The sequence below is a fragment of the Condylostylus longicornis genome, unplaced genomic scaffold (assembly GCF_029603195.1).
Source record: "Condylostylus longicornis isolate FDR11 unplaced genomic scaffold, ASM2960319v2 ptg000010l, whole genome shotgun sequence".
Lineage (NCBI taxonomy): Eukaryota > Metazoa > Arthropoda > Insecta > Diptera > Dolichopodidae > Condylostylus > Condylostylus longicornis.
The window spans coordinates 20,975,606-21,103,753 of record NW_026577979.1 but is presented as its reverse complement, the minus strand read 5'-3'; the positions used below and the strand labels follow the sequence as shown (position 1 = coordinate 21,103,753).

Here is a 128,148-nt window from a genome sequence, read left to right as displayed (position 1 = left end):
TTTGATTATTCTTATATCTTTCGAGTCGATTTGTTTTTGGTTTAATATTTCTATCAGCTTGGTGTGGTTCACCTTGTCAAAAGCCTTTTCGAAGTCAATAAAGCAGCTATGTACAGGTAGATTTACGTCATTACATCTTTGCAGTAACGTGTTTAGCATGAACAAAGCGTCTCTGGTGCCCAAACTATTTCTGAAACCAAATTGCGACTCGCTAATGTCGCATTCCAGTTTCCTGTAGTTCCGCTCATGTATGATTTTCAGAAACAATTTCAGGGTATGGCTCATCAGGCTAATCATGCGATAATCACTGCACGTTTTGGCTTTTGTCTTCTTGGGTAGAGTGATGAAGGTAGATCTTAACCATTCCGACGGGATTATTCCCGTACATAGTTATAAATTTTGTTGAACAACTCTGTCAACATTTTCGTACCTTCCTCGTCCAGCAACTTCAGTAACTCGTTTGGAATCTCATCAGGACCCGTAGCAAGGCGATTTCTAGATTTTTGAATAACTGCACGGACTTCAGATTCTAATATAGACGGGCCTTCTGAAACGGAATCTATTTCTATATCTGTTCTGTTGTCGTTGAACAGTTCGGTAACATACCGCAAATTCTTTAACGTCAAAATTTTGATTTTAGTCTGCAAACTGTCTGAAACTAAAACTTTTACGGACAGAAATGTAGTAAACTTTTTACTCGTAATTGACTTTGAATTTTGATCATCCGTAAACGTCAAAACAAAAAAAAAATTTTTAGATTTAAAATAATTTTATACTTACATATTAAAAATTAATAAAAAAAGTATTTTTTATATTATTTTTAACGTAATGATAGTCACTCAATACATCAAATTTATTTACTGAATTACTACGTCAGACTGTTTGCATGTAAAAAAAAAAATCTACAATTTTGACGCTTAATTGACTTTTTTTAAACGTTTAAGAATTTAAACTTTGACTGAGAGTAAAAACGTAGTAGAGTATCCGTAAACTCAGACAACTCAGATTTTGTAAAATTTGACGTTTAAGAATTCACCAATACTGTTTCCATAAATTCAATTTCTCAGCTGGATTGGTGAGTATATTTCCATGATTGTCTACCAAGGTACCATGATGCTTTTTCCTTGCTGAATTAGTTACCATTTTGATTTTTTTGTGCATGTGGAAATGGTCATGTTTCTCGCTTAGCTCTTCTATTTCTTTACATTGTGCTTCCCACAGCTTGTTTTTCGCTTGCCTTATTTCTTTTCTTACTGCTATGTTAAGTTCCTTGTACTTCTCCGGGTTGATGTTCTTACACTTTCGTCTTTCATCAAATAGTCTGAGGATCTCGTTTGTCATCCATTCCTCCTTTTTCACACTGTTGTTGCATTCTTTTAACATCGTTGATGCTTCAACCAGAGGTTTTTTGAAAATCTCCCATTTTCGGTTTGTATTCTCTTCGTATATGAAAGAACTACGAATTTGTATCTGTGAGTCCTTTATTTTTTGACAAACTCTGTTTTTTATTTCTGGATCCGCCAATTTGGTGAAGTTTATTTTCTGCTTGACTTTTCTCCGGCACAACTTTTTAAGAGTTATTTTTATTTTCACCATTAAAAGAGTGTGATCCGATGCTATGTCAGCTCCTGGGTATGTTTTGGCCACTTTAATACAATTTTTAAAACGTGTGTTGATAAGTATATAATCGATCTGGTTTCTTATAGTTCCTTCGTTGTTGCTTCTGGGGGATGTCCAAGTGTAAAGTCTCCGTTTTGGCATTTGAAAAAGAGTGTTGGTGATACACAAATTATTGTCTATGCAAAATTCGACTAATCTCATGCCCCTATTATTTCTTACTCCAAGTCCATATTCGCCAGTTACATTTTCAACTTGCTCTTTTCCTACTTTGGCGTTGAAATCGCCCATGATTAACGTAACATGCTCTCTTTTGACGTTTTTTAGTAGAACTTCAATTTCGTTATAGAATTCTTCACATTCCTCATCTGTACTATCTGCCGTTGGAGCATATACATACCTGGACGAGGTTAATGAAATTTCCCTTGGTTTTTAATTGTATCATCATTATTCTCTCGGATTTGTAGACGATATTGCTGAGTGACTTTTTTAGTTTCTTGCTTAGCAAAAATCCAACCCCTTTCCTGCAATGTTCGTCTTCTTGAGTACCTGAGTATAGGAAGTAGTTGTTTTCCGTATTGATCGCGCCGCTGTTTTTCCAGTGTGCTTCGCTTACCCCGACTATATCTAAATCCAGCCTTTCCTTCTCGATTTCCAAGTTCTGTAGTTTTCCATCTTGTCTCAAACTACGAACATTCCATGTTGCTATCTTCAGTACGTTGTTGAAGTTTGTATTTATTTGTGCTGTATTTGTGTTTGTTATTTCTACCGTGTTTGTTACATCCTGCATATCTATATTGCGTGTGCTTTGCATGTTGATGTGCGTGTTGTTTAATTCTGATGCTATTTTACTAGGGATAGATATATATAAAGAGGTGGTTTCCCGTTGCCTTCCTCTTTCTCCTTTAAGTAATTTTCCTAATTAGTTAATCGAGTCCAGTCCAATTACAATCCGTGTTGTTATCAATAATCGGCAAATATTCAGAACGTTGTACTAAGCTATGTCGTATATTTCACTATGTTCAGAATCTCCAATAGTCGAGTTTTGGGTCGCTGAGTTGCTTTGGCCTCTGCTCTTCTGTTTTTTAACCTTGGCCTCAGGTGATTCGTCCGTAGATCTGTTTCTTTTCTGGTTCTCTGGATTAGAAGTTGTTTCAGCAACAGTATCTACAACCAATTTGCCTTGTTTTAGTTCAACTTTTTTGCCTTTCTTTTCTAATTCGGCTTTTATTTTGATTAAGTGAGCCCTTTTGGATCTTTGTTTGAATGTATAATCACCTTTAATATAGTATTTGCTACCTTCTAATTGCTTGATGTTATTAAAGATTTCTTGTTTTTTTAGTTGGGAAACTAAGGCTACAAGGATTGGCCTGTTATACCCAACGCCTTCAGGTTTGTGACCTATTCTTCTGGCGTAGTTAATATCAGTTAACGTTACCGGTACCTTGAGCGACTCTTTTATAAATTTGATGGCAATATCTGGTACGTTTTCTCCTGGTTGTTCTTGAATATTTCCAATAATTATATTGTTCCTACGTGACCTTATTTCGTACGCTTCCTTGTCACTTTCTTTATCTTTTACTAATTCGGCTATGTTGTTTTTCAGTGTTGCAACTTCTAACTCCAACTGTTTAATTCTGATATTGGCTTGCTCGATACCTTTATTTACTTCTTGGACAATTTCTTCTTTATTTTTCTGCAATCTTTCTTCTAAATTGTCATTTAATTCTTGACTAAAAGCACTAAATTCTTTTTTGAGTAATATTTTAATATCTTCATACAGTTTTGTACTCATTATAAAACTCTTATTCTTAGCACACAGATTTCTATACAGATTGCGATTGGGTATGTGCTGATCACATTATGTTTTCTCTTATTACATTTATATTGTTCTTATTTATTAGATATTTATTATTATATATTTACTTTTCTTAATTTTGAAAAAAACAGACAAAAGAAAAAGTGAAAAAGAAATGTGTTCTCAATTCTCATAATATTTTACGTATATCCAGTGTTGCGATATTGAGATTCTTGAAATTCCATCAAAATAAACTGTTTAATTTAGAATTCCAAAAAATATTAAAAACTCCCACAGTCACAATACACAGCGAAATTCTAAAGAAACAATAAAAATGAGATCAAAATAACCGTTGCAAAATTGTTAAAGGTTCTCGTATAAATAAAATTTTTAATATAACCATTATTATCATATTTAAACCTAACCAAATATTCTGCTGTTCTTTTATTTCTTTTAAGTTATTTTCAAATTTTAATACAATATCTTCAAAAGTTATTTTATCTGTAAAATCACTATTTTCATCTTTACTGGGGTAATAAAATCTTTCTTTAATTAAACTTTTTATATTTTTAAATTCTTGATTCAAAATCTTTAATGTACAGTTATTATAACTGGTCATATAATTTCTATTTAATTTTAAATTTCTTTTATCGCAAGTTTGATTTATAAGTACATTGTTGATATTTTTAATTAAAAAAGTTTTATCGTCCAATGACGTTATTTCCGTTACATTATTATTGATTAGTTTACAATTGTTTTTATAAATACAATGCTTGCTAATGGTAACTTCATTTAGCATCTTAAATTCTTCAAACTTATAAACTACTTTATTTATTACAAATATTGTTTCTTCCATATAATCTATTTTTTTATTTTGTTTATTTGGTATTGATACTATGCTTCTTAATTGAACAGTTGTAAATGTTTTTGGAATTTTTATTGCGAAAACTAATAGTTCTCCTGAAAATTTACTAATCCTACTCGGATAAATTGTAATTAATGAAAATCTATATTATAATTTTCCACTTTTTCACTACTTAAAATATTTGCGTGCAAAATACCCTGTCTTGCTGAAGCAATATTTTATTGTAATTATGTTCGATTTTTTCTTTTAATAGTTGTATTTTAAATAATTGATTATGAAATAAATTTTGCTTAATACCTATTTCTATTATATTAATTTTATTTAATATTATATTTTCCTATCTTCTAATATTAAATTTTTTAATTGTATTAGATTTTTGTTCAAATTTTCATTAATTTTTATTTGTCCGTTTAAATCTAAGTTTTTAAATGTTTTTCTATTTGTTTTCTGTCTTCACTATTCATTGTACCAAACAACCACTTTGACGCACTTCCCACTATATTAATTAACCCCTTTTACTTTTTATATTTCGTGGAATAATTTTCTGCACTTTGTCTTTTAGAATTTGTAATTTGTAGAACGTTTTTATTTTCTATATCCAGTTGCTCTGTATTTATATATATGTATGTCATTTAAAATATTTATTATTTCAGTCGGGTTTATGTAATACCATATCTGTCTCCGTCACTATTTCTGTCGTATCTAAATTTATAATGGCGAAACCATTCCGTTCTTGGATTTTCTGTACTGTCAATATCCATTAATTGGTATAGTCAATAGAAACCATGTCAATATCATTGCCATTATTGTCATCGTCTGTAAATTTTAATGGTCGTTTGATATTTGTAATATGAATATTCCTTAATTTGGTCTTCTTAAATCTAGGTTCATGCTTATGCCTAACTGCTGTATAGTTCCTCATAAAACCTTCATTTCTTTTTTCCTTATATTTTTCCCTGTTTTTATTTAATTTCTTAATTGTTTTTGATTTAGTTTTTTCCTAAGTATTTTTTATTTTATTAAAATTATATATGGAAATATCTTTATTTATTATCCTGAGTACCCTGAATTTTTCTAATATCGAGCTGTGAAATCTTTCAATATCGCTATTACTTGTATGACTATTTGGTTTGGTTAAATGTAAAATTATTCCTTCGTCTTTAAAAAATTCTTGTATTTGTAATGCTTTGAATTCATTATCTGCTATAATCTTTTTTAGTTTTTCTACTTTACTAAAATGGTTTTCTAACTGCTCTATTAAAATGAGCTGATTTTCATTGGGTAATTAATAAGCTGCCCTAAATTAGGAAAATTTATCTTTAACTGTTAGAAAATTGTTTCTCATTAACTTGAATATATCTACATATATGTATAATTTCGTTAAGAGCACTTGGCGTGCCCGTATTACTAAATTTTGGTTTTATAGGCTTTCTATCGTATTTACCCTGCTGACATACCTTACATTGATTTATTACAATTTGAATTAATTCTAATAAATTTAGATAATAGATTTTATGTTATTGAACGTTTCTTGTATACCTGAATGTATACTCTCCTTAACATGATAAAACGAAATTTGTGCTAAAGGCCCCTGTTTCTGTTTCTACCTCTTGTGCCCTATATGAAAATTTTATAAACATTTCTGGTGTTTTACCTGCGTTCATTTCTACTATTTTGTGTTGTACTACATTGTATTGACCATCTGTGAGTTCAGAGTATATACCTATTTTTTTTTATTAATATATCTTCTAAAGATGTCACCTAAATTATCAAAATCATGTTGAGCAATATACTCGTATGTATATTATTCTCCTACCTAAAATAATTTCTATATCTTTTACTTTATTATTGGTTTGTATAATAAAGAAAAATGTTCCAGTTTCTAGGTTTCCTAACAAGGAGACTTGTAGAAAGGCATGGATTGAGACTATTCCTAGAAAAAATTGGAAACCTGATGAGAGTTATGGTGTTTACCATTTACATTTTAAAAAAACATGTTTTTATCCCAAAAACGCAAAAAAGGCTTCGGTTAATTCCAGAAGCGATTTCAAGTATTTTCCCCAATTGTCCGGTAACCATATAAAATAGTGACGACATAATACGAGTAATAAATTTTAATGATTTAGTAAACAAAATCAATGAAAATATTGTGTTGGATGGCTGGTTAGTATTTAAAAATACTTTCTGCTTTGTATTATATATTTTAGAAAATAATGATAACTTCGGGTGTGAGTTTAAATGTAGATTAAAAATTAATTGCGATTTAACAGTAAGTAAATTTTCGGGACATTCATTACCAGCCATTAAATTAGAAAATATTTTATCAGGGGAAATGAAACTTGATTATTGGACTCAATTATTAAAAAATATTACCTTTTTTGATATGTATATAATATCAAATATAACACCGCAGATTATTTAGTGGAAATCACGAGCAAAGTTATAAATTTAGTTCAAGAGAAAGGCTTCCATGTGTTCGTCATAATTTGTGACAACAATAAAATCAACCAGAGTGTGTTTAGGGTTCTGGGAGTCAATAATGAAAATAAATTTCCCAATCCTAATGGAAAATAACAAATTTATCTGATGTATGACACAGCTTGTTTTACCAATAAATAATACTGAAATATAATAAAAAATACTGAAATTTTACTAATATGCTTTAATTTTAGGTAAATGAGCGGATTAGGCCTACTGGGGATACCACTATAAAAAAAACGCCATATTCTCTACTTCTGCAAGGGGGTGTGGAAGGGGAGATAATTACTTATTTACAAGAATGTAAGGACTAGCGAAGTAGAAAAACATTGAATTTTAAGTTTTTCTAAATAAAAATTTTAAAAAAGTTGATTTTGGGGGAGATTTATAATGTTAAAAAGGGCCTTCTATAGATCCCATAAGAATACGTGTAAATTCGTCAGCTGTTAACTGTCACTCCTCTCTTAGGGTCCAGGCCTGTATGAAGAAAATTTTAAGAGACCCTTAACCTAGACGGCGTTGTCAGGTATGACAGCTGCCAAGAGTGTTGAAGATCTGCTATATACGTAGCATATTTGATACCTTTCAAATTTTCATATTCAAAATTAATGCTATGCTGCAATAAACCCAAAGTTCTAAACGAAGCAACTTTATGAGCTCAACTTTATTTTTAGCAAAACAGCAATTTAGGAGATTTTACATGCAGACATTTCTTTGTCTTATTCACTTCAATTTTCCGTACTCTACATAATCATGCGTCTAATTTGTTGTTTTATTTAAAGCCATGTGGTAAGATTAACTTATTTTAATTTTAGGTAATACTAAATATTCTGGCGATATCATTTCATGAAACATAACCAGCAACAAGTTTATTTACCATAATTCCAAATAAAATAAAGCATTAAAAAAAATTTCAATTGTCTTTTTCTTGTTAAAATTAGTAGATACCCCATTTCTAATACTAGTTTCCTTTTTTTATAATAGTATTTGCAAGCTTCCTTTACAAGACAAATTTCAATTTTTACTTAATTATCTTACTTAAAAATAATATATCTTTATCTCGCGAACATGTTTCTTTTCAAAAATTATTTAATTTTTTTTAAAAGTTATGTTATTGTTAACATTTACATACTTGTTCATATTGAAAAGTAATGAATGGAAAATGATTTATAAGAATTACAATTTAAAAATGAGTTATATTGCCTCGTGAATGATTCCGTGAATCTTATGTTTGTAAAACAACGTTTTCTTAAGGAATTTTCGCTACCTGCTACATTTAGATATTTAGATTTTACTACATTTTAAAATAAGTTAACTGCAACTTTGGAAATTTTACTCTTCATGCAAACAGAAAACATTGAATAATTTTTATAACCAATACAGATTACAGAATAGAACTTAGGTAGTTTTAAAACAAAATTTCGTAAAATGACTGAGATCGAGATGCGTTTGAAAATAGGACCCAGGGAAGGCGTAGTTTATCCACTAATAGTGCAATACTGCGGTAACTGTTCAATGCCAATCGAAGTAATATATTTTTTAATATTTAATAAAAATAAATTCAATAACATTGCATTTTTTTTTAGTATTGTGAATATTATCCAGACTACGAAAAATGTAAGCAATGGTTAGAAAAAAATCTTCCAAGCGAATTCGAAAAGGTTAAAATAGATGATGGTGCCGACGGTGGCGGTGGTGAAGAAGACAAAAAAAGGCAAAAGCGGGGTGGGAAAGGCATGATGAAAACAAAGAAAAAAGATGAAGGTCCAAAAAAAATATGTTTGTCTCGTGCTCCTAGAGCAAAGAAAAAATCTGTAACAGTTGTAACAGGATTAAATACATTTGGTAATATGTTCAATACGAAAACCAACCCATATATCAAATTGTAAATTTTTGTCCGTTTAGGAATTGATTTGAAAATGGCAGCAAAATTTTTTGGTACAAAATTTGCTTGTGGCTCCTCGGTTACAGGAGAAGATGAAATCGTTATTCAAGGAGATGTTAAGGATGATCTCTTCGAAGTTATTCCAGAGAAATGGCCAGAAATTGAAGAAGATTTCATAGAAGATTTGGGAGATCAAAAACGTTGATAATTTTGTAATTTATAACAATTATCCCACATAAAAAATTATTTAATTGCAAAATATAAAACGGTTTATTTTTATTTTGTTCATTTGGTATTAAGTAATTTCCTATTATTTCCAATACTTTGCTTACTTGCTCTTCCGTCAAACGTTCTTCACTCTCCTCAATAAGCTTAGAAAAATATAAATATTTTTATAAAAATAAAACTTCAATGTAGGTTATTACCAATTGAAAGTGTAAAGGACTTATGGGTGGACCACTAAACAACATTAAACACTCATTTCTTGTAAATTTAAATTGTTTAATTTCAGAAATAAAAGCTTGTATGCCTTCTTTTGTTTGATTTTTACAGGAAGATTCTTCCAAAAACTGCAGGGTTTGAAAATATACATATACTAATGAAAATTACATACTTTATTTGTATAAATATATAACCTCATAAGTTGTCGTTGCTAAATTTCTCAACCCCGGCGTTTTCTTTATATCTTTCATATTTCTTAAAATTTCCAAAACTTCAAAATTTGTCAATGCAGAATAACGAGCATCAACTCTAAAAATGAAAAACCAGTTAAAGTTTGTAAAAAATTTTACTGAAAAATAATTTGCATAAATTTATTTAAGTTTATATCATTCAAGAGTGTTTCTTTATTTCCTCTTTTATATCAGACGCCGTTATATCTAAAACGTTATCTAATATATCGGGCATTTGCAGTGCTTGCTTAAATGGATCAGATTTAGAGGGAATTGCATCATAATTCCAATAGATCAAGGAATTGAAACTGCCAAATGCTTTCAAAGCTTTTGACTCATTTTCATCTGATATTCTCATACTATTTCTCGTACAAATTCCAATAAATCTGCTGTCCAAATTCATTTTTTCTCCCTTCATTGGATAACCACGCAAAGAATTTGATAGTATATCTTCCAATTCCTCTGTGTACGGATCGAAATGGGTTGACATATTCGCTTTTCCGCAACCATGTATTGCTGCAGGGATATACTGTACTTTTACGGAATTATTCAATACAACCTTTTTATTAACAACAGATAACTTAGCCGACATTTTTAGTTTAATATTAAGGTTGGTGTGAATAGTGTAATTTTACATAAGCAATCATTCATTAGTACGTATTAAATTTTTCCAATTTTCCCCGGAATTGCATCACTTACACTTCCATATTTTTCAATTCAACGAAATAAATTTACGATTTCTATTTCAATTTAATGTTTACGTTCTTGTAGATTATACTTTTCGTGCCTTAATATTTAATAACCTTTAATAATAGAAAACTTTTAACAAATAAATTGTTACAATCAGCTGTCTTGAAATTAACACCGGTGCTAATGAAATAAGCCATAGAAATATTAATTTTAGACTGGCAACAACCAAAGTATTTCCCACCGGCAATTGTAAAACTCCTGAGTTCCCATTTTTAGATTCCTCTATAAGAGGCCAATCAACCTCGCGGCCTGCAGTTACTTAATCCAGCGGTCCGTTACGATTTTTCAAAATTGTGAAATTTAATTCTTATAATTTTGTTACAAATATTGTTTAGATCAGTAAGGAAGTATTGAAACCAGAGTGGTTCTGCGGAGGGTTGCCACACATACATAAACCAGACTTATGCGTATACCAAAAATACACAGTTTTGAAAAGTGGAAAGCGACTTTTTTATAAATCAAATTTATTTGAACCAGTTTAATATTCTTATATTTGTAAACAGACCAGTTAAGTAAACTTGAAATTTTCTGAATATTCTAATTAGAATAAAAATATGGTCAAAAATTAGCTGAAAAACCAAATTTAAAAGAAAATAAAGAGTAAAGTCCCCTTATATTATAGTAACACACTCTCCCAGAAGGTGTATTAAAATCTTCCCCGCAGAACCTGCAAATACCTTCACTTGCCAGCCCAAGCCTGCTGATGTGCCCCTTAAGTCTAAAATGATTTGACAAGGCCACGGTGAGGATTCTGATTCTTGCTCATTCTTATAATTTTCTTAAAACGCTACTGGACATAATCTCCTTTCCCCTCATCTCTTACCACGCCTACATGATCTGGCGCCCAGCACAAGGTGACCTGATTGTGCCTACCCAATTCATTTTCTCATTGAGCCCCATACTGCCGCGAAGGAATTATTGCCATATATTGAAAACGAATTCAGCGCTCCGATGGCAGGCGGTCTATCCGACATAATCGCTACGTTCTGTCCCCCATGCCCTCTCTTAAGGCTGCATTGCACAATTCCATGGCGTGCAACTCAGTCTGAAACACGCTTGAAAAAACTCTCATGGTTTCGAAGAATTTGAAATTTCCCCCTGGTGGCACCCCTTTGTCATATATATCCTTAGAGGCTTATATTATTTGTGCCCATGAAAAAAATATAGATATACAAACATACATTTGTGATTTGATTATATAAGAAATATGCATTCGTGGGACCGTAGGGGTCATATCATACATAATTAGCAAGGTTATTAATATCAAATGTACATTTTCTTTTTCTCAAATTTGAAAAATGCATAAAAGTCAACTCAATACCTCAAAAAATTTTTTTTGAAAAAAGGATTTTGTTCTTAGATACTGTAGCATCTATAGAAATTTAAATAAAAATCTGATGTGATCAGCACATAACCGACCGCAATGTATATTGTCTAGCTAAGTAAAAGATTAGAAAAATTCCTTTTAAACACTCTTTTTCAATTTTTAGGGCGTTAGTAAGCTTTGAAAAATGCAAATTTTCCTCTTAGTAAAGTTTCGCTTTGTGTCAACCGAATTCCCTGAAAAGCTCGCTAATTAGTTACGGTAACAATCACAGCTCAAATATCAAATTTCAAGAAATTCCATAAATCCGTTCCGTAGATATGGTAAAAAACGTAAAATCGGCCCTCAGTTTGGCTTCCAAGCCCTGATCGCTCCAAAAAATTTATATGTTCATTGTTTTCAAAATTCAAATTTAAATATTAAATTTCCAGGAAATTTCAAGTCTCAGAGCTTTTAATACCTTTACATTGTAAAAAAACTGCTAAAGCTTTTGATACATTTTGGAATACAATTTTTGCAATATTTATACATATTTTGACGTTTGCTTGAAAATTTCAATTTAAAGTTCTTTGAAAATGTTAATTTTTAACAAACGTTACCACATCATTAAAAATATGGGATTTTTATATGCTATTTCAGGAAAAAAAACTTAATAACTAGCACTTTATTGAAAATATATGCTAGTTTATTTAATTGGTTATTTCTGACAACATTTATATGACATGTATAAGAAAAGCGTGCTCGATGTTTTCGATACCCAATTTACTTTTATTTTACTTATCCACTACGTATAGAACGCATTTAGAAAAATGTACAATGTCAAGAGCTTTTACTAAACTTTTGCATTGCAATGTGATAATTTGTAAAGTTTGGGCGTAAGCGCATTATTGAAGTCACGGAAAGTTTTTGTTACTTATATACAGTTTCCGTGATTTCAATAATGCTTTAAAAAAGATTTAAGTGCTGTATTAATACGGTTGTGGTACCGTCTCAGAGCTTTCAGTACCTTTACATTGTAAAAAAAATTACTAAAGCTTTTCGTATATTTTGGAATACAATTTTTACCATATCAATAAAACTTTGACGTTTATTTGAAAATTTCAATTTAAAGTTCTGTGCAATTAATGTTCATTTTTATAAAACGTTACATCATTAAAAACATACCATTTTTATGCTGCATTTTAGGAAAAAAACTTGATAATTAGAACTTTATTGCTGAAAATATATGCTAGTTTATTTTATCGGTTATTTCTGGCAACATTTATATGACAAGGTATAAGAAAAGCGTGTTCAATTTTTGCGATTACCGATTTATTTTTATTTTACGTCTCCACTACGTATAAAACGCATTTAGTAAAAGTTTACAATGTCCAGAGCTTTCGCTAAACTTTGTGGAATTTCATACTTTGTAAAATTGACGTCGTAAGCACACGATTTAAATTTTGATTTTTACATTTTCATAGATTAATTTAAAAGTTCATTATGCTAGTTTGACAGATTTTTAAATATGAAAAATAATATCATAGAATAGCATGAGAATTTCAACGTTTGAAGTATTTGAACTTTTGGAAATCGAATGCAGACAAAAGGACTGTACAACGTTTTAATCACTCCTTCCTTTCAATGTGTAATTGATATTTGGCATAGATAAACAGCCATGTCTGCTTTTCAAATGATACGTCATGCTATGATACGTTCGAAAATATTCCTTACATATATTGCACATGTAATCCTTGGTTTCCGCGTGAACTCTTGCGTGCATTTTTAATCCTTTTTCATCTAAAATTTAAAAGCTGATACTAAAATTTATAATAAAATATTTTAAGTTAAAAGCATACCAAAACTTTTAGAGCAAAATTGACATATAAATTTTTTTTCTTTCTTTTTATGAGTAAATTTATTGTTAAATAGATGTTGTTCTGCAATAAAAATGACTTTTTATTTAATTCAAATCAAACTTTGTTTGTATTTTACAGCTGTTATATGATCATTTTCGGAAAATTTTTATCCTAAATGTATACCATACCCAAATTTCGTTTATTCCATATTACAATTGCAAAAAATCGAATTGAACAACAACACTTAAATAAACAATTCTATATCTTAATATCTAATAAACTGGTGAAAAATTTTGTATACAATATATTCCAGACTTCCAAAGGGTCACTAAAAATTTTACAAACGCGAAATACACCCTCATTCTGACACTTCAAAAAACTTTTAAACATTATTTAAAAAATGCTAACGTCATCATCTTCTCTCATTTTTGTTCAAAAAGTACTATATCAGACGTTTTGCATCAAACGCATACAACAACTTTATAAAGTTTTTCAAGTTCTATAGTTTTAAAAAACTTTGTTATACCAGCCAGACCTATTATAAGCCAGACAAGTATATAATAAATCTCTCAATGCACAAAAACAGCTTATAAAGAAAATTGAAGTTAATTACTAAAATTTCGAGTTACATGTGTATGTTTGAATTTTTGCATAACCTGTCTTCATCTTAACATTTCAAATATTATTTCAAAAAATGTTAATATTTCAAACATAAAACGTCATTTTTACCACAAAAAAAATTGTACTTTGCAAATGTAATTTCCTTTAAAATTTACAAGCAATTTTAACTATAATTATATAAACAAAAAAATAGGATCCGATCTAGGTTAATTTTTGTCATGTCGAAATAGACATATGTATGTATGTATTAACGTATTATTAATGTTCGAAAAATAACTGATTTACAGTTATGTTTCGAACATTAATATATATATATACATGTACAGTTACTGTACATATATATATTCCTCTTACCAAAAATATATTTATCTCATTAAAATCTTACCAAAATCTTGTTTAGCTGATTTCCTTTTTGTTTTTTTTTTAATAGTCTTCATACTTGCAATTTGGCAGAATTTTTCCTTAATTACACTGGACTTTTCAACAGACTTTTTATGGCATGATTTTTTGTGAAACGTTAAAGTGCAAGTGCTAGCTACATTTTTCCCGCATGCATCACATTGAAATGGTTTTTCACCTAAAAAAAAGATTTTATTTGTAAAAATACTTCAATCATTACTGCTACTGCTATATTTATTGGAATCAGAACTGATTTTCATTCCGGTATCCAAAATACTTTTATGTTCATCGTTTTCATACTTAATCAAGTACTTTTAAAGTTAAGTGGCTGCCTACTACTAAATTTCCAACATTTCTATGGGAACATTATCAAAGTTTAAATAACAGGTTTACAATTGTATTGAAAGATACCCCCTTTATCATACTTTGAAAAAAAAAAACTATTCTCATATAAACGGTTGCAGTTTTTACAACAGCATTGAATACTAAGAGTATGATAGCTCAAGTACTAACCAGTATGTGTTCTTTGATGTATATCACAAGCTGCTTTGGTACGAAATGGTTTCTCTATAATTATAACATAATGTTTTATTAAATCATAGCACTTTATAAAAGTCACAAAATATACCACAAAACGAACAAGAAAACTTTTTTTCTCCAGTATGCGTCATCATATGAACTGTAAGATTATTTTGTGCGGTGAAAGCTTTAGGACAAACGGTGCACTTAAAAGGTCTGAAATTATTTTTATTGATTGTTTTATTAAATATTTAAATTTAGATGAATTTACAAACTTTTCTCCAGTATGAATTCGCATATGTATTTTTAAATAATGCTTTCTCGTTGTAGTAACACCGCACACTTCACATTTAAATATTTCCTGTAATTGAAAATGAGATTTGATATGGTCCCCTTGAGCCCTTTTTCCGGTATATGTTTTATCACAATGCGGGCATGGATATATTTCCCGTTTTGCATTAGAATTTGCTTTAGTTTTCGAGTTTGAATTTCCCAATTTATTATCTGAGCTATTAGATCTTGTATCAATATTAAGTTCCGATTCATTTATTTCCTTATCTTCCATTACAATTTCATTTTCAGTTTTACTCTCTGTATCTAGTTTACCTTCACTATTTTTTTCATTCGCTTTATAACTTTCATGGTCAGTTAAAAATAGTTGATAAGTAATATTTTCATCCTCAATGCTTTTACTTTGCCTTTCATCACATTGAAAACTTTCATTTTCAGTTGTAAGAATGTTCGTTTGTTTTTCTAGATGGACTTTAGTAGCATGATTCAAAAAATTATCTAAATCGTCGTATTTACTTTCGCAATTGTTGCATGAGATCCACCATTTTAAAGGCTTATCTTCTGTAATAAACACTTCCCCATAGCTTACGGAAATTATTGAAGTTTCTGTTTCATCTACCGTTTTCAAATCGTGATAACTATTTTCCAAATAAACCATTTTCACTGAAATCAAAAATCTTAGCACTTTACTAACTATATTATAATTATTTTACTTCTATACTAACTATACTATTATAATACTATTATAACTATCATAGTAACTATTATATACTATTATATATTATTATAATACTATTATAATTAACTTATAATTTTGCTACAAAATTCTAATGAAAATACAATAACTGCGTTATATTATACTTTTATTGCTCTAAGCATGGCAGATAAAAATACTTCTTATATTTTTGTTATGTCAAGCTTTAATGACAATAGATAGATGTCATTAATGTCTTTATATCTAACAAGTCCCAATGCTCAGAGAGAAACTTGAAAGCACGACCTTATTTTACATGGGTTTTTTTTAAATCGAAGTGGCTATTTTTTGAGAAGAAATATTAAAATAAATTTACACTTATTATAAAGCAGGTAAAATTTAGAAAATATATTTGAAAAATCAAAAAAATACATTAATATTTTCATTGATAATTATTTTAAAATTCTAAAAAAAGCGGAAAAACAACAAACACCACCTTCGCCTTCAACGTTTTATATGTTACTGAAAGCATTTTATTATTTTTAAGTGAACAGCTTTTTTTTCTCATAGGGTAAGTTAACTCAAGATATGGGAAGTAACTGTGGTGTCAAGTTGAAAATATAACTAATGAAAGATAATTCTTAAATATTGATATAAATACATAGTAAAGAAAAAATTTGAAGAGGGAATTAGAAAATAATATCTAAAATACAATCAAATATCATTTGTTAAATACAAATTTTATATAAACTTCAAAATTTTACATCTATTTTTATTTGAAAAAATATTAAAAACTTACTATCATTTATATCAATTACCTAAGAAAAAAAAAAATTTAAAATGTTTGGAAAAAACAATCATATATTTTTATGACCGGATTTGAATATTTTTTTATTTTTGAAATAAATGGTATTTTACCAAATGACTCAAAAATTCCGACTGTAAAATAACAGGTATTTTAAAATTTTTGTTCTTTATGTAAAATTCTTTCCGTTTAGAATTAAGATAGGTCATACATACACATGCAGGGACATTTTATAAATAGGTCATCTTGTTTACCTGCCAATAAAATATGAAAAAAGAGCACAGCAAAATTTTTGGAGCACTCAATATAACATGTTTGAAATAGTTTTAAAATAATTATTTAAAAAAAAATTTATTGGAAGTAGGTACATACATATTTATTTTTAATAACTTAAAAACTAACTGAAATTATTTGAAACAATTTTATAAGTAACGTATAAATAACCGAAATGAGATAATTCAAATTGTTGAAATGTTTCAACCTATATTACTTTTAATAACATTTTTGTTGGCCGACACTACTCAATTTACTTTATTGGGAAATACAAAATGTGCATAAAAAATCATAATCCTTCCTCATTTACATTTGAAACCATACTGAAATATGAATTTGAATTTTTTTTTCATGTTTTCTTTCCTCCTACCTTTCTTTCTTTTTCGTGCAATAGAATTTAAATGGGAAGCTTTTTAAAAAATGTGTATAATATCCTGAGATTTTTTAAAATATTAATTAAACTCTTTTTTACTTAAAAAAAAAGAAAAAAATAATAAAAAATATGACACGATCAGTGGCATTTAAAGAAAAACCCAGCAACGAAGCCAAAAATTCGTAATATTTCGTAAAAAAATTGAGTATTGGGACTTGTTAGATATAAAGACATTAATGTCATCATACATACTATGCGAACGCTACCATATTTTCGATTGTTAAACCAGAAAAAACTATATCGATTTCGAACGTCATACAAAAACAAATGATAATTTTTGTTTTCAACTTTTCAGGTTTTTAAATTCTACTTTTCGGTTTTTTGGACGGAAAATTCCCACTTTTCAGTATGTTAAAAAAATATACTGAAAATTAAAAGTTTTATAAAAATATTCAAGTAGGTACAAAAATCAAATAGTGAAATTATAATTTCTGATTCGAAGAAATATCCTTTTTATATTCTAAAAATTTAAAATCCAAACAAACGCAAATGTCTCACAATGGTTTAGATCGCTTGAAGGACTTAAAGATCACTTCCCACAAAAATATCATTCATCACAATTAAAATTAAATGTCTAAGTGATATTTTTATGGAAAGTGAAAAATAAAACAAATTTTAAACAAATTTGGACAAAATACCTGTAGATTAAATGCGAAATGAGTAAATATATTCATGTGAAATGTACCTATCGTGAGTGGTATATAAAAAACTTCGCCTTTCATATTTTATAAATCTTAAAATAATATTATATATAATACCTCATTACATTTATTAAAAATATCCTAAAGTTTTATTATATATAATACCTCCTTATATTAATTAAAAATATCTTAAAATTTTATTATATATAATACCTCATTATATTTATTAAAAATATCTTAAATTAATATTATATATAATACCTCATTATATTTATTAAAAATATCCTAAAGTTTTATTATATATAATACCCAGTGCTGTAGTGGAGGGTATACGGGAGTATACGCCGTATACCCTATGCTTTTAAAAATTAGATAGCGCATACCTAGTGGTTTTACTTAAAAATAGCGTATACCCTATGATTTTGTTCAAATTTCTTATTAAAAATTTATTATTTTCTTTCTTTGTAATAGTAAAAAAAAAATGATAATAAAAATTGTACTGAAAAATTGCAAAAAATTTTCAAATTAACAATTCACACAAAATATTTCATTAATTTAGTAAAAATTTCTTGGGAAAAATATATCAACTACATATATTCAAATTAATAATCAAACAAGCCTCCTTTAACGAAAAACGGAAAACGAATATAACCGAACCTTTAATTTTTGAAAGTGGTAATTTTGTTTAAAACCACAATGAAATGAAAACTTTAAACTTTCCTAATATTTAAAAGTTATTATGTTTGCTTAATAGAAAATATGTTAAAAAATTAAAGTTTAAATAAAAATAAAGTTAAATTTTCTGATGTTAAAATCATTTACAAAAAAAAGTAAAAACGACTTCTTCAAGATAGATGTTCTCTTATTACCAATGCTGTATTTATCCAGCAGTGATATAAACTAATACATAAACAATTTGGTTTTCGATTTAAAACGATTTTCTTCTAATTCTATACAATTGAAAATATATTTGAATTTTATCAAATACTCTTCTTTAACTAAAGTTGCTATGGTAACCATGCTAAACTACGTTATTGTGGACGTTAATTTTGCATATTCTTTAGTTTATTTGAAGTTAGCAAAAGCTGTTGACAAAATAACATTGATTTTCAAAAAAATATAATTTTGAAAACTTCTTTAAGTAAGTTTATTGATACTGGTTTAAAAGCTTATTTAAATTGTTTTTAATTGTTGATGAAAAGTTGGTGTTTGTGGTGTTTGTAAAAGTTGTATGTAATATTTTACGTCTTTTTTTCAAATAATAATATAATTAAAAATAACATTGTTTATTTTTACCAAAAATTTATATTCTCAAGCGTATACCCTATGCTAATTTTACGACTACAGCACTGATAATACCTCATTATATTTATTAAAAACATCCTAAAGTTTTATTATATATAATACCTTTTTATATAAATTAAAAATATCTTAAAATAATATTATATATAATACCTCATTATATTTATTAAAAATATCCTAAAGTTTTATTATACATAATACCTTTTTATATAAATTAAAAATATCTTAAAATAATATTATATATAATACCTCATTATATTTATTAAAAAAATCTTAAAATAATCTTATATATAATACCTCATTATATTTATTAAAAATATCTTAAAATAATATTATATATAATACCTCATTATATTTATTAAAAATATCTTCAAATTTTATTATATATAATAACTAAATAATATAAATTAAAAATATATTAAAATTTTATAGTATTATATCCTAACAATTTTTGTTTTCTAAATTAGAGTCACATTTTGCATTTTTCTTGAGCTTATATGTATTAAAACTCACGCTACATGCGGCATAAGGCTAACAAGTTGCGGCATACGACAACCAACATTCGGCATGTGGCAAGCAACATACGGTATTTGACAAGGAACATGCGGCATGTGTCATCATTATGCGGCATGTAGCAAGCTATAAGCCGCATAATGTCGCTTGAACTTTACATGGGGTAAGGTACAAGCGACATGCGGCAAGCTACTGTGGTATGCGGCTAGCTACTGTGGTATGCGGCAAGCTACAAGCAGTATGTTGCATGCGAGAAGAATTCTAAACTGTAATATATTAATGCCACAATTTTTTTCTTCTTGATTAGAGTCAACTTTTGCATTATCATCTATATTATATTTTACAAGATCTATATTATATTTTACAAGATTTTTCCAGTTCATGAACAGGTATACATATAATCTAATAAATAACAAAAACAAAAAAATGAAAATAGCAAAAGAGAATACTGGGTAGATACATTACTCAATTGATTATACATACTGTAAAACAAAAACAAAAAATGAAAAGCGAAAAGCGAAAGAGAATAAAAAAAGAGTAGTAATATTTTTTTTGTTTTTTTGCTTTACTACCATAAACAAAAATAAAAAGCAAAAGGAAGCGAAATATTTTAAATGAGTTAAGTAAGAGTAAAATAATTTTTTGTTGTTGTATTTAACATGAAATGGAATTAAAAAAAATAAAACTAAAAATTATGAGAGATATAAGAACACGAATAACGTTACGTTACGTACTAAGGCAATTATTCTTCGTGTGCTTGCGAAATTTCAATTGAGTAAGTAGCCAAGCCAGGTCTGTATAAAGAAAAGAGGCATTGATTTTTTATTAATTCACATTCACTTTGGTTTTAAAGTTTAACGTGAAAGGTACTATTTCCAATTGCGGATTCTTTTCTTTTTAAAAAATGGATAACAAACAAATGATGGAAATATTTTAACAGATAACGTTGTTTATAAGGAAATTTTTCGTTCTTAATTGTTAACTAATTCTTAAATTGAATTTTAATCATATCTATGTAATTAACAGTGACACATATTACATCTTAAAATTTATTAAATTAAAAATATTTCCATTACTTTTATTTATCATTAGTATTCAAACCAATATGATATTTATGCATATACAAGTATAACCTGCATATGTATGCCATAATATGTACAAATTTTTCTAAACTTACTTTAAAATTGATTGCCACAATCCGGTTTTTACAACAGATAATGCTGCTTATAAGCAAACCACAGGGGCCCCTAGCAGAATTAAAATATTCTAAAATTGAAATCTGACATTTCAATAAGTTTCTTTTCTTGACCTAACAATTGTTGTATGTCTTGACCTAACAATTGTAACGTGTGTCCTAACAATTTTTGTCTTCTAAATTAGAGTCATGTTTTGCATTATCATAGAACTAAAATGTACTAAAATTGAAATTAGATTTTTCAAATAATTTTTTTTTCTTGACCAAGTATATTTTTTAAAAATATTAGTCATCTAATTAAGAGTAATTTTTTGCATTTTAATTAAAATTTTGGGCTACTACATCACATTTTTTATTTTCTACTTTTTTCTTTATCTCTGTTTTATTCCAAATTAAAAGTTTTTTACTTTGAATGACATAATTTTACCAGGAAGGGTGTACTAAATTTGCCTTACCGTTTAATCCTAAGAAATAAAGGTCTTAGATATAGAATCAAGTGCATGTTTTTGGTCAGCGAATTCTGAGTTCATTTAGCCTTGTCTGTTCTTCCGTCCCTCCGTCCGTCCGTCCCATAATAACTCAAAAACTAATTAAGCTAAGTTGACTAAATTTTTACAAATGATTTTTTATAGTAAGTGCCAGAACGCTATTTAAATTGAATATGATCGGGGTACTGGTTCGGGTAGCTGTCACACAACTTCAAAATTTATTTGACTATATTCGCAGAAGTTATAAAAGCTGTGGTATAGCAATTTAACACAAACGAATATATTAGTAGGGCCAATATGTTTGATAAAAGTCGTTGAAATTGCTTGTTTTCTTCTGGAAGTTGTCATACAACTTTAAAAGTTATTTGGTTATATCTTAGAAACTATAAAAGCTGTGATATTGAAATTTCGCACAGGCCAATATATAAGTAGGGCAAATGTGTTTGATAAAAGTCGTTGAAATTTCTTCGCTTCTTCTGGTAGCTGCCATACAACTTCTAAATTTATTTGACTATATCCCAGAAGCTATAAAAGCTGTGATATTGAAATTTCACACAAGCGAATAAATAAGTTGAGCTAACGTGTTTAATAAAATTCGTTGAAATTGTTTTACTCTTTCTTGTAGCTGCCATACAGCTTTAATAGTAGTTTCGCCATATCTTAGAAAATATTGAAAACACAGTACTGAAATTTTGCATAAATTAATATGGTAACTTAAAGTTATAGTACACATAGTCAGTTATGACACATTTATTCGCACATAGAACTGCAAACTCGTACAGGTATCACAGAGTTGGCACGGTTTATTTTTTTTTCTCGTTTTTTTATATAGTTACAGTTTTCCTAGCAGTAATTAAATGAAAAAAAAAAGTGAATTGAAATTATTAACAAAGGAGTTTGCATTTCAAATATTTTGCCAAAATTTATAATTTTATAATTCATAAAATAAACTTATTCAAAGAAGAAAAAAAATAATGAGTTTTGTTTAAATTTGATTTTTTTTACAGATATTTAAAATGAAAAAATATTTTGAAATATTTTTTAGTTTTTACTTTAAAAAAAATTTTAATTTATCCTTGCAACTTATACATATTCTATATTAGAGGCCAGATAAAAAAATAAAATAAATATGCTCCTGTTACGGCTTTGGCAAAGAAAGAGATAACTAGAAAAAATTTGACATAATTTTTTTTTTCAAAATGCTCCTTTAGCATTTCTAATTCTTAGACATTAGAAAATACAATAACTGTTATGTTATGCTTTTATTGCTTCTTATATTTTTCCTATATCAAACTTTAATGACAATCTTGACATTACAAAAAATCTGTCAGCCGTGATGACAATAAATAAATAGATATCAATCATATATACGACACGAACGCCACCATATTTTCGATTCTAGAACCAAAAGCAAAAATCTCAATTTTTTTTCAAAGTTAATTCATTGGTTCGTCGTTTCTGAGCTGAGCTATTTGTAACTTATATGTAATTGTATAGTTCACTTTACGTAAATTTGATGTTTTGAAAAACCTCTGCACTAAAGTTGACATATGTACATATGTACGTTTTGTGTGCTTAAACTGAACTATTAAAAAAGCGCTTTATTTTTATTTCATTAAGTTCATAATTTTTCAATTTAAATTTCTAGTTTGGAAAATAGCAATGACTGCAGATCGTAAAATTCGACGTTTAATTTGTGATCCTACTAATCACTTTTCATTGAAAATTAAGATAATGGTTTTAATATTTATTATAGGAACAATAGCCTCGTTTTTAAAATTAACTTCGATCGACTTCATGGGATTTTATATTGAAATTAAAGAAAAATATAATTTACTATCAAGCGATAGTGTAAATTGTTGTTCCTTGGATAATCTTAAAGTAACTGAACTAATTAAAAGTATTAAATTCGAGGTTATAAATCAAAATGAAGCATTAGACTTAATTGAAGAAAAATTAAATAAAAAAACTAAAGTTTCCTCGTTGGCTATTATTGGGTCGTCAGGTAAGAAAACGAAATACATACATATGTGTACTAATAAGATGGCAAAAAGCTAGAACGTTGTGTATTTCAAGGTATCGGAAAAACAAAATTTTTACTTTCATTGGTTAAAAATTTTTATTGGCGCGAAAATATCCAACAACATACATTGCAAAATATTGACGGCGTTGGAAACGATGTGAATTTAGAAAAAATACTCAACAATCTTACAAAATGTGGTAAAAATTTGATTATTTTGGATAGACTTTCCACCAAATATGTTTATTATATAAACCAATTTAATGAAAAAGTTAAAAGTGTAGTTGAGAATACAGAAAATACGTTGTTAATTATTTACATTTTTAACTTGTCTAGGTATGACAAACTTGAGGAGGAGATCTTTGAAATAAATTTAAAAAAATTGAAAAATCAAATTAGTAATTCAATTGATATAATAAACTTTCGCACATTTAACAAGACAGATTTATACAAATGTCTTGAGCACGAATGCAAGATATCTAACGCTAAATTAAGTCCTGAACAAATTAATGCAATTATCAAAACACATGATTGGAAACGTTCGGGTTGCAAAAATGTGCAAGCTAAAGTTTTGCTATATAAATATTTATAACTTGTATATGATGATTGCAAAAATTTCATAAGTTTAAAAAACTAATAGGGAAATTTTATATTTTTTTTTCATCCTCATAAAACAATGATAATTTATAATTGGAAAGAAATAAGTAAGAGCTTTAGATAAATATATGTACATTAAAAAAATTTTCTGTCTTTGGTTTATTAATTTTTTTTATTATTTTGAAACTTTTAAAATAGTTTTTATTAAGAAGTTTAATATCTTTAAACAAAGTGTAATAATAACTTAATCATTTATTTAGGTTGGCTAATTCTATAATTTATTTATATATGTTATTAATATAGTCAATAATTTTGATTATTGTTTAATTAAGTTCATACAATAATTTATATTCAAAAATTTCCGTTCTTACTTTTAAGTCTATCAAATACTATCAATTTTCGTCAATTCGTCATACTATACCAAAGATTCTTTTTGCTAGAATTTTAAATAATTTCTGTTCAATAAAAATGGTAAAGCTTGAAAAACTAACATGATTTAATAAACGTTTGAGTCAACGTTTGTGTCATTATATGTCGACATTAAAATTTTTAAATTTTTAATTAACAAAAGATGGAAAATTTGTATTAAACAATGTATTGCACGCGTTTGCTGCAGCATTTTTACGAGCAATTTTCTTTGATTTCCCAGTACCGATAAAATGTTGATCATCAACAGTTACACCTGTTTTTTGTGTCTGATTTGGTGGTAAACCTTCGGCACCTAAATCAATGTATGTCAATCCTGGTCTCATCACACACAACAAAGTTGCAGGATGCATGGTTTCCCACCCAACAGGAAGTTCATTACGTATTGGAGGTTGCTTCTTGGGTTTTTCTTGTTTTTCAATAGCAGCTGGATCACATTGATTCCCGTTTGGATGGGTCGGCCGGAATTCTGGGATATCATAACCTTCGGCTTCCCATTCCGAAAATAATTTAAATAAAGCAAAAGAAGCTAAATTAAGAATTGGAACATCATCCTCTTCTTCTTCCACTTCATTTACATCTTTCATTTCAACATCTAAAAGAAAATATATTCATTATTTTTTGAATTTGCGTAAGCTCCAGTTTACCATTATTTGATAGATTTTCCATAGAACTGCTGCGAGAAGATTTGACCGACATTTTAGCTATAACTAAATCTCTGAGCGCCTTTTCGCAAACATTACTTTTTGCTGCATTTTTAGAACAACCAACACCTTGATACTGAACATTATTAACGGTTACAATAGCTTGAAACCCGCCCCCAGGATTGCTTGTGATATGAAAATCATCAATTTTGATATTTTTAACTTCATGTAGTGCCATTAAAGCATTTTTCGGAATCAAAACCCTACGTATAAGACGGTTTTGGCGGATCTTCTTTTCTTTAGCACGAACTTTAAAGAGTTAAGAGTAATTAATTTATAAACATTTTTGAAATTTTAAAAAACTTCGTTACCTGACGGTTTCTTTCGATTTTTAAACATTTTTCTAAAAAATCCTTTAACTCCTGGTTGGTCTCCGGTATCTTCACTATCATTTGCAAAATCTTTGATCTCCATTTGGTTTGACATAGTTGGTAATGCTACTTGTTGCTCCACAGGCTTTTTATCAGCCTGTTGTGGAGGCGCTGAAACAGTTGTTGCCTGAGTTGGTTTAGCTGGAGTAATCAAAATATTCGGTGAAGCGGACACTTGACTTGCTGGCTCAGAAACTTTTGAAAAAGAAGGTGGGGCTGGTGCTTGCACATTTTGTTGCGCCTGTTTTTAAAAATTTTCGTTTCGAATTATTACTTTTTTTAATTATTCAAAAAGCTTTACAATCTTTCCTATTTTTTAATAATTTAAAAATTAAAATCAATACAAAAATAATTAAAAAAAATCTATTTGCAATTTTGTACAAACCAAAAATATTTTTCATCCCACTTTTAATCGAAGGTGATCTTTTAACTGCCATTTTTTGTAGTGTTAAATACCATATCAATTTGAGAATTAAATAGCAATTGAAACCAATGTTACAATTTATTATGTTTAAACTGCATACCCACCATGTTAACATCAATTTTTTTTCATGATAAGTTTAGGAATAGCTATGAACATTCCTGTAAAGCCATACCCAAACGAACGAATTCTCGTTAAATGTATCATTTGTAATTGCAATAAATTTTCCATTATATTTTTAATTTAGAATAAAAAATAATATTGCAATTAAAATATAACAATATATAATTGTTATGTACTTATTTACCTATTAATCTTAGAAACAGAATTTTTGTAACATAAGTTAAAACAAATTTATTCACAGAAAATGATTGTTGCATAAAAAATATGATTAATCATGATTTTTCTTAAATTCAAAATTTTGCACTGATGTAACATATCCTTTAGTGCAAGTATTTTTAATAGGTAAATAACTGCCAAAAATTATATATCCGTTTCAAGCATTTTCCAATTAAGGTCATATTTATTATAATTAAACAAAGGATTTTTAATATTTTAATTATGATTCAAAAAGGATTTTTATAATTTAGACGAAACTTTTTTATTTTAGGTCAAAGAATGAGTAAGTGCAAGAATTTAAAAGCAGCATTTTCTATATTAATTTTATATAATCAGTCCTATCATGAATTCCACACATACAATCCTACGAATAACGGACATACTACGAGGTAGACTTTTAAATAATCACAAATTCCTTTTGTAGAGATTATGAATCACCAATGGCAGTACCATTTTTCGAAGTATCAAAATCAGTATTTTATTTCAACTATCAAATGTATATTTATACTTTTAGTTGCTATTGCAGTAAACAACTTTAATACAAAAGGATGTTTTTAAAAATATCCTTTTGCATGAAAATTTTGCAATTTTTTTACTTTTTGAATATTTTTTAAATGTGGAACAAAAAATTTTTTGACAATATGAATTAATTTCCTTTCATGGTAGCTGTGTTAGGGTATCTCAAACTCAAAACTTGAAAATTTAATACGACCACTCTCTTTAAATTGCTTGTTACGTATGATTATTTCTTTCGAAGACTTTTGAGGATAATTTTTCCTACAAATGTAATAAATGATTACTCCATTACGAATACCCAGAGCAGAATTTTAGTAATTCGTAATTGACAATATGATATTTGTAATTTTCCGAATTGCAGCGCTTCAAATTAAATTCATGATAGAGCTGAATACCTTTAGCTCTAATGTCTGCTGAATTTTTATGTTAATTAATTTTTTCTCAGTTCAAACATTTAACTTTAAAAGGTTTTCAAATTCAAAATATTCTTTTAAATCAATTGTTATAACAGCAATTACTCCTTATTCCACAGCAAATTTTAATAAAAAAAATTGTTGATATTAAAAAAGCCTTTGTTTTCTTATATTAAATATTTACCTTTCGATGATTTTCTCTTTTTTTCTTGAAGCGAAAAGAAAAGAAAATTTCGTTTGAGATTTGCAAGTAAATGCACATAACTATATTACAAAAACTAGAAATTGATTATCAAATATCTGGACCCGTGCAAGATATTTGCTAAAAAATTTGACAATTTGTTAATAAAAATATAAATATATATATATATAAAAGTGAAAAATATATAAAATGTATCAAATAAATTATGAATTCTTCTCTTGCAAAATCATTTTATGTGCGAAAACTAGGTGTCAATTTATGATTTGAAATATGTTTCTTCTATTTTTTAACATAAAAGTGAATTTGCAAGTTTAATATTTTAAAAAATTACGCTTAGATAAGATATTTAATAATAAAATGAAATCAATATTATTTATTTTATAAAAATTTTTAATTGATTTTGTAAATGCTTTCTCCATAGGAATTCAACCTGATTTTATTGTCTTTTTATATATCAGTACTATAAATATAAACAACTTTTGTATAAGTTCTTACAATTTTTATTATTGACAAATGTAACAAGAAATTTATTAAATTGGAATTAGAAATTTCTGAATAGCTTTATACAAGATTATGCAAGAAGAAAGCTTTGATGTCGTTTTTTGAAATATTTATGAATTGCTAACTTCATCATATTGACAAGATTCTTCATACTCAGAAAATGAATCAATTTCTGTAGCTTCTTCAACAATTTCTTCAATTACTGAATCAAAATTATCCTCTTCAGAATTTCTACTTTCCTTATGACGTTGCGCTGCTTCTTGATCCAATTCAAGCTCCCAATCGGTTGTGCTATAAACGTTAAGATTTTGTTCACTGCTAATAACTTGACTATTATCTGAAATATCGAGGGTTTCTGACATGTTGGCATCAATTGGGGTTGCTGTTATAATTTTAAGTGATTCTGTTTTATAAATTTCTTCTATAGGACTCGGTATTATATCAACTGGTGTATCTTCAGTTATTAAATCATTCTCATTATTGCCATCATGCTTATTTTTTTCAGAATTGTCATTATTTTTCTCCGATGGTATTATATTTTGATTTATAACGGAACCGATAACAAATACATTACCCTGATTTCCTGTTTGATTTTGCTGATCACTCCCTATTTTTGTTAAAGTATTTGAAGACTGCGAAGTAACTGGTTGTACTGTAAATTTTGTTAAATTTGGATTTTTTGTTACAATTTCAATATTTTCTACTTCAGATTGCTTTTGATTCAATGCAGTTTTGGGTAGTATTATCATATTTGCTTTGCTTATTTTAATAGGTGGCTGAATTTCAGTAACTGGTCCTAAAGAAGTGACCTTTTTCAATGCTATACATTGATTGGGTTTTATAACGGTGGTGATAGGTCTGATATTAGCAATTCTATTTGAATTACCTTGGGCTGGTTGGATAAAAATCTTTCCGTTTGCAGCTGTTATTAATTTAACAGCCTTACGATTTTGTATATCTTTTAATTGTATTGCATTTGCAGGTACTTTAACATTTTCAATCACGAAAGGGTTAATAATTTTCTGAACTGCAACAGTACTTTGATTGGAATTAACTTTGGACTGATCTACAAGATTTTCAGGTACAGGCACAGTAACATTTTGCTCTTTGACAATATCGGTTTTTCCATATTTACTTTGTGAAATTTCTGGAATTTCGGAAATTTTTTCCGATGATTTACGTTTTATATTTAAAATATTTCCAACCAAACTTACATTCCCAATAGCTTTAGGAGCTTCGTTATTGACAACGATAAACTTGCCTTTTTCTAAAATAGGAATATTGGGCTGATCAAGTTTATCAAGTTCAATGTGGTTTATAACAATTTTGTTTTCAGATTGTTTCTTTTCGTTGGGAGTTGATCTTAATGTATCAATTTTAGTATAATCCAATTTTGAATCATTTTTGGGAAGAATATTTGCATTTGTTGAACTGCAAATTTTGTTTTGTACAAGTTCAACAACTTTATTTGGCTCAGAAGACGGAGCTGAATTTTTTGATAATGCATACAAATTTTTTAAAGCATCCATATTTTTATTGCCTTGAAATTCTCTATAAAGGATTCCTGTATTAAAATTTGTTTGCTGTTTCAAGTAATTTTCATCTGATTTTTCTTCATTTATTTTTTTATTTTCCGGCTTTTTTGAGATTTCTGGTATTTTTTTATTCAAAGAATATTTTGCAGCAGAGTTTGCCACATTTGTGAGACTTGAAAGAGGAGCTTTTCTATTTAGCAGTGGAAATAATCTTCTGCCTTCTTTAAGCCATTGCAGCTCAGAATTTGGACCAGACACCATATTTGCAATTGTTGACAAATGTTCGTCGTTAGCTGCTCGTCTAGCTTCAGCTCGATGACGCTCTTCAGTTATGAAAAGTAATTTACGCATTTCTCCTAGTATCTTATATTTTTCATTGTTTAAACATCCTTGAGCACGGAAGACACTTATCAGATTTGAATACGTTTCTAATTCAAGCCTTCTCAACGCTCCATTGCACTCGTCTTTTGATAAATTTAGAGAAGGAAATATCATGCTTGCTTTAAATCCACCTTTTTTTATCCAATATTAAATCTTTTAATCCAATAAATTATTATTTTTATAATATGATAAGTTATTTTCAGCCTTTTTTTAATCCCTTGCAGAGTTCACAAAAAGTTTTCCTGAATATGAATATTGGTATTAATGTTAATAAAAATCATAGTTTGAAGCTATCGCAATAATAAACTATAATTAAAAATCTTTTAATGTAATATAGCAATATCCATATGACGATATCTCATTAGTTATTAGTGTTTGTTTAGTTTAAAGAAGCTATTACTTAGTGTAACCAAACGAATTTTCCCATCAACAATTTGTGCTAAAAATTAACTTCTTATACATTTGATTTTCAAACAAATCATCTAGCAAAAGTCGAACCGAGAACACAAAAAGAACTACCTTTGCAGGTACCTATTTACCTACGGGGAATTACAAGTGAGAATCGGCCACTTGCTAACTATGTTACTGAAGTACTTACATATTTAGTATTACTTATTTAATAAAGCTAAAATATCAAAGCTAATCCGATCTGTGTGTCCTTATTTTGAAAAAGAGTTAAAGAGCCAGATTCAAATTTTGTGTCACTTAATTCGATTTCTTGTTCAAATTGTCATTGCATAGTTTAATCAAAACATTGCCACCCATAGTTTAATCATTATTCTCCATTTAAGAAATTTCTCAAGTAAATAATTCGAAACACACAAGCATGATTAAATAATTTTTAGATTATAGAATTTCTACATTAAAAAAAGAAATGAGACATACACAACGCGATGGTTGCTTTGCAGTGCTGTTTTTTAAAGCAAATTATGTAGATTTGGTTAACAACCTAATTGTATCTCGCTTTTTCTTCTCACTTTTTATTCCCTTTAAAATCAGATTCCCCAATAGCTTTTCAATAAAATTAGGTACATATTCATTTTCTCAATAGCATTTCAAAAACAAAGTATCTCAATAGATTTTGCATATATTTTAGAAAAGAACAAGATACGCAATACGGATTAAAGAATACATAGTTACTGACTTTCCTCTCACTTAGCGAGATACACGATCAGGCCAAAATTTTAGTCGCAACATAGTCCACCTTACGTTTGCGCTTAATTTTACATGGATTAAATAATTGTACAGATACTTTTTTTTTTGTTTCATCCTTAATTTTTATTTTTTGCTCAACTTTTAGCGGAAAATATTTATGGTAAGCAATGTTTTTTATACATCCCAAAACAAACTTTTTAACCTTACATGACTCTAATACAATTAACCTTATAAAAATGAAACATAATGTCTTAGACCAGTGTTTCTTAACCCCTTTATTGTACCGTACCTCTGTGAAAATAAGATTCTTTTTTACATAGGAAAAAAAAATATTATTCAATTTATTTAGCAAAAAAAAGAAGCGCAGAAGCAATGTCTTATGTATTCATAAATACATATGTATGTACTATCAAAGTAACATGAAAACATTATTCTTCTTCCTTGATCTTGCTCTTAATCTTTTTTATGTGTGTATGAACATACCAAAAAGTTACCTTCTTTACAAATTTGTTCATACATTAATCTGAAAAACAGCACGGAAATAAGATGGAATCCATCAGAATTGTAAACATAGTACATACATATGCATGCATAATATACATGTATACACTTAGCAACACACATTACTACTTCATAGTAGAAACATCATTATTTTTTAATTTTAATTTTTCGCTCGTTCTTCTTTTTTTATTTGCAAATATGTACCTACATATTTCTTAAATGTATATACATATGTGCATATTATCTACATTTGTTCATATTACATATGTATGTAGAATTACATATTTTTAAATTATTTAGAAAAAATATTAAATGCGATTTACGTAGGTAGATTTATAGATATTTTTGTCCTGCTGTTTGTGGCGGTTGACACTGATTTTTACTGAAAATTTAAAAATGTGTCTCGTACACCCGGTTAAGAATCACTGTCATAGTCTAATCGCTGATTTTGCAATTACATAGTATTAGTATCTACATTAGGGTCTTATATAAGGTCTTCTTAAAACCTAGCGTACTAAAATTTTCCAAATCAATTAAACTGCACTCCACTAATTTCATTATAATGTATGTACATACATATATGTATGTTTGCAGATATAATTTCGTATTTCGTTTTCTATTTTCCACAACATTTTCCAACTCAATAATTCCAAATTCAGATTCCTAATTTTGTATATTGCATTCAGGTTAATTGAAATAGTAACAATAATTTTCATTAACTATATATTAAATTTTTAAACGTTCATTATGTACATATGCTCATGGTTAATAAATTTATGAATATCGTATATATAACACACAAGCAAATGAACCAATCTGTAATTTATTAAGCGCACCCCCATGTCCTAATATTGTAAAATCAATACCCAATTCCAAAACATTTTGAACAAATCGCTGAACCGTATACCTACCTGTATCGTAAATTTTTTGGTTTAGGTACACGATCTTTGATTCTACATTTTTAAACTAAATTGTTTTTATTCTTTAATTTCTATAGGTATAAATGTGCAATATAAGAAAATTTTGTTTCCGCCATGTTGAAAGCATTTACAAAATTTTTAAAACCTAAAAGAAATTGATACTTACATATATTGTTCCACCAGAAATGAAGGGTTTACTTTGTGCTCCTCTAGTATGCCTTCTATTCATTTTTTAAAATATTTAATTTCAGAAATTGTTAGTTTTGGAAATATGTAACAATTATTGCAATCTTTACATATACTTTAGAATTCAGAATATCATCTCTTCGTTGCGAAAATAATTAAAGAACTGATATTTTTAAGTTTGTACCAATTCCAATTGTATCATGATAAGTAATAACAACGTCTACCCTATCGCTTCTATGGTTTGCAAATGTGACGTCACCTGGAAGATTTTCTAGTTTCTTTTGTTTTATTAACCCAATGAGATCAACAGTTTGAACGTAATAAGCTGGTGATCTATTATGTAATTCTACTTTCGATAATTCTTATCTTATTTTAAAATTAGAAATACCCTTACATTACAAAAAATCAAGTACTGAACTTGGATTTGTAAAACTACATATGTATGTAATTTTGGGGACATGGCATTTCTGAAGAATTATTTTTTTTTTGTTTTTTTGGAAAAATTAAGATTTTTGCCTATTTTCATTTCGAGTTTTCTATACGAAAAGTTGACTAAAACATAAAAATCTGTACACTAAAATGATATTTGGATTTTCCGGTACAACATATCAATAAAATCAAATTTCAACTCAAAATTTTAACTATAATTTTTATTAAAGTTATATAGTCTTTTTCGCATTGTACCGCCATGTCAGACAACATATCTGAGAGAATTGAGGGTAAAAAATGAAAAAAAAAAAACAGAAAAAGTGTATAAAAAAATTTGGTGTTTTATATTTCAGTCAGGAATACACGACTTAAAATAAAGCCAATAAAAATTTTACTAGATTTTAATATAAATTTGTACTTATTTGATTTTAAGTTTTATAATTACGAAAGTGCTTTTAAAATTTTATAATCATTATAAAACGTGCGTCGTTTCAAATTGTCCCTTATATAAAAGCAAACATAATAAAAATGTTATAAGAAACTTGTTTAAGTTTTAAAGTTTCTTATGCGTTAGTTTAGATAGATCAGTGAATTAGTCTTACTAACATATGAAAATATTTCCTAATAATACTAAAATCACATACATATCTAAAAAGAATTATGTGAACTTTTAATATAAAAAGAATTAACATGCTCAATAATTCTTGAATTATGAAGCATATAAATTTAATTGACATAGTATACACATGAAAAGTATAAGATATACATACATATGTATATATGATTATATCAGAAGTATGCATTTTGGGAGACATTATCATACAAAATTATCAAACTCGTTAATATCAAATGTACATTTTCTCAAATTTGAAAAAATACATGACAATCAACTACATACTTCGAAAAACAAATCTGTAGTGTAGCATTTGTTGAAATCTTATACAAATGAGCGGAACCTAGGTGGTCTTTTTTAAATCGACTATTCAATGTTTAATAACACAAAACTTTAAGAATGTAAGCACTAGTAAAGTATAAAAAGATTGAATTTTAACTTTTCCTAATTAAAAGTTTGAAAAAAGTTGATCTTGTGGGAGATTTATGATGTAAAAAGGGGCCCTCTATAGATCCCATAAGAATACCTCTAAATTCGTCAGCTGTGAACTGTCACTTTCTCCTAGGCCTGCATTTCTGTCAGTCGTAAGAAATACTAAAGAAAGGAGCAACGAATTAGAAATATTAAAGAAGATAACATCTTCAAAAAATCTGATGGGGTCAGCACATAATCGACCGCATTGTGTATTGTCTAGTTAAATAAAAGTGTTACAGAATATTATAAAAATGTCTGTTAAATACTTCTTTCCAATTTTAGGACATTAGTAAGCTTATAGTTAACATACCTAGAAAAATGTAAATTTGGCTCTTAGTAGAGTTTCGGTTTGTGCTACCCGAATTCCCTGAAATGCTCACCAGTTAGTTTCGGTAACAACCAGAACTCAAATATCAAATTTCAAGAAATTCCATCAATTCGTTCCACAGATATAGTGAAAATGTAAAATCGGTCCGCAGATCAGTTCTCGAGCCCTGATCTTTCCAAAAAATGTACATGTTCCTTGTTTTAATACGAGGAATTCAAATATTAAATTTCAAATAAATCGGTTGATTATTTCTCTTTATATACACAAAAATGTATATTTGGCCCGTAGTAAATGTCCAGTTGCTGATGCCTGATTTGTTCCAAAAGTTAGGAATTTTCACGGACGGTCGAGCAAAGCTCATATATGAAATTTCAAGTAAATCGGTTGAATATTTTCTTCAAAATGGTGAAAAATGTAAAATCGGCCCGCAAATCAGTTTTCGAGCCCTGATCTTTCCAAAAAATTTATATGTTCATTGCTTTAATATGAGGAATTCATATATTAAATTTCAATTAAATCGGTTGATTATTTCTCTTTATATACACAAAAGTGTATGTTTGGCTCGTAGTAAACGTCTAGTTGCCGATGCCTGATCTTTCCAAAAAATGTACATGTTCATTGTTTTAATACGAGGAATTCATATATCAAATTTCAATGAAATCGGTTGATTATTTCTCTTTATATACACAAAAATGTATGTTTGGCTCGTAGTAAACGTCTAGTTGCCGATGCCTGATCTTTCCAAAAAATGTACATGTTCATTGTTTTAATACGAGGAATTCATATATCAAATTTCAATGAAATCGGTTGATTATTTCTCTTTATATACACAAAAATGTATATTTGACCCGTAGTAAACGTCTAGTTGCCGATGCCTGATCTCTTTCAAAACATAGGAGTTTTCGCGGACGGTCGAGCTGAGCTTATATATAAAATTTTAAATAAATCGGTTGAATATTTTCTTCAAAATGTTCAAAAATGTAAAACAGGCCCGCTAAAAAGTGCAGTTCCCGAGGCCTGATATATACCAAAAGTTGATCAATCCGTGCCATGGTGGAAATAAACTTATATATAAAATTTCATCAAAATCGATTCAACCAGACTTGAGATACACGCGTACACACACAGGCCGACAGACCAACAGACCGACAGGTTGCTAAAAATAGTTTATTTACACTTCCCTACTATGGAGAAGTTCGTTCCCACCGAAAACTCGATATGCAAAATTTGTTGCCATCACATTACCTACCTATTGTTTATACAATACGGTCGGTAAAAACAATGAAGCCAAATTTTTTCTAGTTGTCTCTTTCTTTACTCCGAGCATTGTCAAAGACGTTACAGGAGCGTATTTATTTAATCTTTTTTTCGACCTCTATTATACTAAAAAGATTTGAAAATTTTTTTTAATGTAAAACTAAAAAATATTTCAAAATATTTTTTCATCTGAATATCTATGAAAAAAAAACCAAATTTAAACAAAACCTTTTTTTTTTCTCTTTTTGAATAAATTTATTTTATAAATTGCAAATATTTATATGTATTTTTAATCACAATATTTTATGACCCTCGAAAATAAACATATTTTGTTAAAACATTTCTTATATTATCAGTTTTGTTTGACAATTTTATTAAACAACTCTAAACAATATTAATAATAATAAATATAAATACATATCAATTTGAATGACTCTAAAACAGTATAATTTTTAACAAATTTTAATTAACATGATGGCTTTTACTCTAAAGTAGATGGTATGTTATTGTATTCCTCCTTATTCATTAATTGAACTTCACAATCTAATTCATTCTAAAACGAAATATTTTAGAATGTAAATAATTCACGCTAATGTTTCATTTTACCTGAATTCAACGGCATTGGGACGTCTTCATATATTTTTTTGGTGACCAAATCTTCACTCTATAAAGGGAAATAAATTTCATTTCATCATTTCTATGAAAACTGTAATTACAAAAAAAAAGATCATTTAAAATATTTGTTTGTATGCTACATTTTATCAAACACAAAATCAATTTTCTTAAAAAAAATCCGGTCCTAGCAAAATTATTTCATCCGAAGTCATTTTTATTTAACACAAAACAAAAACAAATGTTTTCCTTGCAAAATTAAAAACTTAGTAAAATTTCAAATTATGAATTACTCAAAGCACTAATGAATAAAATATTTCTTTTAATTATTGAAATGAGTAATATCCACATGTATATGGTAAGTTTTTATAAAATAATATTCGTTTTTTAACACTTATTACTTAATATTTCATGAATATTTACTTACAACCTGCACTAATTTTATAAATAAAATAACAAAATCTTCTTTGTTTACTTTTTATCGGAGAAAAGAAGGAGACTTACCTGATGTTTATGGCTGCACTAAGTTTTTTTCAAGATAGGACTACTTAGGGAGTGTAAGCGAGATAGAAACAAAGGTGCTTCTTCCTTTAGTATTTCTAATTCGCTGCGATAAAACAAATAGCTGCGGTTTAAATAGGTAACGCTACATAGTAGGCCGCCTCATATTTCAATTTACTGAGGTATACTGATTTCACAATATTACTTCATGCTTAATATTTCACAATATTACTTTGCTTAACTGTGGTTAACCACAGTTGCACGGACAGTGTATTGTCCGTGCACCATATTGTGTTGAGAATCGTACGTATAATGCCGGCTATTGTATTAGCACCCGCCTTTAAGAGTTCTGCTGGTATTACATCGAGTCCTTCTGCTTTTTTGTTTTTCAATTTGTGGGTAGCATGTGGGACCTGATTTACTGTGTTGGTGCTGTCGTTGCTTTCTTGTGTTTGTTGTTCTTGCTGGTACCGCTGGTCGCTATTGTTGACTTCCCCGAAGTATTCCTGCCATCTCCGTAGTTGCTCTTGCGTGGATGTGAGTGGCCGGCCTTCCTTATCTTTGATCGGTTGACTTTGCTTCTTGGTACAGAGCACGCATATTGTTTATTCCTACAGCTCTTTGTGCCTCCTTAGCCAGCCCGTTCAATCGCTTGTAAAACAAACTCTTAATGATAACTCTATGTTGTGAGGTTCCGAAGTTATAAGCATTTATTTGTATGAAGGAAAAATCTGGTACCTTTTTTACCTGGTCAGTTTCGACCTCTATGTCATTCTCAGTAATACTACGTTCCCTTAGGATGACATAGAAGTCGAAACTAATCGGAACCAATATATTTAAATAATTTTTTGTGAAATTTTAAGTAAATAAATAAATGATTAACTTTCGATATATTGCACCATCGATATTTTCGATATATCGTCGAAAAACTATCGCGATATATCGATAGTTTTGTAATGCAACTTTCTGTGTAGTATAATGTATTCTGTGTAGTATAATGCCTGCACTTAATTTGTAAAGAAACAATGACATAGTGGTACATACACGACAGTGTTATTACAACCAAACAATGAATAGATATATGTAAATACTATTTTTTGAAAAATATCAACTGTAATTAGACTTATCAGCGGCTCACACATGCATTGTAATGTGCATAATGTTAACTATATTTTTATTTTTTTAACTCTTCATTATTTTAACGATGAAAAAGCGTTTGTTGTTTTTTACTTTTTGAATTTTTGTCATACGCTTAAGCGAAAAAATTTTTTTGTCGATTGCCTATAAATTGGCAAGTTGAAATATTTTAATTTTAAAATATTTTTATTTAATATTTTAGAATATTAGTAAAGTTATTGTATACATTGAAACAGTTATTCCAATAATTTGTTTATGTAAACGTTTGGTTATTATTCGGTATTTAAACGACATATAGTGTGTTAAACTTCAACTTTAACATAGTCAGTAACAAGTTTTTTTGCTTATTCATTCCAAAGAAGGAATATTAAGAATATAATGAAACTCCATGACAACTTCACTTCACGTCTTCACGAAATATTTGAAATGAAAAAAAAGAACATAGAAATAAAAAGAAAAAATTTTCAAATTTCACTGATTTTCAAAGAATGTGTACATACGCACACATTCTTTGAATATTATATTTGACAAGAATTGATGCATATTCAATGATGCTATTATATCGACTTTAAAACCATCGATAATTTCGATAATTGAGAACTATCGATAGTGCCATCGATAGTTCACCTCAACCACGTACTCATCATTAGTTTTTTTTTATTAATAATTTTTTCACGCAATCCGCTTTAATGAATATTTTTACATTTTTATTCTTAAATTTTTGAAATTTTCATAAAATAGAGAGTATTCCCTGTGAGAGACTTAGAATAAATTTTAATATTTTAAAATTAATTATTTGTTTATTTTGTCATGAAAAAAATCAATTAAATCTTGAAAATCTTTAAATTTGGCTAGTTCCTTTGCCTCATTTTTCGGCAGCCATTTGTATTCTGTGTGTTCATCCGATAAAACAGGGTTTTTACAAGGATTCACCAATTCAGCTAACCAATAAATTACAGATTTAGGCACTCCGTCAACGTCATATTTTAAGGTCATCGTTTCATTAGTGTATATTTTTAAATCTAAGTCAGAATACCTTAAAAAGATTTCGAGCATAAAAATTTGAATAATAAAAAATATACCCCCTGTATACCCAGCCTCCTCTTTAGTTTCTCTCAGCGCTGTTGTAAAATCATCTTCTCCTGGATCCACATGTCCTAAATACATCGAAATTGGAAAATCGAAAGGGGAGTGCAGAAGTAAAATCATATAAAAATATCTTTGTAAACATGAAAAATAAATATGTAATATTAGTGCAAGTACCTTTTGGTGGAGACCAATGACGAATCCCATATGATGCGCGTAATAATAAGTATTCTATCTGATTATTTAATATACGAAAAACAAGAAAGCCAGCAGCCCGCTTTACCATATTTGGGACAACACTTCTAATTTAATTTGTTTTAAAAATAATATTAATAATCTGTTAATCCAAAAGAACTAGTGTAGTTTGTAGAAACCAAAAAAATTAATTTGTTAAACAATACACCATAGACGAAGTTAATAACTGGTAATAGACTGGTACTGTACTAATGTACAAATTGATTGGAATGACAGATAATTAACTGATAATGAAATTTGCTATCAACCCTTTATTATTTGCTATAATTCTTCGTGAAAATTTTTGATTTGAGAACTTATATAGTTTTGGCGATTAATAATTTAGTAAAATAAGTGAAAAGTTGAAATGGGACTACTACACGGTTGACGGTCCCGCAAAATTAAGATTCATTCGTTTAGTTTTAAGGGGCTGAATTACATTTTTGTGGGAAGTTAACGGATAGAAGAAAAGTTATATAGGTGAGCTTTAAGATCTGATCATAGCGCTTCGAAAAAAAGGAAAAAATTATAAAAGTTTTGTAGAAATTTCCTAGAAATTAAAAATTTTTTTGCTGAAAATTGATCAAAGAATCATTTTTGAAATTATTTGTCACCTTATATGACACACTGTATATTAAGATGTTATATTCAATTTGTGTATATGCAGTCGATATTCAAGAGAAGTTTATCATTTTATCGAATCGTATTTGCTTGAAAATTTCAAATCAAGTCGGCTTAAAGTCGACTTAATAAAACGCAGTAAAATGTTTATTTAATATACATATAGCACCACAAACCTTAAATACCTGTGTTCACAAGGCAACCTTTGCGTCAATAAATACATTTCATATTCTTTGCACAATAGCTTTTTTTGCAAAGAAACATATGTAAGCCGTTGATATAAAACCGTGTAGACACAGCTAAGGTAGACGATATTCACAAGTACCAAATTATTATCATATAAAAAATGTCAAGCAAATTGTTAGAAAATTTATGCCTTTGTATGTTCATAACTCATGCTAATTATGCTGTTAAATATGTCTACTGACATATACAAAAAAATTATTTTCCACCAAATATAGAAAAACAATAGAGTTCTCACTTTTAGATTCCCCTAGAATACAGTACTGCTTAAAATATTTGGTATTTTTATGCAATATTTTTATTTTTGTGATGAGTGAAGTTTTTATTTGAATTGTCAAAAACATGTGAGTTCCTAAAGTACAACATTTTTTTAAGCAAAATGGAGAGATAGCAAATCCCATTAGAGAGAAAAGGAAAAATAGACTCTACTGCCAGTCTATTAATCTAGCAAGTCTATTTTCTATGTACACAATAATTATTGTACTCATTATACAATTATTATATTATGTATTATATTATTGTACAATAACATTTTGACAAATGACAATAAACTGTTGTCGACAAGTAAGGAACTGAACAGCTGCCAAAATATGAGTACAATTACAGAATCTTTTGAACCTGTAAGTAAAAGAAGTTGTGAAGGAGTTGCTATTAAAGTAGATAAGGAAAAAAACAACGAACGTCTAATAGTAGTTACTGGATTTGGGCCTTTTGCTGGACATGAATTGATGAATGCAAGTTGGGAGGCAGTACGAATTCTTCCTGAAACATTAATAAGCAAAAACCAAAATCACTATAAGGTTGAAAAAATATTTATTGCAGTTACGTATGACGATGTTGATAAAAACATTGAGAATATTTGGAAAAGGAATCCAGATGTATAAAGAATTGACAAAATGGTTAAGACATTAAGTAACTAGAATTATGTATGTATATTTTTAGCTCGTTATACATTGTGGCGTTAATGGAGAAGCAAAAACGCTTCATATAGAAAACACAGCTCATAACAAAAAATTTGACCGTGTAGATTATTCTTGCAAACTATTGCCAGGATCTACCGCGTCTCTTGCGAACAATGGAATTGATTGCAAGAAACTAGAGACAAAATTGAACGCGAGAAGAATTTCCGAGAGAATTAATAAAAATCAGGAATGTTTAAAACAAAACCCAGTTTTGGTTTCAAATGACTGTGGAAACTATTTATGTGGATATATTTATTTGAAGTCTTTGGATGTTGACTGCAGAAGAACTTTGTTTATTCATGTGCCACCTATCAATAAACCTTTTACTTCTGAAGAAACAAGTTTTGTGCTATGGAGTATTGTCCGAGAATGTATTGAACAAATTGAATCAAATGCACTTGATTATAATGAAAACGAAGAAAGGTTACAGGAGTTCAAAAACAAATGAAAATTAAATATAAAAATTTTTTTTTTGCATAATTTTGTAAACAAATAAAATTTTAATTTTCTGTAGACTTTCGAATTCGAAAATGGACGATATGTTCAATATTTGCATTTAACATTAAGATTAATTGTTAAGATAAATTATTTAAAATTAAAATAAATTCACTGTGCATAAGTAAATGTATGTACATTATCGTAATTACGTGAAGACAAATGTTTTTATTATATTACTATAAACAAACATATGTACATCTAAACACTTCCGGCCGACCCACTTAATTAAATTTACACTTTTTTTTATTAGACAAAATAGAAGTATGTGAAGTTATTGGATATAGTTAACAGTCTATTGAGTTTAACCGAAAGAAAATTAGACACAAGAACAAAATAAAAACATGAAATTAACATAAAAAAATTTGAAATATTATGAATTTAGTTGCTTCGTATGTTCTTTAATTATTTTTTTAAACTACATTATTTCTAATTAGGTAATGCTCAGTAACCTCAATTATATATTTTATTAAACAATTGAAATGTACGTATGTAGGTGCTTACGCCTTTAAATAGGTGCATCAAACTAACAAATTATTCAAAACTTTGTGCAAAGTTGTATGTAAACATAATTACACAAACATTGTAATTATATTCTTGGAAATAAGAAAATAGTTAAACTTCATTAACAATAACAAAAACTGTATAAGTATTTTTCCTAAATTTATCAATAAGTATTTTTCCTAAATTTATTTTTATAAATAAAAATATCCATTGTTATTTTAAATTATTGACAAAAGTCTTTTAAGTTCGAATAAGTTTATTAATTACGCATTAAATTTAACAACTTCCCTTAATTTACAGAATGTTCAATACTTTCTGATTTACAATTTACATTAGTGGATATTTTTTCATTTATGGCATTTTCGGGTTTTTTGTTTTCAGTTATATCATTCGAATCGAGTTCTTCGTCATCACACTCCTCATCACTTTCGACAGGGTGACCTGCTTCTCTTAAAAGAGAACAGTATCTACTAATTTTATTTTCTTGGTCAGTCAATAGTTCAAGTAAGTTTTCTTGATCCTTGTGGAGCTTTTCAAGTTCTTCTTCTTTAATTCTAACTTTTTCTGTTTCGGCAATTAATTTTCCTTGTAAGGAATCAATTTCCTCTACCATTTTAACATTTGCGCTCCTGTAAAATTCTAACTCACCACGAGTTTGAGTAACATTAATAGTTTCAATTGCCTCGTGGTTATTACTAGCTGAAGCAGCTGTAAGTTGTGCTTTTAATAAAATATTTTGATCTGAAAACTGAGCATTAGACAGCTGAAGATTTGCAATTTGGATTTTTAAGTTATCATTTTCTTTCTCTAATATTTGTAATTTTTCTTTTAATGTTTTAGTTTCAGTATCTAATCCTCTTATAACATCCTTGTATTGGCCAACTAAGTCAGAAGCTTCACTACTTAAAGTAAGTTCCGTCAAATTAGCACTATTTGGATCGCAATAATTTAACATTTTTGAAATACTTGCTAGAATCATCGCGTTTAGTATTATATTTTTCAAAATAACATAAAAATATACCTTCCAAAGTTTTGAATAATTTGCAAAATTCGTAATCTAATAAAAGCTCTGACGATGATTTTATTCTTATTTGAGGTTGCTTTGCTGCTCTACTGTAAGCTTCATGCTTGGAAACATCTCCTAACTTAGCAATAAAATACTCTAATCCAATTCGTTTTATAATTAACTAGAAAAAAAAACAAAATACATATAAACAAAATATTGAAATTAAAAAAAAAACTAACCTGACATATATCTTCCTTCTTGTAATTAGCCAATGAATTATCATTAAATTGTATGCAAATACCCATAAGAAATGTACATAACCCTTGTACTAAATATTCATTTTCATCATGCTCATTTGCGCCAATCTGAGCTAATAAATAAGCAATACAACCTGGTGCTGACAAAAAAGCTTTTACTGCTACAGGGCAATGACTGAGCCAAGTACTGAGTAACATTAAAAGACCAATTTTACTTTGTAATTTGTATTTTCCTTGCTGCAACAATTGTGTGCACTGCTGCAGCAACGAAACTGGTTGACTGCCAGGTGAAGTAGCCAAAAGCACCCTTAGCAGTTGTTCTTTTTGTGCCGAGTTATCAAGCAAACCATGCATCAGAGCAACAGCTGAAAACCAATTCGCTAAGACATCTGTTGAGAATAAGCCCCCGCACAACAACTGACCTGTTGTTAAATTAGAAACTTCAGAACTTGACGGCAATAATGTTTGAACTAAAGCAGCTTGTCCTATTTCATTTTTATAGAAAAAGCATTCAAAACTATACAGCACAGCACATCTTAAAGTTAATGGTTGTTTTTCGTTCACCATTGACATAAGTAAAACTACGACAGCTGGACGTGGTGGATTGCTAGGTGCAGTTATGGTGCTAAAATATTCTTGGTTGCTAATGTCTCCGCGCATAACTTCACCAACTGTATTTATGGTTTCAGTCAAGATATCGGCTGGAACACCACTTCCCATTAAAATGTTTGCCAAAGCTTCTAAGAGTCCGCAGACTCTCATATCTCTCTGACATGATGCAATAACATGAAATTGATTGCTTGGGCTGACAAGGGAACGGACAACTTGTAACATGCAATGCATGTTTGAAACTTTCTGAGGCGTCCAACCAGTTTCTTCAGTTTCTGGGCTTATCTTGAACATAGGTGACAATCTTTGGATATAAGAACCTTCCTTAAAAAATTGCTGATTGCTTGAATTATTTTTTAACAGATTTATCATTAAAATCAGGCAATCTTCCACAACTATTCCACCGTCGGAGCAGCCCTCATCCCGTATAATATCGAACAGTCTATCAAATGCATTTTCGAAAGCAACAATTTTCTGTATATTTGCATTACCTTGCATTATAAATTCGTGAAATTAACTAAAATAATTTTTTTAAATAATGAAATTTACCTTTTGTTAGTTGTATAAGGAGAAGGAGAGCGTCATTCCTAATTACTTCTCGGCTGTCTACTAAGAGATCCATTAGTTTGGACACACCCATAGGGCTAACTAGCACGATTTCTTGAATTTCTTTTGTTTTATTAGCTAAAAGTGTGGTTATAAGTTTAATAGCTGACCATCTGACTTGAAAATCATATTCTTCTAAATAACTCAGCGCCACTGTAGCATTTTCAGGTGTTTTTATAAACATTTCCGTAAATTGTTCTCCAACATTGATGGACACTGTAGGATTATCAGCTTCTTCATCAAATTGTTCAGGTGACATTACATTGCATAAAGAGTCCAAAGCATATCCAACGATTTCATTATCTGTCCGATCCATTTGTAATACTTGGATTAGAGCGGACATTCCTTGAGCACCAACCTCAATTCGATATTTTCTTGATAGAGCTTTGAGAGCACGACAAGCATCCCGTCTATCATCTAGAAGTGTAGAGGAGTTTACCCGATCAACTAAGCGTTCCACCTATTTATTGAAATTCAATAACTTTTTTGAGTTTTTTTTTTTTATTAAATTTATAAAATAATTTTCTTGTTATTTATCAAAGTAATTCTCATAAGTATTAAGAACATTAAAAATATTTACTAACAGTTTCCGCTCCCGAGGGTTGTTGACCTGGTTCTTGCGTTCCAAGAACAGTTTTCAATCCACTCTTCAAAAAATCCATCCGAAGTAGTGAAAAAACTAAATTTTTAATAATAATAAAACTTGTATTTAACTATATTTAAAGTGGAATACAAATAATAATTCTCAACATAAACAAATATAGAAAAGACACGTATTAGTAGTATAGCAAATTAGATAATGTTGCCAACTTTTCAAAATTTTAAAGAAAATTTTTTTTTTGAAAAACCTTCTTCATCACGAATTGCATATAACAAGTTTGTCGTGTACAGTCTCTCGCTAGAAAATCTTTTTTTCTGGCAAGAGAATTGTATACGACTATTTATGTAATCATAAATTTCTATGATTTTAATGGCAGGTGGAAATAAATATCCTAATTTAGCACTTCTTTTATAACACACTTAATATTGGCTTAATGGTGTTTTTTGCAATCAAGTGACCGTCAACCACTGAACGCTTATTTGACGTTAAGTTTGAGAATAGCATTAAATGATATCTATTATTCATATGCATCACGGCTCACAGAATTCTGTAATGTCAAGATATGCATGCATTAATCTTTAGGTTAATTTATTTGTTAGAAACAAAACAAGAATTTGATTAAAGTTTTACTTTATTTTATTTTTATTACTTATAAATATGTTTTTTTCTAAACTACTACCATTCAATTTAAATTTAAGCGTAAAGTCGTTTAGAATAAATTTTAGAAATCGTCATTTTAAAACAAAGTCATCATTTACAGCTCGAGATATTTTGGAAAGATCACATGGGGAAAGCGGCACTTTGCAAACCCGTTTCATCAAGTACATAGCTTTAGAAAACTGTAAGAGTGAGAATATAGTTCCGAAAACAGTGAAATACTCTCAATATTACCCATTGAATACTATTTCTGAATATGAGAAATTACTTCTTACAACAAATCAAAATCAGATTCCTTATGTTTCCATATTTACTTCAACTTACAAAACAAATGCAGATCCTTCAAATGTTGCAAGTGTTATTACCTGCTTAGATGACCTATGTTGTGAAAATTTAGCTAATATGGACCTAGATGAAATATTCCGAAACTTGTACTCTTTTATGTATCTAATACCAAATAAAATTACAAAGTTGAGATTTTACCAATCTGGTCTTAATGCCGCAGTAGAGCAATTTAGTAATGCACATACTAAAAGGACGTTTGTTCAGTTATCTTATTATTTGGGGCTCTCAAAAGGAAATTATGGAATTTCTCATTTGATGAAAAAATTTTTAAAAGAATTTTCGGAAATTTATTTAGATCAGTTAAACTCGTTAGACCTTGCAATTGTTTTGAATGCAGCTTACAAAAGTAGTGTTCTTTTTGATGTAAAAACATATCAAGACAGAACGATTTTAGAAATTTGCGAAAAAGAAGTAGATAATGATATACTTATAACACTATTGAAAAGTTTAAGACTTAATCGTGTCAAGTCCGATGATGTTCTTCATAAACTAGAGAATGAAATTATAAATAATAAGAGAAAGTTTGATTTTAAAGGATTATGTCACATTTTTGGTGAGAATATGTACAATCTATAAGACTAGAATCTATATTAAAATTATTTTAATAGCATTTTTTGCAGAGAATAAATACAATAAAGAAGAAATTTCCCAACATATTGTGGAATATTGTAAAGGTGTCCTAGCTTCTGTAAACGTAAATAATTTAGTATTCAACGATGTAAGGCCAAAAGATATAGCAACTTTTCTATGGTGTTGTGCTCAACTTAAAACCCCAAGTTTAGGTGCTGACGATTTAAAATATTTTGAAAATATCATTCTTAAAAAAATTAGTCGAAACGAGTACACAAAAAATTTTGATGAGTTAGTTGATACATGCTTGTCGCTTTGGATGCTAAATTATAAATCGAATAATTTGCTACAAGAAATTTTAAAAACATGTTCCAGTCACTCATTGGATTCAAAGGAGAAAAATACAAGGGTCAAATTGGATTCACGGTTTAAACTTTTAATTAATATAGCTCAAATTGATGAATTAGTAAATGAGGTTTCAAAAAAATCATTTCACCTATCAAAAGATAATCCTTTTGATGAAAACCGTGTTGCTCCTGCGTTTTTGTTAAAAAATAATAAAAATTTAAGTAGAGTAAATGATTTAGTAAAAAAACATCAGCAGGAATTAGGAGTAAAAAATACAAAACTTGTTCAACCAATCTTAGAGTTGAATATTCCAAGTGTTTTAATTGAGTTTGGTGAAAACCAGAAAATGTTTCTAGAAATTTTGGACGACAGCAGCAAACTTCGTTTTAACAATGAGCCAAACGCAATTATTTCCTTAAAAATAAAAACTTTGTTAAGCTTAAAGCAGAAAGTTTTTCTTGTAAGCAATTTTATTAGCATTTAAACATTATATAAATATTGTAAATTAAAAGTTAAACTTTAAATCGTATTTTTAGGTGAACATTGAAGACGAGGATAAGATTGCAGATAAATTAAAAAGTGCAATTCACAATGAAACTATTTGTTGAATAAATATTAAAATATTTTTTGAAGTTATTCATCCTTTTTTGTGACTTTCCTTGTATTTTCCAAATGTTCTTCGATGCTCGACTTTATATTTTTAGATACTGTGTCAATTTCTAATTTATTTGATTCCAAACTTATTTTAAATCCATTTAGTTCAGTTTTCATTCTCTTTAGGTCATCAACATCGAAAATAAAAGTTTCAAATAAGTTCCAAAATTCTGCTATGTCTTCATGAGCACTTTTCTGTTTGTAGCATTCCAAATTTCTATTCCTTATGGGCAATAATTTCTAAAAACGAAATATTTATTTTTATTTCTCTGTAAAATATAGACTTACCTCAACATGAAATGTTTCCAAATCTTCTAAAATATCTGAAAAATTGGGAGGTGGAGGTGGTTCCAGTTTTTTAGTCCTTTTGAACATTTATAAATTGATTATAACCAATTAAATTTCTAACATGTACAAAGCATAACAAAAAACAAAACTCAGTTCAACACTATGAAAATGAAATAGTTAATACCACGGCTGACAGCATAAATTTGTAATGTCAAGGTAAACACCAGTAAACACTATAAGACTATAAGAGTTTCCGTAGTTTGTCTTTGTAGTGAAAGAACAGTTTGAAGTTTTGAAAAGGAAACAGAACATTTTACCTTATTTAATGAACAGTGGTCTGATAACCAGAAAAATTAATTAAGAATACTATTAAAAATTTGATGCTTGTTAAATAAAACTTTAATATAATATGTAAACAAGCTTATGAATATATAAAAGATTATGAGTTATCCTTAAATGAGTTTAGATCATTTAAGGAGTACCAACCAAAATATGCTATATTATTTAATGATGATATTTTGTCTCTTATGGCTTTTATGAAATTGTTACGAAAAGTGAAAGGAATAAAAAATAAGTGAAAAGAAAAAACACTAACAATACGAAAATAGAACAAAAAAAAGAAAATAATACATTGTACACTTTTTTGGAAAATGCGTTGTATGAAAGTACACTTTTGTCATCAGAACCGTTCACTTTTTTAAGAAAATGATATGGGAACCCTATGCAAGAATATGTATACACTTATAGAATGTTATGAACTGAATACATCAAAATGAGTTTTTTTATTCATACAAAACATTTCGAACTATGTTTTGTTTTCCTTCATTATATGTATGTTCTCCATACTTCAGCACGTTGTAAACATGTTGATTAATTTAGCCACTTAAACTTTATTGTTGCTTACATATGTATCTAACATTAACGAAAGATTATCTAGCGAAAAGTCTAACATTAAATCTACGATAAAGCCTGATGGCTAACTGTTTGCATATCAGATTGAATCTATTGCGCTTAAACCTACATATGCTCAAACACAATGAGACAGCACTTTAAACTGTAAAATTTCATCGTTGCAACCGAAAGCTCTCTGATTTTGGCACTATCCTTTGTTATTTGTTTTATTATATGTTTTTTAAGTGATGAAATTAACATTTTTGCGGTTACCAAATTTTACAGTTTTGAAGTGCACCCCCATTTTATTCAGGGTATTTACATACATACATATGTATGTAAGAATATACACCCTTATTGTAAATCTCACTCGTAGCACTGAAATTCGGAGAAATTACGATTTTCATAATGTGAATTCCAAAGTAGTAGAAATGTATTACGAAATTCGTAATAGAATAATTATGAATCACTCTTGTAAAGAAAATAAATATCAAAATTCTACTAATGAAATTTTCAAACGTAGAAAGCAGTATTCAGGAGTGGCAGGCTAATTTTTTTAAAATTTTTATTTATTTGTTAAATTTTTTCTATGTAAAAGAGGGAAATGCAAGTATATAGAAGAATTTATTTGATTTATATAGTTTAGGTTAGGTTAGGTCGACGCGGCTACCGTAAGGTAAACAAGCCAGTAAAGCCCGCTGTTATACCGCCAGATCCACAAAATCCCTCAGGAGAACCAGCCCGCGCTTTTCAGAAACCGGCTAAGGCTTCTAGTATCTGCATTTACCTATCAGATCCGCAGTCCGCAAAAATAAAAATGATCTGAGGAACAAACGAGGCTCCTACAGAGAGCGTTCACAAGCCGGCCCATCCTCTTGGCGTGTTCGCCAATAAGACAATGGTTCGTTATGATCCCTTCAAAAATCCAATGTCGCAGATCCAATCTTTGCCACAATTCTCTAGTTGCGTTGCACGTGGTTCCAGCAGCCTGTACGTACTCAGAGGCATTCCTAGGTTCTCCTATTCAGATAGAACTCCAAGAGTCATTTCATGCCTCGCGAGCTCATCTGCCCTACAGTTTCCTTGGATTGGAATTCCTTCCAGTGTCACGGAACCCAAATCAGGTTAACTTCGAACTGATCTGCCAACTCGTTTAGAAGTAACTTGCAGTCCCAGACCGTTCCAGAAGCTCTTATTGCTGCCTGTGTTACAACTTGCAAGCGCATGGCCGATTCTGCCGCCTCATCCGAATGCCCAAGTAACAATTTTGAAGAGTTAAAAAATTAACTAAAACTCTCATAGAACTCTCATACCACACTCCAATACTCTCATAATTTTTTTTTTGTTTTTATGCAACTCTCATTAGGTTCTTATAATAAGACCTATCACTTGTAGTGTTAAAAATTCTGCTACTCTCATAGCAAAACTACTTTCAGCAAGCCATAAAAAATTTTAATTTTCATAAGGCATTTTTTATAAGATGTTAACTGTTATAGAATGTTGTTCTTAAAAGAATTTCTTTATAAGTCCAGTTGTTAGGCACGGCCATTTTAGTATTGTCATTTATTGTACAGAAATTATTAAATTAAAGTTAATGAAATGCAAAATCATAGTTTTATTTGAATATAATAAAGCTTTAGTTGGAATTTATGCACATTAGTATATTTATTTTTTGCTTAACAATTCTTAAATTTTAAAATTAATGTAAAAAGAAGAAATAAAATATTATAGGGTTAATAAATATGCATAAAAATTTTAATTATTTTTAGTTGGCGTTGCTTTTTTTCGAAGTACAATACTATCATTGTCATTAAAATTTTAATGCCAGTTTAATGCCAGCAACTTTTTGATTTATAATCATGGCAAAAAAATTATTTTAATTTTTTTTTAATTTATAATATAAAATTTTTGAATACTCGTATAAATATTTATTGATTACATATCATATACGTAAACATTTGTATATATTGTTTCATTTTTGTTAAAAAAATAATTACTAAAAGCGGAATAGATATATTTTTTATAAAGTTCGAAGTAAGATCGATATATTTATTCTACAATGTACTGCTGTCTCTTTCTAGTAACACTATTATAAATTTAGAGAGAGTTTTCGTATACCAAAACTAGTGTGAGAGTTATATGCTTTAAAAACTCTTTTAATGGGAGCTTAACTCTCATTACAAGAATTAATAACTCTAGTAATTGCGCTCTTTTGTTCTTATAAAGATCTCATTAGGGTCTTTTAGTGCTCTACAAGACTGAAATTATAAGAGTAATATTCTTAAAGAATTCTTAATATGGTTCTACGAGAGTCTAAGGCTCTGAGTCCCTATTGCATAAAATAAGATTAGTACCCAAGAAATATTCCAAAATTGACTCAGCCTTTGTATTTGTGTCTGAGCTTCCCCAGACTGTGTGACGCGTTCGCGTCAATTCCAATGATGAAGCTGGTGCCAAGAGATCGGGCCATCTCTATCAGGTTTCTCATGTTTGGGGGCAGGAGCTCTACTAAGGGGGTCTACCTTTCCGACGCTATTGCTAAAGAATAGCTTGCAGTTTTGCTTCCTGAGTCCACAGATCATTGAGTCATTTAGTTTCCTGAGTCATTTAGTATTATCAGGCCTCTAATTTAGCAACCCTCCAATTAGATGTTGGCAGGTTGGGATTGCCTAGGCTTATCATCTCTTGGATGGTCTCGATGTCAGATGACTTTGCCGGAATCCACGGGCGAGCTCGCAGTTTGCTGGGAATTTGATCCTTTGCCACAACTGCGAGTCTAGCTCCCGGCCAGATATCACCTATCCTTTGGATCGCCTTCGTGTACAGGTTGGGTGATCCCTTGTTCGTGAACGCTATGAGCTTAACGTAACCTTGATGTTAACCGTGGTCTTTGCGTGAAGGGTATGTTCCAGGATTTTCCTCTCAATCTTTCTCCAATTTTCCGCCGGGATCCTGCCATCATCTTGTGCCTGGTTTATCACAGCAATAATTAGATGGCCCTGAAGATTTTCGCTAAATGTCTTGAAAGAATCTTTGGTGTGGCCACGCCTAACGGTCTGTTGACTTGTCGCGGCTTCGTGGCTTTCCAAGGTGAATCCTCTGTGGATCTTTGCCTTTTCTATACTTTGCGCCCACCTATAGGTGGACTTCTCCTCCTCCGATCTGTCATCTTCCGGAATTCGGCCGATCCTCTCCAAATTCCTAAAAGCTGATCTGCGCTCTCTATTAGCCTTCTGAGGGGGCGTTATAGCTGCTGTAGGCATGCGCTTGTGACTTGGGCCAGTCAATTTTACTGTGGTCATGTGTTTGGCTTTGCCTTGGCATTCACGTGGCCTACTTTGTCACAGCTTTGTGTCTGCCAGTTTGGCCCAGGTTGCGTTTCTTACGTCACTTTCGGTTTCACAGCACTGCTTGCTGCACGCGTAGTACTCGCCTCTTGACCCCTGCTGGAATTTACTGATCGCAGTTCTCGGAATTGACTTGGTCACATTCCTTTCCGGTTTTTGATGAGTACCAGACTTATTGATGAGTACCTTGAGAACTGCTATACTGTGATAAGGCTAAATAATCCGCAAGGCGCCAGGTGTCGGGATACTCCGTTCTCGACTCGGCTATTTGTCTGGGCCCCCAGCCAAGCTGATTATTGGTGCGGTTCACTTTAGTCCAGACCAGGGGAATCGGGGGTGATGGGATTAATTAAGAAAGGATGGGTTGTGTAAAAGGTTGATTATCTTTTAGTTTCAGATCTCATCTGGGGACAAGTCCCGAGAGTCTTTGACCCTACTCAGCCTTTACACTCAGCCGTAAAGGTTATTTATATATATTTTATTGAAATTTTCTTGAAGATTTTCTTAAAGGAAAACAAGTTAATTTTTTTTAATGTCTATTGTTTTTTGAAATGTCTATTATTTTTTGAAATGTGTATTATTTTTATCTGACTATGAAATTTGTATCTACTATGATATCTATGATATCTACTATGAAATTTGAAAAATTTAAATGTCGTCACTTAACAGCTGTAATAAAATAACGATTTTGACACTCCGAAAAATAATAATGCCGTTGCAGATTCATAATCTCTACAAGTGAGATTAATAATTACTCAAAAGTCTACGTACGTAACTTAGTTTGAAATTCGTAGAATTCTACAAGTGAGATTCACAATAAGGGTGATGATGATTTTTGCGAAAATTAACAAAAAAAACTTTTATTACCATAACAATTTGATGTCCACAGAGTTAATATATACGATTTTCATCAGACATGAATTCATGGCCATATTAAACTATTCATACAGAGAATCCTACGAATTATGAACTAACTACAGCGTACACTTTTGAATTATCACGAATTCCCTTCGTAGAGAACATGAATCACCAATGGCAGTATCATTTTTGAGAGTATCAAAATCAGTATTATAAAATTTTGCAGTTTTTTTAGTTTTTGAATATTTTTTAAAAGTGAAAAAAAAATTTTGGCAATATGAATTCAGTTCCTTTCATGGTAGCTGTGTTAGAGTAACTCAAACTTAAACAAAAAAATTCAAAACTTGAAAATTTAATACGACGATTATCTTGAAATTGCTTGTTACGAGTGATTATTTCTTCCACAGACTTTTGTAGACACGACTACGAACGAAATTCATGATAGGGCTAATTTATTTGCTGCAACATAAAAAGTTGTTGCCAGCGTTAATCAAAGAGTAATAATATTTTTCCGTCGTGGAAATTTTTTACACAAATCATATACATTTTTTAATATTTTGTTCTGAGTGTGGTTGCTAGGAAATATTTAAAACTTGGATACTTGGTGATGCTAATTCTCATTAAATATTTGTCTCGTTCAACAATTTCAAACGGATTTGGTTTGTGTTCAGAAATTTGGATTATATATTCGTCCAAATAGTCATAATTTACTTTCGAAATTAGTTAATGCAGTAATATAGAAAACATTTTCTTTTAACGAAAGAGTGTAACTTTAACTGCATCAGCAGCTGTTTACAACTTTACTTTAAAATCTTATACAGGCGACAATATGTTTTATGTTAATTGCTTACTGATTCCAACTCAACAAAGAATTTTTAAACGTGTCCGAGAAGTACTCTGTACGTGGCACTGTTAACCGAAAGGATGATGCTTTAAATGTAAGTCTGTCAGAAATTCAAACTGTCTGTCAAAAACTTAGAAACGAAATTAAAGAACTAAAAGAAGAAAACGCATCACTGAAAGCAGAGCTGGAAAACGTAAAAAGAAACAATAATAGCCTAAATAATTCAGAACCACTAAAAGTAACAAGTGTGCGTACAGCACCTAGCACAAGCGAAGAGGACTTTACTGGTTTTGAAACCGAAGACAGCAACACAATGTTAGCTAAATCTTTTGATTTTAAACCAAAACCTGTCACGAAAAGAAAGGCCAAAAGATCACCCGAAAAACCTATTGGTGTCAGTTCAAATATGGCAAAAAAAAATAAAAAAAGTGAGGAAAAGAAAACTAGTAAGCAAGGTACACACATTGAACAAACCCCATCCCAAAATATTGAGGTAGAAAAAAATGTTCAAGAAAAAGAACAAGCTAAGAACAATAAAAGCACAACAGTAGTAGACAGATAAGCATATACCACCACCTATCTATGTCTCTGGAATCGAAACCTTTGATGCAACCAAAGAACCATGTAAATTTACTCTAATCAAGGATCAGAACAGGAAAGTTAATACGCCAAGCAGTGACTCATACAGGGCTCTTACCGCAAAACTGAATCAACTTAAAATACAATTCCACACCTACGAAGACAAATTTGATAGGCCAATTAGAGTTGTAGCGAGAGGACTTGATTCGCCATGTAAGGAAAAGGACATACTTGAAGACTTGTTAATGCAAGGTTTCAACGCCGTAAGTGCGATAAATTTGATAAAAAGAGATACTATCACAAACTAAGATGGCTCCAGAATAGTTAGAAGAATTAAAATGCCACTGTTCACTTTAACATTCAGCAAAGAATATGATGTGAAAAAAATCTACAGCATTACCTCGGTTATGGGCATAAAAGTCAAAATAGAACCTATTCGCAAAAAGGTCAGCAGAATTGTTCAATGTACAAGATGTCCAGCGTTCAATCATACCCAACGGTACTGCAACAGAAATTATAATTGTGTCAAATGTGCTCAGAATCATCCGTCTGATCAATGCGAAATAAATAAAAGCGTTCCTACTACATGTGTCAACTGTCGGATCAACAGAAAAGGAGACTCAAACTGTTATCTGAAAAAAAACTTTCCTTCGCATCAAGAAAAAAAGGCAAAAAGTGCTTCAGAAGACAATGTTAAAAATACTAAGGACGTCATAAAAAGCATCCCAAGTCATAGCAAAGAAAAAATTATCTATGAAATAAGCAAGCCAAGACATCTCCAACTTAAGAATAAGCATAAATAATAACTCGTATTATAACTACATGGAATGCAAACGGACTATTATCCCGTCTAAAAGAACTAGAAATATTTCTTAACTACTATAATATTGACATCAACTTAATATCCGAGGCACATCTTACTAACCAGTCATATGTTAATATTCGTAATTTTAACTTCTACTTTACTTCCCTTCCAAACGACGTTGCACATGGAGGTACAGCAATCTTTGTCAAGGAAAATTTATTGTCGTATGAAGATTACAAAATCGAAACATCAAGTATCCAACTCACAACAATCTGTATCCAAACTAAAAATAAAAATAGAATATTCAAGGTATCTGCTATTTACTGTCGACCTGGCTTTTCCATTCAGAAGGAACAGTTTGTAGATATATTTAGTCATCTTGAAACAATTTCAAAATTGGTGGCGACTTCAACGCTAAGCACAATTTCTTGGTAACTCCCAGGGGCAGAACCCTTTTTAACGCTGCAAGAGAAATTGTGATTTCCTATCAACAGGCTCCCCAACATATTGGCCATCTGATCCAAACAAAATACCTGACCTTTTGGACTTTTTTGTCTCTAAAGGAATCAATAGCAACTTCTTGTTCACAATAACATTTCGACTTAAATTCTGATCACACTCTAGTAACACTGAGTATTAGTGACAACTTTATTGAAAAGGAAACTGCTCCCTGATTGGTAAATAAAAAAACCGACTGGGAGGTATTCAAGGAAAAACTAATATTTTTCTCACTGCCTGGGCACGCAATTCTCACATGCGCACAACTGGACAAAGAGGTCGAGCAACTTACGGCGGATATACAGCAAGCTGCACTCGAAAGTACCCCTGCAATTAAGTCAAAGAACGTGCAAAAGAGTTATCTTTCTGAAATTGTACTGTTAATTAAAGAAAAAAGAAAGGCTAGCAAAAAGTGGCAAATCACAAAATATCCAGGTGACAAAACAAAAGTTAATCAATTAAACAACAAATTAAGAAAGATGGTTACTGAATTTAAAAACGAGTCCATCAGAAAGCGAACTGGATAACGATAAAGAAACAGATTACTCACTATGGAAGGCAACCAAAAAAATCCGGCGTCCAAAAGCCCAGGACCCGCCAATTAAAAAACCAAACGGCCAGTGGGCGAAAACTGAGAAGGAAAAAGCTGATATCTTTGCTCTTCACTTGAAAAGTGTGTTTAAACCCTTCCCTAAGTTGAGTGATGAGGAAGATACCAGTTATATTTATAAAAACGACGTGGTAGAAGTTCCGTTAACAACATTAGCTGAGCTCAAATCTGAAATTAATAACATGAGTAACAAAAAATCGATCTCATCACTGGTGAAATCATGAAGAACCTACCCCACATCGCGTTATTGAGATTCAAGGAAATTATAAACTCCTGCTTTAAGTTAATGTACGTTCCTAGAATATGGAAAATTGCAGAAATCATAGCAATATTAAAAACGGGCAAATCCCCTATTGACGTTGCCAATTCCCTGCTGCCAATTATGTCAAAAATCTTTGAAAAACTGTTGTACAGAAGATTAGCTCCCACTATTCAACATCGAAATTTAATACCTTCACATTAATTTGGATTCCGGGATGGTCATATGACTATTCAGCAAGTACATCGAGTAACCAATGAAATTGAATCAGCTCTCGAAGCAAAACAAATTCGTACTGGAGTCTTTCTTGACGTGTCGCAAGCCTTCGATAAGGTCTGGCTGGAAGGCCTGAAATTCAAAATTCATCGTGACCTTCCATTTCAGTATTATGAAATACTAAACTCATACCTGACGAATAGAGAATTCCGTGTAAGATATTGCGGGAAGTATTCTGAATTAGAAAACATAAGTGCTGGTGTACCACAGGGCAGGGTCCTTGGTCCTTTACCATACTCTTCATACACGAGAGACTTACCTGTGGGGGGTCAGGTCACCACAGCCACATTTGCGGACGATACCGCACTGCTAGCAGTAGCTGACAATGTCAATTCATCAACTGAAAAGGCACAAGCTGCAGTGAATGACGTTGTACACTGGGCAAAGAAATGGCGCATAAAACTGAATGAGTCTAAATCCGCACATGTGAACTTCACAAACAAAAACATTTCAACATTCCCGATCACAATAGATTCTAAAACAATACCATATTCGAATTCTGCAAAATATCTGGGTATGACTCTGGATGCGAAGGTAAGATGGAAAGAGCACATAAAAATGAAAAAGGAGCAACTTAATATAAAATTAAGAAAACTAAATTGGCTGTTGGGCAGTGATTCCGAACTATCTATCCACAATAAAATCCTAATTTATAAACAGGTGCTAAAACCAATATGGATTTACGGAATCCAACTCTGGGGTTGTGCGAAAAAAACTAATGTGGAAATTATTCAAAGATTTCAAAACAAGATCCTTAGGCAGATTGTTGGCGCACCATGGTATGTTCGCAATAAAGACCTACATAGGGACCTTAAAATTAGTAGTGTTGAGAGTGAAATCAAAAGATTTGCCTCTAAACATGAAGAAAGACTAACGAACCATCAAAATGAGGAAGCGAAGAAACTGATACTCACTGGCAATGAAGTACGCCGCTTAAAAAGGACGAAGCCACATGAACTGGCTCATCAATAGTTTATAAGTCGTTATATATTTATTAGAGATAAAGGTTTCCTAGTCAAAAAGTATATTTTGGTCGGAACATATAAATAAAAAAAAAAAAAAATCTGGTAAATAACTAAAATCAATATATACATAAGTATATTTTAATCTAATTTTAAAATTTTCGACTTGCTTACACCTTGAATTATTCGAAATATAAAACTAAATAAACCTTCTATATATTTTAATCTTTTATTCAAATTAAATGAAATGAACATCAATCCGTTTAAATAAAAAACAACATAAAATATTTCTATTTTACTTATAATAAATACTTATAATACCTATGTACATACATATATTTACTGTATATATTGAACATAAACCAAATAGAAACTTCAACATAATAAAGTAACATTCTTTTCATAGTTTTTTTACAATAGTAATAAATTATTTTGAAAATTTACAGTTATAAGTCATGGGCGTATAAAATCTGAAAAGAATTTTCATTTGGTAAAAATTTAGAAACTTCAGATAAATCTGGCTATCTAGTATCACTGAGTGCAAGTGCGAACTGCTGGGTCTGGGTAGAATATTCCGAATGCAGTTTTATCATTTCATCTGAATAGTATAACGAATCCTTCATTCGCTTATTACACTTACAGCTTGTTATCTGGAATAAATAATTGCGCTGTTTAACTTTGTGAACAAAAATACCTCAGCGTGAATAACTTTTAATGACTAAGTAGTAAAAGAACTATTTTTAAAAGAAAGAGTTAACACTTGGATAAAAAAAAGAAAGAAAACGCTTACCTCGTATGTCAGTTTATTGAAATTGTATGAAAATTTTCTTAATATTTATAAGGGATCATAAACGTCATTTGTTAAGATATTTTATACTTAATTTTTAAGGAATTATTGTAAAAAACGTAATTCAATTTTAATTTACGGAAAAATTAGAGTAAGTGAAATTTGGTTGATTAATAATTACATTATTATGCTTCATATATGTTGCTTAGGTTACCGGAAAAATGTCGCATACGATATTGCTTGTACAACCAGGGGTTCGTCCCGAGACCCGTACTTACAGTGATTACGAAAGTGTAAATGAGTGTATGGAAGGTGTCTGCAAAATATATGAAGAACACTTAAAAAGACGGAATCCAAATACACCCACGATTACTTATGATATAAGCCAGCTATTTGATTTCGTTGATACTTTAGCCGATATTAGTTGCCTGGTATATCAAAAGTCAACAAATACATATGCTCCTTATAACAAAGAATGGATTAAAGAAAAAATTTATATACTTTTAAGACAAGCAGCTGCAAGTACAGACTGAGATTTTTCTTGCGGAAATGAATTTATTTGTGCTTACAAATAACTCATAATTAAGAAAAAATTTGGATGGAAAGTATACTAAATGAATTGAATAATATGTATTTAAGATTTGCTTTTCATTCAATATAAAGTACATAGGTTATTAACATTAATTTTGAAAAATGTAACACTTTAAGTTTAGTTTGTAATTTAATATATGGAATATTTTTATGTTTTAATATTGAAAACAAACTTTTGCTTCAAGTAATATATCTTGAAATCGAAATTTTGAATTTTGTTAATATAGAATATATGTATGTACATGCATATGGAAATATATAGTATATATATATATACAGGTGTAAGCATTCTGATCGAAAATCGGATTTTTAAACAAATTGATAAAAATTCGGAAGTGTCAGTTCATACATTAGAGTTTCAAAACCAAATTATAAAATTTTACAAAATTTTGGTGGAAAAACGATAAAAACAATTAGCGCCGACTACTTTTAAAAGTATTTACTATCCATTAGTTTCTACCTTAAAGCAAGTACTTATTATTTATTTAAGTAAGTATTTATTACTTGCTTTAAGGTAGAAACTAATGGATTCGGTTCTTAGCTTAGATCTTAATGTTGTTTAGTGAAAATGTTCGACAAGTCATTGCTACAAAAAAGGCTTATTCGAAAATTATGTGTACTTAAAGTTTTAAAACATTTTTGATGATTGTTTTATAAGTGGCGTAAAAATATTTTACGTTAAGGTTCATATAAGGAGATATATTGGATATAGTCATACATATTTTATATATTATACATACATTTGGTTGAGTTATAAAAGCCTATATAAGTATACAGACCCCGCCATCGGGCATCATTAACTGACAAAAATAATACTTTTTTTATAAATCCGAAATTCACGTCGGATTTAAATTTTTTTTTGTGAATTGTAATTTTTGCTACTTTTATTCCAAATTTTTCAAGTGAAAAAATTTTAAACCTTGACTTGAAATTTTGTCTACAATATGCATATTACAGGCACATAAGTATGTACATACATGTATATAAATTTTTTCAGTTTTTACAAATTTTTGAACAGCCGTACTTGCAATATAAGACCATTCTTTCCAAAAGTATGATATGGTATTCGGAATAATCATGTAGAGATGCCGTGACTTCAATAATGCGCTTACAACGTAAACTTTACAAAGTATCATATTCAAAAAAAGTTCTTGACATTGCTCACTTTTCCTAAGTGCTTTCTATACGTAGTGGTACGTAAAATAAAAGTAATGACATATGTATATACTATCTATCAGGCCATCAAACTCAGACAGCAAATCAAAAATAAATTCCAAATTTATATGGAGTTTATATGGAAGAGGTGTCGGAATTTGTAAGGAAATTGATCAATATTTTTAGCTCATCTGCATCTACATATTTTTTTGAATTCCTTCTAAAAAATGCATTAAAAAAAAATTGTAATTTTAAGGGCAGACAATCTTTCTTGTTTTCCAAACGGAAGGGTACTGAATTATAGAGTAAAATTTTTGAATTATAATATTATAATCTAGATGGCTTTTAAAACTATACTAAATAAAATGAAAATTAAATACTCAAAAATTTCACAAAAAAAAAAATAAAAAAATATTTCAATCGGCATCCTTCTAAAATATAAAACATTAACAACTGTTTTTGTAATTTTTTCTAATTCAAAATTTCGGAAAATAATTTCAACTTGAGGTGCCCTGATAGATATACATACATATGTATATGGCATTAATAAAAGTATGTAAATCGGGTAGTCAAAAAATTGAGTATGTACATATATCTACCACGGCTGGCAGAAATACAGGTCTGTATCCTAAGAGAAAAAGACAATTCACAGCTGACGAATTTACGAGTATTCTTATATCTATAGAGCCCTTTTTAACATCATAAAACTCCCACTAAATCAACTTTTTTTTTCAGATTTTTAATTAGAAAAAGTTACATTCTTAAAGTTTTGTGTTATTAAAACATTAAAAAATTGATTTAAAAAAACCTTTCAAGTCCGTTCATTTTTTTAAGATTTCAATAAATGCTACACTACAGGGAAAAAAAAATAGTGCAATTTTTTTTCGAAGTATTTAGTTGATTTTGATGTATTTTTCAAAATTTGAGAAAATGTACATTTGATATAACGAGTTTGCTAATTTTGTATGATATATCTCCCAAAATGTATACATCTGATATAAACACATGTGTATCTATATATTTTTCATGTGTATACTATGCTAATTAAACTTATACATTTCATTATTCATAAAAATTACTGGATATGTATGTGAATTCTGTTTTACATTAAAAGTCCATATGAATTTTTTTTAGGTTTGATTAGTTTTATTAGAAATTATTTTCACATTGTTAGTAAGGCTAATTCGCTAATTTACCTAAACTACCGCATCAGAAACTTTAGAACTTATACAAGTTTCTTTATAATTTTCTTATTATGTTTGCTTTTATATAGGGGACAACTTGAAACGACGCATCTTTTATAAGGATTATAAAATTTTAAAAGCACTTTCATAATTATAAAACCTCAAATAATTACAAACTTAAATTAAAATCTAATAAAATTTTAATAACTTTATTTTAACTCATGTATTTTAGACTAAAAAATATACCACTACATTTTTTTCTCAAATCTCAATTCTCTCAGATATGTTGTCTGACATGGTGGTACAAAAAATATGCGGAAAAACTCGAAAATATATTTAATCGAAATTATAGTTAAAATTTTGAGCTTAAATTTCAATTTTTGATATTTTACTCAGAGAACTCCAAATTTCATGTCTGTATAAAAATGTTTAGGTTTTAGTCAACTTTTCGTATAGAAAACTCGAAATGAAAACAGGCAAAAATTATAATTTTTCTAAAAAACAACAAAAAGAAATGATTCTTCAGAAATGTCATTTCGCCAAAAGTAAATATGCATTATTACAAATCCATTCAAAAAAAAGTAGGATCCAGGCCTTAATTTTTTGTAATGTCAAAATATCTACCTAATAACTAATTCGACTCTCCATTTACATCACAATAATGCAATCACCAATATATGTATACAAAAAATTGCTAGAAGAGTTAAGCAGTATACCTTTATTATATTCATTTTTATACACATAAGAATTGTTGAGAGAGGGAAAGAGTTCACAATAGATATGCCTACCTGTTTTTTTATAATGTATTTTTAAAAGCGAGAGTTATTTATTTTTTCATATTACATAGTTTCTTATGAATACACATTCATACATACGTAGCGGTGATATGCATTTTTTTTATTAAAATGCTTAATTTATATTGTCTACATTGTGGCTTGACGTGAAATCAGTTCGAAACTTAAGCTGCGTTTTTACTATGTTAGCCTAAAAGCCCAAAACGACGTTTAGCTATTAAACTTCAAATCATTATTAACATTTCAAGTCAAGTAAGCAACTTTAGCGAAGCCGGCTTCAGGTCAAGTAAGCAACTTTATCGAAGCCGGCTTCAGGTCAAGTAACGTTTTATAGGCATAATAATAAGCTTAAAGCAGCCATACAAACGGGGTACGTACATATTACTACATCATATTGTGTATCTTCCTTGAATAGGTATGTTTTGTATAACAAAGTATGGAATTTTAAATTTATAACTATTACTTTCATTCATTCGAATGTTTTTAGCCAACTTTTATGAAATAAAAAATAAAATATGAAAAATAAATTTTGTTATCAAAATAACAAAATTTTTAGCTGACTTAATTTAATTTTCAGTTCAATGTTTTTGGTACACTCGTTTGTTAACAATATATTTTTTTTTTTCATGTCTACACAATCCTTATTACCATCTACATATTTCTAAAGAAAAATGGATTATTTTAAGATTTTGGAAGTGGCAAGGTAACGAAAAGTAACGGAAACAAGATGCAAATGAAAACTAACGGAATGGAACGAGTCGAATTTGTTATTAATAGATATACTTTGCTATTTTTTGATAGATATACTTTGGTTCAAATATGAAACATACTCGTATACCCTTATTATGATCGGCGAAGCAATTGGCTAGGCAAGTCTAATACACAAGGCGAATCGAATGACATTTTAAATTATGATCGGCGAATGCTTTCATTACCGCAAGCCATCAAAAAACCTACCGAAAATAATGAGGTTAACATATGACAACCACACATGCATATGTACATTGTTTTTGCTTTTTTGTAAAAACAATTAATTTGCCCTATCCCTTTAGCAATGTCGTGGTTGTCCTTTATTAATTTAATTAATGCTCGAATTGTTTTTGGTTCGTGTAAATGCTTTTATACCAAATAAAATAAAGTTAGGTCAAACCAATACAAAACAAATGGTTTGTTGAAAGCACGACCTTATTTTATATGGTTTTTTTTAATGTAATGGAGTTTACCGTTAGCTTTTTTCGTTTATAGAAATTTGAAAAAGCTTGCAGTTCCGGGAATATAAGGTGCCAAATATTCAAATTTTACAAATTTCGAGTGGGGTGGAGATGGGAAAAATTTTTCTCCTGTAATGTAAGATGTAGACGAAAAACGACATCGAAAATTTGGAAAAAGGGTTTTAGATAACGGTAAATTTTAACGGCCATTTTGTTTTTTTAAAATTCAGAAATAATATTTCGCGATAGAAGAAGCCAGCCACTATTTTTCTGCTTTTGCAAAATTTGAAAAATACTTATTGTTTCGCTACAATAAATAGTTAAAAAATATTGCGTGACATTAATTACCCAAGGAGTAGTAAAATTAGTTTATGTTTAATAAAATGTAGCATACATACGACATTTAAAATGGACTATTTATTTAAAATGGAGGAAAATTATTTACAAATAGTAATCATTCTAGTTTACAAATAAAATGTCACGGCTGACAGATATGTTTTTGTTATGTCAAGGTACTTACAGCTATCTACATAACTAAGTTTGACATTACAAAAAAACTGTATTTCTGTCAGTTATTAAGTACTAAGTACACTTTTTTATACAAGTTATTTGTATTGTGCTTTTAAGTAACTTTACAAACTCTGATATCTGATTATCGATCAAGGAGAAATTTTGTAAAATGGGTTCAAATGAAATATTTTATAGCTTAACTCGTGGAGTTCACTTTAAAAAACGAAAACTTGAAGAAGATGTAATTCATATTGCTAAATCACTTTTATTTATAATTGTATCTTATGTATATACATCCATATGTATATTTTTAGGAGAAGTCGCATGATAAATTTAGCTCTAAAAAATTTAAAAAAGAATTCGAGGATATTGTTGACAAGAACGAGATAGAGATTTTTAATAAGCAACGTAAAGCACATGAGGCAAATGAAAAAACGCCAAAAAAAGAAAAACAATTTCTTCAAGGATTTTTAGTTAAAAATACAAAGGTTTTTTTTTAGTAAATATAAAAAAGGCAGGCTGTGCAATATTTAATTTTTAGTTAAATGATTTCAGAAAAAAAAATAAAATAAATGTAGCTGGAAAACGAATTCCTAAAGCGATACAAAATTTTGAAGCCCTTCAAGTTGATTATGAAGTTCCTAAAATCTTGATAGACAATCTAAATTGCTGTGGCTTTTATGTACCAACACCGGTCCAGATGCAGGCTACTCCTGTTATGCTAAAAGCAAATATAAACTTAAAAAAGATGGTTGTTGAATTTAAATTTTAAATGCAAATTTTTAATTTTAGGGTCGAAATGTAATGGCTTGCGCTCCGACAGGTTCTGGGAAAACTGTGGCGTTTTTAATACCAATTATACGTGATTTAAGGGTTCATCAAAAAAAGGGATTTCGGTGCATTATATTATGCCCAACAAGGGAATTAGCCCAGCAAACATATAGAGAAACTCTGAGGTTGACTGAAAAAACCGGATTGAAAACTCACATAATCAGTAAAGTCAAAAAACTAGAGGAAAATTATGATTTAAAATTTAATAACAAGTATGATATACTTATATCAACACCTAATCGTGTAAGATTTTTGCTTCAATTTCATCCTCCAAAGATAGATTTATCCAAGTAAATGATTTTCATTGTATAATTAAACACTAAAAATGTATTTAATATCGTATTTATAATAAAAATGTATTTAGTATCGAGTGGTTTATAATTGATGAAGCTGATAGACTCTTAGAAGATGGTAAAAATAGTTTTAAAGAGCAGTTTGATGATATTTGGAATGCATGTTCAAACACAAGTAAAAAAATGGGTCTATTTAGCGCAACGTATACAACGCAAGTTGCAAAATGGGCTTTAAGAAATTTAAAGCAGTTAGTGAGAATTACAATTGGAGAAAGAAATTCAGCAACAAGTTTAGTAGACCAGGAACTTTTTTTTGTTGGAAGTGAATCGGGAAAATTGTTAGCTATAAGAAATATGATTCAAAATGGTTTAAAGCCCCCAGTTTTAATTTTTGTTCAAAGCAAGGTAAATTTTTTTTAATATTTTAATGCTGAATAAGCAGTAAGATTTAAAATTTCGTATCTATGCTAGGACCGAGCACAACAACTTCTTTCTGAATTACTTTATGATGGAATAAACGTTGATGTTATTCATGCTGATCGATCTCAACAGCAACGTGATAATGTTGTAAAAGCTTTTCGTGAAGGAAAAATTTGGGTGCTTATATGCACGGAATTAATGAGTCGGGGTATTGATTTTAAATGTGTTAATTTAGTTATCAATTATGACTTTCCACCTACTTCCATTTCTTATATACATCGCATCGGTAGAACAGGCCGAGCTGGAAGAAGGGGGAAAGCAGTTACCTTCTTTACGCAGGAGGACCAACCAAATTTGAGAAGGTGAGCTTTGAAATGAAAATTAAATTTCAAAAATTTTTTTCATCCTCGATCCTTTTCTTAAGATTGAATTGTTTTGTCCAATTATGAAAACAATTATAAGAAAAGTAGAAATAGAAGTAAAAGTTGGTATGTAAATTTCCTAAATTTTGTCTAAATTGTCCTATTTTTCGTATGAATGAAAAGAACACGTGTAGAATCAAATAAAGAAGCATTAGTTTAAGAGGTGTACTCGTATAGTTGTAAATGTAAAGGAATAACTATATGGAAAAACGAGATTCTTGATAATGATGTGAGTGTACATATGTAGGTACATCATTTTTAAATAAAAGGGATCTAGGAACAGAAACACTAAAATTAATAATTTATTACAAAAGAAATTTGTTAACTATTTTTAATATACTTCCAAACAATTAAAAGATGTTAAAATTAAGTTTTTTTTCTGCAAACCAGAATTCCAGGAAAAGAATTTTTGGAAAAAATTAAAATAAATGTACATATATGTAGATTTTTCAAAAATTCTTATTTTTGAAAAAAGTTTTATGGTTAACGTACTGGAAATTTGTAAGTTGAACCTGCATTTTTAAATGTCTTAAGATTTTATTTATTTATTATTGAAACTTATAGAATTAAAATTTCATTGAAGCTTATTATAGAATTAAAATTCGTCTACTGTAAGTTTAGATGTCACAATATAATTTATGTATAGTTTTTTTTATATATTAGAAGGCCCAAATAACATGGTGTATTCCTGTTTTGAAATGTTTGAAATGCTTTTCTTATTTCAATGTTTATTTCATAATTGTTTTGAGTTAGCTTAGTAGCGTTGTTCTAAAATATTTTTCAAAATTATCTTAATATTATAATATTATATGCATTCGCCACGTTTATAAACTAATTAGTTTACAATTAGTTGTACAATTTTTTAAATTAGTTTAACTTCTTGAGTTCTCCGTTAGGAGATTTATTAGCTTGCTGCTTATCCAGTTTCAATGAAGGTACCTTGGTCAAATGTTTAAAATATATTTGGTCAAATATTTATCCGCCACAACTAAAATACAATTAAGATATCTCAGTAATTTTGATTTTATAAGAAGAAAAAATAGTTTTAATAAAAGACCTTTATAAGAAACCCTCCGAAAATACTGTTATTGAAGTGGTTACGAAAGGGCACTGAAACAAAAAGTGCTTTTTAATATATTTGTGCTGTCTTTACTGGTGGAATAATACATTTTTTTTGTTTTTAGGAAAAGTATTTTGTAAGTTAATAACACAATTAGACAATTTCTCATCTTTTTCTCATAATTTAATAAATTATATTACTAAAATATTTCTACATATAATAAATTTCAGTATCGCGCACATCATACAAAAATCTGGGGGGCAAGTTCCAGAGTTTATGTTAACTCTAAAGAAACCAAAAAAATCTGAAAAGAAAAAGTTGGCGAATTACGCACCTAAGAGAGAGGATATTTTAACCACTCCCAAATTTGTGTTAGAGAAAAGGAAGACAAGTAAAGAAAATCTTTCCCAGATTGGAAATGGTAGAGGTAATACAAATTCGAAAAAACACGAAAGTTTTAAAGAAAAATTAAATTCCAATGGGCATAAGAAAAAGAATTTTGTACTTTTAAGCAAACGTGGAACAGCAACTAAAAATATATAAATAACTTACTTGTTGGTGTGTATAATATTACATTTTATTATAATTTTAATTTTGTTTATTAAATATAAAATATTTGATAAGAATTTGAAAAAAGTTTTGTTCTTCATTTACAAAAGTAAAACTTACATTTAAGGCACGTACATATGTATATGTATATTGTATATAATTAGTGTGTAGCGCATACACATAAAAACATTAACATTTTTGTATCAAAACACTCATTTATAAAGTACTTTTAACTAAATATAACAACTATTTAATTTAAATAAATAAACTAATTCACATCCATGTATGATATTGTTGTGTCTATATGTACCTACATATGTGTATATCATAAATTAAAATTTTTAAAATCTGATCATTTCAAATTATAGTTTTGTCATCCCTTTCCTATCAAAATATTTATAATCAGGTTATTTTTTTAGTTTTTAATAACTTCAAAGAAACCTATGATTCACAAAGCCAGTCACAAGGCAACTTCGGCATTTTACTAGCAGGCCACGGCAAATATCCTGATGTTTTAAATTTCCAATAATCATATGACACCTTGAAAATTAGGGCAAGCAAGAGTATTACTTCTGATGCTATAAGATAGTAAATATAGTCGGTCCAATCGTGCGACGATTGGCACAATTCTTTATCAGTCAATTCAATAACTTTTTGTGGCATATTATTGCAAAGAATATGATTGTAATCCGGTATATTATTATGCCTCTCTAAAAGCCAAAGCTGTAATTTAGAATAAGTTTCAATCATAAAAGGAAGATGTAGTAGATATGAATTATTTTACTTTGAGAATATTTGCAGAATTGCAATCACATTTTAATTTATTTCCTCCCAAATATAACACTCTTCCTTTTGGATTGTGGTCTAATGCATTCGACAAGAGATAATCCGGTATCTACAAAGTTTTCAAATGACTAAAAAAGGATAAAACAGATAATACATACATTGTCAATGCTATTCCATCTTAAAAAAAATTTTTGAAATGTTTCAATAAATGGTGTTCCTTCTAATTCATACATTGAAGATATTTGATTGTTGTCAGCATCAAATCTTAACAAATTTTTATAATCCAGTGAATGAAATTTGTTTTCAAGACTTGTTATCTAATTAATAATCATTTCAGAATTAATTTATAATTAATATGAAAAAGTTTTTTTAAAGTAAGGTATATGTTTAGTTTTTCTTAAACAAAATATTATTCATATGCATATCCAAAAAAAAAAAAAAAAGCAGGTATACAAAAGTCCTTTTTTAAAAAATAAACTTACATTGTTATTCGAAACATTTAAAAATATAGTATTTGGAGGAAGTTTTTCTGGAAGTTTTGTTAAACCTAAACTCGAACAGTCAACTCTCGCATTAAAAACTAAATGTTGTTCTGGGTTGATGCCTTCCTGCCGGAAAATGAAAATTGGAAGTAATATTTTATTTTTATCATATAAAACACTTACCCCCTCAAAAAACATTTGTTCTGGATCACATTTACATTTGCGGTTTTCTGGTTTAGGACATTCATCATTCAAAATTTTAGCTCTTTCTAGTTGACCAATTGGCATAGTTTCAGTAGAATTAAACCAATTATAAGTTGTATTCAATAAGCAATGAGTTGTTTCTGGTTCGACAAACGTGATACTTCCTCTATCAATTGATTCCAGTAAAGAATGGCACAGAATACGTTTATTACCCCTATAAACAAAACTATATTATATCGTGTATTTTACAATATACATTCTAATACTTTATATCCACTACTAAATTCCTGTGTTGGCTTAAGTTTGGAATTTTTGATAAGTTATTGAATGATATATCCAACATTTGGAAATTATTTAAATTCACGAGAGCTCTCTGGTCAATATGTGTAAGGTTGTTATTTGAAACATTTAGACATTTTAACTTCGCGTGTCTATAAAATTCACTACTTAGATATTTTATGTTACCGTCTGTTATAGCCAAGGAAGTTGCTGGTTTCAAAATAGATAATGATATATTAAAGGTTCTCATTGTTACATTTCTCATATGAATATTTGTCCAATTGCCCTTATAACATGAAGTTACTTGTAAAATGTCGGTAATATTGCAGCAAACAAAAGTATTTGTAGTGTTTGGATAACTTCGACAACGGCAGTATGGCTGTACATCCTTTTCATTTTGTTCAAACAATGTAGGATTTGTGCAATATTCAGCATCGGCATGGAAACAGGGGCTGCTTGGGGCTGGTGTTGCTGTAGTTAAAACCACCGAAGTTTCTGTAGGTGCTTCAGTCGAGGAAAAACTGTCAAACGACTCTATTTGTTGAGTATCGATGCCATCTTCTATGGCCAGTGTCGATTGTGTATAATAAGATAATATAAAAAAATGGAAAACCAAACCAAATATTTTTTCCAATAGATTCTAAAATAAAAATGAAGTGTACTTTTTTATCTCTGCATAATTATATGGTTATAGTACTATAATATTTTATAGTTGATAATAATTAATAAACGTAATAAGAGTTTCGCACTTAAAAATTTTTTTTTTTTTTCTCTTTATTGTTCCGACCAAAAAATACATTTTGACTAGGACAATCTATTTATCTCTAATAAATATATAACGACTTATAAACTATTGATGAGCCAGTTCATGTCGCTTCGTCCTTTTTAAATGGAGTACTTCATTGCCAGTGTGTATCAGTTTCTTCGCTTCCTCATTTTGATGGTTCGTTAGTTTTTCTTCATGTTTAGAGGCAAATCTTTTGATTTCACTCTCAACACTACTAATTTTAAGGTCCCTATGTAGATCATCATTGCGAACATACCATAGTGCGCCAACCATCTGCCGAAGGATCTTGTTTTGAATAATTTCCACATTAGTTTTTTTCGCACAACCCCAGAGTTGGATTCCGTAAATCCATATTGGTTTTAGCGCCTGTTTATTATATAATAAATTAGGATTTTATTGTGGATAGACAGTTCGGAATTACTGCCCAACAATCAATTTAGTTTTCTTGATTTTATACTTAGTTGCTCCTTTTTCATTTCTATGTGGTTTTTCCATCTTACCTTCGCATCCAGAGTCATACCCAGATATTTTGCAGAATTCGAATATGGTATTGTTTTAGAGTCTATTGTGATCGGGAGTGTTGAAATGTTGTTGTTTGTGAAGTTCACATGTGCGGATTTAGAGTCGTTCAATTTTATGCGCCATTTCTTTGCCCAGCTAACAACGCCATCCACTGCAACTTGTGTCTTTTCAGTTGATGAACTGACATTGTCAGCTACTGCTAGCAGTGCGGCATCGTCCGCAAATGTGGCTGTGGTGACTTGATCCCCCACAGGTAAGTCACTCGTGTATAAAGAGTATAGTAAAGGACTAAGGACGCTGCCCTGTGGTACACCAGCACTTATGTTTTCTAAGTCAGAATACTTCCCGCCATATCTTACACGGAATTCTCTGTTCGTCAAGTATGAGTTTAGTATTTCATAATACTGTAACGGAAGGTCACGATGAATTTTGAATTTCAGGCCTTCCAGCCAGACCTTATCGAAGGCTTGCGACACATCAAGAAAGACTCCAGTACAAACTTGTTTTGCTTCGAGAGCTGATTCAATTTCATTGGTTACCCGATGTACTTGCTGAATAGTCATATGACCATCCCGGAATCCAAATTGATGTGAAGGTATTAGATTTCGATGTTGAATAATGGGAGATAATCTTCTGTACAACAGTTTTTCAAAGATTTTTGACATAATTGGCAGCAGCGATATAGGTCTACACGACGAGACGTCAATAGGGGATTTGCCCGTTTTTAATATTACTAGGTTCTTCATGATTTCACCAGTGATGAGATCGAAGCCCGGAGATTTTTTGTTACTGATGTTATTAATTTCAGATTTGAGCTCGGCTAATGTTGTTAACGGAATTTCTGCCACGTCATTTTTATAAATATAACTGGTATCTTCCTCATCACTCAACTTAGGGAAGGGTTTAAACACACTTTTCAAGTGAAGAGCAAAGATATCAGGTTTTTCCTTCTCAGTTTTCGCCCACTGGCCGTTTGGTTTTTTAATTGGCGGGTCCCGGATTTTGGGACGCTGGGTTTTTTTGGTTGCCTTCCATAATGAGTAATCTGTTTCTTTATCGTTATCCAGTTCGCTTAGATACTTTCTGATGGACTCGTTTTTAAATTCAGTAATCAGCTTTCTTAATTTGTTGTTTAATTGATTAACTTTTGTTTTGTCGGCTGGATATTTTGTGATTTGCCACTTTTTCCTAGCCTTTCTTTTTTCTTTGATTAGCTGTACAATTTCAGAAGGATAACTCTTTTGTACGTTCTTTGACTTAGTTGCAGGGGTACTTTCGAATGCAGCTTGCTGTATATCCGCCGTAAGTTGCTCGACCTCTTTGTCCAGTTGTGCACATGTGAGAATTACGTGCCCAGGCAGTGAGAAGAATATTAGTTTTTCCTTGAATACCTCCCAGTCGATTTTTTTATTTATCAATCGGGGAGCAGTTTCAATAAAGTTGTCACTAATAGTCAGTGTTACTGGAGTGTGATCAGAATTCAGGTCGAAATGTAATTTAATTTCCAAAAAGTTACTATTGATTCCTGTAAAGACAAAAAAGCCCAAAAGGTCAGGTATTTTGTTTGGATCAGATGGCCAATATGTTGGGGAGCCCGTTGATAGGAAATCACAATTTTTTTCTCTTGCAGCGTTAAAAAGGGCTCTGCCCCTAGGAGTTAGCAGTCTCGAACCCCAGAAATTGTGCTTCGCGTTGAAGTCGCCACCAATTATGAAATTGTTATCAAGATGACTAAATATATCTACAAACTGTTCTTTCTGAATGGAAAAGCCAGGTCGACAGTAAATAGCAGATACTTTGAATATTTTATTTTTAGTTTGGATACAGATTGTTGTGAGTTGGATACTTGATGTTTCAATTTTGTAATCTTCATACGACAATAGATTTGCCTTGACAAAAATTGCTGTACCTCCATGTGCAACGTCGTTTGGAAGGGAAGTAAAGTAGAAGTTAAAATTACGAATATTAACATATGACTGGTGAGTAAGAGGCGCCTCGGTATTAAGCAGATGTCAATATTATAGTAATTAAGAAATATTTCAAGTTCTTTTAGACGGGTTTAATAGTTGCACTTAAAAATAGATATAAAATTCTTGTACGTACATATATACATATGCATACATACATGTGTAAGCTGTTAAGAATTGTGTATTTTGGAAAAACTTTTACGATCTTTAATCAACCAACCAAAATTTACACGGAAAGGTGGCCGTTCTCGAGCTACGCCTGTTAAAAAATTAGTCCAAAATTTTTCTTCATATTACAGATAATTAGGAATAAGTTTTTTAACAACAGAATAAACATCAGGCTTGTTTTACGCTCTAATGCAGTGGTCGCAATAAGATTTTATGCCAAAAAAGATGTGTTTTTTCAAACCAATATTTCGGCGTGCCGAATCTATTCCATAAAATTAAGTAGTATTGAAAATCAGAATCCTTATATTCGTTTTTATTAAAATCTTTATTTATTTCATTTATTATTTTATTTTTATTTATATTTAAACATAAATTTATTATAACATTTTAGTCAAAATTCAAATTCAAATTTGAAACCAAAATAGAAATTATGTTTTTAACAATATTTTTTGTACTGAGTTTAAGCCCAATTATATTTTGAAAAAAAAATTAAAAATAAGAAAATTGTGCTTTGGAAAGTAACAAAATAAATAAAAGAACTTTTTTAAAAAAAAAAATTTAATTTCATATACTTATCACGCTTGCCAGCAAAGTTTCCAAGCGTGCCAATCTTGGCACGCGTGCCACGTAATTGCGATCATTGTTCTAATGTATTGTTAATAAGCAAAATATATCTATCAAGAAGTAGTTCGACTCTCCGTTTACATCGCACTAATGCAATCACTCACCAATATTTGTATACAAAAAATTCCTTTAGCTAAAAGAGTTAAACAGTATACCTTCTTATTTTCATTTTTATACACATAAGAATTTTTGGGAGAGGGAAAGAGAACGCAATACATGTCTGCCTGTTTTTTTATAATGTATTTTTAAAAGCGGAAGTTATTTACAAATACAAAGTAAATTTTAAAAGCAGGAGTTTCATTTCTCTAATTTATTTCACTACAAGGTGCTAGAAATGGTGTATGCATATTATAAAAGCGAAGCGATTTAAAAACAAAATTTGACTATTAAAATAAATAAAATAAAAAAAAATATAATTTACATATTACTGGTATGTATATGTATATAATTTGAAGAAGGACAAATAATATTAAAAATTTAAAATTTGTAATTAGTAATTGTCATTACATTTATTGTAATATAAACTATGAATTTTTAGCTCTTTTTCAAAAATTTTTTGAAAAAAAAATTGCCTATTAGTTTCACTCTGTCCGTCCGTACGTCTGTCCGTGTGTCTGTTTACAAAACTTCTACACCCTTGAAGATAGAAAGGTGAAATTTTATACGTACATAGATCTTTATAAGAAACCCTTTTCCGGAGAACAAAATTTTCACCTATCTCCCCCGCCCGCCCTAAAAGTTATACCCCCGTAAAACCCTAAAAACGGCATTTTTTAACTATTTATTGCAGTGAAACCATAAACATTTTTCTAAAAAAATGAAAATAGTGTCTGGCTTCTTCTATTGTGGCATACCATTCCTGAATTTTAAAAAAACAAAACGTTTTTTCCAAATTTTTGATGCCGTTTTTCGTCTACATCGTACGTTACAGGAGTCTGAAATTTTAGCAGCTTTTAGATATTCATAAATAGTTTATTTCGTTAGAAGAAAATTTTATCTAATCTCCACCCCCTCTCAAGTTAACACCTCTCGAAATTTGTAAAATTTGAATCACCATATATTTGCGAAAGCACAAGCTTTTTCAAATTTCTATAAACGCAAAAAGCTAACCATAAAGTCCGTGTCATTAAATAATATAGTTATTTTTCTTAACTCACACAATTAAGCCTTAAAATCGAGCATTATGTGAACCCTTCTGGTTGTCGAGTGACGTGAGTGCGAGAAATAATCGAAAATGAATCGTTTCAAGTGAAATTGATACATTTTAAAAAGAAATTTCGGCGAGTAAAGTTCAAACTAAAAAAAATTTTCAGTATATATATTTATATTTTTAAATAATAAAAAAAGTCATTTGCATTACGGTTTACGAATTCATCTCATTCCGGTAGTGATGAAATTAAAAAAAAACAACAATTGAGGATCGAAAGATTTAAGATTAGCGACAGCTCTAATCTATTGGATTTGCCAAATTTTTTTTAGTAAATTAGTTGCAAACATTTTATTTTATTCACAGATTTATAAACTATTACAGACTTCCAAAGGAGGCCTTTGTATATTTACTGAATATATTCGAGGATTTTTATATCACTATAAAAATTATATTCAATATTATTATAACTTAATATACAATACTAATAAATATTATACAAGTAATTTTCAAATATTCGTAATATTCCATATTAAAGAAAAATAAACAGTAAATATTAATAACCTCAAATAATTAATATAAATAAAACTACGGCAGATTAGTCACCTACCTAGTTAAACTCTATGACGCTATGAAACTAGTGCATGAGAAATCATGCACTAGCCCTATGCTCCTTCTAGGAGTGAATAGGGAAAAAAAAAAAAAAAATATTCAAGGGAAAAGCGAATACCCGTAAAAGGCGTACCCTGTCATGAAATTTCAAATTCTTTAAATTTATAAATACTTTCACGCTAAAAACAAAAATTAAATTATATATTTTATAACTTGATTTATGTGTAAAATTAATTTTTTTATGATTTTGTTAAATTGTTTTGTTTTAACTTGCATTTTTGGTTTATCCTTTTTTCTTGTCACTTGTAAATACTTTTCGACAAAAAACGTCGTTTCAGTACGACATATCTCGCAGGGAATTTTTTGTACACAAATATTGGTGAGTGATTGCATTAGTGTGATGTAAACGGAGAGTCGAATTACTTAGTAATAAATATATTTTGATTTGAATTAAAAAAAAATTATTTCAGATAATTACGCCAAACGACATTTCTAATAATAGGGCTGTACTAGACTTTCCATTATTAAAATTTCTGTATAATTGGGATTAAAATTAAGAAATTGCAATAAACAATTATTATAAAGTAATGCTTCGAATTTTTTACATTTTTAAATACTTTTTCATAATAATATGAAATAAAAATATGTTTTATTCATTTACGAGCATAAATTATAAATTTATAGCATATACAAATACGGGCTATTGTTAAATCTAATTGTCGACAAATTTTCGTGGATTATGACCTTATAGGTTCTATGTGAGTATGAGTAAGGTAACTCGAGTTTCTTATCCGAAAAGTGGGCATAAAAATTAGTTTCATATAATAATATATATTAGAATTTCGATTCAACAAGAATAAATTTTAATTCAGTTAACGTAGTAAAAAATGATAAGCTTTGGCTCATGTGTTTTTTCTTTGTCAAAAATTATTTCATATTTAATTCTTTGACCAGACAAATTAATTTTGACATATAGAAATTTGAATAATTTTTTGACGTTGTCAAAAACAGTTTGAGACTTATTATTTATTACGATGAGTAATTTTTTTATTTTTGTCTCCTGAACGGACTTAATATTTTTTTTCCAAAAATGTTTTTCACTTATTTTCATTTTGAGTTTTATTTTGGAAAAGTTTATCCGATAATTTTTTAATACTTGTCAAAAATTCAAATATTCATTTACATTGAATTTACATTCAAATTTGTTTCTGACATTGCTAATTTAAAAAAAAAAGCATTATTAAATACCAACTATGGGTAAGATTTACCAAAAAATAAATTTTCTCGTAATACCAACCATGAGTCAAAATTACTCACAGACTTTTAAAAATTCAATTAAGATTTAAAAATAGTTATATAAAAAGCTGTAGTATACAAGGAAGATATTTGTTATACAATATAGAATCCACTTGAGAGAAAATAAATCACGATATATTAAAGAAATTCGCCTTTCAAGTACGAAGTGAGTGAATTTTACTCGTGGTTCGCAACCCAGAGTTGAAAATTTAGATTTTAGTTGAGATTAATGTTATAAAAAAATCGTTTCTAACTGCCATGTGAACCTATAAATTTTGGGAATTTTTTTCCTTTGATAAACACAATGGCGTTTATCAAATTATAACATCAAATATAATGCGTTACAATTGTGCAGACTTATATTTTAGTCATGTTGAGATTGTTAAGCTAATAAAATATAAAAAAATTTACCATAAAAACAATGCTTTGTTTTCTAAACTGACATAGTAGAACAATGATGTGTAATTTTTATGAAAGGATCTTACTACATACATATTTATGTAAGTTTTTAGATTAACCTACAACCTTCGGAGAAACTCATTTAGGAAATTAAGAATTTTATGACTATTTTTTATAAAAGTTGGCAATCAACATTGCATTAGCAATGAATGGCAATATACAGTACACAAATACAACATGTAAACACGAACATACTTATAATAGCTTTTATATCATGTATTCTTTATTTATAATTCTAAAAAAAAATTACACTTAATATGATAATTAAAACGATTAAAATAAATTAGCACTTTTATTCACATATTTCAAAGCTTTTCACAACTGTATTATAATCATTAACTATATTTCAATCATTAACTGTGAAAATATTTATAGTTTTAATTAAATACTTCGTACTAATGAATTGATTACACTGAAATTATGGACGTTTTGTTAATTTTCATTGATCAAAAAGTAACATTAAAGCACGATTGTTGTACTTTTAAAAAAATCGCAAAGGAAGCAAAAAATTTGAACCTTTACTATTTTATTTTGTTTAAGTAGTTTTTTTAACTGGCCTAATTCACCATAAATACATATTATGTACGTACATGCCTATATTATGCATATAAATTTGTATATATGTATGTACATGAGGACATTTATGCAAGTGTAAATTCTTAAAATAAACTTGAACTGTAATTAGCCATACGGATTATCAAATAATTTTGGAAAACAAATTTTTAAAAGAAAACTTGTTTACATAGTTTGTTGTTTTGACGTACATACATATTATGTATTTGGGTAGTTAATACATACAATGTGAAATCAACCATAAACATGATAGTGTTCAGTACCCACGACCCACCCAATATAAATGGATAATGCACAATATTCTATTTTTAGCACTTATTTACCTTTGATGAGAACTTCATTTTTGCAAGAAGTTAGAATAGGCACTTTTGTAAGTCTTAAAATAATTTACATTGTACAAGTATTATAAAATAAAAAGAAGGCACAATGTTTTGTTAAAATTTATCATTTTCTTTCCACTATTCACTATTCGTTGTTCAATTCAAAACAATAAATATTTTTCTTTAAATGTCAATGCCGATGTTGTTGGAAATAAAAAACTTGTTGCACATGAAAGTGTTGCCAGGTTGAAAATCAAATATTAAAATTCTTTTTGATTTATTGTATGTTAAAAAAATATATTTGGCATAAGGGTTGAGTATTCAAAATACTGTAGCGATTTCAAATTGCATAATCTTTTAAAAATCATTAAATGATGAGAAAAAAACGGATTCTCAAACTTAAAATGGATTCCCATAATTCTACAAATATTGTAGCATTTACATTCCATTATTTCTTTATTCTCAGTTATGCAGAATTGACTGATTAATTACATATATAAACTCCTAATAATGCTATCAAAAAATAAATTGAAAAAGAAATGTACAACAGATTTATTCAAACAAATGATTTATTTTTACATTTTGGTCAAAAATTTGTATTTATGTATGTATATACGCGTTCTAAAATCGTATATTTTCATCAACCATCGTATATTTTCGTTTATATTCTTCATCTTCGGAAGAATAACATAGAAAAAAAAACAAAATATTCTGAATCATCATAACGCATATGAAATAAACTAATGTTCCAAAAAGAATCTTTTTTACGTTTGGTTTTACTCATGAGCTTAATTAGCCAAAAAAAAAATTCGCGTTAATTACAGGCATTTATATTATGTTATAATAGCAAAAATAATATTAATGTACATGTAAGAGTACATATGCATATAATAATTAAGGTTGAATTTTGGACATAATGTCGAGACATCCGACATAATATTAAATATAAAGTAAATAAAACTAAAAATACGGGACAAGTTTACATTTTGGCGCATAAAGTGAGCTTCTGATAAGAGCTAAATTTACATTTTTCTAGGTGTGTTAACTAGAAGCGTACAAGCCTCCTTAAAATTTGTGAGGAGTATTTAAAAGGCATTGTTGTAGTTTTATGCAACATATTCTGGCTAAACTAGACAATGTCTTGCGGTCGGTTATGTGTTGATCATATCAAATTTTTTTTTATGTAAATCAACATAATGCATGCAAAGAATATAACATAATTATTATGTTAGTTAATATGTAATAATAAGCTTATGTCAAACCTAATTTGTATATGACATTTGTACGTTTAGCTTCATTTCAATATGAATTTATTCTTGCAGAGCATTACCATATTTATATTTAACATGTGATTCATGCACATTGTACAGGTACTAGAGCAAACCGACAATACAATATAGAGAGGTGAACTTTGTATTTTTTGTTTTGAACTTAAGTTCATGCTCATTTCAAACCATTACTCATTGATTGACTGCGGGTATATGGATGTAATTTTTTATATTTACCTTATCGAAGTTTTAGTTCTCCTTCCTTTATTAAATGAACTACAAATGTACATACATTCTTATTTCAGCACGTTGAGTCTCAATGTATTACCGGTGAGCAAATCTAAAATGCCAAAAATGGTGAACATAAGGAAACCTACATATCGTCACGTTAGATCAGAAGTATCCTAAGTCCCATTTCAAAAATTTCACAGGAGACAAATTTTAAATATGTTAAACTTCTTTTCGCATAACTTCAAACGCATTTTGTCAAAATTGGACTTAGGATACTTCTGATTTAAGATGACGATATATGCGTTGAATCATCGCTGAACATAATATGTGAATAACGAACGCAACTATAAGTAACGCAGAAATAGATTTAATTTTTACGCAAAAAAAAACCTAAAATTTTATATATGTAACTCTTTAAATTATACATAAATGTACTTAGTTTCTCTAAACTGTACACCTGTGAACACAGTTTCTCTAAACTGAATTACACCTGTGATAAGTCGCTCACAGGTGAGAATACGAACTGTACAAAGCCTTTTAGATTTCCTCATGGCCTGTACAAAGCCTTTTAGATTTACACGATGGAACTCAAAGTAACTATTTTTTAAATTTTTTATAGTTATTTGTTATATTATGTTTTCAAAAATATTTCAAATTAGTGCGATTCGCACTAGGGACTTCTAGCATAGAAAAATGAGTAATTGAAATTAGATTACTTATTTCTCTATGCTTCTAGTTATCTATAATTCTGCGTGAATTAGGAGAACTCCCGGGTTGATAATTTTGGAGAAGTAATCAATTATGTATAATAGTTTTGAGTTCAATTTATTTACATATTTAGTAAGCCATTACATACACTTTTGGCAGGCATGTCCAACTCATTTATCATCACGGGCCATTTTAGAGTTTCCTCATATTGCTTCGTCCCGCACAATAAAAAAACTTAAACTACTAAATTATGAATGTATGTAGCATCTCAATCAATGTAAACAATACTTAGTAATCATACGGATGCTTTTTACTGTAAAGCAATGTGAAGAACATTTCGTCAAAATTTTTAAATTTTTCTGTCTTTAACTCGTTCCTTTGATTACGTCATCATTTGTTCTGCAGTAGATTGAACAGGTTAATCTGGTAATCTTGATCTTTTTACTATTTACTATTTTTTAATATCGAAAACAATATTGTTCACACAAATAAACATGGCTAAAACAAGCTTAATTGATTTATAGGTAAATGATTATAAAATTTAGTAATTTCCACTTCTCTAAATATTTGTTTTAATACAAAATCGCACAGCATTTCGATTTCAATTGTAAATTTGCACTAAGTGTTTCAATATCAACAGAAAATGGAAAAGTAAATAGGTTAAATTCATTTTAATATCTATTAAAATCTTAAAATCTTCTTTTAAATTCGGTTTTTAATCATTTATTCCAATTAGAATGTTCAGAAAATTTTGATTTTACTTCACTGGTCTACTACTTACAAATATAAGAAAATCAAAGTATTTGATTTATAAACAGTCGCTTTCCACTTCTCGAAACAAACTAACGTGAAAATTTGGTTGCGGCTACATTTTACATGCAAATGTGTATTTTTCGCATATTCATAACTTTGGAAACACACCTTCTAACTGATCTAAATGAATATTTGTAACAAAATTATAAAAATTATATTTCACATTTTTAAAATTGGTAGCGTTCTGCAGGATTAGGAACTGCGGGCCGCCTTTTTAACATGCATGCTCTTTTGAAAGAGACCAATTTTTATTTAAAAAAAACATTTGTTATAGGAAATTCAGTAGAGGAAGCAATATGAAGCTAGTATATTTTTTTTAGAATTTGACACATACGTGCCCAAGTAGCTGTGGTAAAAAAAATTTCCGAAATGGTTTGAAAATCGTTTAATTTAAATTTGAACTAAATAACGTGATTAAATAATTTAAAGATAAGTTTGTTTATAAATTTCCTGTTTATATGAATATAGATTTCATTTAAGTACTTTGTCATTTTTTATGTTCACAATGGCGTTGTGTAGGAATATGCAGTGGTTGGTAATTAGGGCCTTAACTTGAGCAAGCAAAAATTTTGTGAAAATTCGTTGCAATCCCTGTATTTTCATAAACCGTTGATATTTGACACCTGGTTTTCAACGTTCAGACATTTTAGTATAGCAAAGTAAACATCACTTAGCCAACAAACGTGTTGGGTAGTAATGTTTTATTTGCTTTCTTTACTTTGCATCTAAGCAAACAAACAACAGTAACTGTAACTGAAACCGTTATCATATATACATAGAAAGGAAAGGAAAGGGAGGAGGAGAAAATAATATTAGTAGTATATTTTTAACTTAATGGAAATTTAGATGGATGACGTAATCAAAGGAACGAATTAAAGTAGAGTAAATCAAAGTTTAAGTACCATAATAGCAAAATTAAAAGCTCGACCAACCGTAAGTTACTGGTATTCTCCTTGTAACAAATTCGATTCAATAAAGCTGGGACGACAACTTTACCCACAACAAATTGATGAATAAAAACTACAACGGAAGCTACTCTACGACAACGAAGCGGCAATAAGCCAATAAACTGAAGCCTGCTCACATAAGGAGGCCATCTAAGCGAATCCGAGCAATCTTTACCATGAAGATCGAAACAAAGGAAGCGCCGCTGCACCGCTTCGATATGACCACTATCAACATTACAAAGAGGAGACCAAACCTGGCATGCGTACTTTAAAACGTGCTTCACGAAAGCAACATTAAGATGTTTCGCCACAAAAGGATCATTAAATTCCCTACACCACCTCATGGGAAAACCTAGAGTAGAGCTCGCCCCATTAACCATCAAATTGAGATGAGCGTTAAAATCGGGCCTACAATCCAACGTAACACTTAGATTACAAATTTGATCAACCCTATCCAGAATTTGTTCATTAAGCCTCTAATCAAATCTTATACCTGTAGAATAACACGTCCTGTAAAAACTCAATGCGCGACATTTGCCTATATTAAGCTTCAAACCATTCCTATAATACACCACAAGGCGAACCTATCAAGATCATTCCACAGACCAACACAATAAACGACTGAACGCAAAAAAGAAAAGAGGATCCAAATGACTACCTCGGGGAACCCCAGAAACAGTCAAAAAAGCATCCGAAATACAAGAACAAAACAGCACCTGGCAAACTCTTTTTTTGACAAGTACAAAAAAAGAGTTTTTTTTTTTTTTTTTTACTCTTTTTTTTTTTTTTGTATGTGGAGACCCACGATAAACTACGTGAAGAAAAGCTCATATTCCTAAGTTTAAAAAGACTAACATCATGTGAGATTCTGCCAAACACCTTACTAATATCACTAAATATTACATAGACCTGACTACCTAACTCAAGAAATCCTAAAGTTTCATAAACAAATTCAACCAAGTTAATTACGACACACCTCCTTGGGTCTATACAGACAATTTGGTGTTGGGTCTATAGTTCAAACATCCAGAAATTCGCCACTACGAAATTGTAAGAAAACTGAGACAAATTGTAAAGAAAACTGAGTGGACCAGCAAGACCCGAAGAACGATCTCGCAAAACAATAGGAGGAACCCCATCTGGACCAGAAGAGCGATCTACACTAAAAGATAATAAATGCTGCAAGACGCAGCCTTATTAATAACTATATCAACTATATCAAAATTAGCAGAACAAGAAAATTCCCCAACAACAACTCGAAATAAAACTCAATTCAAAAGTCCTCAACAGTCACAAAAGCGCCAGAAAACTGAAAAGCAAAAAAGTGTGACAGAATGTCAGTATCACTTGAGGATCGACCAAGAAATTTTACGGATACGACGGATAGCCAGCAGACCTACTTTTACTATTAACAAATTTAAAAAGCTTTCTAGGATCGACAAAAATCTCATTCTTAACTCGTTGAAGATGACATTCATTTAGGAATTCAGAAAGAGCTTTAAACCTATCAGCACAGGTCAAGTAAACCACACGAAACTACGAAACCGTGTAGGTATTCCAGGCCGAATTTCTATCATTTCTTAGAGCATGAAACATCGAAATGTAATAAGATATTCAAGCAATTAGTTCCAAAGGGACGGTTTGTGAGCTCTGACATTCGCAAAACTTTATAAGTTCGTGGTGTAAAAACCCTAACTGTAAACATTAAATTTTGCGGAAATTGTGTGATTATTTCTCTTTATATGCGCAAAAATGTAAACCTGACCCGTATTTTTCGTGTTATTTACTTTATATTTACATTGTGTCGGATGTCTCGACATTATGTCCAAAATTCAACTTTAATTATTATATGCATATGCACTTTTTGTACATAAATATTATTTTTTTTTATTATAACATAATATAAATGCCTGTAATTAACGTGAAATTTTTTCGGCTAATTAAGTTCATGAGTAAAATCAAACATAAAAAAAACTCTTTTTTGAGTATTACTTTATTTCATTTGCGTTATTATGATTCATGCACGAATTATATTTCTTTGATGATTTTATTCATTTTGCAGAAAATGTATAAAATAAAGTTGGATCAAACCAATGGTTTGTATTGCAGCACTTTTCGCTTCAGCAAGTGAAAATTCTGCTTTTAAATACAGTCTATGTATATCCACCACACTATTTAAATTTTTTTCATTCATAAACGAAACCATTTCTAGGATTGCATATATTTGGGATGAACGATTTATGCAGTTTGAAATGAAGCAAAAATTAATATAAAGAGGGGTTAACATAATGCTCGATTTTAAGGGTTAATTGTGTGAATTAAGAAAAATAATTATAGTTTTTAATGTCATGGAATTTACCGTTAGCTTTTTGCGTTTATGGAAATTTGAAAAAACTTACGATTTCGGAAATATAAGGTGTCAAAAATTCAAATTTCACAAATTTCAAGAGGCGATAACTTGAGAAGGGGTGGAGATGGAAAAAAATTTTCTTTCAAAGAAATGAACTATTTGTTAATGTCTAAAAGCTTCTAAAATTTCAAGCTTCTACAAGCTGGGGTCTAGAAGAAAAACGACATCAAAAATTTGAAAAAAAAAGACTTTAGGTAACGGTTAATTTGAACGGCCATTTTGTTTTTCTAAAGTTTAACTATAGTATACCACGCTAGGGGAAGCAAGACGCTGCCTTTATGCGTTAGCAAAATTTGAAAAATGCTTATGGTTTCACTGCAATAAATAGTTAAAAAATGCCGTTTTTAGGGTTTTATGGGGGTATAACTTTTAGGACGGGCGGGGGAGATAGGTGAAAATTTTGTTCTCCGGAAAAGGGTTTCTTGTAAAGATCTATGTACGTACAAAATTTCAGGTTTCTATCTTCAAGGGTGTAGAAGTTTTGTAAACAGACACACGGACAGACGGACGGACGGACAGAGTGAAACTAATAAGCACTTTTTTTCAAAAATTTTTTGGAAAAGTGCTAAAAAACGGATTTGGCTTCTATAATATAATATAGATTTTGACACATCCTTTCAATGAATTCAATTGATCAATAATTTGAGCTAATAGGCCATGAAACAGCAAAACTCAAAGCTTGTCAACAGTTTGAGCGAATAGGTCATGAAACTGTTTCCACTTCGTGCAATCCCCGTTAAATTTGAACAGTTCTTTCATTGTGTTTATTACGTCTTTGGTGTCATTCTACACCTGAGAATTTCCTACCTTTTCCTGTAAAGCTATAATCAAATCTTGTGCTTTGCAATTTATTTCTTATACCGCCGCAATGGCACAACTGATTTTTAGGGGTCTTCTAGCCGCTTTCTGTAGGGGTCATATATATTTCGATATTCTAGTAGAATGAGCCAATAGGTTTACTTTATTCTAGTAGAATGACTGTATTCTTTGAGTATCAACTTTCAACTGCTTTTTTAAAATACAGTTATTTTTAATGAAATCTTTTAATCTTACAAAACTATTTTTGCTAATTATCAAACAAAGACATTTTTCTTTGTCTTAATTATTTTCTAATCAATTTCTTAAAAACTAATAATAATATTTTTACCATTATCAAGAGTAAACATGTTTTTACATTTTATTACTTTGCTTATTTCATTTTTTTGTTTATGGCTGATAGTACTTCAGCATAATTGTTTTGACAACTTGTTGACTCTTGATTTTGTTTATTACAATTATTCTCGGGAGGTATATTACTACTATTATGTACAATATCCTTATACATAACTCGTGCTTAAGTATAAACCTATGTAATACAAATAAGCAATCAAACCATTGCAAAACTTAAAATTGTATGACTATTTGAGTCCTTAGTGTTTACAGAATATCGGTTTTGATATAGCAGCTTGTTAAAGATTCCCATTTATAAGATTTTTAAGAAATATGACTCGGAGGGGAGAAGAAAGTGTTAAAATTTTATTTTAGCAAATAGTTTTTCCACTAGAACTATTCGTGTGTCTTTCTGTATCTTCAGTGGTTTAGAATTTTTGTAAGTGGGTCTATTTTTTTCAAGTTTTTTTTGGAAATATTTCAAAAAGTGTTTTTTTTTCATATCAGTGTTGAGAGCTATGATCAATTCAATCACGTTTTGCAAAAGTTTTATATTACAGTTAACAAAAAGTTAAATTATTTCTGTAGAATTTATTGGATTTGGAAAGTGTTGATCCTAGCTTCTTAAAACATAAAATTTACATTACTATGAAGATTTAAATTATCTTCGCTCTCAATAAAAATCCTTTAAGAAAGTCAAATCGCAATTATTTTCTTGTTTGGATATACGAGTACACTGATGAAATATACTTAAACGAAAAAATTGTGTTTTGATTAAGACTATATTTTGAAAAAGAATAGCGGTATATAGCAATGTAGTGGTTCGTGTAGCTTTTGAGTTGGCTTAAGGACCTTTTGTTTGGGAATAGATATTGTGATGTGGTGAAGGGGTTGTACAACACTTACGATTTTGAGGAAATTTTAAATACAATAAAGTTCGGTTAAACCAATGGTTTGTATTGTAGCACTTTTCCCTTCAACAAGTGAAAATACTGCTAATACAGTCTATGTATATCCACCATACTATTAAAATTATTTTCAATCATAAACGAAACTATTCCTAGGATTGCATATATTTAGGATGATTGATTGCATACATGCAGTCTTTGAAATAAAGCAAAAATTAATACAAAGTAGTGTTAACATAGTGCTCGGTTTTTAGGGTTATTTGTGTGAGTTAAGAAAAATAATTATATTTTTTTAATTTCATGGAATTTACCGTTAGCTTTATGCGTTTATAGAAATTTGAAAAAGCTTGCGTTTTCGGAAATATAAGGTGTCAAAAATTCAAATTTTACAAATTTCAAGAGGCAATAACTTGAGAGGGGGTGGGGATGGAAAAAATTTTCTTCTAACGAAATGAAGTATTTATTAGTTTCTAAAAGCCCCTAATTTCAGGCTTCTACAGGCTGGGGTCTAGAAGAAAAACAACATCAAAAATTTGGAAAAAACGGACTTTAGATAACGGTAAATTTGAACGGCCATTTTGTTTTTCTAAAGTTTAACTATCGTATACCGCAATAGCAGAAACAAGCCATAGCCTTTCTGCGCTTGCAAAACTTCAAAAATGGTTTCACTGCACTAAATAGTTAAAAAATGGCATTTTTAGGGTTTTGGGGGGGTATAACTTCTAGAGGGAGGGAGATAGGTAAAAATTTTGTTCTACGGAAATAAGTTTCTAGTAAAGATCTGTATACATATAAAATTTCAGCTTTCTATCTTCAAGCGTGTAGAAGTTTTGCAAACAGACACACGGACAGACAGAGTGAAACTAATAAGGACTTTTTTTCAAAAAATTTTTGGAAAACTGCTAAAGATGAATAAAAGGAGGACGAAATCATTTGAATATTTCGGAAAACTTCTGAATGGAAGACTTTATTTAGGAAATGAAAAATTATCACATGATAGAAAAAAAAATGTTTAGAAAAAAGCGAAAATTGATGAAAAACGGAAGCTGAAGTGAACAAGTACGAAGTGTGTAAAAAATTAAAAAGAAAAAAGAATATGTGTGTACGTGAATTAATGAAGTTTCACAAAAATTTTAAACGAATTTATTTCTTATTATTATTAATATTATTATATAATATAGTTAAACAATATTAATAAAAATATTTTAAGGTGTGTGTTATTTATCAGAAAAGATTTAATGATTTACTTTTATTATACAAATAGATTATATTACACATAGAATATAATATAACTGCGTGTATGTCCAATGCCTTAAAATTTAGATAACAGTCAGTAAATGCAAAAGCCCTTACTAACGTGTAATTATAAAATATTGCAAAACATCATATAAAAACCACAAAATAACTTTGTGGTTTTATTTCCTATTGAAAAATAAAAACCTGCGTACGAGTATAAATTCACATTTGTATCCTTAGAAATATGCACAAGTTCATGCATGTATGCATAGCAGTATACATATAGCTACATAATTAGTTTAATGGGCATTATATAATTTTATGTAAAATCACATAATTAAAAAATTTTCAATCACTGTTTTGATCTTTAAAATTTTTTAATTTACATATGATTACAGTCCACTGTATTGCTCTTTAAAATCGCGATGGAATGGATTTAGTTTCGGCTTTTATTCCATGCAACTGGAAACTCGAAACAAATAGCAGATAAGCATAAAGCTGGATTTTTTGGTTCGTCGTCTTTGAGCTGAGCTATTTAAAGTTGAACTATTTTTTCTCTTGATTGTTCATTGGTTCGTCTGAAAAAAGCTGATCGTTTTTTTTTTGTTATACATTAATAATACATTTATTACTTTTTTGGCAAGAATTTTATGTAACTGTAATAGTTCAGTATTACAGTTACATAAATATTATATATATAAATTTGACGTTTTAAAAAAACCTCCGCACTAAAGTTGAAGTTGATTCAACTTTTAGAGAGAGAGAGAGAGAAAAAGCTTACTAAAAATAAAAAGAATGTTAAAAATCTAAATTTTCATGTAAAATACATTAACTTGTCGTTTACCTGACGAACCAATGAATCCAACTTAATATTCAAATCCGAAGATAGTGATATTTTTCATAAAAATATATTATACAGAAATATGCATAATAATAATGAAATTTTATATTTTACTTGAAAACATTGACAATCAGCGCAAGGCTCAACACGTGTTTTAAGTTGAAGTTTTTGTGTAAAAACACTTCGAATTTGGAATTTTAAATATTTTTTTAGATATTTTTTGAATTAAATAAATATTTCGTTTTCCGAAATTTTAGAATTTACTTTGAGTTGGGAAAAAATCGTTTAATACAGGGAGTTGTACGTTCCCAACGACCACTAAAAATTTGTTTGATTTTGTTATAACATTTCTGTATAAAATGCTGTTTTAAGAACTCTTCTACAAGTTTATTCAACCCTTACTCTCTTTTATGCGAAAATTTCAATATTTCGCTTTTATCTCCTTAATAAAAAAAAATATTTTTCGCATTAGCTGTTAAATACGTAATTATATTGAACGCAAATAGACGTCTTCGTAGGTATATAGTGCAAAAGTGTTAAAGATTTTATTTTAAAAATATTTGTATGTACATACATATCTACACTCTTGTTTACATATGTACAGGCGCGGTTCTGATGTATTCGTCGCCCTAAGTGGTTCCTAAAAAGTGCGCCCCCCCCCCCCCCCCCCCCCCCTTTATGAAAAAAAGTAAAAAATTATTTTTATTTTTATTCGTAATTTTATTTTTATTTTTATAATTATTTTTATTTTTATTCGTAAAATTTGGCTTTTTATTTCACAAATCGCCAGAGAAATGAAGCAGCGTATAAAAAAAGTTTCGACTTGCATTCAAAAATTTAAGGAAAATCAAAGTTTCGTTCTAAAATTTGTGACTTAAAAACTAAGCTTTTCATGTACATAGCTATAAGCTTTTATACTGTTCATTATATTTTTTAGATTTTATTAAAATAAATGCATTTACTGGTATTTATAGGCTCGTGGTTTTGAAATTTCAGAATGTCGTTTTGCTTAACTGTTTTAATTTTGGAGATAAATGTGTGAAGCAAATTATGCGCCATTTCATTTTACTCTTATTTTTTGGATGACTTACACTACATCAATTCAGCATAAAAATTCTTAACATTCACTTGATTATTAAACAACATTTTTTCAATTCAATATAAGTAGTAGATTTTATCAATTAAAATTTAATTCTGTGATTGATAACAGTTTTTTCAAAAACGAAAGCAGAACATAGTAGTAGAAATTCATAACGATCATGTAATTTTAAAATTCATTCAAAATTTTTTGTTGTTAAACAAAAACAAAATATTGGTATACACAATCTCAATATCAAGCTATGCTTTCCATCATTTAAGAATATTGCTCTCATTCTCTTTTTCTAATTTCTTTCTATTCTCATTCTTAATTTGTGTTTTTTTTGTTTTGTTCTTGTTGTTTACTAATGCAATAGTATACAGAAAAGTAATACATTATAATAATGTGTTTGTTTGTTTGGTGAGTGGGCGCCAACTAAGCAAAAATAAAATTTTGCATGTATGAAACAATTTAAATATAATGTGTACGAACGAGTGTAGCCACTAAGCATAATAAAAACATTGCTTTGTGATATAATTATATGTGTACGAGCGAGTGTTGATAGGGAGCAATCTCAGCAAAATAAAAATTTTGCTTTATGAGATAATTATATGTGTACGCATGAGTGTTGATCTTATTCATATTAGACAATATAAATTATGTGTACATGTGTATTTTTGAATATTTTTATTTGTTGCGTACATTGCTTCTATATATGTATGTATATTATATGAGACGATTTCACTTATATATATGAACGTTTGAATGTATACAGCTGTGTGAAATAATATTCTGTGTTTATAGGCATATACAGTACATAAAAAATAAGAATGAAAGAGTAGTGTAGAGTAAAGAAATGTATGAGTAATTTTAATTCTATGAACATTTTTTGTTATATGGTGCAAATAGAAAATATGTGTAGGAACAAAATATTATGTTTGCATGTAGGTAGATTTTATTAAGTTAATTTCGCTATAAATTGATGTATAAAAAAAAACTTGGAATCCTTTTTTTTGGGTGAAAATTTTTTTTTTTTAAATTTAGGGGTTTTTTAAGTTTTCAATGGCGCCCCTATTTTTTATCGCCCATTGCAAATGCGTACTTTGCATGTATGATAAATCCGGGGCTGCATATGTATATACATATGTATGTACAAAACATTAGTAGACATATTCATGATGAAACAAGAATAATCATAAATTAATCTTAACCAGGAGTAAGCCAGTATTCTTTTGACAATTATTCTTTCATTTCTATTAAACGTCCAATAATTTCTATATAGAATCGTTTAATATATGCAGCAATATATGTACAAATGTTATTTTATTATTATTGATTTGGCAGCACATATGTAAGAACGAATACTGCCGAATATAAAAAAAACATGTATAATAATTACTACATATGCATTTATCTTATATGCATTAGTATAATAACACAGCCATCTACACATTTTTAATAATATGCGATAATCCTTAACGTAAAGATAATCTTAAAAGATTCTTAGCTTTTTGAATGGAATTTTGAGCATGATAAAATAAGAAGAAAAATATTATGTGAGGTTTCAAAATATTTTGGAAAACAAAAATTTACAAAAAAGAAAAATACCCTGAACCTTCGTTAAGGGTATATTAACTTTGGTATGAAGTTTGGCCCACTTAAAGGAGTCGTCCGTCTGAACGTACGACAACTCGAGAACGAATACTGCAATCGACACCAAATTTATTTTGACTGCAACACTTCTTAATTGACTACTATAATTGGACCAAACCGGACAAAGCGTTCGGGAATCGGGTAGCTGGCATACAACTCGAAATGGTTACTCAATTAAAATATTTTAAATATTTGAAAAATTAATAGAGATATTAACATCAAATTTTGTAAGGGTGTGTCCAATTATATTCTACTTATACTCTAAAAATTTTAGTTGACTGCCTGCACTGATTCGATTTTTACCTATCTCTCCCCCTCTAGAAGTTATATCCCCCCAAGACATTAAAAATGTAATTTTTTAACTATTTATTGCAGTGAAACCATAAGCATTTTCAAATTTTGCAATCGCAGAAAGGCAGTGGCTTGCTTCTCCTATAGCGACATACTATAGCTAAACTTCAAAAAAACAAAATGACCGTACACATTTACCGTTATCTAAAATCCGTTTTTTCCAAATTTTTGATGTCGTTTTTCTTCTAGACCACAGGTTCTGGGAGCCTAAAACTTTAGCGTATTTTAGACACTAACAAATGGTTCATTTCGTTTGAAAAAAATGTTTTTTTCCTTCTCCACCTCCTCTCAAGTTATCGAATTTGTATTGTTTGAATTTTTGGCGCCTTATATTTCCGAAACTGCAAGCTTTTTCAAATTTCTATAAACACAGAAAGCTAACTGTAAATTATAATTATTTTTCGTAACTCACGCAATTAACCTTTAAAATGGAGCATTATGTTAACCTCTCTTTAAATTAATTTTTGCTGTATTTCAAAAACTGCATAAGTCGCCCATCCTAAATATATGCAACACTATAAATAGTTTCATGTAGTAGGTATACATAGACCGTATTTAAAAGCAGTATTTTCACTTGTTTTCAACAAAAGTGTTGCAATACAAAACCATTGGTTTGACTCAACTTTATTTATTTATAGATCTGGTTAGACGACTATAATTTTGTACAAGTCTCAAATTTGGAAAACTTTTATATAGAAATTATTAGACATTTAATAGAAATGAAACAGAAATTGTCAAAAGAATATTGGCTTAATATTTGTCCATCCTTGGCTTAATACTAATTGTTTTGAATTTCATTCACAATTTTCTGAACCGAACCTTGTTACTTTTCTTAATTTAGATCTAATTTAATTTAGAACCCTTAAAGGTTTTGAAGCTGCTGAGTCAAGAGCGATGTGTTGTTCCAAACTTTAATCGCATTCTTTAATTAGAAAAGACTTTCAATCAATTTTCAGTTGGGTTTCAGTGCATCATACAAAGAATTTTTGCTACTACAAAGCATTTCTGTGAAAGTAATTTGTTTTTTATACAAATATATTTGATTTTTTGTAATGTAATATTTAGAAACATTCAGGTAAAGTGTATTTCTCGAAACTTCAAATTTTCTATTAAAAATAAGTGCCATCGGACGATGATAAAAATATTTGAACATTTTTCTGTACATTTTTAATAAAGTACTCGTATATGGAAAATTCTTTGTTTTACGAGTAGATAGATGACTCTGTTAGATATGCTATAATTAAATTAACGAATATATTAAAAATTACTTTAATATTTTTTAGACATTAAAGAGGCATTAATTCAAAAATTTCAATATAATTATAATTAAAATATTAACAATTTTATGAAATGACAAAATTATTTGTATGCTTTTAGATTGAGAAATTAGTTTCCAAGATACTTGCACCCAATTTGTTGAAAGCAGAAATTTAGTCACTTTCTTTCTTTAATTTTCGAAAACTTTTGAGGAAATAACCAGTTTGCTTAAATTAAATTTGCTTTCATTAATATAGCAAAATTATATTAGGAAATTAATACTTATTTGCATTAACATAAAGGTAAATTTTTTTGTGATTTAGAAAATATCACCTTGTCGGAAAGCTTCCTTCCGATAATTGAAATTTCGCTCATTTTGGGAGTTTATAGCAGAAATGCTGTAAAGCTTTTAAAATATTTATTTTACTATTTTCTGCCCAATGCGGTCATATTGTCATGGTAATGTTTTGATAAAACTATTTAGCTTTGGAAAAAGCAATTTTTATGCCTTTTTTGAATTTGAAATGCTTGTGTTTTCTATTTATACGAGTATATTATGGTAAAACTTTATATGTGGTATAACTTTGTATGTGATTTTGAAAATATGCTCACATTCGGATATACATACGGGTAGAGTAAAACCATTAAACATATATTTTTCTAATTTTGCTGCAAATTTGTTAAAAAGTATAAGAAATGCGTGAGAATAAAATATAAATTCGTATAGTTTGCAAATATACAATTTATATTTTAAATATAGTGAACATAATCCGTGACTTCAATAATGCGCTTACGACGCAAACTTTACAGTGTCACATTCCAAACAGTTTAGTAAAAGCTATTGATGTTGTACACTTTTCCAAAACGCGTTCTATACGTAGTGGATACGTAAAATAAAAGCAAATTGAGTTTCTAGCACGCTTTTCTTATACATGATATATGAATGTTGCCAGAAATAACAAATTAAATAGACTAGTATTTATTTTCATTAATAAAGTGCTAGTTATTAAGTTTGTTTTTTCTAAAATGCAGTATAAAAATGCTATGTTTTTAATGATGTAATGTTTTATAAAAATGAACATTAATTGCACAGAACTTTAAATTGAAATTTTCAAACAAACGTCAAAGTACTTATTAATTGTATTCCAAAATGTTTCAAAAGCTTTAGCAGTTTTTTTTTCCAATATGATGGTATTGAAAACTTTGAGACGGTACTACAATCGTATTATTACCGTACTTAACCTTTATAATATAAAGCATTATTGAAGTCACGGAATGTATACATTTAAACACCATATGCTGCATGTTTCCTGAAGATATTAAAAAGAAAGATGAAAATATCAGAAAAATTGTCCTTTCCTGTTATATTGCGTTAGTATAGGGCATTTGTTTTATTTTGACAATAATAAAGTAAAATATATTTACGTCTAGTGAAAGCTAGACGTAACATGTCTGAAAATTAAGATTGATTACTTCATATTAAAAGTATAAAATGACATGAATTCGTTCTTACCCTAACGTTGCTAAAACTAAACATATACATATTTATCTATATATATAGTAGTAATATGTATATGTATGTTATGCACACAAGCATAAACCTGCCGTTACATACTCATAGGTCGTAAATTATATGTCTTATTTTTAATAATAAAATATTATGTATTAAATTTATATTTAAAGATTATTTAATATGTAATACCGTTATTGTTAAATTACAAATTGAAATTTTTTTGTAAACTTTCAAAATTATTTGAGTTTTCGTATAGAATATTAATATTTAATTTTTTATTTGCGAAATACTCATTGTGTTTAAGTTTTATTTGTGTTTCACCTAATATTTACCCCACTGGAATTTTTTCATAAATTTTTAACACTATTTCAAACACAAATAGTTTTTAATATTTTAGTTTATCTTATGTAAACTAAAGATGTTAAAATTATTTGACGTTCAATAAAAATTTCAATATTTTAAAAAATAAAGGTAGATTACATTTTAGTTTTCATATCGTATCAGTATTGGGTATCGGATTGAATTTTAATTTGCAGAAATAACGAGTTAATTGGTGATAAAAGTTGAATAATTACTGAGTCTACAACAACATGGTGATGCAAAATTCTATATTGCATTTACTATTAATATATCTATGAGGCCACCAAGCTGAAATTATTTTCCGAAATTATGCAATTGTAAAATATTACTCGTACAAAAGCAATACTCAATGTTTTTTGTTTCCGGAGTATTCCGATTGAAATATTTTTTATTTATGAGTATTCTTTGTGAATTGTGACTCTCATTTTATTTAGTATGGTTTTAATGGCGATTCAAATTATGGTATTTTTTTCTTACTTTTTTTTCAATTTCTGTTTAACTTCAATTTTTTATTCAAAAATTTTACTCTTTAATTCAGTAACCTTCCATTTGAAAGATAAGAAAGGTTGGTTGCATTAGAAATTGCGATTTTTTTAAATGTATTTTTCAGATGGAATTTACGAACCGATTTTTTGAAATTTTAATATTAAATTGAACGAGAAAAAATAGAGTTATCCGTGTAAACTCTGTGGTACCCGCACGAATTTATTATCCTTTGTGCGAATAAATATGCCATAGCTGACTATGGGACAGACTATGACTTCAAGTTGTCATATTACCATATTAATTTATGCAAAATTTCAATACTGTGTTTTCTAAGATATGGCCAAAATACTATTGAAGTTGTATGGCTGCTACCAGAAAGAACCAAGCAATTTCAACGACTTTTATTAAACACATTGAGCCTACTAATATATTCGCTTGTGTGAAATTTAAATATCACAGCTTTTATAGTTTCTAAGATATAGTCAAATAAATTTTGAAGTTGTATGGCAGCTACCCGAACCAGTACTCCGATTATATTTAATTTAAATAGGGTTTTGGCATTTACAATCTATAACAAAGCAATATTCTGGCATCTATAACAAATCATATGTGAAAATTTGGTGAACTAAGCTCAATTAGTTTTTGAGTTATCGTTGGGACGGACGAACGGACACACGGACAGACAAAGCTAAATCGACTCAGAACTTGACGCTTTTAATTAGCGTACATACACTTGAGCCTATATCTCTGAACATTATTTCTTAGCGTTACAAACGGTAAGGAAAATTTAAAAAAAGGAGTGAAGCAAAAAATATTAATCAATTTCCTTCTCACAAATAATTTAAGACACCCCTTCGATTTGAACTCCATATAAATTTGCAATTTATTTTCGTGTTACTCTCTGAGCTTGGTGGCTTGGTAGATGTATATGATTGAAAAGCTGTTATAAGTGAACAGTAAAAAGAACGGCTGACTGCCGGAAAATATGATACTAACAATGCACGAAAATTTTGCTATGTTAAAAGCAAGACATCGCATTTTCATTATACGAAATCAATTATAATTGAAATCTAATGTTTGCTTTTGAAGAAAAAAAATTATACAAAATCAATTTAAGTTCGCAACTTATCCGAAATAAATACGAGTATTAAAAAATTTTTGTAAAGAAAAAAAAATCTCTAAAAGAAGGATTTTAAAAAATAAAATTAAGAAAACGTAAAATTTGTGTTGACCTTAACTAAATGTTTTTTGTATTTTAAAATAATTTAGAAATTTTTTTAGTTAAAAATCAGAAAAAATTGCCTGGAAATAAACAATTTGGAACGGTTCCTCAAAAATAAACACAATAAGAGAAATAAAACATATGCTAAACATATAAGCAAATTTCGTGTAAGTGTTGTATACAACCAAACACACACAAAACGAATTTTTGTAAGTACAAGTGATGATTTGAAAATCGAGGAGGGAAAACCTTGAAAAAGGTTCAGAACTTTTTGGCTGAAAATTACCTAATGTCGTCCATTGGGAACGATAAAATATTTAAATTGCTTTTTTTTTTCTTTTGAATTTGAAGTTTATTTCAATCTTCGAAATCAATAAGTAGAGATGAAAAAATTGAAAAAGTGGGTTTTGCCTAAACTAAAATAAAATGAAAAATATTGAAAAAGTAAAAAATTAAAAGTATAGAATGAACAGTAGTTCAAAATATGGAAAATTTATCAATTAACCTTGACATAGTATCGTGCCACTGTTATATGAAAAGTATAAGTTAAACGACATTAAACAAAATTACATTAAATATATTAAAACTCGCATGTATTTTTATACACTGCACCTTCGTGAAGGGTACTTTGGCATGGAATTTGTAACTACTTTAAGGAGTTGCTCAGCGTAAAATTCTGCGTTGATTTAGTCATGTCCGTCCGCCCATCCGTCCGATCACACGATAAACTTGATGGCTGCTATTGAAATTTGATCGATTCGGACAACGGGTTCGGGTGTCCCGTTATTTGTTTTATAAAAGATTTTACTTGAAATACTATACTATATTCTATTTATATTCTGAAAATTATAATGGAGTGGCTGCACTGGTTCGCGTAGCTGCCGTACAACTTCAAAAGCTAAATTTATGCATTCGGAAAAGTAATAACTGAAACTTGATTTTTTGGCAGAATAACTTCATAGATTCGGGTAGCTGCAATACAACTCCAAAAGCTAATTTTAAATATTTGGAAAAATAATAAAGTCGGATTCTTGAAACTTGGCAGTCGTGTGTCCAATTAAAGGTCAGACATATTCGTGAAGTTTTAACAATGAAAGCTAATTATATAATTTGGCCGGTTTATACCGACTGACACGTTTTTATGTATATATTTGTGTTTGTAAATGCAACAGTTACACAGAAGTCACAATTACGTAAAGTATTTTTAGACAACTTTCCATATTTCAGTTTCTCTACATTTTCCTTTGAAGTTAAACTTCAAAAACCTTGCAGTTCTAACTTTAAGAAGTAAAATATTGAAACTTCTTACATTGTTGCAATAAGGGGAAAAAATAATAGAAGGTTAATTTACAGGTAATTTGAAATTAAAAAAAAATACTTTTGTGTCATTTACGGATTCTGCAATTTTTACATGTGTTTTACGTGCCAAGTCACGTAAAATTTGAAAAAAAAGAAATGCCAAAATTTGGGATTTCACTATTTTTTATAAAATGTTGAAATTTTTTTCTTTTATTTAGCAGTAAAAGAAAAGTGTCATAAAACCAAAACCAGGGTATACATATAAAACTACAATTCTTTGTTTCCATATACATACAAATGGAAATAAAGAATTGCAGTAAGAGTAGTGTCATATGGCTATAGAAAATGAAATTAAAAAAAAATTCATAATTCTTTTGAAATATATTTTCTTATAAATAGTTTTTAAACTTCTTTAGGAAAGGATGAGTTTGTTGTCTTTCTTTTTGGGTCCGTGCAACAGTCACATTCTTTTCCTACTTCATCTATGAAAAATTTCTTGTGTGGCTTATTATATTCCAAGATTGTCAAATATATTCATATAGAATGTCGAAGAAAGTGTCATGAAGTGCTATACAAGTTTTGTTCAGGAATTTTTTTCGGAAATCTGCCTTGCAAATCTCTAGATTGTAAAGAATCCTTTTATTTGTAAAGTTTTTGGGAATAATTTCACAATGAAAAAATTTCATAACGTCCATTTTACATTAAATGTAATTGTATACTATTCCTTTATAGGTCATTCATAACCCTTACCTAAACATCGAACTATTTCTAAAGTTTTGTTTTGTAAAACTTTTTTAATATAAATAGAAGTAAAATATATCTATTTTTTTGCTTTTAACCAAATATATGTAGGAAATGAAAGGAGTAAAAGGCAAAAGTTGAACCAAGTTTACATTTGAAAAAGGAAACTTTTAAAAACAACAAATAAATAATATCGAATACTCAATTGTGTCGATATTAAAATCTAAATTTACACGATTTCATAAAACTTATTTTATTTTTAAAGTAAATATTTTACAACTTTTGTGTGTAAGAATATTTTGTTATACACTTAATATATAAAAAAAAAATTTGAACATAAGTATATAGTGAAAGCAAATGTAAGACCTGGTGAAACCTTTAAAAGTTGCATGAAAATTTAAAAGAATTTTTAATATATATTTTTTTCATACAAAAATGTTTGCGAAATCATTTATTTTTGCAAATACAATAAAATTTCTATATGTACCTACATACAAACATAATATAATAAATATGACAAATTTTTCAATATTTATTTTAATATTTTCAATAAATTTTAAATTTTAATTGTTTACTTGCTGAGTTTGCATAATATGTGTGTTTGTGTATGTGTATATGCAAGTACAATTAATAAAGTTGGGTCAAACCAATGGTTTGTATTGTAGCACTTTTCTCTTCAACAAGTAAAAATTCTGCTTTTTAATACAGTCTATGTATACCTATGAAACTATTAAAATTATTTTAATTCATATACAAAACTATTCCTAGGATTGCATATATTTAGGATGACGCATATATGCAGTCTTTGAAATAAAGCAAAAATTAATATAAAGTGGGGTAAACATAATGCTTGATTTTAATTTTTATTTATGTGAGTTAAGAAAAATAATTATATTTTTTAATGTCATGGAATTTACTGTTAACTTTTTGCGTTTATAGAAATTTGAAAAAGTTTGCGGTTTCGGAAATATAGGGTGTCAAAAATTCAAATTTTACAAATTTCAAGGGGCGATAATTTGAGAGGGGGTGGAGATGGAAAAAACTTTTCTTCTGACGAAATGAACTATTTGTTAATATCTAAAAGCCCCTAAAATTTCAAACTTCTACAAGCTGGGGTCTAAAAGAAAAACGACATAAAAAATTTGGAAAAAAAGACTTTAGATAACTGTAAATTTTAACGACCATTTTGTTTTTCTAAAGTTTAATTATAGTATATTAATTATAGTAATTATAAAGAGGGGGGGAGATAGGTAAAAATTTTGTTCTAAGGAAGTAAGTTTCTACTAAAGATCTATATACATATAAAATTTCAGCTTTCTATCTTCAAGGGTGTAAAAGTTTTGTAAACAAAAAAAGTGTCCACGGACGGACGGACGGACAGAGTGAAACTAATAAGCACTTTTTTTCAAAAATTTTTTGGAAAAGTGCTAAAAAGTACAAATATAAATGAAATAGAAATTCTTAAAATTTATGGTTTGAATATAATTTAATTTATTGTTGTAAATTGAATCTTTTATTTGGATTAAAATAAAATTTTATACACATGCTTCTCTAAACTTTTATTATTATTGTTATTGTGCTTTCAAGATCTATTATACATTCAGTAAAATGTTCAGATGTGTGCAGGGTATTATAGTATGAATGGTGAAATCCTTGAAAGATCTGTGGAAAAGAAGTGTAATATTAGAGAATTGTAATACAATTAACTAATTAATGAAAAAATCTAAATTTTAGTTTATTATCGATTCTTAATTTAATTGAAGTCTTTAAATTGCATCCGTACTAAGTAAATGTATAAAGTTATATAATTTTTCGTAACTATTCGTTACAAAGAACTTTTTATTATTTCTCTAAATAAATAATTGTTATCCTGAAATCAGAATTGAAGTAAAGTTTCTCTGTTATATGATTCTAACAATTTTGTTAATAATTGCCAAAATGTTTAGCAACTCGATATTACTCTCTGATTATTATTGACAAGGAATACGCGTTTGAGCTGTAGCATTGTTCTTTAAAAGGAATATATAACAGTTATTGTTTTCTTATACAAAAATAAATTTTTCTTATTTCTTCGTTGAAATACTGAATACGAGTACTAACATTAGGCAAATTATTTTGTTTTAACCTTCCACTTTTGAATTGTTTAGCTTTGCCATGTAATTATTTTGGAGTTGATATTAAGAAAATATTTTTTTCTTTTTATCCTCTTACTCCAAAACTAATATAGAGAAAACTGTCGGCTCATAGGTCCTAGGTCTGGATTGTTAACATGCAATAAGCTGTTGATGTATAACCAAATGATAAAGCCTGTATAGACGTATGGCTTGCAGCTATGGGGTTGGGCCAAGCAAATGCACATCAAACAAGTGCAAACTTTCCAAAACAAGGTCCTTCGTAATATCGTACGAGCGCAATAGTGACATTCATAGGGATCTAGGTGTCTCCCAAGTAAGTGGGGAGATAAGGAACTGGGTCATGAAACATGGGGCTGGTTTGGAATAGCATGTAAATGGCGAGCCACTCGGCTTATTGGGAAGAGGGTTTGGAGAAAAAAACTGAAGCGAACAAGACCTCTCGAATTGTTCTAAAGTGCTGTGACAGCATTTCCGTGGCTTCCTTCACGCAATATATACACAAAAACACGATAGAGCAAAACTAATGAGTAGTCAATTTGACTAGTGTTAGGAGTTTATGACCATCCAGATGCGTTTTAGATTGGCATTACAATTGATTATAACATTACAACTTTGTACAGATTTAGGAGAAATCTTGGAGAAAAATTTTGTTTTTCTGTCTCGAACTGAAAAAAGAAGCAATTTGATAGACAGTGTGACAAGTGAATGAAAAAAAATTAGCCTTTTTAATTAACATATTTTTTGTTATACTATGATTAATTTAAAGACTAAGGTATAGTTTTCGTTATGCTAACTTTTAGAGTTATTTAAATATCAGACTCTTCCAAGATTAACTGAATAAAATCTGATTTTTAATTTTCTTTTATTTTCATATTATGTATGTAAGTTACGACAACTACGATAATATAATCATTCTATTCAATTATATTTTGATAATAAAATTTACTTTATTTTGTTCCATCAATCGATTATTTTGATTTTGGATGAAAATATAAAAGCTTATTTTTCCTAAAAACAATTTTTGTAATTTTGTAGTCCCATACAGGTGCATAACCTATAGGTATATACTAATTTTTTTCCAAATTCCATGTGGTACGTACCAGACATGCAAAATTAAAAGATTTGCAGATAATTGTTAGATAGTTTGACATTTTGACAAGTTTCGTGTTTGTATTAATATTAAAATATTATTTTTAAATGTTTCTTGAAGGAAAAAAAATTCTATTAGATTTTTAAATATCTCTTCTCAGAAAAAATTTGAAAAATATTGAAAATTTTCTATAAAATCATGTAGAATGTAGATGATACGAGGGTTATGTGTGCTAATGTATTGTTTATGTTGCATACAAAATATTGATACGTAATATTTAGGTAGGATTTGAATATAATTTTCAAGTTCAAATAAAATATTTAACTTTGAATTGAGATTCTTAGACTTTAATTAATCTTAACTGACAAAAATTATTTAATCTGTTTTCTGTGTCTGCCTTCAAGATTTCTGAACTTGAAATTTTAAGAGAATAGAACTTTTAAATTATTTTTTGTTTATTTTTTATTTTTGTTTTGTTTATAATTATTTCATATATAAATGTGTATGCATGCATACGAGTATGTATATAAAAAGCACTAAAATTTATATTCAAAAATATTTTTTAATAAATATGTACGGAATCTGTGTAATTTTATATGAGATCTACTTCTCAAAGAGATGATCTTTATATTACACTGCAGACAAAAAAATTAGAGCATTGTAGCATGTCACAGTATTAATATGGATTAATTTTTCCAAATTTGGGATTCATGGTCGGCACTATTTTTAAATTGCAAAAAAAATTTTTTTGTGTCCAAAAAATTGAAGGGCGGCTTGCGAGCAGGAATTGGACGAATAATTTTTAAATAAAAAAGTTAATTCTGAAAATTTTGTTATTGAGATTTTTAATCGTCCGACACATTTAACTGTGCAACATTTCGTCATATTTTTTATCTTAATTTTTTTTACAATGTATACGTTATGAGGAATGATCATAATGAGCTTTGGTAATTAAAACGACTAAATATTGTAGCTCGCAGCTGTTAAATTATTTTGATTTAAATTTTTATTTTTATTATTCTAAGGGTTCAGACAGACATGTAATTTTTATTTTTTCAAATACTGCTTAGTTGCAAGCCTAAAAATTGCATATGCTTTTAACTCTGACTAAAAATTGCACTTAATTTATAAAAAATTACAAACTATTTGATTGCTTAATTGCCTGCACGATCACACGATTGCGATTGAATATAAACCTAAGGAATACAAAAAAATCAATTAATCTATATTCCAAAACTAAAACTTGAATATCTGTCTGAACCTTAAGAGTATTAAAGTTTTAATTTCATAATTGACAGAATTATTTAATTTAATTTCATAATTTTTACAAATAGATTTATAAAAATTATTCGCAATTAAAATGGATGTAATGTCAATAAATGTGCCAAATATGATAAAATAGGCAATTCGATTTAGTTAATTTTATCCGCAATTTATAAAGTAAAACAAATAATTCGCGCGAGTTCTTTATAAATTTATTTGTAGGAGTGAAAAATATCTAGTTTTGTTTCCTTTTTTTGTAACTTTCGGTAAAAAATATACAATTATTAAATTTATTGTATATTTAAGATATCAGTCTACTACCATGCCAGTCGCCTTCTTTTTAAATTTTTCAATTTCATCATAGCGGGATTAGTAAATTTATTAAGATAATCCGGATTTCAATAAATAATTTCATAATTTGCTTTCTTTTCCCCCATATTTTCATTCTTTTATTTCGCAATTTTGGCTTTATAAAAATGACTTGGTATATTTTCTTTGGTAGAATCCAGAAATATGGATAAATGATAAAAAAGGAAAAAAAAAGAAGAAAAAGCTCAGAGGAAAATTATTTAAGAATTTTTCATTTTTTCTCTTTACTTCGTCCTTAAATTCATGATTATTTCTCATTTTTTCATCTTTTTCTTCCTTTCGAATATTTATTTAATTTTAGGATCCATCTGTTGTTTTTTTCTGAATTTTTCGTTTTTTTTTTTCATTTTGTTTTTGCGATTTATTTTATTAAAATATACTTTTGTATATATTTTTTATATAAATACATATGTACATAAATTTTTACATAAATGAAAACAGGATATTTTTTATATAAAAAGAACATTTTGGACAAATGAGAAGTGAAGACCTGTTTTAAAAAGCTGAATCTCAGTTTTTTCATTGTTGCTTCAAAAAAATAAAGTTTTAAATGTGTGCACTTTAGTGGTCCTTTTTTCTTATTTGTTTTATTACTTATACTATATGATTGTATATACACCCATGTATGAACATAGGTATTCGAAATTTATTTGCGTGTATTTCACACATATACAATCTATATATATGTAAGTATATTTATATTTTATTATATAAGAAAAAACAATAATTTTTTGTCCTTCTCTCTATAGAAACAACAAAAAATAACTGTTTGGACATTAATTTTCTCCACCAAAAAATAAAAATATAATAAAGAAACATTTAATTTACATTGAGGATCTTTAAATAAAAACAAATAAAAATAAACTAAAAAATAAAAAATATGAAGAAAGAATCAAAAAAGCATTCAATGAATTTTTATGCTAATGACACTCACCATCAGTTTAAATATTTTTCAACTCCTTGAACAGGGTTGTATAATAGGGTTATTTGTATTTAGCAGTGTGAACTTTAAATGATATAATATCTCGAATTAAAATTTGTGAAATTAGAGACAACAATATCATAAAAATTCATATAAGTCTTATATTTTTCACCTTTAATTTGGTTTGGAATGCTCTAATGGTTTAGATAGTTGTTAGCTTTTAAAGATTATATTATAAGACTATATAATGTTGTTTTTGTATTTTTAATGTTCGGTAATTGACAAAATTGAAATAACATAGCTGGTAGCAGATGAGATAAAATACATTCTTATTTTTCAGTTAAAGAAATTTTAAAAATTTCGTTTGAAACATTTTTCTTACATTTGATGCTTAAATTTTGAAAGTATATAGCATTATTGGTTACAAATGTTCTAAATATGGAAGATAATGAATTCATTCAGAATTGCAGAATATAATTTCATAAAAAGCACTTTTTATACCTTGAATTTTATTACAATTTTTATAATTTCACAAAATCCCAAAATCTGTCAGTTGTGCCTTTTGATGTATTATAATGTAGCAGAAAAGCTATTCTAAAAATTAATTTTACAGAGCATTCTTCTTATTTACAAAAATTCTATTAAAAAACTGAAATCAAAATACAAGTAAACCCCAAATTAATTTTTTTCTCAAAACGAGAGCTTACTAAATAAATTTTCCCATTTACAAATAAATCACAAATATATCCCTACCCGCTAAAATCTAGTAATCGACTCTAAGCTTCTTTATTAGAAGAAGAATCTAATGATACTGCATCATTTAAACAATTTCAATAAATTTCAATTTAATTATTTTTTAATATGCTATTTTTCGTTACATTATGCGTTTGCAAAGAGACATGTAATGTTAGAATTACTTTTGGAAAACTTTTGTTTTGACCACTATAATTTTATTACATGATCCGTGAATTTCAAAAGTTTTGATAATAATAAAATTTCTTTTTATATGCTCGCATGACTTTTTTACTTTTTAAAATTTACTTTGTAAACCCGAAATTTTTCTTGAGGCACGGCACGGCTTAACTAAACCTAAATTGCACTCTGATCAATTTAATTTGTAATTTTTTGAATGTCAAAAGTATTTCAAATTGTTTTTTTTTTATAAATATAAAACCTCTATCAGTATAATTTATATGAATATAAACTTTTTGTAGAATAATATTTATACATACCTACATTAATAAAATGGTCCTACATTAATAAAAAATCTATAAACTAAGCCTGTATTACGTGTCTACCGTTATTAAAGGACAATAATGATAATGCAAAATTAAATTTTGTACACATATACATACATACATAATATTGTTGTATTTTATATATACATATATTTATAAAAACATATACTTATATATTTTGGAAATGATAAAACCTTAAAGGTCATAAAATAAAAAATTCATTTAAGTTTTAAAATCATTTCTATTCGGTAAGGAAAATAACACGTAATCATTTTATAGAAAATTTACTACTCAATAGAAAAAAAAATTTTAAACAAGAAAAAAAAATGGTAAATTTTGGGCAAAAAAAATGGAAATTGTAAAATATGGAAACAGAAAAAATAATACTGAATTTATTTTTTTTTGGAAATAGTGAAAGAAAAAAGGGGTACCGAAATGGTGAAATAAAAGAAAGCAATAAACGCTCGATTCATACCTTTAGAAACCTTTCGACTATATATGTATATACTTCTGAACAAATCCTAACATTTTCTTATTAATTTCATTTTGCAAATTTATGTTTAAGCAATCTTACTGTAAGATATCCAAATGTGAAAAGCTATTTTTATTGATTAATACAAAAATTAATTCCCGGCATTTAAATTTTAATAAAATCTGCGAAAAATTCGTTTTATGAATTCCGATATCAAATAATCCACGAAGGCGCATTCATCAATAAATCCACGAAGGTGCATTCATCAAATTTTTTATTAATTTGCTTATTTGTTTTATATAATTAGAAAGCGAATTATATGTTGATTAAGATAAGATTGGCATAAAAATGTACTACTTTCAACGATTTCAGTCTGGAACGCAATTTATAAAGTTTCAAGTAAATAAATCATAAAAACCGTTCATTAAAACAATAATTGAATAAATTCCGCATAAATTTAGGAGGAAAATTTGAGGAATAATTTATTTTCTTTAAATTTGTACAGATTTAAATTAATGGACACAATTAATACTCAAAGGATCAAAGAAATATTTGAGCTAGCATTCGATTTACTTAAATATTTGATGCTTGAATCTTTTCTATAATGTCAACTTGACATTTCAAATGTTATTTCAATTTATAACACCATATTTTTCATCGATAATTTTATATACCTATAAAAGAAGAAAACTAGAAAAAGTATAATATAGAGGTTTGGGCCGTTTTCTTAAGAGTCATTGTAATGACATTGGTGTTATTATTGTCTTGTAGGAACACAGTTAGAAAAAAATGAAAAAGCGAAAGTAATCAGCTGAAAATAATTTCTATCATAAAAAAAGAATTAAAAAGGATATTATTACTTTAAAAATATCAGAAAAAGAAAAATTTTTAAATAATTTCAGATTTATTATCACAAGATTAAGTGCTGGTTTTTTCTCTCTCTTCTGTTTTTCTTTTTTTTTTTAATGAAAATAACCTTAAAAATTATTATTAAAAATTATTTACTTACGTTTTCTTCGCTTATTGCAGATAAGCAGATTTTTGCTTTTGTTGTAAAAAGCGAATTATTTCTATCATAAAATAGACAGGATCAGGATTTATTGATAATAATCTTTAATTATTTTTTTTTCTAAAAAATGCTGAATCATTTTAAAATTCAAAAATTACGAATTTCTTAGATTAATGTTTACAATTAAAATTTCTAAAAAAAAAAATAATGAATTAAATTTATAAGGTAATGACAATTGGCTTGAGTTTGCCAAAAAATAAGAAAAAATTAACATTTCACAGCTACCAATTAAAATTTAGTGGGACATAAAATAAATATCAAATGAAATCCCGTAAATTTGGTATTAAGCCCTTAATATCTATCAGTTAAAGGACGATTTACCTTAATTTGCCTTGCAAAGGATTGAGAATTGAATTAAAACCAAAGACAAGAAATTTAAATGTGAGTTTTGATAAATGTAAATAACGTATCTTTAGCTTGATAATGCAGCAAGCAACTTAAAATATCCTGATATCAAGCAATGATTTCCCAGATTTTAGATTACTTATTTATGAAAGTCAACGAAAGTTTTAAACGAATGTCAATCTTCGTTGAAAGGTTTTATTATATTAAAAACACAATATTATAGATAATTCAAACATAACATCGGATTTTCATTAAACCTAATATATTTTTTAAGAATTTTACTTTCGTAGATTGGGATGTTCATTGTTATTTTACAATCGAAAAGTATTCCACTTCAAAAATCAGTTAAATCAACGAAACTCTTTAAATAAATTAGATTTTAACTTGATTTGTCTTTAAGTTAGCGTTGTAATTTAAATGCTTAAGTATTTTCTTATAATTTTTGTCTTTTTTTTTATTCTAATTGAAAATTTTCATTGAATTTAATATTCGATTCGATTTTGGACTCTTGTATGATTGTATAATTAAAAATAAATTATATAATTTACAATGTAATTAAAAGTTTTCTAATTTAAATTTATTATATGGAAGTAATTTAATTGATTTTTAGGAAAATTTTCAAGGTTAATTGAAAAATAAATCATGGAACATGTGAGTAATTAAATTTCAAAAAATGCTATTAAATATAAAATATTAGAAAATATAATAAATTAACAGAAGTGCATAGCATATTAGAAAGAGACAAATATTTTATTAGATATACAGTTACGGAATTCAGAGAAGAACACAAAAATAAATTCATTTATTTAATGACTTTATGTAAAATTAATGGGCCAAAATTGATGATACGCTTAATTTCAGAAGTAAAACTTTTAGTTGTAGTCTAGTTTTAAATTCAATTCAAATTTTAGCTTTTTTATACCAAATTTAGCATTAGGTTACGTTGTTGGTTAGTTGTATAAAGTCTAGAAAATTTTCAGGATATGTATAAACTTTGAAGGGGAATCTTTAGCAAAACATACATAATATATAAAATCTCGCCAACATTTTCAGTATTTTACTAAAAAACCATAATGTAATAATGGAAAGGGCCTGTATAGTAATATTAAATCCCTAACACTAAGAGCATTATATAAAATCTTACAATTTAATTTTAGGTATTGTCACATTTTTGTAACCAGATTTTATATGAAAAGCTTTTGAAGAAGAGAAAAATTAAAGTTTTTTTAAAGATTTAGGAAGTGGGCCAAATAAAATTAATTATGAAAAGAATGGATCGTGGGACAAAATGATTTTAATGGGTCATGTTTATTCAAAGTGGCAACACCGGTTTTGTGACAGTGAAAACTGGAGCAGAACTGAAACAGAAAATAGGCAATAAGCGTTTTATAACATATTTGCTTGAATTTCATTTTAATTATTTGATTATTTATTTGGTAGAAATAGAATGAGTACATAAGTTCCGTTTAGTTAACAAAAATTGAAGAAAACGAGAAAAAATAGAATTGACCGTGTAAACTCTGTGATACCCGTACGAATTTGTTATCCTATGTGCGAATAAATGTGCCTTAGCTGACTATAGGACAGACTATGACTTTAAGTTGCCACATTAATTTATGCAAAATTTCAATACTGTGATTTGTAAACTACTATGTGTGCCAAACTGTCAAACTACTATTGAGGATCTATGGCAGCTACCAGAAAGAGTCAAGAAATTTCAACGGGTTTTATGAAACACATCGGTCGTACTTATATACTTACTTGTGCGAAATTTCAATACCACAGCTTTTATAGTTTCTGAGATGTAGTCAAAAAACTTTTGAAGTTGTATGACAGTTATCCGAACCAGTACTCCGATCATATCCGATATGGGGAACTTAGCTCAATTAGGTTTTGGATTATCGTTGGGTCAGAAGGACGGACGGACAGACGGGCAGATAAAGCTAAATCGACTCAGAATTCGACGCTGATCAAAAAGTCTATATCTCAGACCATTATTTCTTAGCGTTACAAACGATAAGGCAAATTTTAACGAGTTTTAAATAAGATGTGTAGATATCAATTTTGTAGATGAAAATTCTGTGGTACAACAAATAGTTGGCTATATCTAAATAAAACAACTTTCAAAATTTTTAAATTTGCATTAGAAAATCAATAAAAAATTTCTAATTAAAAGTGCCCAAAAAACTTGATTCTGAAAAACTTGATTTTTCTTTAAGAAGTGATTTACTTGAAGAATTTTAAATATTGTTAAAATTTTTCATTTATTTACGATTGAGTGATAATTTTCACTTTTGGTAATTAAATTCGGTAGCTAGCAAATATTTCACAATTAATTATCAAAATTCTGCTAATTAAATTAGCAAAATTTCTGTAAAATAATACATTGCTAAATTTTTATCAATTTAAATTAAAGAATATGAAAATTTAGTAAAAGTTTTTGTCTAAATTGTAAAAACATAGATACAAAGTTTTATATAGCAAAATGTTGACAACATGATGAACTAAGTAGTAGAGTTACATAAATAAAAACTCGGATGTCAAATTTTCTATACCGTTTGTGGAATGATTTGAAATTAAAACACTGTGAGATCTGTATAAATAAAAATTTTCAATCATCATAATTTTTGAAACCTACATTTGGAAATCATACAATATTTTTGATTCAGTATAGCGAATTGCAATTTTCAAATTTTCGTAAATGTTTTGTAAATCAAATACAATTCTTTATTTTTTGTTTCAACATTTTTGTCTGCAATTGTAGGGAAATTTGTAAGAAATACTTGAAGAATATCAATGAAAGGGTATTTATTGAAAATATGGGTAATAAATTTTAAGTCTCACGAAAATACTGAGTTATTGTTGTAGCTAAGAAAAAATAGAGGAAGTAGAAAATAAAAAAGTGATAAAGACATAAAAATTGCACTTTAAAATAATTTGTGAAAGAGTAAACCTGATAGAAAATAAGTTTGGAAATCTTTAGCAAACTTTAGTTTCCATAATATTTTAATAGCTTTTAAAATAAACATTTTTGTAGGTATATCATTTTATCCTTTCTATGCTCAAAAGAAAACAAAGTGATCTTAAAGTTGTTTCTTTAAATTTCATTAAAATTAAATTGCATTTTGTAAAAGAACGCAAAAGCTATTATTTATATAAAATGATATTTCATTGCAGTAAATTTAATTTCATTAAGAATAAATATTTTATAAGTTGTTCAGTAGTTCTTGAAATTATAGTGATAATATAAAAATGATATCTTTTTTAACAGAACGTTTTAATAGAAATAAGTAAGTACTGGGAAATTCTCTGGTTGCCCAAAGTACAAGTATTGATAAACTTTGAGTTTGTTATCAAAAATTGGTGAAAACCCCGAACTTTAATTATTATATCAAAAGAATAAATTCATTTTGTATAAAATCATATCAAGTAATTTATTTTTAGATTTTGAGTATTCGATGCGAAACAAATGGCAATTTTTAATTGTTCGGTTTAAGGCGCCGGCAAATTTCGCCAAATCATCTCAATTAGCATTTTCCTATATTGATAATGTTACAGAATGTGTTATATGTTTATTGTCAAAGCTAGTGGTTGATTTAATAAAAAATAAAGAAATTTTTAAAATTTTTGCAAATACTTACTTAGCGTTTCTTTAGAATAGATTTTTTGGGTGAGATAAATCTAACTAAAAATCTTTACAAATCTGTTCGTCAAATTTTTTGAAATTTTCTACTTTAAATTCATATAATATAATTATTCATAATGTTGTTAAGGTATAAAATAAATATTAGGATTTATGCTTTATTGTAAATCCTTTATTAAATAAAGATAAAGGAAATCAAAATTTTACCTTCACTACGCTAATATTTTCATTAGGTAAGTAATCCAATATTTTAATTCTGGTCTTATTATGCTCTAAAGCTCAATTTAATTAAAACGGGTGAACATTAAAATTAAACTTAAAAGATTGTTAATACGGTCAGGAATATACGCATGTTTATTAAATATAAAATAAAAATCGGACCAAATTAACGGTTTGTAAAGTAGTACTTTTTCTTTGTTGAAAAAACTTTTTTTAAAAACTATTTTTATATGAATTATTCTCATCAACTTGGATAACTTATATTATGAAATAAATTATTATTGCATATCTCTTCGGGGTGAGAACAAAAATGTTAACAAAAAGGTCGAATATGAAAGTTAATTGGGTGAGTTACGAAAAATAATTATAGTTTTTGAGGAATCATAAAAATTTGGTAAAGCTTACAGTTGCGGAAAAATAAGTAGCTGAAAATTGAAATTTTAAGAGATTATAACTTGGAAGAAGTGGAAAAAATTTTATTCCAATGAACCATTGAAATTGTAATTGAAGACTTTTTGTGAAAACTGATCAAAGAGAAATCTGAATAAAGTTGGGTCAAACCAATGGTTTGTATTGTAGCACTTTTCCCTTTAACAAGTGAAAATTCTGCTTTTAAATACAGTCTATGTGTACCTACCAAACTATTAAAATTATTTTCATTCATATACAAAACTATTTCTAGGATTGCATATATTTAGGATGACGCATATATGCAGTCTTTGAAATAAAGCAAAAATTAATATAAAAAGGGGTTAACATAATGTTCGATTTTAAGGGTTCATTGTGTGAGTTAAGAAAAATAATTATATTTTTTAATGTCACGGAATTTACCGCTAACTTTTTATGTTTATAGAAATTTGAAAGCGTTTGCGGTTTTGGAAATATAAGGCGCCAAAAATTCAAATTTTACAAATTTCAAGAGGCGATAACTTGAGAGGGGGTGGAGATGGAAAAAAATGTTCTTCTAACGAAATGAACTATTTGTTAATGTCTAAAAGCCCCTAAAATTTTAAAGCTCTACATTATGGGGTCTAGAAGAAAAACGACATCAAAAATTTGGAAAAAAAGAACTTTAGATAACGGTAAATTTGAGCGGCCATTTTGTTTTTCTAAAATTTAACTATAGTATACAGCGCTAGGGGAAGCAAGCCACTGCCTTTCTGCGTTTGAAAAATTTTAAAAATGCTTATGGTTTCATTGCAACAAATATTTAAAAAAGGCCATTTTTAGGGTTTTGGGGGAGTATAACTTCTAGAGGGGGGGAGATAGGTAAAAATTTTGTTCTACGGGAATAAGTTTCTAGTAAAGATCTATGTACGTATGAAATTTCAGCTTTCTATCTTCAAGGGTGTAGAAGTTTTGTAAACAGAAAAAGTGTCCACGGACGGATGGACGGACGGACGGACGGACGGACGGACGGACAGAGTGAAACTAATAAGCACTTTTTTCAAAAAATTTTTTGGAAAAGTGCTAAAAACGAGTTAATTACAAGTCTTATAGAGTTTGTTTTTATTGTTTGGCAGATTGAAAAACCAGTCGACATTTTTATGCTTTTCCGGATTTTAAATAATTGTTTAAATGAAAAAAAATGTCGTTGAAATTTTTAAAATTTTGATAGACAATTTTTTTTTTTTCCAGAGAAAACCATTCTGTTGAAAATGTTCTAAAAAGTGGTAATAAAAATAAAAATTGAATAAATTACTCTCTGAACAATTAAAATCGTAAAAATAAAATGTGAAAAGAATAATTCTAATTTCTGGATTTAAAATTAATTATTTTTTTTTTACACTTTTGTATATATATGGAATTTTACTTTAGGTACGTAATGTTAATGATAATTGCTTAAGAAACTGTTAAAACCATTAAGGATAATTTTAATATCCTTTTCTATATTCACCTTAATTCCCTTCTTTTTAATATTAATTTCCTCCTAATTATTTACAAAAAAATTATAAAATACAAAACATTCTAAGATTTTGGTTTTATATTTAGTATAAACTTGGTGTAGAGCTTAAAATTTGTTTGATGTCTTGCTTTTCTTTAACAATATATAGAATCATAAATATGTATATCGAATAAATATATAAAACTTAAGGTAATAGGTTAGATAATTTATAACGTCATTATGAGAACAAGTAATTGGTTTTCGTATAACAATTTTGATTTTTATATTAAAGGAAAATATTCATAAATAAGGAATTAATTACTTTTTCAGTAAAATATTAACAACGTCATTTCCTATTTACAAAATTTTTCGTGGAAATGACTGTACCTACAATTTAATTCTAAATAATTAATTATTGTATGTAGCTTTTTGACTTGAAGTTACTGAGGTAGTTGAATCTTATAATTTTTTTACAGAAATCTTTTTTTTCCTTTACAATTTTTATTTACTTATAGAATTAAACAGGAAATTTTTAGTTACGTTAATTTGTAAAAATTATAATAAGTTAAGCAATTTTAATTTTGAACAAAACTTGTAAATATTAATTGAACATCAATTAAGAAAATGGGAACTTTTCGGTATAAATATTATGATAATTATCCTACAACTTTTAAATGAATTTTGGTTACATGTAAAGAAGACATATAACCGTCAAAAGTGAGCTGTACTTTGCCAGTAATTTTTCTTTTGCAAACCAAAAATTTTTCGAATTTACACCTGATTTTTTCGAATTTTGAAATTTTCAGTTAAATGATCTAAAGAAGTGGCTAAATGTTTCAGTTAAGTTATGGGTTCGGTTGTACAATGACTAAAGTAACATGGATTTAAAAAAATATTCCAAGAACATATAAATTTTGATAAAATCGGTCCTAATTTAAATTTTAATTAAATTATTTGTATGGGTCCAAAAATATTTACAGTAAAACATTCTTATTCTATATTGTTAGGATGCACTTTACAATGTATATTTTTTTATTTTAACTATTTTTGACAAAAAAAAGTAGAATTTTCTTTTATTGTTTTACATTTTGAAAAGGATTTCCAAAAGGATAAGATTTCGTACATTTCGTATTTCATATTGTATTTCGAAGTACAAAAATAATAAATTCTTAATGTTAGTATCCAAATCTATTTTATGTTTTTTAAATATAAAAGTAAACGAAGGAGGTTAAGTTGGACGTGTTGTTTTTTTTTATTCATACATAAGTTTCCCTTATAATCAACAAATTATTTTACTTTGTAAAACTTTTATTTTCATTTACAATAAAGAAAAACTTGATTTTAAATTGCAAATATCCTAAAAGAAATCGGCTAAAGGATTTTCAAACCTTTTCTCTAATCGAATGCTGTTTTTTTTCATTCCTCATTTTCTGTTTTTATTCTATATAGGTTTAAAGTTGTTCGTGACTTTATTTTTAATTTTAGTGTATAAAGCATTTATGAAAATGGCGACTCGTTTCAATTTATTTAATAAAAATGTTTTTTTTCTTTTCTTAAATATTTTTAGTTTATTATGAGCATAAACTTAGGAATAATGTGATTTAAAAAGTTAAAAGAAAAGATTAAGACAATATTGCAATATCTGTAAACACAGTACATGGACTAAATATGTCCTTAGATTAGCATTCGTTCACATATTTAGTCCTAATTACACTGGAATGTTTTATCCTATTAGGTAGTGTTTTTTGAAATACGGTTTGAATTTTTATTTCGTTCTTGAATATGCTGTTTTTCTTTGTAACAAGTGCAGAAAATCTTGTTAACTTTTTAACTTCAATTAATTTCCTACATAGAGAACAGAAAATACAGAGAAAGTAATTTTACTACTATTTTAGTCGGTAGTCAACATAAAAGAAAGGGACAGTCAAAATAAAGTCAATTGTTAAACATATTGGTAAACATCAGAGCTATTTTTTTAATAGGGTTGGAATATTAACATTGAGTAATAAAACCACTGCGATATCCACTTATCCAAATTATTATTTAACAAAATGTTAGAAGAATAAAGAATATGTCGGACTAATTGGCATAATGGTCAATAGCGGAACGGAGAAGATTCTGAAATTTTTTTATAATTTACAAAAAGCATCAATGTTTGTGGGATTTTGCCCTTACCGATTATGCATTCGTCCATAATCGTAAAGAATCAAAAGTCGTAAGAATATAATTGTAAATAATTTATAAAGTACGTATATATAAACATATATACATATAGTATGTATACATAGATAAACACATACATACATAATATTTGCAGCAAAATAATTAGAACAGGAAAAATTTTTTTATTAATTAAAAATGGCGCATTATCAAATTATTTTATCATTCACAATAATTTGTGGTAAGTACGTATATATAATGTGGGTGTAACTTGATGAAAACGTAAAGGTGTACTTCAATTTATCCTGTAAATCTTTTAATATTCATTAGAAATAATCGTACATAATATCACAATTTTTCATAATTACATAATATTATATTGTAAAAGTCGTATCTTTATTCCTTTTTTTTCAATTTCCTCAGTTTATTGAGCTTTCAATGCCAAAGAAATTAAGATGATAATTATTTTTAAATTTGGTTTATAGATTCTCATCTCGAGCTAATTGGGTATAGAAAAAAACTTTGTATAATAATATGACAATAATGTGTGAATATGTAGATGTACCCGTATACTATACATAACAATGAGTATGTTTTATTATATCCAAATATATAAATATACATATAGATATTCACTATATTCATATATTATGTATGTAAATATTTTGGGTGAAATCAACTGAGTCGATTACTATAGGTCTTGATTGATTTTAAGGAGTCGCTGAAATTTATTTGTTAAAATTGTAAATAATTTTAAATAGTGGAAATTGTTGAGATTATTGTGGACATTGCTAACTTACAATGTTTATATGTATTGTATAACTATCCACAACAAAGTTTAGAATAACGATTGAAAATCAAATTCTTTGAAAGTGTTACATTTTAAAATATCTTATTGCATTTAAGGTACATACATACATAAATGATACTATAATCATAAATCGTTACAAATGTTGTTAGGTACACAAGTTGTAGTAATATTAGTTTCAATCGATTGGATAATGGCCAGCTTTGAAATTCAAAAAATTTAAATTATTTGTACATACTAGGGCTTATAAATAGATGGGGCACTTAATTAAATTAAACAATAATTTTTATATGATAGTCAAGGTAAATTGTTGGAAATTGATGTTACTCTTGCATATTAACAGTGCTTGGAGGAATCACGTTCAAAGTTAAAGGTAAGAAAAGTACAAAATGTTTGGAAGCAATGTCTTTAATTTGTCAAATATCATATGTTATAAAGAATTCCAAATGATTTTTGAAGTGAAGCTTATGTAGGACTTTGTGGTATAGCTTTTTAAATAACTTCTATTAATGCTGCTTTTTATTTAAAAATAACTTTTTAATCGATAATGGTTAAAGAATTAGAAACTTAAAAACAATTTAATAATGTCAAATTATTTAAATCTCAATATAATTTATATATGATTTACAAAAAAAATATAAAAAAGATGTTAAGCAACAACTAAATGGATGTTGACATCGAATGAATTTTTAATGTGTTTATGGTTAATGAGAATTTCAATTCAAAGAAATGGGTGTGTAATTTTACTTCCACCATATTTTAGTTTTAAAGGTATTAACTCTTATGTTACATAAATTACGGTGACTCAATGTGTGTATGAATTTATGTATGTGTATATGTAAAATAAAAAAAAAAATCTTAAAACATATGAAACATACAGAATATTAACTAATATTGATTTTTTTTCCTAAGGATTTGCAAGAAAACTCCTAATGTTCAATGATTAATTTTTTGATGACATATTGACAGAGATATTTTTTTATCCAAAAGCATTTGAGTACGCTAGTGTATGCAGCATTTAACGTATTTTGTATTGTACCCGTACTCTACGTTTTATTTTGAAAATTTTCCGAAAAATTGTTCATCGCCATTTTATAATTTTAAAATTCTAAAAATCAATAACAAATTTAATAATAGAAGATGTTCTAATTGAGGCTACGAATCTTTCGTAATTATGTTACCTAATTTTTTTGACAGGATAATTAGTAAAGTGAAATACCGTCTCGCAGAATATGAACAAATACAATTCAAATGTACAGGCATAAATGTTTTCTTCTTTTTGTATGTAAAAATCAATTTTATGCAACAAGTCTAATTAGTAATAAGAATAGATACAAACAATCTTACTGAATTAATTCACAACAGCATTTACTAGAAATCCAAGTCGAATATTTCAATATGAGAAATTGGTTTTATTGAAATTTTTATCGAAAAATTGTCTCGACCCAGCAATAATTTGTGTTTTTTTCTTATTGAAGACTTCATCATCATAATCATTAAAAATTAGTACACTTATGTCGATGGATATTTTTTTTTTGTTTACGTGATATAAATTGATAATTATTTGTATTGGATAAGAAATTTTAGAATCTGAAATTTTCTATTGAGAATGATAAATTCTTTTTTAGTTAGAAATTCGAATTTTATATTATATAAAATTCCAAAATTCTTTTAGAAAATAATTAAGTCATGCCATGAATTCGAAATAAAATTAAAGGTATAGAGAAAAAATCAGGATATAGATTTAAGGATTTATTGTTATCCCAAAATTTTTATTTACATACACATATACTTATGTACTCGTATATAACATTATTTTTCAATCAGTTAACAAATTAGATCAATCAAAGAAAATAGGAAATGAAATTTTAAAATAAAAAACTATTCAAATTTGAAAAATTATATAACAATGTTATATAATTTTGGAAATGATTAAAAACGGTGCTAAAAAGGTCCTATTCGCTTCTTTTTTTCTTTATTTTTACCTTGTCATTTATAATCGTGATTTCGATTAAGCATTTTGTTTGATTTTCCATCCAAATTTAATTTCTTTTTAATTATATTGCAAAGTGTGTTGTTATAATTTGCTGTAGGAACATGATATCGTATCAATCATAACAGTTCGTAGTGTTCTTTCCGTAGCCATTAAGATATCATATATTTTTCTAAGCTAAAACAAAAAATTTAAGACTTTTAAGAAAATTCATGAATAATATTTGAAGTATAAATTCCATTCTAGCAGAATTCATATATACATTCAAATATTATGCTCTTAAATTAAGACAACTCTCAATTTCGTACTTTACATCTTTAAATAATCTTCAATTGAAGCGTGGTCCAGCTATCAATTTTTCAATTTTTTTGTATTCAAATTTGTTAGTAAGCATTTCATTGTGTATAATAGAATTCCCATATACCATATCAATCTATTTGCAAACTTCAACAAACTATTTCTGAATTGGTTTCGGGAAGGTATATGATAGTGTTAAAAAAAACGGGTGGAATCAAGGTTATTGAAGAAAATTTCGTATAACTGAAACTTACTTTTAAAAACAAGAGACAAAACTTTAAAGCTCAATATCTGTAAAAAATATAAAAATCCGATATTTGAACTGTTCAGATGAAACAACGTCTAGGAAATTTTAAAAATTGAAACTTAAGTTTGATTTATTTATGTAAGACTTCAAAATTTAATTATTTCTAAATTTTATAATTTAATTATATTCATGTATTTGCAGGACGAAATCTTTGAGTTTGTAAAACTATTTCAGCCATCGTACAGAATTTTTGCACAGAATAAACAGAATATGGCCAAAAACATATTCAGGAAAAAAAACAATACAATTTCACGCTCTGCATAAATCAGCAGAATCCTTAAAGTTCTACTTCTGCAGAATAGGAAAAATAAGTTTCGTTTTTCTGCAATTCCATTTGTGCAATTGACCGGAATTATAGGAAATTATTGGTTTACAGTTATAAGATGTGAGGTTTCTTGTTTCTATTTTTTTAAACGATATAGAAATATTAATTATTGAAATGCAATTAATATCGCCGAAGAATATTATAAGTTCGCAACGCTGTCGTAATAATCTATACGGTTACCCAGAGACAAATTCTGAATCGAATTACCTATAAGTCTGAGCATCTATGCCAGCCTATAACTCAACAACACAACCTATATTTTCCAATGTTATCATAAGTTATCACGCTTAAAATTTGATTCTCCTAAAGAAATTCGAGAAGTTCAATTCGTAGGCACCAACCTGTGAAGGTGTCATACAACTTCAAAAATTAATTACTGATATTCTTTGAACTATTTATCTATGTAAATTCGTTAAGAAAATGAAAATAATAAGATAATAAATGACCATGTTGAAAATGTAAATCGAAACTAAAAATGAAAGCCCGTAAATCAGGCCTGTATGGCAAGTTATTAAACCTTTTTAAATTCTTATAAGTGAAAATGCTTGAGTGGATATTTTCTATTTTATATTTTATATTCATGTTAGAGTTATTCTTACTTAAATTTGCATGGCAGGTGTTTCAATTTCGGTTAATAATGTGCAATAAAAGAAACGTGAAATTTAATTAGTTTGCAGGAATTAGCAACTTTTTATACCTTGTGTTATTCCTTAAATGAGCTTGTTTTTACAAACTCGCTCTATGAAAAAAATATTGCAGGAAAAAATGCCCTTCTTGGTGCGATTTACTGAGCAATAGTCATTTAAAATAAGTAGTTTGAATTACTACTTGATGTTAACGATGAATAACATTGAAATGAGAGGCATATTTACACACCTTTAACGCAAACACTTAATGTTAAAAAAACTATTCAAATTTTTTATATCTTTATATTAAAATAACCGGTTTAACCGGTTTCTATTATCAATTCATTCTCACTTTTAATTTGAAAGCACTTAAATTTTCCTATCTCATAAATATTTTTGCTTATTTATAATGTTTTACTAAAATATTGTGGTGATAATGTAAAGAATACCGTTACAGATATAAGGATTCTCCTTTAAAAATATATGATTATAGAAGAATGGAAGCATAACAAGAATATAAAGAAAGTTGGGTCAAACCAATGGTTTGTATTGTAGCACTTTTCCCTTCAGCAAGTGAAAATTCTGCTTTTAAATACAGTCTATCTATACCTATCACACATTCTAAAAATTATTTTCATTCATATACAAAACTCTTTCTAGGATTGCATATATTTAGGATGATACAAACATGCAGTCTTTGAAATAAAGCAAAAATTAATATAAAGAGAGGTTAACATAATGCTCGATTTTAAGATTTAATTATGTGAGTTAAGAAAAATGATTATATTTTTTAATGTCATGGAATTTACCGTTAGCTTTTTGTGTTTATAGAAATTTGAAAAAGCTTGCGGTTTCGGAAATATAAGGTGTCAAAAATTCAAATTTTACAAATTTCAAGAGGCGTTAACTTGAAAGGGGGTGGAGATGGAAAAAAATTTTCTTCCAACGAAATGAACTATTTGTTAATGTCTAAAAGCCCATAAAATTTCAAGCTTCTACAGGTTGGGGTCTAGAAAATAAACGACATCAAAAATTTGGAAAAAACAGACTTTGGATAACGGTAAATTTGAGCGGCCATTTTGTTTTTCTAAAGTTAACCTTTAGTATAGCCCGGTAGGGGAAGCAAGCCACTGCCTTTCTGCGTTTGCAAAATTTGAAAAATCCTTATGGTTTCATTGCACTAAATAGTTAAAGAATGGCATTTTTAGGGTTTCGGGGGGGTATAACTTCTAAAGGGGGGGAGATTGATGAAAATTTTGTTCTACGAAAATAAGTTTCTAGTAAAAAGCTATGTACGTACAAAATTTCAGCTTTCTATCTTCAAGGGTGTAGAAGTTTTGTAAACAGACACACGGACAGACGGACGGACGGACGGACAGAGTGAAACTAATAAGCACTTTTTTTCAAATTTTTTTTGGAAAAGTGCTAAAAATGAAAAAGATGGATTCCCCTGCACATACTAAGCTTAAATGTATTTCTTTGTTAAATATTTACAAAGGTGGTGTGAAAGTATGAGAAAATGTACATACATATGTATATCATACGTAACTTACATTAGAATCGCATTAAATTACTGCAAAAAAAAAGAAATAATGTTGAGAAAAAAGAAAAAGCGTGAAATGGCACCTCATGAAAGAAGAATGAAAAATATTTTCTGCATTTCCTGCATTTGCTAGACATTTAAATTTTTCTGTAAGGAACAAAGTAGCACAATAATTTTAAAAGAATAAAAAACTTTCATTGTATTTCTATAGTGAACATTTTTCCAAAAAGATAGTTAAGTGTATACATACAAATCTTTACTGCATTTAAGAGTTACTGATCCCTAAGCGAAAAAGTTTTTTCATTATGGTATAATAGTGACGAGCATATCAGTAAACTAACTTGATTATATTGTATTTTAAATCATCTTTTAAAGTGGGTAACAATAGAATATTTTAAGTTTAATACAAAGAATATAAAACTCATACAATTTTTGCGGATTGAAGACATTATTTATTCATTTTTAAGGTAACAAATTTTGCGTGGAACTAGATTTGTTGGTTTTTAAAATTCAATTGCAATATATTATCAAATTGTTTCTTGGTTATAAGTTTAATTCCATTTTTATGTTTATTGTTTTGCAGGTTAAAACAATAACAGAGTTCCAAAAATAATATTTTTAAAAAGCAAGTACAATTTAGTGTGTTTGCTTTAGTAATGTCTTGTCTACTCAATTATAAAACCATTCAATTTGATGAATTGACCCATGTCTGCTTTGTCCAGATAAGAGAAACTAAAAAAATGTTTGCTATATTTAATTAAGGATCTGGCATCGTAAAAAAATTGTGTTTAATTTAAAGGTAAAAGAATTGTTATTAATTGTAATTGAATCTACAGACTTTCTAGTTTCCCTTCCGCAATAATATCTTGATATTTTGATAGACTGATTAAATATTCCTGATTGTATATTAGAGGACAAAACAGGTTAGCATACAGTTACGGGATTCGTTTTTCTACCAGCAAATTTTCTGTTCAGGCAATGACACTATAATGCATTTGTAAGAACGTGGTTATTAGAATTTTAATTTTTCCCGTAAATTAGAGTAAGTTATGTATGTTACAATTGTCAAAAAAAAACAATGTTTTGACCTCTGAAAATTAGTGATCGAAATAAAGTAGCTAGTTTTCAAAAATTTCAGAATCCGTTGCTGATTTTTTATTACTTCTTTAATTTATAGGCAAAGAGTTTATTTCCAATATCAATGGCAGTTTACCGTATATACAAAATTTTAAATTTTTCCATGCCGCATATTTGTAATCACCATTCATCTCAACCCTTTTGCTACGATTTTTTCTTTCACGAAATTTTTTTTTTGTACGTTAAAGTACAAAATGTGAAAATCTGGGAAACATTTAAAAAATGGTCTAATCCAAGTTTAAGATGAATCCTTATTTTTCAAAACTGTCCGGAGTTTACTATGCATTATTACACTTCGAAAATGTAGAACTGGAAAAGAAGTAAAAAACAATTATTCATTGGATATTTTGAGAAATTCATCTGCTTCGCAAAAAATATCCTTTTCAAATTGCCAGCTTCAAATTTAACTTAAAGAACCTGGGTTGCGAAAAAATAATTATTTAAAATTGCTTGTATAAACGTAAATTTATTCATGAAAATATGACTGTTATGCACTTACAAATTTTGAACTAATTTAAAAGTTCTGCACATACTCTAAATTTTGTTAATTAAAATCTTAAAAAAATGTTTTTGTAAAACCATATTTAAAACAGTAATTACACTATTAATTAAGAGCAAACTACAATCCTTTTACGAAAATGACGAAGAGGTGGTAGACAGCAGTTTTTATGATCTTTACATATAAACATTATTTTTTTTAAAACTAAATGCAGAGCATAGAAAAAGAAAATAACAATTTTATAAGGAAAAATTACTTTGGCTCCATAATTGCAATCCTCTGGATTACTGCGATGTGCAAATTATGTACTTATCCACTAATCATAGTAATATAAAAAACAGGACTTTAGTTAACTTTTAACATTTAGTGTTCGGATTTATTAAGAATCACATTATAACAGCATCGTTACAGAAAAGTTATGTGTTTTCGGATGAAAAAAGAAAAAAAAAATTATGCTTTTTTTTCAACTTTTACAAGCATTTTAGGATTAAATAGGTTCTTACAAGGATTATTTTATATCTTAGTGAATGAATTTTATGTACGATAGAATTAATATTTTGTACCCAACAAATGTTTATTCGTGTACTTTTAAATTGTAAAACTTTCTAGAACATTTTCGGAAGTCTGATGTTGCAGTTTTCTATGTGTTCTCGGTATTTTAATAGTCAAAATTTTACAAATAGGAATTTATTAATTTTAAAGTTGTTTATTAGACTATTGTCATTTTATTATTTTGCTGCAGTATGGTTCTTAAGCTTAACTATTTTACACTAAAAATGTGTCATTTAAATTTAAAAGAATTCAATTTGAAGCTCTACGTTACCGTTTTTTACAAAGTAAGCTTTGATAACGTTTTGAACAAAATATTTCAATGTTTGTACAATCATTCATAAAATTTTAATGAAAAAAAGTAATATTCGTATAAAACTAATAGAGGAGTACGCTTATATGAAAAATGTGGTCGCTGAAACTTATAACTCCTGAAAAAGCACATTAATCATCTTAATTCAACAAATATATTAACTTGTAGTTATATTATGTATTACATCTTAACAATATTTATGAAAAAATTTCAAACATCGGACGACTTATACATGAAATGAAAGTGGGAGTTTTAAGTGATAAATGTTAATATTAATACTCGTATTATAGAAATTTTTAAATTAGGCAAAGATTTATATCGTAATTTCATGATCTTATATGATCTTGTAATCTAAACTGCAGCGTCTATTTATGTCTGGATCAAATATGGCGATAATTTCATTGTTATCAATTGTTTGACGATTAAACTTTCCTATGTTCGACTGAGGATCAATTTTCAAGCTCAACTTAAATTGTTAAGTTCTATTGCATATTATTTTTACTAAAAGGAAATTTATAAATTTTCACTAAAAACATCTAACATATTTATCTACCTTATTTTTAACATTTATTTGAAAAACCACATTGTAATTATCTGCAATAAGGGGATTGTTATAAGTATGGCTCCACTTTGCAGTGTTTCACTTGTTTTTAATATTCAAAGAAATTCTATGGAATCGTTAACAAAAAAAGTAAGTCTTCCATTTTTTCATTCCCAAATTTCCTGTCTTTAATTTTGAAAAAGAAACAGTTAAGTATTTTAAATTGATTCAACCTAAAATTGGTCAGTCATTCATAAAAGAAACTTTTGAAATAATAGAACCACCTTTCCTTTTTTGTATTAAAATTGAATTCGTAAACTGACAAAAGTTGAAAAAAAAAATAAAATCTTTCTTAAAGAAAAAAAAATTGTTTACCAAATGAATTAAATTCACCTTAAAGTCTTTGTGCATTGACAACTTCATTGCTATTCATTGAAGAAGATTAAATAAAAAATACATGTATGTATGTGTGTTTGAGCTACGCAAGAGGGAAGATATAAACTAAACAAACTATAGGTACTACAAACTTTCTTATTTTATTGAATGAATTTAAAATTTTGTTACCGCCGTTTCAACTGTTTTTAAGGAGGAGATGAAGATTACCAAAGGATTTTTTATCGAATAAGAAAAAAACTGAAAAGGATGAAGTATTTCGGATAAAGTTAAATCAATTTCTAACGCATGACTGATTGCGTTTTCCAGGAAATTTAGTATGTTTTTGTTTGTTGAAATTGGTATTTTTTTTTAAATAACTATAGACGGATTGTTAATCCTTGTTATTTGTAGCATACTGTAAGACCAGGTAAGGCAGAAAAACTTATTTGTTGATTTTCTTAGTGTCATCAATTATGTTTTTTTAACATTTTTATTTGATAACTAAAGGTAAAATCATGGCATTTTAATTTTTAATGAAAGTCTAAGAAAATTTTCTAATTCTCCGGGAACAAAGTTTTTGGGTGATTGCAGTATAAAAAAATCTGATGTGATTAGCACATAACCGACCGCAGTGTGTATTGTCTATGTTAAGTGAAAGTGTTACAAAAATGCCTGTTAAATGCTTTTTTCCATTTTAAGGGCGTTAGTAAGCTTTTAGTTAACACACCTAGAAAAAGTAGAGTTTCCTAGAAGTAGTAGAGTTTCGCTTAGTGTTACCCGAATTCCCTGAAATGCTCGCCAGTTAGTTTCGGTAACAACCAGAACTCAAAGCCCGAGCTCTGACCGACAGATAGACCGACAGGTTGCTAAAAATAGTTTATTTACACTTCCCTACCAAGGAGAAGTGCGTTCCCACCGAAAGCCCGATATGCAAAATTTGTTGCCATCACATAACCTACGCCTACCTATTGTAAATACAATGCGTTCGGTAAACATAATGAAACGGTTAGAACAAATTTAAAATAATAATTAAAAGGCATAGTCTCTGCGGTAACAAACAGAAAACAATTAACATAAAATCAATACGTCTAAATCGACTTTTTAGTTGATTTTTAAGTAATTCAAGAAAATTGTAAAAAAATTTACAGTGAAAGGGTAAAAATTATTTAATTCAGAATTTTATTTTTTATTCGCTTTTTTTTTATATTTAAATAGCAAATTCCGTTTTATTGCAAAAATTTAGATTTAAATACGAAGACTTCAATTCTTGTAATAGACTAATTGTTGACAGATTTACCATACTGCTCAATATCTCATGACCGATTCTGAAATTTGCAACCATATTTGAATTCCTGGCATAGTTGTTAAGTTAAAGCAGGAATTTAAGAAAAACCCTACCAGTCTAGAAACCTGACTAGCAACCGTATACTTATATCTACAAATTATTTAAAACTCCAATATACTCGTAATATTGAATTTTATCTATGGAAACATGTGATATAAAAGTAAAGCAGCCAAAATATAAGAGCATAAATAGATAAATCCCAAAGATTTTAGTTTGCGGCATTCGTGTATATTCAATTTTTGAATGGAACTTAGATAAAATTAAACAGAACTTATATTTATAAATTTGACGTTCCATTTAAGATGAATGGCGAACGTTGTATTCAGGATAAGTGGCGGATATTGTTTTTTATTATTTTTGATTTTATTTAGCTAAAAAAGGAATAAAAATTTGAATTTGCTTGGAAGAATACGAAACAATCTACCTCTCAAAATTTATGAGCGCGAGGAATTGTGATTTTTGAAATCGTGACTGTAATTGATTGTACGAAGCAATGATCGCGAGTATGATTGAAAGAAAATGAGTTAAGCAAACAGAAAATGATCAAGATTGCGGAGGAAAAATAAAAAAACTAGTAGTATACATAGTAATACTATTGGTATACATGCTTTCAATTACTCTATCTCAAATATAATAACCCAGTAACTTTTTTTGAAACATTTTATTTACGAAGAATTGCACAGAAATTAGCTCACACCCCGTAAAACTATAATTTATTTTGAGTTCATTTCAATAAACAACTGTTTTATTTTTATAGAGCGTAAATAATGATGATGTTTGAGTCTAGTATTAAAATATTATAAAAAATTATCTTTTCAATTGGGCAGCTTAATATTATCCACGATAATCAGTTCGATTTCATTTATCATTATAGAAAATATTGATTTTCATTACAAATTTATATTATTTCCAAAAAAATAGAAAAGATGGAATACGTAGTGAGTAAAGATATGTTTCTAGTAAATCTACTTCTAATGTTTCTAGCGATTCAAGGAATACAACACACTAGACGCATAACAAACCCAACTGCATTAGCCTTTACAACGATTTATAAAGGTGACAAAAGTAGTGATCAATCTTAATATTTCAATCTATAAATTTAATTGTTAATTTTTACTTCTATAAAACAGAATTTAATGGAAGAATAGTACAAAAGAGTATTCAATTGTTCAACGAAGAAATTACTTCGGAGTAATTCGGAGTCTTATAGCCCTTTAAATTAAATACAATTAATAAAAAATTAAAGCAATCGCTAATTTTTTTTTGAGTAAACAACTTTTTAATTTAATTTCTAAAACTTAAATTATTTAGTGTTTAGGTAATTTATAATTTCCGATTATTTGGTACAGCAATAAAACGATAAACTTCAAATGGGGTATGTAGATAAAAAATAATTAGAGGGTAACTTATAAAATGAAATATTTTTAAAGTAGGAAACTTTTTGGAACAAAATTTTTCCTCCACTTTATTAGAATTATTTTCAAGTTTTTCCCATTCATTTTTTTTTGTACAAATTTAAAGTCTTCTCTTTCACAATTATTGTTATTGTTACGTTTAATATTTAATTTTTTTTTAATATGAAAATTTTAAATAACTAGAAAAATAATTTCTAAACCAAAGGAGAAACAAAAAAAATTTTATTAGAGTAAACAATTTTGTAACAAAAATTAATAAAAAATGTTCTTTAACAAATTTTTATGTTTTTCTCTTTACCATTTTTATATTTTTAATACATTTATTTTACATTTATTCATTATTTAAATTATAAAAAAACGGAGAAAAAATTGAATTCATTGAAAATACAAAAAAACAAATATAAAACACAAGAAAATAAAAATAACATCATTAAAACCCATAATTTCGTATCTCGAGGCATAATAATTGTTTCAAAAATTCGGGTCCAATAACTTTTATTTAAATTTGAAATATTTTTTTTTACTTTGCTCCATCTTTTATCCCATCCTATTCATTGATCCTTATATTATACTCAAAATTTAAATATAAAATGATATGGAATGAGTTTGTGTGTATAATCCTAAGGTAACATATCTTTTCTCTTTACATAATGTTTATTGAACCTACTTATACATTAACATTATTATACCATATTGTTTTTATTTAGAACAGTTGCGTTGTACATATATTAATTGTATATATTAAGGAATATTTTGTGTATATTATGAAGGCTGCATCAGTACATATAGATTAGTTCATATTACATT

At 28.3% G+C, this 128,148-nt stretch overlaps 14 protein-coding genes across 24 annotated transcripts; 6 read left to right on the top strand and 8 right to left on the bottom strand.

Annotated features, from left to right (window-relative positions):
• Positions 1-8,095: 8,095 nt before the first annotated feature.
• On the top strand, positions 8,096-8,931 carry LOC129618767 (density-regulated protein homolog). The gene is made up of 3 exons (XM_055533737.1): positions 8,096-8,285; positions 8,345-8,603; positions 8,664-8,931. The coding sequence occupies exons 1-3, from the start codon at positions 8,187-8,189 to the stop codon at positions 8,846-8,848; spliced, it is 543 nt and encodes a 180-aa protein (XP_055389712.1). The 5' UTR covers positions 8,096-8,186; the 3' UTR covers positions 8,849-8,931.
• LOC129618969 (DNA-directed RNA polymerase III subunit RPC9-like) lies at positions 8,913-10,419 on the bottom strand (the record flags this gene model as incomplete). Its single annotated transcript, XM_055534009.1, has 4 exons — positions 10,014-10,419; positions 9,279-9,393; positions 9,069-9,212; positions 8,913-9,014 (listed from the first exon to the last, which is right to left on the bottom strand). Coding segments are annotated over exons 1-4 (369 nt in total), but the record flags the coding sequence as incomplete, so codon positions are not given.
• Positions 9,412-10,124, bottom strand: LOC129618768 (uncharacterized). Its single transcript, XM_055533738.1, has one exon. It carries the CDS (start codon positions 9,904-9,906, stop codon positions 9,475-9,477), a length of 432 nt encoding a protein of 143 aa, XP_055389713.1. The 5' UTR covers positions 9,907-10,124; the 3' UTR covers positions 9,412-9,474.
• Positions 10,420-11,959: 1,540 nt separating the features above from the next.
• On the bottom strand, positions 11,960-15,940 carry LOC129618763 (zinc finger protein 260-like). 6 transcript variants are annotated; one of them, XR_008697829.1, is made up of 8 exons: positions 15,782-15,940; positions 15,041-15,719; positions 14,875-14,981; positions 14,760-14,813; positions 14,233-14,424; positions 13,363-13,469; positions 13,227-13,307; positions 13,113-13,167 (listed from the first exon to the last, which is right to left on the bottom strand). XR_008697829.1 is itself a non-coding variant. In XM_055533732.1 (7 exons), coding segments are annotated over exons 1-7 (1,290 nt in total). In that variant the 5' UTR covers positions 15,919-15,935; the 3' UTR covers positions 11,961-12,991. The 6 variants fall into 6 exon arrangements, 5 of the variants coding, with proteins under 5 accessions (XP_055389709.1, XP_055389707.1, XP_055389706.1 ...); XM_055533732.1 differs by lacking the exon at positions 13,363-13,469 and having other exon boundaries at positions 11,961-13,167; positions 15,918-15,935; XM_055533731.1 differs by lacking the exon at positions 13,363-13,469 and having other exon boundaries at positions 11,961-13,167; positions 15,770-15,932.
• A 7,003-nt stretch (positions 15,941-22,943) lies between these two features.
• On the top strand, positions 22,944-24,152 carry LOC129619174 (uncharacterized). Of its 2 annotated transcripts, XM_055534298.1 has the most exons (3): positions 22,944-23,405; positions 23,477-23,620; positions 23,757-24,152. In XM_055534298.1, exons 1-3 carry the CDS (start codon positions 23,063-23,065, stop codon positions 23,789-23,791), a joined length of 522 nt encoding a protein of 173 aa, XP_055390273.1. In that variant the 5' UTR covers positions 22,944-23,062; the 3' UTR covers positions 23,792-24,152. The 2 variants fall into 2 exon arrangements, with proteins under 2 accessions (XP_055390273.1, XP_055390272.1); XM_055534297.1 differs by having other exon boundaries at positions 23,477-24,152.
• Positions 24,153-24,170: 18 nt separating this feature from the next.
• On the bottom strand, positions 24,171-32,746 carry LOC129619173 (BRCA2-interacting transcriptional repressor EMSY-like). 2 transcript variants are annotated; one of them, XM_055534296.1, is made up of 4 exons: positions 32,569-32,746; positions 25,459-25,759; positions 25,091-25,396; positions 24,171-25,038 (listed from the first exon to the last, which is right to left on the bottom strand). In XM_055534296.1, the coding sequence occupies exons 1-4, from the start codon at positions 32,629-32,631 to the stop codon at positions 24,575-24,577; spliced, it is 1,134 nt and encodes a 377-aa protein (XP_055390271.1). In that variant the 5' UTR covers positions 32,632-32,746; the 3' UTR covers positions 24,171-24,574. The 2 variants fall into 2 exon arrangements, with proteins under 2 accessions (XP_055390271.1, XP_055390270.1); XM_055534295.1 differs by lacking the exons at positions 24,171-25,038; positions 25,091-25,396; positions 25,459-25,759 and adding an exon at positions 27,669-30,068 and having other exon boundaries at positions 32,569-32,707.
• Positions 32,747-38,719: 5,973 nt separating this feature from the next.
• Positions 38,720-39,438, bottom strand: LOC129619089 (bis(5'-nucleosyl)-tetraphosphatase [asymmetrical]). Its single transcript, XM_055534173.1, has 3 exons — positions 39,203-39,438; positions 39,033-39,096; positions 38,720-38,975 (listed from the first exon to the last, which is right to left on the bottom strand). The coding sequence occupies exons 1-3, from the start codon at positions 39,309-39,311 to the stop codon at positions 38,732-38,734; spliced, it is 417 nt and encodes a 138-aa protein (XP_055390148.1). The 5' UTR covers positions 39,312-39,438; the 3' UTR covers positions 38,720-38,731.
• Positions 39,439-40,504: 1,066 nt separating this feature from the next.
• Positions 40,505-42,129, top strand: LOC129619067 (pyroglutamyl-peptidase 1). The gene is made up of 2 exons (XM_055534147.1): positions 40,505-41,001; positions 41,066-42,129. The coding sequence occupies exons 1-2, from the start codon at positions 40,714-40,716 to the stop codon at positions 41,531-41,533; spliced, it is 756 nt and encodes a 251-aa protein (XP_055390122.1). The 5' UTR covers positions 40,505-40,713; the 3' UTR covers positions 41,534-42,129.
• Positions 42,130-42,305: 176 nt separating this feature from the next.
• On the bottom strand, positions 42,306-45,607 carry LOC129618761 (general vesicular transport factor p115). The gene is made up of 5 exons (XM_055533727.1): positions 45,147-45,607; positions 44,506-45,022; positions 43,330-44,447; positions 43,106-43,271; positions 42,306-43,053 (listed from the first exon to the last, which is right to left on the bottom strand). Exons 1-5 carry the CDS (start codon positions 45,222-45,224, stop codon positions 42,374-42,376), a joined length of 2,559 nt encoding a protein of 852 aa, XP_055389702.1. The 5' UTR covers positions 45,225-45,607; the 3' UTR covers positions 42,306-42,373.
• Positions 45,608-45,776: 169 nt separating this feature from the next.
• On the top strand, positions 45,777-47,728 carry LOC129618911 (uncharacterized). 2 transcript variants are annotated; one of them, XM_055533941.1, is made up of 3 exons: positions 45,777-46,718; positions 46,786-47,543; positions 47,620-47,728. In XM_055533941.1, the coding sequence occupies exons 1-3, from the start codon at positions 45,821-45,823 to the stop codon at positions 47,689-47,691; spliced, it is 1,728 nt and encodes a 575-aa protein (XP_055389916.1). In that variant the 5' UTR covers positions 45,777-45,820; the 3' UTR covers positions 47,692-47,728. The 2 variants fall into 2 exon arrangements, with proteins under 2 accessions (XP_055389916.1, XP_055389915.1); XM_055533940.1 differs by having other exon boundaries at positions 46,774-47,543.
• LOC129618912 (uncharacterized) lies at positions 47,550-48,219 on the bottom strand. Its single transcript, XM_055533942.1, has 2 exons — positions 48,026-48,219; positions 47,550-47,977 (listed from the first exon to the last, which is right to left on the bottom strand). Exons 1-2 carry the CDS (start codon positions 48,110-48,112, stop codon positions 47,717-47,719), a joined length of 348 nt encoding a protein of 115 aa, XP_055389917.1. The 5' UTR covers positions 48,113-48,219; the 3' UTR covers positions 47,550-47,716.
• Positions 48,220-58,751: 10,532 nt separating this feature from the next.
• LOC129619102 (enhancer of rudimentary homolog) lies at positions 58,752-59,606 on the top strand. The gene is made up of 2 exons (XM_055534188.1): positions 58,752-58,892; positions 58,951-59,606. Exon 2 carries the CDS (start codon positions 58,963-58,965, stop codon positions 59,272-59,274), a length of 312 nt encoding a protein of 103 aa, XP_055390163.1. The 5' UTR covers positions 58,752-58,892; positions 58,951-58,962; the 3' UTR covers positions 59,275-59,606.
• Positions 59,607-64,254: 4,648 nt separating this feature from the next.
• LOC129618875 (DEAD box protein 52 homolog) lies at positions 64,255-67,887 on the top strand. 3 transcript variants are annotated; one of them, XM_055533901.1, is made up of 8 exons: positions 64,255-64,427; positions 64,501-64,674; positions 64,728-64,913; positions 64,979-65,307; positions 65,382-65,715; positions 65,782-65,938; positions 66,021-66,092; positions 67,443-67,581. In XM_055533901.1, the coding sequence occupies exons 1-7, from the start codon at positions 64,356-64,358 to the stop codon at positions 66,086-66,088; spliced, it is 1,320 nt and encodes a 439-aa protein (XP_055389876.1). In that variant the 5' UTR covers positions 64,255-64,355; the 3' UTR covers positions 66,089-66,092; positions 67,443-67,581. The 3 variants fall into 3 exon arrangements, with proteins under 3 accessions (XP_055389876.1, XP_055389875.1, XP_055389877.1); XM_055533900.1 differs by having other exon boundaries at positions 65,782-66,092; positions 67,443-67,769; XM_055533902.1 differs by lacking the exon at positions 64,255-64,427 and having other exon boundaries at positions 64,560-64,674; positions 64,742-64,913; positions 65,782-66,092; positions 67,443-67,887.
• Positions 67,888-68,007: 120 nt separating this feature from the next.
• On the bottom strand, positions 68,008-78,152 carry LOC129618876 (protein halfway). Its single transcript, XM_055533903.1, has 8 exons — positions 77,991-78,152; positions 69,500-70,152; positions 69,213-69,447; positions 69,030-69,155; positions 68,706-68,864; positions 68,546-68,656; positions 68,203-68,484; positions 68,008-68,145 (listed from the first exon to the last, which is right to left on the bottom strand). The coding sequence occupies exons 1-7, from the start codon at positions 78,006-78,008 to the stop codon at positions 68,203-68,205; spliced, it is 1,584 nt and encodes a 527-aa protein (XP_055389878.1). The 5' UTR covers positions 78,009-78,152; the 3' UTR covers positions 68,008-68,145.
• Positions 78,153-128,148: the final 49,996 nt, after the last annotated feature.

What these genes read in the sequence shown, in the direction of transcription:
- LOC129618912 (XM_055533942.1), bottom strand. Translation starts at nt 48,112, where the DNA reads ATGTTCAAAAGGACTAAAAAACTGGAACCACCTCCACCTCCCAATTTT. An exon ending in TGGAAACATTTCATGTTGAG is followed by an intron (nt 47,978 to 48,025) that starts GTAAGTCTATAT and finishes TTTCGTTTTTAG; the next exon opens with AAATTATTGCCCATAAGGAA.
- LOC129619173 (XM_055534295.1), bottom strand. Translation starts at nt 29,940, where the DNA reads ATGATATTTCCTTCTCTAAATTTATCAAAAGACGAGTGCAATGGAGCG.
- LOC129619089 (XM_055534173.1), bottom strand. Translation starts at nt 39,311, where the DNA reads ATGGTAAAGCGGGCTGCTGGCTTTCTTGTTTTTCGTATATTAAATAAT. An exon ending in TCATTGGTCTCCACCAAAAG is followed by an intron (nt 39,097 to 39,202) that starts GTACTTGCACTA and finishes CGATGTATTTAG; the next exon opens with GACATGTGGATCCAGGAGAA. An exon ending in GAAACTAAAGAGGAGGCTGG is followed by an intron (nt 38,976 to 39,032) that starts GTATACAGGGGG and finishes AATCTTTTTAAG; the next exon opens with GTATTCTGACTTAGATTTAA.
- LOC129619174 (XM_055534297.1), top strand. Translation starts at nt 23,063, where the DNA reads ATGACTGCAGATCGTAAAATTCGACGTTTAATTTGTGATCCTACTAAT. An exon ending in GGCTATTATTGGGTCGTCAG is followed by an intron (nt 23,406 to 23,476) that starts GTAAGAAAACGA and finishes GTGTATTTCAAG; the next exon opens with GTATCGGAAAAACAAAATTT.
- LOC129618761 (XM_055533727.1), bottom strand. Translation starts at nt 45,224, where the DNA reads ATGGATTTTTTGAAGAGTGGATTGAAAACTGTTCTTGGAACGCAAGAA. An exon ending in AGAAGGAAGATATATGTCAG is followed by an intron (nt 43,272 to 43,329) that starts GTTAGTTTTTTT and finishes TTTTTTTTCTAG; the next exon opens with TTAATTATAAAACGAATTGG. An exon ending in ATTATTCAAAACTTTGGAAG is followed by an intron (nt 43,054 to 43,105) that starts GTATATTTTTAT and finishes CGATGATTCTAG; the next exon opens with CAAGTATTTCAAAAATGTTA.
- LOC129618875 (XM_055533900.1), top strand. Translation starts at nt 64,356, where the DNA reads ATGGGTTCAAATGAAATATTTTATAGCTTAACTCGTGGAGTTCACTTT. An exon ending in TAATTTTTGTTCAAAGCAAG is followed by an intron (nt 65,716 to 65,781) that starts GTAAATTTTTTT and finishes TATCTATGCTAG; the next exon opens with GACCGAGCACAACAACTTCT. An exon ending in GACCAACCAAATTTGAGAAG is followed by an intron (nt 66,093 to 67,442) that starts GTGAGCTTTGAA and finishes AATAAATTTCAG; the next exon opens with TATCGCGCACATCATACAAA.
- LOC129618767 (XM_055533737.1), top strand. Translation starts at nt 8,187, where the DNA reads ATGACTGAGATCGAGATGCGTTTGAAAATAGGACCCAGGGAAGGCGTA. An exon ending in ACTGTTCAATGCCAATCGAA is followed by an intron (nt 8,286 to 8,344) that starts GTAATATATTTT and finishes ATTTTTTTTTAG; the next exon opens with TATTGTGAATATTATCCAGA. An exon ending in AACAGGATTAAATACATTTG is followed by an intron (nt 8,604 to 8,663) that starts GTAATATGTTCA and finishes TTGTCCGTTTAG; the next exon opens with GAATTGATTTGAAAATGGCA.
- LOC129619067 (XM_055534147.1), top strand. Translation starts at nt 40,714, where the DNA reads ATGAGTACAATTACAGAATCTTTTGAACCTGTAAGTAAAAGAAGTTGT. An exon ending in TTTGGAAAAGGAATCCAGAT is followed by an intron (nt 41,002 to 41,065) that starts GTATAAAGAATT and finishes GTATATTTTTAG; the next exon opens with CTCGTTATACATTGTGGCGT.
- LOC129618768 (XM_055533738.1), bottom strand. Translation starts at nt 9,906, where the DNA reads ATGTCGGCTAAGTTATCTGTTGTTAATAAAAAGGTTGTATTGAATAAT.
- LOC129618763 (XM_055533730.1), bottom strand. An exon ending in CGAATTCATACTGGAGAAAA is followed by an intron (nt 14,982 to 15,040) that starts GTTTGTAAATTC and finishes AAATAATTTCAG; the next exon opens with ACCTTTTAAGTGCACCGTTT. An exon ending in ACATCAAAGAACACATACTG is followed by an intron (nt 14,425 to 14,759) that starts GTTAGTACTTGA and finishes TCTTTTTTTTAG; the next exon opens with GTGAAAAACCATTTCAATGT.
- LOC129618911 (XM_055533940.1), top strand. Translation starts at nt 45,821, where the DNA reads ATGTTTTTTTCTAAACTACTACCATTCAATTTAAATTTAAGCGTAAAG. An exon ending in AGGATTATGTCACATTTTTG is followed by an intron (nt 46,719 to 46,773) that starts GTGAGAATATGT and finishes TTATTTTAATAG; the next exon opens with CATTTTTTGCAGAGAATAAA. An exon ending in TAAAGCAGAAAGTTTTTCTT is followed by an intron (nt 47,544 to 47,619) that starts GTAAGCAATTTT and finishes TCGTATTTTTAG; the next exon opens with GTGAACATTGAAGACGAGGA.
- LOC129619102 (XM_055534188.1), top strand. Translation starts at nt 58,963, where the DNA reads ATGTCGCATACGATATTGCTTGTACAACCAGGGGTTCGTCCCGAGACC.
- LOC129618876 (XM_055533903.1), bottom strand. An exon ending in AATTTAGTAGTGGATATAAA is followed by an intron (nt 69,448 to 69,499) that starts GTATTAGAATGT and finishes TTTTGTTTATAG; the next exon opens with GGGTAATAAACGTATTCTGT. An exon ending in ATTCTGCAAATATTCTCAAA is followed by an intron (nt 68,485 to 68,545) that starts GTAAAATAATTC and finishes TCTAAATTACAG; the next exon opens with CTTTGGCTTTTAGAGAGGCA.